This window comes from Chelonoidis abingdonii, chromosome 1 (genome assembly GCF_003597395.2).
Source record: "Chelonoidis abingdonii isolate Lonesome George chromosome 1, CheloAbing_2.0, whole genome shotgun sequence".
Lineage (NCBI taxonomy): Eukaryota > Metazoa > Chordata > Testudines > Testudinidae > Chelonoidis > Chelonoidis abingdonii.
Genome location: NC_133769.1, coordinates 201876864 through 202004237, shown reverse-complemented (window position 1 = coordinate 202004237; position 127374 = coordinate 201876864). Strand labels below are relative to the sequence as shown.

At 43.7% G+C, this 127374-nt stretch overlaps 3 protein-coding genes across 6 annotated transcripts in view; 1 reads left to right on the top strand and 2 right to left on the bottom strand.

Moving 5' to 3' along the window:
• Positions 1-8463: 8463 nt before the first annotated feature.
• Positions 8464-33333, top strand: TMEM50B (transmembrane protein 50B). 4 transcript variants are annotated; one of them, XM_032789098.2, is made up of 7 exons: positions 8470-8628; positions 23639-23805; positions 25273-25385; positions 26352-26419; positions 27773-27865; positions 29091-29148; positions 31698-31830. In XM_032789098.2, exons 2-7 carry the CDS (start codon positions 23707-23709, stop codon positions 31741-31743), a joined length of 477 nt encoding a protein of 158 aa, XP_032644989.1. In that variant the 5' UTR covers positions 8470-8628; positions 23639-23706; the 3' UTR covers positions 31744-31830. The 4 variants fall into 4 exon arrangements, with proteins under 4 accessions (XP_032644987.1, XP_032644989.1, XP_032644988.1 ...); XM_075073608.1 differs by lacking the exon at positions 8470-8628 and adding an exon at positions 18849-18953 and having other exon boundaries at positions 31698-33333; XM_032789096.2 differs by lacking the exon at positions 29091-29148 and having other exon boundaries at positions 8464-8628; positions 31698-33333.
• A 4442-nt stretch (positions 33334-37775) lies between these two features.
• Positions 37776-77924, bottom strand: IFNGR2 (interferon gamma receptor 2). The gene is given in 9 exon segments (XM_032789095.2): positions 37776-39661; positions 48991-49148; positions 51714-51864; positions 55784-55920; positions 61084-61259; positions 63143-63177; positions 63179-63206; positions 64048-64174; positions 77488-77924. Coding segments are annotated over 9 exon segments (1062 nt in total). The 5' UTR covers positions 77558-77924; the 3' UTR covers positions 37776-39481.
• Positions 77925-108778: 30854 nt separating this feature from the next.
• IFNAR1 (interferon alpha and beta receptor subunit 1) overlaps positions 108779-127374 on the bottom strand; it is a 57478-nt gene continuing 38882 nt past the window's right edge. Inside the window, exons 8-11 of the mRNA XM_032789094.2 lie at positions 124607-124761; positions 123402-123549; positions 122149-122303; positions 108779-118182 (exon numbers count right to left, since the gene is read on the bottom strand). Coding sequence (XP_032644985.1) covers positions 117955-118182; positions 122149-122303; positions 123402-123549; positions 124607-124761 — 686 coding nt within the window. The 3' untranslated portion in view covers positions 108779-117954. The remainder of the gene's footprint in view (positions 118183-122148; positions 122304-123401; positions 123550-124606; positions 124762-127374) is intronic.

Sequence of the window (127374 nt, the reverse complement as noted above, 5' to 3'; positions counted from 1 at the left end):
CCCTTCACTGCTCTCTGCAAGTCTTTTCTCTGATCAGTTTTGGTTCAAGCAGAGGCTGGGGTGGGCGTGTCCTTTCATGAGTCAGACAGGCTGGATACTGCACCCTAGTTCCCCAAGAACACAGAGCTGACTAGTATCACGGCACAGCCCGAGCAGCAGCCGACCTGACTCCCTGCAGGAGGCAGGCCAGCCAGCCCCCACCAGCCTGGGGGCAGAATGTGGGCAGGACCACACTAGGCTGTTTGGGAAGGCATAGCCTGCATCTGCCTACGATACCCACCAACCATGCTGGCACTGTTCTCCATTTCTGATGCCAAGGAATTAACATAAAAAGCCCTCTTCGAAGAAGGTAGAGAAGAAATACGATATGCCAGCCAAGGGGTATGAATACTTATACTCTCACCCTCCTCCTGGGTCCCTAGTTGTATCAGCAGCCAATGAGAGGGATGGACAGAGCCAAGCAAGTGCAACCCCAAACAGAAAGACTTAAAGAAACTGGATCTGTTTGAGAGGAAAATTTATTCAATGAGTGGACTACAGCTATGTATCTCAAACCAGCAAGTCTCAAGCCATCTAAGTTGCATTTCCCTAGTTTGTTTACGAGAGGGTCATGCGAGACAGTATCAAAAGCCTTACTAAGGATATAACATATTTACCATTTCCCCTATCCACAAGGCTTGTTACCCTGTCAAAGAAAGCTATTAGCCCTGGTCTACACTACGAGTTTAGGTCAAATTTAGCAGTGTTAGATCGATTTAACCCTGCATCCATCCACACAACGAGGCCATTTTTGTTGACTTAAAAGGTTCTTAAAATTTATTTCTGTACTCCTCCCCGACGAGGGGATTAGCGCTGAAATCAACCCTGCTAGGTTGAATTTGGGGTAGTGTAGACGCAATTTGATGGTATTGGCCTCCGGGAGCTATCCCAGAGTGCTCCATCATGACCACTCTGGACAGCACTCTCAACTCAGATGCACTGGCCAGGTTGACAGGAAAACCCCCGTGAACTTTTGAGCACAGGTGACCATGGAGTCCCAGAATCGCAAAAGAGCTCCAGCATGGACCGAACAGGAGGTACTGCATCTGATCGCTGTATGGGGAGACGAATCTGTGCTATCCGAACTCCGTTCCAAAAGATGAAATGCCGGAATATTTGACAAAATCTCCAAGGGCATGAAGGACAGAGGTTATAACAGGGACCCACAGCAGTGCCGCGTGAAGCCTACCAAAGAACCAGAGAGGCAAATGGTCGCTCTGGGTCAGAGCCCCAGACATGCCACTTCTATGATGAGCTGCATGCCATTCTAGGGGGTGCCCCTACAACTATCGCACCCCTGTGCTTACCTCCTTCCCCACCTCTCCTGGGCTACCTTGGCAGTTATCCCCCCATTTGTGTGACGAATTAAAAAAGAATGCATGAATTTGAAACAACAATGACTTTATTGCCTCTACAAGCAGAGATCAAAGGGGGGAGGGGAGGGCGGTTGGCTTACAGGGAAGTAGAGTGAACCAAGGGGGCGGGTTTTCATCAAGGAGAAACAAACATAACTTTCACACCATAGCCTGGCCAGTCATGGTTTTCAAAGGTTCTCTGATGCACAGCAGGTTTGGATCAACCTTCCACCCCACCATAAACGTCTCCCCCTTACTCTCACAGATATTGTGGAGTACACAGCAAGCAGTAATAATGATGGGAATATTGGTTTCACCGAGGTCTAAATGAGGTCAGTAAACTGCGCCAGCAAGCTTTTAAATGTCCAAAGGCACATTCTACCACCATTATGCACTTGCTTAGCCTATAGTTGAACTGCTCCTTACTACTGTCCAGGCTTCATGAGACCAGTAGCGTAGCTAGTGGGGTACAGGGGACGCAGCCACTTCCCCTCAGCACATTTTCCCAAAAGCGGTGCCTTAGTTAGGGGTTACCATGGCGTCAGTGGGCAGGGTCCACACTCTGCTCTGAAGTGTGGGCTGGCAGAGAGAGGGCAGTGGCAACAGCGAAGGTTACTGGGCATGCTCAGTTCAGGTGAGCATGCTCAGTACACCCGAAGTAGGGAATTGGGAGCAGGAGCTGTTTGTGTTGTTACACCAGCACGGGGCTCCTGTAGGCAAGGGGGGGCGGTGTGGCTGGAGGAGTGAGGTGAGGCGTAGCATGGCAGCCTGCAGTGCAGCCGGAGGAGCCATGGGGAGGTGGCGCGGCTGAAGGAGCCATGGGGGGGGCGGGGGCGCAGCATGGAAGCCTGCAGTGCTGCTGGAGGAACCATGGCGGGAGCGGCACGGCCGGAGGAGCCATGGGGGGGCCATGGGGGTGGCACGGCATGGCCAAAGGAGCCAGCCAAGGGAGGGGGCGCGGAGCGGCTGGAAGAAGGGCCAAGGGGGTGTGGCCAGAGGAGGAGCCAAGGGGGGGCGCCTTTTTTATGTTTGCTCCCCCTGCTTTTAGAACCTGGCTACGCCACTGCATGGGACCAAGGGGTAGGCTGGGGTAGGTGCGACCGTGTGGTGCTGCCGACTGGGAGAGCAGCCTGAGGCAGAAGCCTCTAGCTGCCATGATATTCCAGGCAGGACTGAATCTCCATGAGACAAAACTTAAAGAAGTGAATGACCTGGAGTCATTCCCATTTTTGTCCAGGTGCCCCCAGCCGACCTCACCGAGGCCGGCCAGGAGCACCCATGTCTGCTCAGGGGCCCCTGACCAACCTAAACTTTCTCCACCTTCTGAAATAAAAAACTGTCTCCAATACATTCCAAGCACTTGTTAAATAATCGGTGCTCTGCTTTGTTATTTTCTTAACAGATGTCTGGGTAGCTAAAGTCCCCCATCACCACCAAGTTCTGTGATGATCATGTTAGGCCTGGTCACCTGACCCAACCACTGGCCTAAATCCATCGCCTGGGACCAGAAGACAAGGCACAGGTGGGGCTGAGAATAAATCCTGTAAATGGCCAGTCAATCCTGTGACACAGGATCTGTAAAACAGGAATAATATTCACCAGTGTTATAGGGTTGTTTACAGGCCCCTGAACATACAGGAACTGTTTAAGGATCATATTTTATCTTTGTATCAGAGGGGTAGCCGTGTTAGTCTGAATCTGTAAAAAGCAACAAAGAGTCCTGTGGCACCTTATAGACTAACAGATGTATTGGAGCATGAGCTTTCATGGGTGAATAACCACGTCTGACGCAGTGGGTATTCACCCACGAAAGCTTATGCTCCAATACATCTGTTAGTTTATAAAGTGCCACAGGACTCTTTGTTATTTTATATTTTATCTTTGTTCAACATGTATAACTCTAATTGAAATACATAGAAGTTGTGTGAAAGATTACGGGAGATAGTAGAGCCTTAGCTGTGAAAGGCCAAATTTCACCTCAAATACACATTCCCAAATCATATGAAACCTAATGGGAGGTATACATATGTACATATCTGAAAACAGAATTTGTCTCTAAATATTATTCCAAGTAGACATTCTGGGAATTCTAGTTACAGGTAATTATGATAAAAGGAGACCTTTTTGTCTAACCAGAATGTAAGGGAATAACAGTCATTGTATTATGGAATAAAATGCTTCTTATAACTTTATCCACAAGAAAGTGACTGGTGTGATATCAAATTGTTGAACATTCTAGAGTGGGCTCCATTCTCCGTGTTGCAGACAGAAAACAAAGGACACTTCTCATTTTGTGAATCTACAGTTATTAAAAGCAACCTGCAAAGGAACAAAAAAGAATATTGCTCTCTTTTTTTCTTTACAGTATATAAAGATGGCCTGACATCTTTGAGGTTTTTTATTTTTATTTTCCCCCTCTTTTTTCAACAATAAATTCAGATCTTGGCTGCTCTGTTTTCCCTAGAAGATTGAATGGGCTGACTGGAAAATTAGTATGATTATGACATCACAAGTATCATGCAGACCAAACCTGCTTAAATGTGAAAGGAAATAACTTTTATTCACTGTTTTTAAAAGTTAATTTTATTTAACTCCAATATCCTACAAATGGAATAAAAGTTCTTGTTGGTAAAGAGGAAATTCCCAGTCCTCTGAGTCCTCCATAGCAGACTTGATATTCCTGATATTCTAAGATTAAAAAAAAGAGAGTTGGGGATTTTTTTTTTTTTTTTTAAAACCACCCTTACAGGCTTCTTTATACATCATAAATAAGGCTACATTTTAGTCGAGTGTTCTAGTAAAAGTCATGGACAGGTCATGGGCACCAAACAAAAATTCACAGCACATGACCTATCCATGACTTGTACTATACCCCAGATTAAATTTTGTGAGTGCCACAGGTGCTCGGTGGGGGGGGCGGCCCGAGAAGCATCACAGGTTCTTGGGGGCCGGTGGCTTGGCATATGCCACAGGTGCATGGGGGTGTAATTTGGGGGCCGCTGTGTGGAGTGGGATCACAGGTGCTTGAAGGGGGCAGTCCAGGGGGCGCCGTGAGTGCTCGGGGGGTGGTCCAGGGGGCACCATGGGTGCTTTGGAGGGAGCAGCTTGGAACCCCTGCTGGTTCTGCGTGGGAGTTGGAGGGGCTGGCAGGCTTCCCACCCAGCTTCTCGGAAGCGGTGACATGTTCCTTCCTAAGATCCTAGCTCCGCATTCTGCCAGCTCTGCAGCTCCCATTGTCTGGGAACCGTGGCTAGTGGGAACTGTGGGAGCGGTGCCTGTGGGCGGAGGCAGTGTGTGGAGCTAGGAGCTGAGGGAGGGACATGTCACCGCTTCTGGGGAGCCCCACAAGCTAAGCGCCAGCCAGAGCCCTCACCCACTCCTGTGCCCTACCCCCACCCCGAGCCCTCTCCCACACCCAAACTCCTCCTGCTGCTTCTGGGTGGGGCAGGAGGCGCGGTGGCCCGAGACTGCCCCAGCAGCGGCTAGTGCTACTGGCCCATGTGCTGCCCGAGCTGCTTGGGCAGCCCTGGAGCCAGCCACACCTACTGCTGCAGAAGTCAAGGAGGTCACGGAAAGTCACAGAATCTGTGACTTTCTGTGACCTCCATGACAGACACACAGCCTTAATCATAAAGAAATAAAAAAGGGCAGGTTACTTTGAGATCCCTGAGTGTGGGATAGTGTAGGAGTGTAACAAGGCCAGGCCTTGGGCTTCTCAGTGTTGCCAACTGTCATGATTTTATCACAAATCTCATGACATTTGGTGGTTTTCTTAAAGTCCCAGCTCCAGCTCAGACATAATGCACTTACATGAACACCTTGGCTTTTGTTTAAAAAATAAGTAAAAAAATAAAAATAGTTTCTAGCAGTGATGGTTGCTGAGAAAAACTTTAAAATGTTAAATAATAGCACCTCAAAACCCAGAAGGCAAATAAAAAAATCCCCCAGGTGTGTGTAAGTATATATATATAAAATTTAAGCCTTTTTTTTTTGCTGGAGACGGGGGGGGGGGGCGGGGGGAAGACAACGTATTAAGTGCTGGGCAGGTGCTCAGGGCTGTGGAGGGGAGAGATACCTCTTCCCCAGCCACAACCCAGCCCCAGCCCAGACCAGCTGCGGGCTGTGGGAGAGGTGCCTTTCTCATGGTCCAGCCCTGGCCCGAACCTGCTACAGCTGTGGCAGAGGCACCTCTCCCGTGTCCCCAACCCAGCCCTATCATAGACCTGCTGCAGCCATGGGAGAGGTGCCTATCCCATAGCCTCAATCCAGCCCTGGACCTGCCGTGGGAGAGGCATCTGTCCCATGGCCCCAACCCAACCTTGGCCCTGCCGCAGCAGTGAGAGGCTCCTCTCCCCACCAGCCTGGTGCTGCTGTGGGGAGAGAGAGCTGGGGGGAATCCTCTTTCCCCACCACAGCACCGGGGCAGCCTGCACCCCAAACCCCTGATCCCCGGCCCCACCTCAAAGCCCTCACCCCTGCTCCCAACCCTCTGCCCCAGCCCTGAGACCCTCATCCCTGGCTCCACCCCAGAGCCCGCACCCCCAGCCAGAGCCTTCACCTTCCCACACACCCCAACTCTCTGCCCCAGGTCACACATCACCTCCATACTGGTGCACTTAACAGAATTCATTCCACATGTGAATGGGAAAAATTAGAGGGAACACCGGTACTGACCCATAATTTTTGAATACTTGGGCTTGGCAATGCTAGCTTCTTTTCTTAGCCCTGACCCTGTTCTCCCTGGCTGGGATATAAATCAGGAATAACTGCACTTAAGTCAGTGAGTTGGAGCTGGCTTGGTTTGGGCCACAAGGAACAGCTTACTGCATTTTAAATTCACAACCTACCTTAATCAGAATTAACTTTGGGAACTGGGGTGGATGGGTCCATAGATTCATAAATTCCAAGGCCAGAAAGGACCATTGTGATCATCTAGTTTGACCTCCTGTATAATACAGACCATAGAACTTCCCCAGAATAATTCATAGTGCACATCTTTTAGAAAAACATCTAAGTTTGATTTTAAAATTGTCAGCAATGGGAAATCCACTGTGATCCTTGGTAAATTGTTCCAATGGATGACACTTAAAAATTTACACCTTATTTTCAGTCTGAATTTGCCTACCTTCAACTTCCAGCCATTGGATCATGTTATACCAGAAGTGTGGAACCTATGGCCTGTAGGTCAGATTTGGCCCACTGCTTCATTTCATACGGCCCATGGCAAGTCTCTGCGCTGTGGGGAGAGAGTCACTCCTTAAATTTCTCTTTCTTAAACTAAATAGATTGTGATCCTTGCATCTGTCAATATAAAGCATGTTTTCAAATCCTTTAATCATTTTCGTGGCTCTTATCTGAACCCTCTCTAATTTATCAAAATCCTTCTTGAACTTTGTGTACCAGAACTGGTCACAGGATTCTAGCAGTAGTTCCACCAGTGCCAAATGAGAGCCAGGAGCGTTGGCTCGCCCCACTGCGGAGGGAAGCTAGAGTCGGATCCAGTTCTCAAAAGCAACCAGCATATCCCTGTATCCCCTAAGAGCAGGGGCGATCAGGAAAGCTCTGAGGGCAGTGTGCACAGCCCCTTGGCCCCTCTGCCTAGGGGCCAGACATGGTGGCTGCTTCCAGGAGCTGTGCGGAGCCAGGGCAGGCAAGGAGCCTTCCTTAGCCCCGCTGGGCTGCCAACCAGGAGTTGCCTGAGGTAAGCACCACCCGGCCAGAGCCCACACCCCAAACCCCTGCCCTGAGTGCCCTCCTGCACCCAAACTTCCTTCTGGAGTCTGCACCATGAACCTCCTCCCGCACCCCAACCCCTTGCCCCAGCCTGGAGGCCCCTCCCCCATTCTGAACCCCCTTTTCTGGCCCCACTCCAGTGCCTAGGAGAAGCCCTAAGCTTCTATGCTAGGGGTTCTCAAACCGGGGGTCAGGACCCCTCAAGGGGGGGGTCACAAGGTTATTACATGGGGGGAGGGTCACGAGCTGTCAGCCTCCACCCCAAATCCTGCTTTGCTTCCAGCATTTATAATAGTGTTAAATATATAAAAAAGTGTTTTTAATGTATAAGAGGGGTTGCACTCAGAGGCTTGCTGTGTGAAAGGGGTCAGCAGTACAAAAGTCTGAGAACCCATGTTCTATGCCTACCCCCTCACGGGGGGTGGGGGGGGCTGTGTGTGGCCTGCAACTGATTTTTTCTGTGGGTCAATGACCCAGACAGAAAAGTTCCCCACCTCTGTGTTATACCTTTCTCTTCCAGACTGAAGAGCTTGTTATTAAATATTTGTTCCCTAGGTAGGTATTTACAGACTGTAATCAAGTCACTCCTTAACCTTCTCTTTGTTAAACTAAACAGATTGTGCTCCTTGCGTCTGTCAATATAAACCATGTTTTCAAATCCTTTAGTCGTTTTCATGGCTCTTCGCTGAACCTTCTCCAACTTATCAACATCCTTCTTGAACTGTGGGCACCAGACTGTCACAGGTCGGATTCCAGCAGTGGTCGCATCAGTGCCAAATGATAAAATAACCTCTTTGTGATTCCCTTATTTATGCCTTCTAGGCTCACATTAGCCCCTTTGGCCAAAGCATCGCATGGGAGCTAATTATCCACCGCCAACCCCATGTCTTTTTCTTTGTCGCTGCCCCGCAGGAGCAAGCTCCCACCGCATCTGTACGTAGGGTGACCAGATAGCAAATGTGAAAAAACTGGGTAACAGGCGTCTGTATAAGAAAATGCCCCACATATTGGGACAGTGCCTATAAAATCATGAGATCTGGTCACCCTAGCTGTACGGCCGCTGTCCTTTCTTCCCAAGCGGCGGGTTGCACGTATTGTAACCACATCACTGCCCCATTGCCTGGCGCTGTCCGAGAGGCCCTGGCTGCAGAGGGGCACGTGGGGCAGGGGCCACGGCACGGCTGCCACGTGCGGCGGGGGGGTGGCATGGGGACAGATTGACGCGAGGTCCCGGCGGTGATGATGCTGCAGCGCCGAGGGGAAGGGGCAGGGGCACGAGCTGCTTTGGGGGCTCCCAGCCGGGGAAGGGCCTGGACCGGTCAGGACCCGCACGCCCGGCTCGGGTTAACCACAGCGCGGTGCTTCCTTCCTCCCCGCCCAGCCCATTGTGACGCCTCGCTGCGGCTGCTGATTGGGCAGAGGGGCATGTCAGTCTCCTCGGCTACCCGTCCTCCCCGGCCGGCAGGGCTGTGGCAGCAGGAAGTGTCTCACGCAGGACGGGGTAGGTTTGGTGCCTGCGTCCCCCTAGGACCGACCCAGCGCGCGGGGAGGGGGCGAGCTCGCGGGACAGGCGGGCGAAGCGACCCCTCGCGAAGGGAGGCGGTGAGCAGCTTGGCGGCTGCCGCCTCCCGCTGGGGGAGGGGCTGTTCCTGAGAGAGCGCTCCATCCCCCCGCCCCTTCTAAACCGCCCCCCGCCCCGCCTGCTCCACGTGCGGCAGGAGACCCCACGCGCTCGACGGGAGCCCCTCCTAACGGCCGCAGGCCAACGGCCCTCCGCGCGCAGGAGTGAGGGTGAAAAGCTCTCGTCGCTCTCTGCGCTGGGGGGGCACAGCCCCTTCACCTCCTCCCCCCTGCTCCCAGGGCTGGGGGATGGATGCTCCCTAAAAGTGAGGGGAGGGAGCACCGGCACCAGAATGCGGCCCTGCCCCGCCCCTCCCCCCAAGACCATCCACCACCTCACGCCTCTTTGCCCCCTTTTTCTGCGTCACAGCCCATATCATGTACCATTGTGTGTCAGTGGGTGAAAACCTGAAAGTGAAACTGTGTGTAAAATAAGTGATCATAATGGACTAGTTCAAGGATTCCCAAACTCTTTTATAACATAAGTGTGTATTTTTAACTGTCTTTAGCCTGATGTTTTACCCTTTTGAAATAAATTTTTGGTTTTAATTTCTTCCCCCCTCCTATCCATTCTTTCTCATCTGAAAACAAGGAGAGCCAGCACTCTGCAGAGACACCAGGAAGTGCAGAGACCATGTATACTGGATTTTCATTGTGCAAACTCTAGGAAATGCAAAAATAAATGAAAAGCATAATAAGTAAACTTTTTCCCTTTCTTTCATGGGAGACAGTGTAGCCTTCTGGACTGGATTTCGGATGGAACTCCTCAGTTCCAGTTCCATTTTAGGGCTTGTCGATACTTCAGAGTTAATGCTAGTTAAGGTAGGGTGTGAATTTAAAAGGCGGTAGGCTGTTCCCAACCAACTCCATGTATGTACACTCAAATTCCGGAACAAGCATGCCTTGTTCCTGTTTAGCATTACCTCCAGTGATGCTCTTGTTCTGGAGTAAGGGCACATCTACCCTGGAAAAATTACAGCGCCACTCAGAGTGGTGAAGGGAAACTGCTGTTGTGTGTTCACACTGTCAGCTGCCTGCGCAATAGCGTGTTCACACTTGTGGCACTTGCAACGGTATTTGGAACAGTGCATTCTGGGCAGCTATCCCACAGAGCACCTCTTTCTTTTCTGCCACTAAGACTTGTGGGAAGACGGAGGGGGTCACGGGGCATCCTGGGTCCTGTCCCAATGACCCATGATAAATTGCTTCGCGTCCCAGCAATCGTGCGCTTCCGTCTGCATTTGGCTCCATCTTTCAACGGTTTGTATACTGCGCACCCTGCCTCTTCTGGCTGCAGGAATGGATCCCGAACTGTTGACCAAGATGCTGCTCGCTCTGACCAACTCATCACGAGTGACTGTGGAGTTATTCCTTAAACTATAAAGGCAAGAGGAGTGTGACATTGATCTTGCCATGTGTAGTAGCTACGACACAAGACTGCTTGTGGTATTCACGGAGGTGCTGACCACAGTGGAATGCCGCTTTTGGGCTCGAGAAACAATACTGAGTGGTGGGATCACATTGTCATGCATGTCTGGGATAACGAGCAGTGGCTGCAGAACTTTTGGATGAGGAAAGCCACATTCATGGGACTGTATGATAAGCTCGCCTCAGCCCTGTGGCAGAAGGACAGGAGAATGAGAGCTGTCCGGCCATTGGAGAAGCGCATGGAGATTGCACTGTGGAAACTGGCTACTCCAGACTGCTACCGATCGGTCACTAACCAGTTCGGAGTGTGAAAGTTGACCATTGGACTCATGTTGACTGAAGTGTGCAGGGCTGTTAATTGCATCCTGCTTTGAAAGACTGTGACTCTGGGCAACATGTGTGACATTGTGGATGGCTTTGCACAAATGGGCTTCCCTAACTGCCTAGAGGCGATAGATGGCACACACATTCCAATTCTGGCACCAAACCACCTAGCCACCAAGTACGTTAATCACAAGGGGTATTTCTCAGTGGTTCTCCAGGCACTTGTGGATCACTGTGGGCATTTCACAGACATTAACGCAGGCTGGTCCGGAAAGGGGCATGACACACGCATCTTTCGGAACACTGGCCTGTTCAGGAAGCTGCAAACAGGGACTTTCTTCCCAGACCAGAAGATCATTGTAGGGGAAGTCAAAATGCCCATTGTGATCCTGGGAGACCCCGCCCATCCCTTAATGCCGTGGCTTATGAAGCCATATACAGGACAACTTGACAGCAGCATGGAGCAGTTCAACAACAGGCTGAGCAAGTTCAGAATTACTGTTGACTGTGCTTTTGGACCTTTAAAAGCCCACTGGCACTGCCTCTATGCGAAGCTGGACCTGGCCAATGACAATATTTCTGTGCTTATAGCCGCATGCTATATGCTCCATATTTGTGAAGGGAAGGATTAAAGCTTCACTCAGGGCTGGACTGCAGAGGTTCAGTGCCTGGAGGCTGAGTTTGAACAGCCAGAGACCAGGGCTATTGGAGGGGCACAGCACGGGGCATAAGGCTCAGGGATGCTGAGAGGCAGCAATTTGAAGCTGAAAGCCACTAATATTTGTTGCTGTGGTCGGGAGTGCAGTGCTTGTAGTGCTAGGAGGTGATTGGTGCACATGATGTAATAAGTGGGTGTAACATAATTGTATGTTGCTTTGCAGTGCTCTTTTTGCTTTCAATTAATAGAATAAAGATTGCTTTCAAACCAACACAATTCTTTTATTGAAAGACAACAACTGGAGGAGAGAGTTAAACAAAAAAACCCATCAGCAGTGAGAGGGATAAGGGTAGGTTCCAGGACGAAGAGGGGTCCCAGGACGGCTAAAGATTTGTATATGTCCAGGGATCATATCCAGCCTTCTCCTTTCGAATACAATGCAGCGGGCACTGTACTTCATCAGGGCCAACTGCAGAGGGATGGGTGTTGAGTACAGTTGGAGTCCACAGTGCTGAACTGTGAGGAAGGAGGAGTGGAATGCCTCAGTTATAGACAGGAGCCAGGAGGTTGATAAGAGTGTGTTGGTGGTGTCTGGGGGGGTGCATGGGAAAGAGTTTTGCAACAGCAGCTACAGGGGAGGGTGGGCAGGGAGCTGCTTCATTTGAAGAGCTAGTGTCGCCTGGAGCGTGTCTGCTTGGTGCTCCATAACCTTTAAGAGCTGCTCTGTGGCTTCATTCTGGCATGCCGCATTCTCCTTTTGGTCCCTCTTCTCGCTGTCCTGCCACTCTGCCACTCCTTCAGTTCCTGTTTTTCAGAGGTAGAGTACATCATAACATGCAGAAAGTCCTCTTTAGTTCTTCTTGTCCGCTTTCTAATTCTGCACAGCTGTTCAGCTGCTGCTAACAAAGAGGGAGGCTGAGCTCTCAAGGTCATCTCTGTGAAGTTTAAACGCAACATTCTACAGAAGCAGTATTTTTTGCAAAACAGAGAACACTGATTCAGTGATTTAAAACTAAGCCAATACTCTCACACTTCTCACTAAGTGGCTGACCCCAGGCAAGCACACATAAGCCACAAGACCCCCAAAATGGTGGGTAGCCGCAGGGAAAGGGTATCACTCTTCCTGGACCCTGCTTACATTGGGCACTTGGCTCTTGGAGAGAGCCAGCACTGTAGTGGGGGCCTGATAATCATTCCTGTCCCCACACTTTCCACAGGATGTGATCATTATGGAAGATATCTCACTGCTGAGGGTGAGCAGGGAATCAAGGGAGGGTCTTCTCCAAGCCTGCAGCTTCCACCCTGGCCCCTATGTGGCTCGCCTGTGTGCAGCAATGGTCTCCCACCCCCATGATGGCACAGTAGCACGGGAAAGTTACTATTAATGGGGCAAGAAACAAAGCACCTCTGCCCAAGAACTTGTGGCAGCGGGTTGCCCAGTATCTCCATGAGAGTTTCCTGGTGATCTCTGAAGAAGATTCCTGTGAAGTGAGGGAGTCTATCAACAACCTGTTTGGCCGCTCAGACTAGGCATGCGGTGGGAGACAAGCCTGCTTTCTGCAACTCTTCTGACCCCAACAACTCGCTTCAGGAATTCCTCAAATCAGATCCACTTACCAGTTGCCTCCTTTCCTGTTTGCGCTTTGCCAAGCTCCAACAGCTGTGACTGGCTACCCGCCTCTGGGGTAGAAAAGGGCTCCTGTCTGCATGCATCTCTGGCCTCCGAGTCATCCTCTGCCTCTGGGTCCCCCTACCCCTCCACATCCTCGTCCCAGATTTCCTCCTCCTGGCTCGGTCCACTCTCGACTGGCACATGAGTCACTGAAGTATCCATACTGGTCTTCACAATGGAGGTGGGGTCGCCGCCAAGTAGCACGTCCAGCTCTTTGTAGAACCGGCAGCCCATGGGCGCAGCACTGGAATGGTGGTTGCCTCCCGCGCCTTGTAGTAGGCGTTCTGCAGCTTCTTCACTTTGACCCTGCACTGCAATGTGTCCCGGTCATGGCCCCTTTCTGTCATGCATCGTGAAATCTGTCCATAGGTATCATAATTCCTATGGATGGAGCACTGCTGGGTCTGGACAGCCTCCCCCCCTACGCAAATACTGATGAGGTCCAGCAGCTCAGCATTGCTCCAAGTGGGGGATCACCTGGTGTGTGGAGCAGGCATGGCCCCCTGGAAAGATGCGCCGAGACCACTGCATGCATTACTGAGCAAACAGGAAGAGGACTTTACAATTTCCAGAGGAATGTATGGGGTGGGGATGACGGTTGGTCACCTAGGGCAGGGCAGTAGAGTTCAAACTGATGACCAGAGAGATGAGATCAGGCATTGTGGGACACCTCCAAGAGGCCAAACACAGTTCTGTAATCGCCACGGTGTCTATACTGGCACCGCAGCGCTGTAGCCCTGGTGCAGAAAGCTCTACGCCTCTGGCTGGGGTGTGTTTTTTAAAGTGCTACAACTGCGCAGTTTCTGCACACTTAGTGGCTTGGCAGTGTGTACGCCTTGGAAGTTACTGCACAGAAAGCTGCGTTACTGCGCAGAAACTTGCCAGTGTAGACAGGGCCTTAGTTTCTTCATCTGTCAAATGGCTGTAATAATGCTTTACTCCTGGAGGCATTCTGCCCCAAAAAATTAAAAATTCTGCACACAATATTTTAAAATTCAAAATTTTGCAGATTTGTCAAAATAACACTACATAATCATGCCAATTTCAATTATTTTGGTAATTTATTTCAAAATACCTGTCAGCAAGTATATCTGTAACAGTACAGATGCACACAAAATTTCCCCCAGGAGCAGAGAGTTAAAGAAACCCCTATGACAACCCAGCTCCTGTTTCTCTGCCCCTTCCCCTCAGAGCCCAGCCAGGAGGCCAGACACCCACAACTCCTCCCCCCAGAGCCCAGCTGCGGGGCCCCTCCAGCTGCCACACCCAAACCGCCTTCCCCCATCAGAGCCCATCTGTAGGGCCCCCACGCTTGCCCAGCACCCTCCTCCCTCCAGACCCCAGGGATCCAGAGGGGGAAACAGCCTGATGCTTGGTCCCAGACTTGCACGGAATTTCCTGTGCACTGCCCTCTCCTTTCAGCACATGCTCGGAACTGCAGCTGCCAGGAATCCTGTAGCTCCCTTCTTCTCCCCCTGACAGTGTCTTTTATGTGTGAGCTGGGCTCTGCCTGGCTCATCAGCCCTTAGTGGTGGCTAGCAGCCCATTTCTGTGGGGGGAAGGAAATTCTGCAAGCACAATGTTGATTTCTGCAAAATTCTGCATTGCGCAGTGCCGCAGAATTCCCCTAGGAGTAATGCTTGCTTCCCTCCTTGAGATGTTGAGGATGGGTTAAAAGTCTTGAAAACAAAGTACTATATAAAAGCTAATTATTAATAATCTAGGATATTAGGCACACAGGTATATAGTATTCTGTACATGTGTGGTGATACATAAGTAACTAAGGAAATGTTTAAAAATTATTTTTAACTTTAAGTGAAACTCCATATTTGAAGTCCTATAAATATCATTATCATAGGAAAGTTTGAGGCTTCCTCTTTGCAGAGTTCTAGGTACTTTCCATGCTCAAATTATGTTAGAAAAATGGGCTGCAGATTACAGCAGATGCGCTCCTTCTGCATCATTGAAGGTTTGAACTCTGGAGCACGGTACCCAGGGTTAAATTCACACTGAAGTCAGAGCCGGTCTCCAAAGTAGACCCCTATATAAATATCTTTCTTTACTTATTCTGTAGAATCATAGAATATCAGGGTTGGAAGGGACCTCAGGGGATCATCTAGTCCAACCCCCTGCTCAAAGCAGGACCAATCCCCAACTAAATCATCCCAGCCAGGGCTTTTTCAAGCCTGACCTTAAAAACCTCTAAGGAAGGAGATTCAACCACCTCTCCCTAGGTAACCTATTCCAGTGCTTCACCACCCTCCTAGTGAAAAAGTTTTTCCTAATATCCAACCTAAATCTCCCCCACTGCAACTTGAGATCATTACTGCTTGTTTCTGTCATCTGGTACCACTGAGAACAGTCTAGATCCATCCTCTTTGGAACCCCCTTTCAGGTAGTTGAAAGCAGCTATCAAATCCTCCTCATTCTTCTCTTCTACAGATAAATATCCCAGTTCCCTCAGCCCTCTCCTCATAAGTCATTGCTCCAGCCCCCTAATCATTTTTGTTGCCTCCACTGGACTCTTTCCAATTTTTTTTCCACATCCTTCTGTAGCATGGGGCCCAAACTGGACACAGCACTCCAGATGAGGCCTCACCAATGCCGATAGAGGGGGAATGATCGCATCCCTCGATCTGCTGGCAATGCCCCTACTATATAACCCAAAATGCTGTTAGCCTTACTGGCAGCAAGGCGCACTATTGACTCATATCCAGCTTCTCGCCCACTGTAACCCAGTCCTTTTCTGCAGAACTGCTGCCTAGCCATTTGGTCCCTAGTCTGTAGGAGTGCATGGGGATTCTTCCATCCTAAGTGCAGGACTCTGCACTTGTCCTTGTTGAATCTCATCAGATTTCTTTTGGCCAATCTTCTAATTTGTCTAGGTCCCTCTATATCCTATCCCTACCCCCAGCAATATCTACCATTCCTCCCAGTTTAGTGTCATCTACAACTTGCGAGGGTGCAATCCACACCATCCTCCAGATCATTAATGAAGATATGAACAAAAACTGGCCTCAGAACCGACCCCTTGGGCACTCTGCTTGATACTGGCTGCCAATTAGACATGGAGCCATTGATCGCTACCTGTTGAGCCTGATGATCTAGCCAGCTTCTATCCTCTTGTAGTCCATTCATCCAGCCCATGCTTCATTAACTTGCTGGCAGCAAACTGTGGGAGAGACCATATCAAAAGCTTTGCTAAAGTCAAGGAATAACATGTCCACTGCTTTCCCCTCATCCACAGAGCCAGTTCATTTGCAAACTATTCTTCATTGCTTATTTATTCTTCATATTTATATTCATGTTCTGAAGAAGCAGGAAAATTGTGTTGTCCATTATGAGCTCTCATTGTAGAAAAATGCTACCTGCTGGCTTTTTTATCAGGTCTACTCATGTTAATTGTTGCACTGTCCCTCTGGTCTGGAAAGTGAAGTTCAAACAAAACTCATGTTTCAGAGCCAATTCTGAGTATCAGGAATGCACTCTGTAATAAAGTAAATAATATGCATTGGCAGCGGATTATTTTGCATTTCAGCTAGCAGATCTTCTAAAAAAACCTATTAGATTTGCAAGGGCAAGGTGGCAACAGCTTCCCTGATTTCACTATTTTGCCCATAATGTTAGTATTAAAAATAGAATCTGATGTGTGTGGATAGTTACTGAAATGCTGAGAGAAGTTCTGTGTGAGCTTTCAGATTTCCCGTGTGAGCTTTCAGAATTCCCAAGTGAGCCAAACATCCCTAATTTGGTGCTCCACTTTTTGAATGTTAAAAAATTTAAATATTATTTTTTGCAAGTGTAGACTGTATATACATATTTCTATCACCACCAAATTACTTGAGTTCTGAGAAGTTTTACTAGGGTTAATGACACATTGTTTTGAAATTATAAATCTGCAGAGTTACTCATTTTCCTAATACCTCAGGATGAGAAAAATGCAGACTACATTTCCATCTAAGTCCTAGGAAAGAGAGAAGTTTTGTATTTCACGTTGCCCTTTTGACTAAATAATTTTTTTTTTTTAAGGAAAAAAATGGTTTAACCATATGAATCTTCTTAAGAATTGGATGTTGTAGTCATCTGAAAATCTAGCAGGCGTTTTTTCAATGAGAGGGTGACCGCTTAGAAAACCAGAACAGAGAGGAAACATTGATCCTTCTTAGTGGGAGGCAGATCAGATTAATACATTGGGTAAAGTTATTGTTATTTTAAGTTATACTGTGTCTGTAATGCTGACATATCTGTCTTTAAAGCAGTAATTTTGTTTGGATTCTGAGTTGTATGCTATTTCCACTATAACATGTCCACTATAGCATGATATCAATAATATTACTTCTCTCTAAAATGTTTGAGTAATATTGGGATCAGGGAAAAAATATCAGGTAGCATTCTTATTTTCTCTTGTTTTTAGAACTCTTTAAAAAAATTAATTTATAACCCTTGTGAAAGTAGTTCTATTTGAAGAAAATGACTGGCTGTGGCTAATAGCTAGATGCTTTGCTTCTAGCCTTCTTGATGAAAAGATTGCTTAATTTTCATGAACTTCTAGCATTCTAAAGTAAATGTGACCTGTGTAGAACTTGACTTCTTATTTTCTATTTGGCAGTTATTGAAAGTGTAAATATGATCAGAATGATTACTTTATCTATACGTAATTGTGAAACCCCATAGAGTATTTTAGTTTATTACCTAAATATTCCCCCATATCCTTTCTCTGTGAAAGTAAATATGAAACTAACTCTAGTCAGTTTCACTGATGATATTTACAGTGCTGGGCAATGTGAAACTGACAATCATGTCAATTTCTCTCCTGCTGTTTGGGCAGGATGTGAGGTACAGTGGAAGCAGGCACTGGAATATTGATCACAGGATAACTATGAGCTGCCAATGTGATATGGCTGTGAAAAAAGCTAATGCGGTCTTGGGATGCATCAGGGTGAGGTATTTTCACAGCAGATAAGGAGGTATTAGTACTGTTATACAAGGCACTGGTGAGACCTCATCTGGAATCAAGAGGTGTCTCCGCTGAAACGTTGCTGAAATTTGGCAGCATTTCAGCAGGTGCTTTCCTGGGGGCCAGGACACAGGCGCATTAAGATGCCCCTGCGGGCGCCATGGCGCCCATGGGCATTGCGTTGGGGACCACTGGCCTAACCAAAAGAAGGCTGAAGGGAGATATGATTGCTATCTATAAATACATCAGAGGGATAAATACCAGAGAGGGAGAGGAGTTATTTAAATTAATCGCCAATGTGGACACAAGAACAAATGGATATAAACTGGCCATTAATACATTTGGGCTTGAAATTAGATGAAAGTCTCTAACCATCGGAGGCGTAAAGTTCTGGAAGCACCTTCCAACGGGAGCAGTGCAGACAAAAAGCCTAACTGGCTTCAAGATTGAGCTTGATACGTTTATGGAGAGGATGGTATAATGGGATAGCCTTGGCAATTAATTCATCTTTGACTACTAGCGGTAAATATGCCCAATGGCTTGTGATGGAATGTTAGATGGGGTGGGATCTGAGTTACTACAGAGAATTCTTTCCTGGCTGATGAGTCTTGCCCACATGCCCACGGTTTAACTGATCGCCATATTTGGGATCGGGAAGGAATTTTCCTCCAGGGAAGATTGGCAGAAACCCTGTGGGTTTTTCGCGTTCCTCTGCAGTGTGGGGCACGGGTCACTTGCTGGAAGTTTCTCTGCACCTTGAAGTCTTTAAACTATGATTTGAGGACTTCAGTGGTTCAGACACAGGTTTGATACAGGAATGGGTGGGTGAGATTCTGTGACCTGCATTGTGCAGGAGGTCAGACTAGATGATCATAATGGTCCCTTCTGACCTTAAAGTCTATGAGTCTATGATTTATGAGGCGGGGTTAAGAAAACTGGGTGAGGAATAGGGTTGTGGGGACCCAGCTCTTGTAGTAACCAGTTGATTGGGAAAAGACTAAAGTAGCAGACACCCCATTCAGCCAGGAGGCTGTGGACTTGGGGTCCGGATGAAGATGAATCTCCTTCTCCCTTCCAGGTGTCAGATGGGTGTAGGAGGGGCTTCACATTTATCAAGCACTAAACCCATTAACAAGAGGGGGAGCAAGTTCTGGTACCAAAATCTTGGTAAGAATCTCAGTACTCTACTTTTCAGTAGTTTGGGGGTAATTGCTGTGCTTCTTTAGTACCAACCTATGGCAAGTAGATTTACTTCTCTGACAAGCAGGTGTCTGATGAATTGTCATGCCCCGACTAATAATAACTGCTCTTACTGCTCAGGAAAAAAGAAAAATATTCATATGCAAACCAATTCCATGAAACCTATATAAGGTAATCTCAGTATCAGAATGAATTTAAAAATCTTCAATTTGGGAAAACCTGACATTTTTATAAGGAATTAACATTACTGGAGAGATGTTGGATCATGCACTATAAACCTTTGCTGAAATTTAATTTAAGTAACAATTATATTATTTCCTAGCTTTCAAATTTAAGCAGGTTAGAGATGATTGCAGGAGATCTGTATTATATGTGCAAAATGCCACTGGCAAAGACATTCTTGCATCATAAATATGAATAATTCATACCACCCACCTAAAATCTATATACGTATTAACATACAAAATGTAAAACCTACAAACCTCAAAGAAAATAAAGCAAATCTGGCAGGGAGAGAAGAGTATAGGTTTCACTTCAACTATTGGAGTGTGGGGAAAACTCGGGGGAATTATTGACAGCCACATAACTCTGCCTTTAATCTTTATGTACTATGTTATGAACAGTTGTGTGGATCCTACAATTGGTATATTTTCATTCTCTTACTTTTTTGTTAAATGATAGCTATTCTGTTAAGCTCTTGCATGCAATTTCTGGGCAAATATAGTACAAAGGTTTATATCACTAGACTAAATATATTGCAGTCTCTAGTTATTGCCTCACTATGCTCTTGTTTGTTTCTCAAGCACAACCACTCAGTGATGCTTTCAGTTGTCTGTGGCTTTGTCCTACCCATTCATGCCATAATTCTTAGTCCTCCCTTAAAGATGATCTGGTTGAAAAGTGAATGTATGTGAGTTACTAATGCTGCAGTCCTTTTCATACATGCCTGATGGATCAGCCTAAAGTTCTTCCTTCCTTTCTGTATTTGTGAGGTAGCACAATATATTCTTAATTTTAGCACATACCCTGCTGCTAGTTGAAATGTGTTGCAAATTGCATGAATTTACACTGCAGGTTTTGCAGAGTATTTATACAGAAAGTGTTCTGTTTCCCAGTATTTCAGAGATTAATGAGCTTCACCATAAAGATCCAGTGATAGTTAGGCAATGGTACTTTACACACCACACTCACATCAAGAAGAGTGGCTAGTGTCTCACTAATCAGAGTAACTGAGAGAGAATTCAGATGTGTACATATTCAAAACCTGCCATTTTAGTAATGTCATCTAGTCATGATTTTTAAAAGGTGATAATTTACACCCATCAGCTATGATAGGGGTTCCCAAACTTGGTTCATGGCTTGTTCAGGGTAAGCCCAGGTGGGCCACGAGACACTTTGTTTACCTGAGCTTCCACAGGTGTGGCCGTTCATAGCTCCCAGTGGACGCAATTCGCCATTCCCAACCAATGGGAGCTGCGAGCGGCCCATACCTGCGGATGCTCAAGTAAACAAAGTGTCTCGTGGCCCATCAGGGCTTACCCTGAACAAGCCATGAACCAAGTTTGGGAACCCCTGAGCCAATACAATTAAAATAATGTCAAATATGTTATGTGGTGGAAAAAGTCACATTGCATAGGTTGAATTCTAAAATTCTCTACAAGTCTACTAAGTGGGTGGCGTAGCGTTTCCTAATTCGGTTTATTATTATACATCACAATTAAAAGATGTGATCAGTTGGGTTAACAATAGACCATCCAAACACTGGATAAAATTCAATCAAGACTGGAGCTCAAATATAGCTATTCACAGTAATTGTTGGGTTATAAAGAAATTTAGGTCACCATAATAAAATGTCACTCACTCATCCAGCCCACATTAGCAGCTTTGGACAAATTTTCTAAATTCCTGTCACCAAGACCTCTCCCTTAACTACTTTAATTAATAATTAGGAAATTATTCCTATATCAACATGACTATCTATTGTGGATAAGTTCTGAGATTATTTAATTCAGACAGCTGTTTCTGGGTCCTGATTATATACCGAGGGGTATGTAATAATGTAAATAATATAAAGATCAGGTATTTACCAGTCATTTTTACTGTGAAACCTGGATATGAGGTGGCTGTATCTAGACCTTTATCCACATTTGTGGAGTTGACATAAGAGAAAGGTGGAAAAGGTTTAAATATCCAAGATACATACAATTTTGATTTTAAAAAGGTGTTAAGAAAACAACCCAGATGAAAAGATGGGAGAGGGATTAGTGCAAAGATCTCTATTTGGGAAAAGGGATATACCTCTTCAAATTGTACAGCTCATAATTTTTTTTTATAAATTACTATAAAGATGGCATTTAGCTCCAGTGAAGATCCATCATATTTTTGCTACTAGGGTGGCACTCTGATGGAGTGATTATGGGGAAAGGATAACATACTTGCACATGTAGTTCTTGTCAGGGAATTAGATGGTTTGGGCAGGAAATTATTAGAGATTCATCTTATAACAAAATGCCAGTTTGTTAGAGATCTTTTTTGTTAGCAGCTAGACTCTGTATTGCACATTATTGGAAATGTGACCCATTCTCTTGGAAACAGTAGTACAGAAAAATGTGGACAGTCTTTCTAATGAAAAAGCTTTCACACCAAGTATGTACACAAGAAAAGTGCCAAAAATGGGATAGGTGTCTAGAAATTTGCTCACCCTTTCTAGTGTACTCAAGAGGGAGGCTTCCCATCAGCAGGCCAGAATCTTTAGCCAGGATCTTTGAATATTAACTAGAGCCTGAATAAGTAATTTATGGTGTAGTATGTTAACGTTTTATTGTAACTTTGCCGTAATAAAATGTTTTTTAAAATGTTGCATGTTTCTGCATGTGCCATTCTGTTGTCGTTAATGGCTGCAATACCATACAGAAAGGAACCTGTAGTTCATGGAGAAAGTGGTAATGAGATGATCAGAGTTGGACCAGACCTTCTGATAGGGAGGTCAGTGAAGGAGAGGGAAGGAAACAGGAGCCACAGAGAGTTGAAAGGAAATGAAGAAATTACAGGAGGAACAATCAGCAACTTAAAGGTGGGGTGGAGAAGGAAGCACAAGTAGGAGCCAGTAGAGTTGTGATACAGGGAGGGAAGCACAGAGGGAACTAGTGGAAGAGTTGGAAAGAATGTGAATCTTTTGGAATCCTCTATCTAAGAGCTGGATCTTGGGCTAGTATCCATTACTGCTGTTTAATTCTTTTTTTTTTTTTTTTTGAATTATGCAATACATTCATTTGGAAGTTATGGTTGACTACCCAATTGTTCAAGGGTTGCTTTAGTGATTTAAGATGTCACCATAACCATTGATGAAATCATAGTGCTAGATTCAGAATTGCTTGTTTCTTCTATAAAAATCTAAACTACAAGAAGTGCCCTTTATTCATGTGTAGGCTGATACTGAGTATTGGATTTCATTTTCCTTTGACCTTCAATGAGGGATTTTTCTTGATAACAATGGAATTTAAAAATCTCCCCAGCAATCTTTCCTGTACTTTGGTTAAGATAGTTAATTGTTAATCATAACGTATAGTTAAACAGTATTTGTAGATTATTGTGTATAGATTAGGGAAATGATTAACTACAATATTAAAACAGAATTAGATATTAGGCATGCTTGCTGTGAATTGCTAATATGCTATGTAAATCTTGTAAATATTTGAACTCAACACCACAAACAAACAAATAAATAAATAAAGCTAAAACCAGGTATACAAGCCTATACCATATCAAATGTAAGGAATGTGCAAATGGAGGATATGTTATAAAGATTAAAATGTAATAGACTATGAACAGTAAAATCGTAGTTAAGAAACTTTTATAGTTAGTGATCAGCCAATAAAACGTTTAATTATTTCACTTCTATTTACAGTTATTTATAGCTTTCTCTTTAATTACCCCTGCTTTAGCCTTCTGACTTTTAAGATTCTGCAGTGATGCACCTACCTCCTTGGTCTAGAAGGACTAAATAAGACACCTTTCAAATTTTATTAACACTATTCCTTAGCTGAATCAACAAGTTTATTACCTTCTCTCTGTGGTGTGAGTGCGGTACTCCCCAACATCTTTAGTCCCTGAATACAACTGGTATCAGGAATCTAACTTAATAGATGCTGTGATGTAAAGGCCAATTATGCGTTTACCAGAACTTCTTAAATCCCCTTTCATCTGTGATAGTTCTCTTTTTGTCTACAAGGGTATTTGTAGTGGCTGAAAGATGGTTGTGCCTCTGAAGTGACACTCTCAGGTTAAAAGTCATATTTAGTTTTTACCACTTACGTTGTCTTGCTTGCTTTTTTATTTTTGCATTTCTGTCAGTTTAGATGATGAAAATAGAGAATTCAATTTCTAATCATTTTTAACTTCTTGAGCTGACATAACCCTTCATTGTTTGGGTTCTAGGTTTTAGATTTTTTTTTAATTGTGGCTATATTGCTGTTAGACTTAGTTTGTAAAAGCTTGTTCTTACAAAACCAAAATGTTAGCCCAAATTTGATCTGAGAAAAAATGCTTTTTTTAAATGGATGCTGTCTTTAACAAACTTGTCAAATATATATTTTTAAGGAAAAAAATCATGAAGTTTCTAAATTGTCTGGCTGTTCTGTTAAATTATTTAGGATTCAACAGTTAATGAAAAATTCATGCAAGAGTACAGATAAAGAAGAAAAATCTAACGATTAGAGAAATGGCAGGATTCCTAGACAACTTCCGATGGCCAGAGTGTGAGTGTATTGACTGGAGTGAAAGAAGAAATGCAGTTGCTTCAGTAGTTGCAGGTGTACTGGTAAGTATTCAAACTACATAAATGAATCCAGAGTTGTCATCTTATTTAATGTGGCGTTAATACTTCATTCATCTTTGAAAATAAAATGTTCCTAAATCAGATTTTGTTAAATTGCAGTGCTAACTGCATTCTTAAACCAATATATTCCTTCATATTTTTCAAGTTTGTTTAGGAAGACCTTTACAGTTCACCTGGATGTGTACTCTCTGTTTGAATTTGATGTTCTGATACTACTTTTTCTTTTTCTGGTATTGATTTTCTTTTAAAAAGTGTTAAATTGTTGGAAGGTATGTAGTTCACTTTCAGAGACCTTCATGGCCCTATCCCCATCCTACCTATCAAATCTAATGTAGTATTGAAAGGTAGACCCCTGCCTCTGATCTGCCTATGATGCCAGCTGCCATCGCCTACTTGTTGACTTTTGAAACAAGCACCTTCATGCTTTCTCCCATGTTGCCCCTTACGCTTGGGAGAAGCTCCGTATAAACATCCACAAAACTAACTCATTATCCTCCTCCAAATCTGTCCATAAAACTCTCCTTTGCTGTGAGGCCTACAGAATACTTGACAACGGCTAGACCGTTTGTGTGCTGAGACCACAGCCTATCATACTGACCAGTATTGTTTCCTTGTATTCCCCCTTTGGTGAGTCGGTCTGTCTCCATCTGTCGTCTCTTGTCTTATACTTAGCATCATAAGCTTGTTGGGGCAAGGCCTTGTTTTTTTGTTCTGTGTTAGTACATAATCTAGTACAGGGGTAGGCAACCTATGGCACGTGTGCCGCCTTTGGCACATGAGCTGATTTTCAGTGGCACTCATGCTGCCCGGATCCTGGCCACCGGTCCGGGGAGCTCTGCTTTTTAATTTAATTGAAGCTTCTTAAACATTTTAAAAATGTTATTTACTTTACATACAAAATAGTTTAGTTATATATTATAGACTTATAGAAAGAGACCTTCTAAAAATATTAAAATGTATTACTGGGTCTGGCACGCGAAACCTTAAATTAGAGTGAATAAATGAAGACTCGGCACACCGCTGCTGAAAGGTTGCCGACCCCTGATCTAGTATAAGTCCATGACTAGGACTCCTGTGTGATGTGTGTGTGTGTCTGGCATAACAAAGTATGTTACAGTACTTACATTTTACTTGGCTAAATCATGCATATATTGGGAACATATGTTCAAGTTTTTAAGGCAATGAAGGTAATCTAGCTATACCCTTTTCTTTAATTTTAATAGAAGATTTATGGCTAAATCCCAAACACTGCTTTGAAAATGTCAGCAGTAAGTTTTTTTTCAGCTTCACTGGATTACGGAATATACATGTCAGCAAACTTTTTTAAGAGCTTATTTGTGAAAAGAAGAAATTAAGTTAGCAATATGCATGAAGTGTTAAACAAAGAATACATGCTGAGAGTTTATCTTCACACCCCTCCAGCTTCATAATACTGTGTGATTTCTCTAGTTTTTCACAGGCTGGTGGATAATGATAGATGCTGCAGTAGTTTATCCTAAACCAGAACAAATGAACCATGCATTCCACACCTGTGGAGTGTTTTCCACATTAGCTTTTTTCATGTAAGTATGCTAATGATAATTGTATATTTAAAAGGGTACTTCCTTCCTGTAAATGCATAGATGCATAATTTTACAGAGTGGAAAATTTAACCAGCATTCTGTATAGTCTAAATTTGAACCATCAGCATCATTACTTTTCGCTAATCCACCAGTACCTCCTTCGCGTAATACACAAAAGAAGGCGAAGTTCTTGGTCTCTGCTTCCTTTTCTCTTGGGTAGTTTCATGGTTATTTGTTTCTTCTCTCTGCTGCCTTTAAGTTTTATCTTTAAAAATATACATATCTTGGCTTAATATAAGGCATCATCTTTTCCTTTTGTAACAAGTGCTCATATTCCTGGAGAAAAACTCTGATATATTATGCAATAATGCTAACACGAAGCATATTAGGCCAGATTGGTCCATGGTGTAGCTACCTACTCCTACAGCTCTTTCTTTGGGTCTGAAACTTATTTTGATGACCATTTTTTTTTTCAGGGTTGCATCAGAGGTGAATTTAGATCAGTAGTAGTAGTGGATAATTGAGTGATTCATGCTACTGTCTTCATCACAATCATCCCACAAATCTATTTGGAGTGTCTTTAACTTTAAAAAAATGCATTTAACTTAAGCCAGGAATATATTACAGATATTTCAATTATTTTTTAAAAAGGCCACTTAAACAAGGCTCAGATGCTTGTTGCCTTGGAGCAGACCTTGCACCTGAGAGGATACCATGGACTTCACTGAAGCTCTGTGTGGGTGTAGAAATCTGCCCTTCTGGATCCAGTTGCAAGATCTGGTCTAAACAAAGAGTTTACAAACTGTGTGACTGGAAGGGAACAACCAGCCTAGTAACTTTTTCTGAATATTTTTCACATCTCTTAAAAACCTTAATTTTGTTTTTAACCATCATAATTTTCAAATGGCTTTTCTATAAAGCTTTAGACTTATAAACTTATATATTTGAGTTTGTTTTTTGTCCCAGGATAAATGCTGTATCAAATGCACAGGTGAGAGGAGATAGCTACAGTGATGGATGTCTAGGAAGAACAGGTAAATGGTTTATTTAATCAGCATTAAAAGAGCTACATGAAAACAACTACAGTTTGTAATGAATTTCATAACCTCACAGAATGTACAAAAAATGTTCTTTGCTCATTAACCTCTGAAAATATTATTTATTTATTTTTTTTGCCATTTTTGAGCCTTAGAACATGATTTCTGGATTTCCTACTAAAGATGAAATTCAGGAAGTACATATAACTAGCTTGAGTAACTAGCATTTATCTGTGGATCCTGCATGAGCACTGAGGGAATGAAATCCCAATCCACAACCTGAGATGGGTTGATGAGGCGGCAGTACAATCACTCTGAATCTTACACCAGTCTGTGGGTTGGAAAAGGGGCTGCTGCCTCTCCATGCTGTCTGTGTGGGGAGTTTCTGTGGATCCAATGGCCCTCTCTCCTGTTCCACCCCAAACACTTCCATTAGTGCTAGGCTACTTCAAGCCAGCATAAAGCCCATCTAATTGGCCTTGGAGAGTGTAGAAACTCCCTGGCATGGTCATTGTGTATCATCATTTGCTCAGAGCTTCTACATGGAGGTAGGGCTGCTATGGGACTCCTGTGTACAGGTTTTAATTTCACTTCGTAAACATCTATGCATTTTTTTTTTTACACAAGGCATGATTTTTTAAAACCAATCCAGACCCCCCAAACCTTCTATCACCTGTCGATGTACCCACTGACTATTAATATTGGCCTGGAGTGACCCATATATCTGTGCATGGAGGAGATCCTTTGCATATAGCTATTCCTTCTCCCACTTCCACAAGGTACTGTTCACCCTCCTTCAGAACTTCCAGAGGCTGTTTTGTGTCTGGAGTTCCCATGGGGTGGAGACTGAGTGGGCACGGGCCTGTGGCCAGAGGGCTTCACATGATCCCCCTGGAAAAGATAGCACAGCTTAGGGGTTCTGCTATCTTTTCTGTTGGGATCTCTCCCACTCCAGGAGTTCCATGGGCTGCAGTGGCTGAGTGGAGTTTTTGCAACATAGCTCCACTTGGAGATGCACTGCTAGGAGATGAAGAATGCTGTTGGGGCCAGAGCCATTGTGGAGGCACAGGGCCTGTCCACAGATGGCCCTGGACATCTGTGAATACCTGAGGGATCCCCAGATTTGGTGGCAGACCCTACGACTTGTTACATCAGGAGAAGCAAATCCTGCCTTACTTCTCTCTGGTGGGATACTGTGGTAGAAATTCAGCAAGAATATCCTGGTGGAGATTTTTTCCTCCAGAGCCTCCTCCTATGGTCAGGATGGGATGATTTGGGCCACTCTGTTTTATGATACATTATCTCCTACTGATCAGATTATTTTTAATGCTTTTAATATATTTCTTACAGGTGCTCGCATCTGGCTCTTTATTGGTTTCATGTTGATGTTCGGTTCACTTATTGCTTCAATGTGGATCCTTTTTGGAGCATATGTTACACAAAGTAAGTCTCCTTCCTTATTACATTTTAACGGAGGGGAGGGGACATTTCCAAAGTGGCAGCAAAAAAAAAGTCTACACATACAGTGCAAAGTGACCTGCTCCAGTTTGTACTGTTGACCTCAGTGGCAAATTCTACCTCCATTACACATGTACCGCTTGTGTTGATGTTGTTATTGAGAGTTTTGCAAGTTCAGAGAATAGAGATCTGGTGAGTAAAGTAAGGAGCCATAGTGCTGCTCAGATTAACAGAAACTGTAAATGAAATTCTCACTCTTTACTGTACTGATTTTAGTGACTTATTTTGAAGAAGAAACTATATATATACATGTGCTGCTATGTAGTCTATAGTCTTGATACTTGAACTTTAGTCTGTCTACTAACATAAAACTTTCTATCCCTGTGGAACTTCAGATGTCTTTTAAGCATACAAAACCAGTATTTACTTTTCAAGTACACCTCTACCCTGATATAATGTGACCCGATATAACATGAAATCGGATATAATGCGGTAAAGCAGCGCTCTGGGGGGGAAGGGCTGCGCACTCTGGTGGATCAAAGCAAGTTCGATATAATGTGGTTTCACCTATAACACAGTAAGATTTTTTGGCTCCCGAGGACAGCATTATATCGAGGTAGAGGTGTATTCTAGTGAAGCCTCCATTTCTAAGGGTTTTGTGAAACTCTATTAACCAAATCCTTTTTTAACTAACACACTTATGATCACTACTCAAGTTCACTAACTAACTTTTATATTTTGCACATGAATAAAACTTTCTCTATCCGATTGGGGGGGAAACCCAGAACAGAACAAGTCATGGAATCCATTGTGGTTCTGGAGACTTTTATAAGAATTTGAACGTTTCCATTTATTTGTTGTGAGCTTGTTTTGTTCTCTTCTTACATGGTCATCCATGTAACATATTGAATTGCAGTGGCTGTGTTCTAATTTACAATCACTTGTGTAAGTACCAGAAGTGACAGTTGCTCTCTACCTTTGGCACTTATGTGGCTTCATTACCATAGCCTCTGAGTGCTTCACTGTCTTTAATGTTTTATCGTCACAACAGCCCTGTGAGATAGGGCAGTGCTGTCTTTCACTGTCCATTCCTCTTCAAAGCAATGTATGCTTGGTTTGTGTCAAGATGGTGACTCCATGAATAGTCTCAAATACACTTTTCCAATATGAAGCTACTAAACTTAATATATCTTGCACTTTTATTTTGTAGACATGAATGTGTATCCAGGATTAGCTGTGTTTTTTCAAAATGCATTGATATTTTTTAGGTAAGTTGTTTTTCTCTTGTGCCCAAGTATTTCAAACCATTGCTGGCATCTATCTTATTCTACCCACAGTCATGTTATGAAGCAAGTAACCTACATGTTTTCATGCCAAACTGAAGTCCATTTCTGTTTTACTCATTAAGCATGTTTCTCTCTGCTCACAGGACTACAAAGGGTGTTTGTTTTCATACAATTAAATGCTGTTAGTAAACAAATGTTAAAGGGAGAAGCTAAAGTTTTTTTAAGAAGCCTAAAGTTGGGCTCCCACATCCATATTTAAGCACTAGAGTAAGTGGCCTGATTTTTAAGAAGTTTGAGCCACTCCTGTTGACCTTAGTGTAGGCTACTCCTCTGTCAGCATCCACAACCAATGTTCACCCTGGCCCATCCTTCACCCTGTGGCCCATCCTTGCCCCTTCCATACTTGAAAAATGAAATGTGGAGGTCTTTATTAGTTTTTTTTTAAACCTGGTCTCTTCACATTCTAGCTGGTGAAATCCTTCTGACACCTTTGTTAATGAAAACATCTCTAAAATGGGATTTACGGGCCAAATCCTCCTATTCTCAAACATGCAGATTATGAAACACAGTATAAGGGCTCATCTCTCTCTTCTTCAACAGAGTCTTGTAAACCTAGAGCTGGCCCAGCTGTAGCTGATTACTGAATCTGGGCCATTCGAGTCCTGAATCCTCTTTCCAACCATGGTCAGTGCCAGAAGCTTCAGATGAAGGTGTGAGAACCCCACAATAGGCAGATGTGGGGGTAATCTGCCCCCCCTCATTAGATCCTGATCATCCTTATCTTGAATAGATAATTAGGCTTAAGCCCTGAAGCATGGGGTTTAATACCTCTTCCAAAAGTGCATCATTAATTATGATAACTCTGGATATTCTTGCGTCTGATGAAGTGGGTATTCACCCACGAAAACTCATGCTCCAATACCTCTGTTAGTCTATAAGGTGCCACAGGACTCTTTGCTGCTGGATATTCTTATCATCGTTTTGTCCTAGTTCCTTTTTGAATCTTCCTAATTTCCTGGCCTCAATGACTGCCTGTGGCAATGAGTTCCAAAGTCTAATTATATACTGTGTGAAAAAGTATTTTATCAGTTTTGAATTTCTCACCTTTTTAATTGCAGTAAAAGCCCCCTTGTACTTATGTTATGAGACACTGAAAACAGACGTTCCTGATCTATCCTCTCTAGACCATAGTCATCTTTTCTCTAAGGTCAACAGTCCTAGTCTTTTCATTCTCTCATCATAGGAGGCTTTTTCCCAGGTCCTTGTTCATTTTCATTGCCTCTCCTGAACCTCTCTAATTCTGCAGTAACCTTTTTGATCTAGGATGACCAGTACTGCACCATTGATATTATGTAAAAATATAATAGTGATTGCTGTATTATTCTCCATCCCATTACTTATACAGCCTAACATCGTGTTTGCTTTTTGGACTGCATCTGCTCGTTGAGCTGTCTACAGTGACACTCAGGTCCCTTTTCTGAGTTACTAGTTAATTTAGAGCCCTATCATAAGTATGAGTAGTTTAATTTTTTCCATTCAGTGTGCATTACTTTGCATTTGTCAACACTGAATTTCATTTGTCATCGTATTGCCAATTCATCTGGCTTGTTTTGGTCTTTCTGAAGTTCCTCTCAGTCTTCTCTGATCCTGTCTAACCTAAATAACTTTGTGTCGTCTTCCTCATTGCTCACCCCTTCCCAGGTCATTGTCAAATGTTGAATAACATGGGACCTAGTACAGAACCTTCAGGCATCTGCTAGCAACTTTTTGTCATGTGGGAAACTCACCATTTATTCCTATTCTGTTTTCTCTGCCCTAGCCAGGTTTGAGCCATGACAATGCTTGTTGTTCTCTTGCTCCAGGAATGTTTAGCTTTTTTTAGTAGCCTCTTGTGCAGAGACCTTGTAAAAGCGTATTTGGATACCTAAATAAATGATCAGCCAGTTCTCCTTTATGGCTTGTCTACTGATGTGTTTCAGAGAATGCTAAGAGATTGGAGAGGCACTATTTTCCTTTGCAGAAAGTGCTGGTTATCCCCTGTCATATCATGATCTTTCACATATTTTGTTCTATTTTTAATTTTCAAGCAGTTTGCCACTTACACCTGTGAGGTCTCCTGCTCTAGAGTTGTGTGGATCACACCTAGAACTTTTTTTAAAAATTGGTACATTTACTACCCTCCAATCTTCAGAACTGTGGCTGTTAAGAGATTGCATAGTGTTGTTAGCTCAGCCACTTTCATAGTTAAACTCCACCAGAACTCTTGGATATATAGCCTCTGAGCCTGGTGAGTTATTGCTTCAGGGGATTAAATATATGTAAAAGTAGATTTTCAAATTAAAGATGTTACAGTAGACTGAACTAAGATTAGCAAAGGGAGTCTAAATGTACTGTAGCTAAAGAATTATAATTTGGGATGAAAGAAACAAAGTATAAAATATTAAGTGCAAAACTTGTGTTTAAAGTATCCTCTGTTGCTACGTCAAGTGACCTTTTTCCACATTACATGTAAACTTCTGGTTTTTTTACAGTACTCTCATCTACAAATTTGGAAGAACAGAAGAGTTATGGGGATAATATAATTAAAGTTAGCATTAATTCCATGCCCTTTATAGTGTATCCAGTATCTAGACATCTTTGTTTTGTTTGTTTTTACATTTTGCCAAATATTCAGATGTTGCATTAATTCTTTGTTAATGTTCCTTTGCTTTCTCTAAATTGAATGAACTATGAGATTTTCAAAAATGGTTTGACAGTTTTCTGTAATTAGTTCCCTTTTTTCATAGGACAGATTTGTGAATATGTACAATATAGGGCTGTGTATGTATATATCTTAAAGCAAATGTTAAATTTTTTATTTCTGAAGTCTTTATTTCTGCTCTCATACATGAACTTGCAACACCATGTAGGATCTGATCCTGCAAACCCTCACACGTGAGACAAACTTCAGTTGAAGTTTGCAGGATCAAGCCCACACTGTATCAGATCAACTATTACTTTTATGCACCGGTGAGCTGTAGCTGATTTTACAAGCTATGCAGCAATGCCTAGCTGGATACCTCAAAGCAGAAGTGAGTCCTTCAAAGTGTCTCAGCTAAACTTCTGGATAGCTAAGAGGAAAAAATCTTGATTAGATCCTGGGCTGAGAGTGAGATTTTAAGAAGAATTTTATATAAGGGTTTGAAAAAGTCAAATACAGAATAGCTTTTGAACTATTTTTAAAAGGTGAAGACTTTTTAACAAGGTCCCATAATAAAGGGACAATGTGAGTGACCAGTTTTATTTTCAATCCTGTCATTATTATAGCACAAACACAATTTAATGACATGATTCTTGTAAAATTAAACACTCGTCTGGTGTTCAGTAACTTACTACCATTAGCTATATTTACCATTACATTCAAGAAAAACCTAAATTCATCTGAATCTGATATATTTGAGCATGACAAATATATGAAAGACATTAACTTTTTAAAGTTACATTAATGCAGCTTTTCTTCAGGGATCATTTTGCTGATGAAATATATGTGGCAGGATGACTTGTCCTCATTTTAATGATTTTTTTCATGTATATTTCTTAGCTCTAATGAGTACACACTTAGGAAAGAATTAAGTTGAAATGTTCCATTATTACTGGAGTCCAGTGTGTTCTAACTGGAGAAGATAAAAAGGGAGAATTTGATGTTTTTATATCTATATTGGATGACCTTGTACGTGTTCTACAGTTTTGGTTACATGTTTGACATCCTTCTCTTATCATCAGTTTTACCTACCTCTAAAGCATTTAGCATAAAGTGAAGTGAGATTACTTTGTCTCACTCCCAGCTTTTATCATATACCATAAGCTTGCTGCACAAATAGTATTAACATAACTTTGACAGCATGAAAAATATTCCCCACGTATGGCAACTAATTTTCCTGCTAATTTGATTTCTTCCCATCCCACTCCTTTCTGGGGGTCTTTCTAGTGAGCATAATATGAAGCAAATGCCATAGCTGAGTTGTGCCATTGCCTTGATTGTTACTTCCAACCTGATTTGTCTACCAAACTGTGCAAGTTCATTCTGAATTGGTTACATTTGATGATGTTAAACTGTGTGAATTGTACATAGCTTATATTTGCTTAATTATAACTTCACTGAAATACAATAAAGGCTTCTGAGACTAATCTCGTTTGTACAGATCTTACATAAAAATTGCCAAACACCACTATACATTATTTAAAAAATTTAGTATCCTGTTTCATGACTGAAAAGTAAGTATGGCAGGGTGACTTTGCATAAGTCAGCCAATATTAAAACAAGTTATTTTCCAGACCTCTTAGCTTCAAGCTTTCAGACTAAGTGGTGGTAGCATGTCAGAACTGAAGCTTTGCATGAGCCTGTGGCTATAGCTGGTGATTTTCTTGCAAAGTGAAAACATCTAGCCTATTAATGCTTTTGTATGGTCTCCTTTTAAATTCTCAATTATATTTCATCTGCAAAACAGTGTGGTTAGCTCCACTTGTGTGTTTGAAGTAGCATTCTATGTGCATCCTAGTTTGGGGGGCACAGAAGGGAATGTTGCCCTGATCCTGTTGAAGCTCAGGTTCCCACCTGGTACAGTGCTGTCTTAAATACAGCTTTGGCTGCTGCTACCTCAAGGGAGCAACTGGAGCTTAGGAAGGAGGAGCACCAGCAATGGAGGGGCCTAAATAGAATCCAGCTGTTATGTAGCTGTTTCTAACTCTACTAATGTTCTCTTGCTTTTGAGTTTAGCCCTCTCCCACCAGTGGGTGATCTCCTTTACTTCTTTCCACACTCCCATATCACAAGAGCAGCCCTGCAGTGGAAGTATCAAGATGAATGCATCCCTCCTTTTCAGACCATCTTCACTAGGGCTTTTAGCCTCATAATTCTAGGCATTATAAAACTGATTTAAAATTTCACTAGATGAGCTGCTTTTTTTGTTCGTTCGTTTTGTTTTTAAAAAGATTGATGAAGAGAGGTAAATAGTGGTATTTCCCAGGAGTCTGCACTGGCTGGGATGAATATTGTTCAACATATTCATAAAGGATCTGTAAAAGGGTAGATACTGAAGTGGCAAAATTACTCACGATTGTTAGTCCAAAATGTACTGGGACGAGTTAGAAAGGACTCTCACTAAACTGGGTGACTGGGCAACAACAGGGCAGATGAAATTCAATATTGATAAATGCAAAGTAATGCATAGTGGAAGTCATAATCCCAACTGCAGTACACATACACAGTGTTGGCATGTAATTAGCTGTTTCCACTCAAGAGAGAGAACTTGGAGTCTCTGTGGATAAGTTACAGAGAATCAGGCGGCTCTAGGTATTTTGCCACCCCAAGCATGGCAGGCAGGCTGCCTTTGGTGGCTTGCCTGTGAGAGGTTCCCGGTCCTGTGGATTCGGCGGCACGCCCTCGCTGCAACCGGCACAGTGCCCCCCCATGGCTTGCCGCCTCAGGCTCGCGCTTGGCATGCTGGTGCCTAGAGCCGTCCCTGCAGAGAATCCTCCATTTACACTAGTTTAAACCTTCAAGTGACTCATGCTGCAGGTGAAAACCCCCAGTCTCTCTGCCAATTTGAACCAAGGAAAAATTCCTTCCAGACCCCAAATATGCTGATAAGTCAAACCCTAAGCATGTGGGCAAGACTGACCAGCCAGACCCCTGGGAAAGAATTCTCTGGAGTAACTCGGAGCCCTCTCTCTCTAGTGTTCCATCACTGGCTGTTGGAGATCAGCTACATGCCATTGTAGGCCATCTCCTGAGACCGTCCCCTCCATAAACATACCAAGTTCAGTCTTAAAGCCTTATAATTTTTTTTGCTCTCACTGTTCCCCTTGGAAGACTGTTTCTAACACCAGTGCAGGATACACCAGTCAAAGCTGGTAGCCCTAGGGTTGACCTACCCCGTTTCTGTAGCACATTGTATATGCTTAGAAACTGACAGTTAAGGCAGTACAACCCCTGCCTGTGGACACAATTCTATCACTATAAGGTGCCTTTCTACCAGTAACAAATGATGCTATAGACATATTGACAAAATATAAATTTGTTAGTCTCTAAGGAGCCACAAGTACTCCTGTTTTTGCGGATACAGACTAACACAGCTGCTATTCTGAAACTAAACATATAGAAAGTACTACAAAAAAACATGTGCCCATTCCCAGGGCTGACTTAATGGAAGTAGTCTACAGCTTGATTGAACTGTTCTGACTATAGATTCTACTATACTATAAAAATGATGTAGCCAAGCCCCTCGCAGTGGGAATAGATACCCATCTACCCTTCACTTGAGACAAGACCAGTAGCTTAATAACATCTACGCCCACACACATGCCCACTGATCAGACAGGGTTCAGAGTGTGGATTTACAGCAGCTTCAGAAAACAATTAGAGAAGTAACTTATTTCAGAGGTGATCGGAGAGTTCCTGTGTGTGAAACATTTCAAGATTCTCAGATGAAGTGTGGCACTGTGGAAATGCAGTGTTGTCAAGCTTCAGTACATTTCCTCATTTAACCTATCACCCTTTGACACGTCCTTTCTCTAGCTTACCAGCCTAAGCTGCTCTTCTACTCCCTTTCCCCGCTCCTGGTTGCAGGGGAAGGTAGGCAGGCTGAAGAGTAAATGCTGAGAATTACAGAAACGTTTGGCAGTAAGGAGGTGGTGCAAAACAGGTTTCACTTGGAGACAACTTCTAGCACCCAAAACCTGGCTGAGCAGTCCCCATGCTTTTCAATAGCTAGTTGTCAGGTATTATTCCCCAAGAAACTAGCCATTAGTCTAATATTTAACATGATTTTAGAATCTCTCACTTTCAGGTGGCTGTACTACATTGTAATATAAGAGGGAAACAAGTATAGCTTGGCTGTTCCTTAACACTCCAAGTTCACTGTGGCATGGGGATGGTACTGGACAGCTGGCTGGATCCATTCCTTGTCTTTATACTTAGATTGTAAGTTCTGTGGGGGTGGATTCATCTGTGTTTGTATAGCACCTACCTTCGTGGGGGTCCTGGTCCATGACTGGTGCTTCCAGGGCACTCTGGTAATACAAATAGTGGTTCAGCAAGACTGCTGATAGAGATGAAAAGGTGAGGAAATCAGAGCAATGACCCAAAGAGCATATCACTAAAACAACATTAACAAAACCATGTAACTTACATTATGCTTATCAGTCAGTTTCATCTTCACGTTGTCATGTTCTCCCTTCATTACAACTGTCCTCTGCACCGGCTTCCCATAGAATTTCAAAGCAAGTTCAAGATCTCGGTCCTTATTCTCAAAGTGCTTCACAGCCCATGCCCCATATACAAAACCACTGAAAGCTCTGGGCCAAAGATCTTGGACAACTATGCTCTCATAGCACAACAGAACTCTCTGCATTAAGAATAAACCTTGTCTGTGTGGATGACAGAACTTTCTCAGAGGCTGGTCCAACACCCTGGAATAAATTCCCTGCAAAGGATCATCACAAACAGTTCCACTCACATGCAAAGTGCATTTCTTTGCCTTAATCTTCTCTCAAGCACATAAGCTATTTTAAAAACAAAAACATCCTATCAAAACAAGATACTACTGCACATGCTTCTTCCTCTGGGAAAAGGACAAGAGCCCAAGCAGCCTGTGACAGATGTGTAGTCACATTGCTTAATGCACGATTGGTAGGTGATGAGAGAATACAGTGGTGAGCACCGTTTAAAAACATGTATAGAATTGAATGTATTTAGGTGAAATGTTTGGATTGTGTAGGGTTTTCTAGTACTGCAATGAACTATGAATTACCAGTACCACCACAGCTGGATGGTTTTATAAATAATAAAATAGCTGAGCTCCTCTCCACCCAGAATAGAAATAGAAACTTAACACAATCAGCTATTAATAATGATCATGACTAAAGCTGTGATTCTTTCACAAGGTCGCAGACAGCACGGATTCCATGACTTTCTGTGACTAGTGGTGCAGCTGACTTCAAGGCCACCTGAGCAGCTGGCTGCAGCTACACTGGGTGCTGCTCAGGAAGCTCTGGGCAACTGGCTACAGGGACCATGTGAGCAGCAGCTGATCCCAGGGACCGCCCAAGCAGCAGTTCTGGGGGCAGCCCCAGGTAATGCCTGGGCAGCAGTCCCAGAGGCTGCCCAGGGCCAGCAGCACTGGCCGCTGTTTGGGCGGCCCCAAGCAGCTGGTTCTGGGGACCACCGAAACAGCAGCCAGTGTGGCTGGCTCTGAGGAATGCCCCAGTGACCGCCCAAGCAGCAGCAGTCCCGGCGCACCCGGAGAGTGTTTGGAGAGTGGCGGCTGGGGGGCAGTCACTGGAGCAGCCCTTCCCCTCACCTTTCCTCCTCTCCCCCCAGCCAGGTCCCTCCCCTGAGAATCAAGGCCCCAGAAGTAGAGATTTAGCCAGGGGTATTTTTCTGAGAAAAGTCATGTACAGGTCACGGCTGTGAATTTTTATTTATTACCCATGACCTGACCATGACTTTCACCCAAAATACCCCTGACTAAATCTTAGCGTTAATCATGAGGATAACTTTAACACAGACCACATTACTAGAACTGGAAAAAACACTATCTTGTTTAAAGCAATAAGTTAAACATGTGAGGTGAATGTATGGAAAATATTTTATTAAGTCATTGAACTTGAAAGTGATGAGTCACATTTGATCATATACAGTTTAAAGTGAATGGAATTTTAGTTTGGAGCCACAAAAGCACTTCTCCCCATCCCAGACAGGAGCACAATGCCACTGTGCTTATTTTGAACTCTGTCAAGAACCATAACTGAAGCTTATTTTCATATGAGTAAAGGGTCAATCTGGAAAATAAAGGAGGAAGAGTGGCACTGAAAGAGCATTCTATAATGCTAATTTACCATATCTCTGCACATGAAGCTCTACTCTTCATACCTGTCGTATGAAAAGTCCTTTCTTCCTAATTTAGGCACTGATTAGATTGTAAATGAACAGCAAATGACCACATGGAAAGAAAAAAAATCATGGAAACAAAGAACACATTAAGCTACTTTTTCCATATTTAAATTATTTCTATTAATTAGCAATACAAATAATATTTCAATACACATTATAGGTTTTTAACAGCAAGATTTTCACGTATACAATAAAGTGGTGTAAAGAATTTCCGGATGCTTCATTCCTCAAACAGCCACACTCCACACGCTGGGTCTTGTCTTCACTAGCAGTCACAACTTGCTTGAGCAGGTAAGGGAACCATGGCTTTGTTCTTAGTGTCTACTAGTTGTGGGTAAATCCTGTCTTTGACCCATCTTGCCCATGTGTTCTCTGACTACACAGGAAGGTTTGGTTCGTGTGCATCAAAACCTGACAAGTTCAGTTGAATGACTTTAGGAAGGGCTCTTCAGGTAGCCAAACCTATTATATTTTAGTGTCTGATACAAGCTTTAGGATTTCATTTCATCGTAAAGGATGTGATGCCGACAGAGAGCGCGTCTCCACACTGCAGTCCTAGAAGAAATTAATGCCACTATTGTGCAAGCATCTGAAGGCTCAGGGGAGAAATGATCCAACCTGTCTGTCCCTGTAAGCATTTCTTCCATGACCGTTCCCTAACTGGGAGCGAATTATGTGCTGGTTTCTCTTCAGCTCATATAAATCTTTCATTTTTTACTGGAACTTTTTTTTTTTTTTTTTTACAAAAAATGGGGGGGCACACTTAAAATGGACACCTGAAAACAGGCTATTTCCATCAGACAGAGAGCACCATGCCCACAGAGCAATTTTTCACATATGTAAAAGTTGAAGTGTCATTTTCTAAGTGCTAACTTACTGTGTGTTAAGGGACAGACTTTATATACAAGTACTGATGGGCCAAGACCAACACACATTCATGGTGAGACAATCCGCTAATGCACTGAAAAATCTTTTCTAGTATCATATCCTACCATAAAGTGCTACAGTCCACTAAGATTTGTTAGAACCCAGACAAACGTAACAACGTTCATAGTAATCGTGCAGTTATTTCTGCAAAGATGTTAATGCAAATGCAGCCATTTTACTCCAATCATGTTGTTGTCCTTTTCCTGCCCTGTTAGTGTTCATTTTCAGTTCATATTCAAATCTGTTTTTAAAAAGTCTCTCCTGGAGAAGGTACTTCATATAGTGAAGTGCAGTAGAAACCATTAAAAAAAACCTCACTCAAGGTTACACAATGTTCTCAGGAAGTCAAGACTCCCACAACGTGGTTTGTTGATAGTGACACTATCACCTTTCTAGAGCACCAAGGCAATGATGCTGGTACAGTGATGTTGGTACAGTGCTTCTACCACAATGTAATTAAGTTTTTTCACTCTCAATGGATCTGCTGTTTGAATGAACATTTGTGTTCAGAGTGTCACTCACTAGGGATTGACTTTCTTCTGCACTGGAAAAAACTGACAAGGAGTCCCAGGGATCTTCCTCAGCACAATTATTCTGCAATTCTTCTAAAACAGGCATTTCAGCACCCTTTAAATACTAAAAAAAACATAAAAGAGTAATGAGTTATAATTCCCTCTGCAGAACAAATGCTATAACAGACCAGTCTCATGCTATATGGTTTAGGAATATGTGTAATTACATGAGGAGCTGATATGCCACCCATAAATTAAGGTTACCCAACACTTCTCCATTATAAAACTCTATTTTCCGTTGTTTATAATTTTGTTGTACTTTAATTGTGTCAGCTTCAGCCTGATTATTTGGGGGGGCGGGGGGTAAAAAAAAATGCAGCCATTTCCAAGAAGGAAATTACAGAAAAATGTGTTTTACATGTGTTAAAAATGTTCTTGCAACTGTTCTGCTGAGATGCTGTAGCCCAGAGGTGGGAAAACTACAGCCCATGGGACTGTCCTGCCCACCTTTGAGCTCCCGGCCAGGGAGGCTAGCCCCCAGCCCCTCCCCTGCAGCCACACCGCCATACGGGCAGTGCTCTGGGTGGCAGGGTTGCGCACTCCTGCCAAGCAGCACGGCAGTGTGTCTGGCTCTGGCCGGGCGGCGTGGCTGTCAGACATGCTGCTCTGAGCAGCATGATAAGGGAGCCGGGGGGAGGTTGGATGGGGCAGACGTTCTGGAGGGCAATCAGAGGACAGGGAACGTGTGTGGGTGGGTGAGGGGGGTGGCTAACCATGGGAGTCTCGGGGTCAGGGATGTGGATAGGGGTCAGGGGACTGGTAGCAGGAGGATTGGATAGGGGGTGGGGTCCCGGGGGTGAGGCAGTCAAGGGACTGGGGGTCAGGTCCCAAGGGCAGGGGGGTCCTGAGAGGGGGTGGTTAGAGAACAAGAAGTGAGGGGGGTTGGATGGGTCGGAGGTTCTGAGGGGGCAGGAAGTGGGAGGGGTCAGATAGGGGGCAGGGACCAGGCTGTTTGGGTAGGCACAACCTTCACTACCCAGCCCTCCATACCGTTTTGCAACCCCAATGTGGCCCTCGGGCCAAAAAGTTTGCCCACTCCTGCTCTAGCCCTTCTGTGCTTTGGATCAGGGATCTGAAATTTGGCCTGGAAGGAGGGGTTGCCTTGGTGCCAGGGATGTGCCTTTTGCAATCCCCATGAAAATTCACCCAAATTTGGCCAAGATATAAGCCTCTGAAAAACTGTGCATGCTCAGTAGAGGCTTGTTAGAGTCTGGCAGCTAAATTCTCTGACAATTTCATCTGCCCAGAGCATGTTCCATCCCAAGGGCTGCAGGGGCTCTGCAGGACTTTCCCAGCAACGGCTTCTTCTAGCTGTTGCTGTGGCACTGAGCACCAGAATGGCAGGGATGTTGTGTCTCAGTGTTGCTCCTGCTGGCACCCAGGCAGCATGGAGAAAGACAAAGCAAACACTGGAATGCAGATGGATGAAGAATCAAGGGGAAGGGAGCTAGAGACAGGGGGTGGCAGGTGGGGCTGAAGCTATAGAGAAAGAAGGGCCTAATCAGACTACAGAATCCCGACTCAAACCAGGACCCAAATATCTACATTCCCCTGCTGTCAGAAGATCTCTGTGAAACACATTGGCAAAATGTGTGGCTTATCCCCCTCTAATGACTGGCCCACAAAGAGGAGAACAGTTACCTCAAGTGATAAAGTTCTGTGCTATGGATCTAAAAGTCTGAACCCTGCCGATGACCCAGCTGGGGGTAAATTGCTTCCACATGATGGGATTATTTTTCCTCATTGTTCAAGGATTAGGAAAACTACATTAAAATACTACATTAAAAGAACATTAGGGCGCATTTGAAGTCAAGCACTCAGAAGTTAGGAAATCCCAGGATGAAGGTTGCCTGTAACCTTAATTCAGCCTTTCTGTACATATGCGTTCTGATACAATATTTAATTACATGATCACATGCTATGTTTTCCACTCCTGTCCCTTCCCCATTCAGTGCACAGGATGGCCCTGCTCTGGGAATGAATCAGGGTTGTGTAATACATGAGACAGTTGTTTATAGGACCCATGCCTTGTTTGTAGTAGAAGTTGGAGGGTGCATGGTGAATGAAGCAGGGGATTTCATGAAGAGAAAGGATGGTCTCCTGTCCTGGTTAGGGAAGTTGAACTACATCCTGAAGAACTAGATTCTTTTCCTGCCTCTGCCACAGAGTTCCTATGTGAAACTGGACAAGTCATGTAATCCAAAAATTTCACCGGTGGCCACTGTGATCTTGTCTACACTTACAGTACCAGTGTAATGCTTAGTGAAAATGCTCCCTACGCCAACAGGAGAGCTTCTCCCAGCAGTGTAGGTAACCACCTCCCCAAAAAGTGATAGCTATGTTGATGGGAGAAGCCCTCCTCTGTTCATATTACTGTCTATTCTGGGGTCAGGTCGGTATAACTATGTGGCTTGGCAGAGGTGATGGATATATATATATATATGGGGGAAGGAGGGGGCACGTGGGGTCGCATGCCCCTTCCAGATTTCTGCCAGGGTTTATATCTTTTTAAAAAAAAAAAAAACAGGAGTAGGTTCGAAATATCACCTCTGTTGCTCGGGGATGCGGATTTTCCATACCCTTGTATGACGCAATTTACTCCTGAGGGTATTCTGTGCCAAAAAATTAAAAATTCTGTATTTTTAAATTCTTCAAAATGTTATTTGTCAAATAAATGTGGAGGCTCCAGCATGGCATTGGGGAGCACAGGCCACTGGCTGCACAGAGATGGGAGATCACTATGCATTCCCCTCCACCCCCGGACACAGACTCAGCAGTGAGGCTGCAGCCATCCCTGACACAATGCAAGGACCAAGCCTGTCTCAAACACCCCAGGGCCCTGGCCCTCCATGCCAGGTGTGGGCAGACAGGCTCAGCAAGGCAGGATCCAAGTGTGGAGGGGATCCAGGTGTGGGTTGAGAGGGTTCTGTGTGGGACAATCTGGGTGCAGGTGGCTCAGGGAGGGATCCAGGAGTGGGGGGATCTGGATGCACAGGGGCTCTTCAGGGGGTTGTGGGTGAAATGGTAATGGGACTCTGCAGGGGGTCCAGGTGAAGGTGGTTGGAGCTCACTGGGGGAGGCTCAGTGGTGCAGTCCAGATGCTGGCGGAGCAGGGCTCAGTGGGGTGGGGATCTGGATGCAGCAGGCTGGGGCTCAGTGGGGTGGGGATCCAGGTGGTTCGTCATGGCGGTCCAGGTGCAGGGGGAGCAGGGCTAGGCTGCAGGGGTTCTATGTGTGCAGGGGGGTGAGGCTCAGGGTCTTGAACTCCCTGTACAGTGATCCCTCCCCCTGCAGCTGAGGAGCAATGGGCGCAAGAAGTGGGGAAGAGTTTGCAGAGCTTCCTGGAGCCTGGGGAGAAACCTGGAGGTCTGACCTGACTCTGGGTGCCGGCTGTGCAAGGGAAGAGGAAGTCCCATCCTCCCCAACTCTGCTGGGACTAGCGGCTGAGCCCAGCGCAGGGTAGGAGCCACCAGCTGGGTCTTCCCCATCCCCCCGCTCTGCCCCACAGTGATTTACCTCTCTGGCAGCTGCCCTAGGCACCCAAAATGTAACTACTGGGGACGGTCACTTGAAAGCCACGAGAGCATCCTTTGCTTCCCCATCAGAAAGTCATTTTTCTGCAGGGAAGCAAAGAAATCTGTGGGAGACATGAATTCTGCGCATGCACAGTGGTGCAGAATTCCCCCAGGTGTAACAGTTATACCAACAAAAGCTGGTAACGGAGACCAAGCCTCTGTGTTCCACTTCTGGATGCCTGAAATGAGCCACTTGGCACCAGATGTGCAGAAGTGCTAAGCATTCACACCAGCAATTGAAGTCAATGGGATCTGTGCTCTCAATACATAACATGCTATAAAAATACCAAGTTCTCTGAAAAATCAGGCCCTCAGATGTCTTCAGTTAGGCACCCAAAATTAGTGGACATTTAGTAATTTTGGCTTACTCTCGCTGTACCTCAGCTCCCCACCCGTAAAAAGGGGATATTACCAGGGACGGGGTCTAGCTTTTTTGTGGGCCCCAAGCATGGCAGTCAGGCAGCCTTAGGTGGCTTGCCTGTGGGAGGTCCCCGATCCCGTGGCTTTGGCGGCTTGCCTGCGGGAGGTCCGCTGGCCCTGCGGCTTTGGCGTACCTGCTGCCGAACTGCTGACAAATCCGTGGGACTGGCAGACCTCCCATAGGCAAGCTGTGGAAAGGTGCCTGTCTGCTGCCCTCGCAGGAACCGGCAGGGTACCCCCCACAGCTTGCTGCCCCAGGCACGCACTTGGAGCGCTGGTGCCTGGAGCCGCCGCTGGATATTACCCGCTCATCTCAGATGTGTTTGGAAGATAAATTCATTGACATTTGTGAAGCACTAAAGATGCTATGGGGAAAGCAGGGTTTGAAGGGTGTGCAGTAAATGAAGTGTGTAGGACCACACACAGAATGAGGGGGATAAAAAGGAATACTGAATAATCCACTCATTGAATGAGACAGATTCTGTGGAAAAAGTCATGTTTGATCATGTAATTAAAGACTGTATCATCAGAATGCATAAATACATGGGAGTTGAATTCAAGTTGCACCAGCAACCTTATTTTGGGTAGTTCCCAAATTCTAAGTGCTTGACTTTGCAATATTAATAATGTTTCTTGCAATGCAGATTTTTTTCACGCAAACAAATCCTCACAAACTGAAGAGCAAACCCTGCAGTCCTCAGCCACTGACTTTCCACTGAAGTCACTAAGAATTTTGCCTTAATTAGGATTGCAGAATTTGGCCTTCAAGTATTTTCATGTTATAATCATTCGTACTTTTGATGACAGTAATAACTCTGAGAAGTTAATCTGATATATGATTAATCATATTTAAATGACCACAAATGTCCCAATGTACTTTTCTGTTAAATTTACTGGATTCTGTTGCTTACTGGAAGACAGCAGAAAAAAAAACCTGCAGCATTTTTCATTTCATACTGAACTGGGGAATTTCCATTCTATTTCTTATCATCTGTTGATATCAGCTAAGAAAACTTGGCAAGGCAAAATGAAAGTAAATTCAGTAGGGATTTTCCAGCCTCTAACTACTTCGTAAATTTAGCCACGTATGCATCAGGAGCATTCTGTAGTTTCTTACCACTTTATCGACCCAGAGTAGGAATTTCTCCATGTTAAAATATCACTTTAATATAGAAGCATCCGAACTTACTTTCACTCTACCAACATAGTTAATGTACATTTCACGACTGTATTGTGTTTACAGCATATATATCGAGCAATTTTTAGTGCCATAATTTGGAGAGAGTGATCTTAAAAGTTGGCGCTATTTAGAGGTCACATTACAAAAATCAAAGCTACTATCAATAGTCCTTTCAAAAATCCGTCCATCACACAGAACTTGAGGCTGCTAAGAAACATCAGAATCACACATACACAGGAATCAGACTCTTCTTGTGAGCATAGATGCACACCTGTGACTCATTTTATAGAAACAGTGCTGGTGCAATGTTGAAATAAATGCAAAGAGCTTTTTTAAAAAAACAAACAGAAAACAAAAACAAAAAACAACCCCCCCCCTCCACTAAATCAAAGATCAAATAGGTATTTAAACTAACAGTACAGCAAACTAACATGTTTTTTCCTAACTTGATTAGCTCAGACTTGACTGTTTAGTCACTTTCAGCAAAACACAGTGTTCTAATTGGTTTAAAAAGGTTTCCTTTATGACAACCAGTTTCATCAATACACAGCATTAAATGTTTTTAAAGTGTTTCCCATCTTAGAGACACTTGTTTGAAAGCTGTGTTTCATGACATGACCTATTCCAACTATCTTTTAAAAGCAAAACACACCACAAATTAACCATTTGACAGCCTGTCACCTACAAACAGAGCTCTGACATCAACAAAAATTTAAGTGCGACAGCTCTAAGTTGTAAAAGCAGCAAAGAGTCCTGTGACATCTTAAAAGACTAACAGATGTATTGGAGCATGAGCATGCATCCGACGAAAGCTCATGCTCCAATACGTCTGTTAGTCTACAAGGTGCCACAGGACTCTTTGCTGCTTTTACAGATCCAGACTAACACGGGTACCCCTCTGATACAGCTCTAAGTTGGAAACTTTTAGTTGCTGAATTAGTCAAAGTATCCAATGATAGATTCTTCATCAGTATAATGCAAATCAATAGAGTATATTATATGTTGATTAATCACAGCATTTTATTAGCTAGAGTTATCTAATTTCACAGGTAGGTGTTCCAGGTGGCTGACATCTCAAATGTTAAGACTGGGTGGGTCAAGTACAGGAACTGGGGTGTAATATACCTACTATATTTTATCCACAGTATAAAGCACTATAGAATTGCCATCAGGCTGCGTGGCTGCCACCAGAAATTCACTTCTGGATGTGGAGCAAACAGAAGTTTCATGCACTTTACATCAGTGGTGTAGGTAGGACAGGAAAACTGGCTGGGTCCTAGCTTTTGGGCAGGTGGGCATGCAAAGACTGGGTGGGGGGGCAGCAGGGATGGAGGGCCCACCTCCCCCCCATCACCCCTTACCACTCAGCAGGCACCTGGGGCACACAGGCTGCAGGGCATGCCCATGGGGCAGAGGGGGAGCCCCACCAGTGCTCGAGCTCCATCCACCCCTCCCAATCTTAGGTCAGTATCTGTCAGACTGGCTGCGTCCCCTATCTGCTGGCGATGCACACTGCTGCCCGGGTCTCGGCCCCAGCACTAGCGACCCCCCACCCCCACGGCACCCCCTCCTTCCCCCGCAGGGCTAGCACTGGGACCGTAGACCAAGGCAGCAGTGCATGGCGCCGGCAGGAGAGGATGCGGTCGGACACTGAGCTGGGATCGGGAGTCCCAGCCTGTGGATTCAGTGGGCTCCATGGATGGGCCTGGAAGCTAAGTGGGCTGGCTGTGGCCCACTCAGGCCCATCCATGGCTACACCTCTGCTTTCTAAGGGAAAAAGACCTGTGTCTTTGAATACACTTCAGTGGGAACAGAGGACACTCAGCACCTCAGACAGCTGAGCACAAGATTTTTATTGTTGAAGAGTTATTCCAGGGCTAGTTAGAAAGCCTAGAAGCCAAAAACTTTCATAATGTTACAAGCTACAACATGGCATAGCATTTTAGTTGGCTTCTATATTAACACAGTTTTAATTATAGATACAGATGACAGGGCAGGGATAAGGAACAAGTTATTTTATCATGACACTTCTCTCTGGCATTAATTGGATTCAAATTATTTTTTACAGGTAGATTTTAAAGACAGAGCAAATAAGTACATTTTAATGAATTTAAGAAAATCAGTTTGTGATTTTTTTGCTACACCTAAGGAGTGGGACAGTATCAGATCTGCTTCCTGTAACTCAGATGTTGAAAGCCTGGAATTTGCTCTAAAGGAGGAACTGTGTGACTTTCTGAAACACTAAAAAAAAAAACCACCTATGAAACAGAAGCCACTGCCATATATTAACTATGGTAAATTGTTCTAATGACAATCTTTTCACATATCCATAGCTGTAAGACAGGGGTGGGCAAACTTTTTGGCCAGAGGGCCACATCTGGGTATGGAAATTGTATGGTGGGCCATGAATGCTCACAAAATTGGGGGTTGGGGATGCAGCACGGGGTTAGGACTCCAGCTGGGGGTGCGGGCTCTGGGCTGGGACCGAGGGGTTTGAAGGGTGGGAGTCAGGGGTGCAGGCTCCAGGTGGCATTTACCTCAAGTAGCTCCCAGAAGCAGCAGCATGTCTCCCATCCAGCTCCTATGCGGCGGCACGGCCAGGCAGCTCTGTGCACTGCCCCATCTGTAGGTGCCACCCCTGCAGCTCCCATTGGCCGCTGTTCCTGGCCAATGGGACCTGCAGGGGCAGCGCGCAGAGCCCCCTGGCTGCCCCTATGCGTAGGAGCCAGAGGAGAGAGATGCTGCTGCTTCCAGGAGCTGCACGTAGCAGGGCAAGCTCCCGACCTCGCTCCTGGGCTGAAGCACCGGAGCAGGGCAAGCCCCAGACCCTGCTCCCTGGCAGGAACTTGAGGGCCAGATTAAAACATCTGGAGGGCTGGATGTGGCCCGAGCTGTAGTTTGCCCACCCCTGCTGTAAGAAGAAGAAAAGCACTGGGCCAGCAAACCCCTCTTGGAAAACAAATAATACAAGCAGAATCGTTTCTTAATATGTATCATTATCAGTGTTATTTGACTGAAAACAGGTTCACTGCTCCTGAAGCATTTGCCTGATTTCTGCTGCTTACTATCCAGCTGAAATTCTAATGACCACCACACCAACTGAGGGTTATCAATTCAGATGGAGAGTAAGCATTAAAAAACAGATTAACTCTTACCGTCCTTTCCATAATATACTGTGTATTTTTAAAAAGTGAACATATTTAGGTACTTATGTGTCCCCCCGTCCATCATCATCATCATATCTAATTGCATAAAATTATTAAACTTATCCTCACAAAACCCTGTTGAGGTGGGAAATCATCATCTTCATTTTACAGAAAGGAACTGAGGCAGGCACAGATTAAGTGACTTGCTCAAGGTCATGCAGAAAATCTATAGCAGACTTGGAAACTGAACCCAGATCCTGAAGTCCTGATCCAGTTCCTTAATCAGGAAAGTACCCTAGCTCAAAGGATTGTTTTTGATAGTAGAAATGTTTAACCCATGATGTGGAAAATGTCTCAAGCCATAACATTTAATTCATGATCAATGGAAAAACATTTCCTGTTTAAAACATAAAAAGAGGAAGATGAACAGAGTTGAAATGTTCTTCAGTACAGAGACGCATGAGCTGCCAGAAAAAAGTCATATGCATCTTTCGTCATTCATCTGTGAATTGAAAGAAACCATAACAAACAAAAGAACCCCACAACACCCAAGACCAAACCTTCCATCCCCCCAGGCCCTGAGATTCTGATATTCGGTCTCTACTCTTAAAATGGCATGTGCTCACTTGTAATTCAGTACCTGATCCTTAAAAAGTCTACTTAACCCCCAAATAAACTACTAATACTGTACAACCTGCCATTCAGTCTCAGTTCTGTAATGAAGAATTGGTCTGCATCAACCCTGATTAATCAATATTATTTATTTTAAAACAAAAAATTGAGTCTTTTTCATATTCCAACAGTTTTACATAAAGAAACACCACAATATCTGTACTTAAGTACAGAGTGAGCAAGGGATTCCAGCTAAGTAAAATGGCATAAACTGGAGTAACATTACAGCCACACTATGAAAAATAACAAGCTATACTGCATTTATGGACTTCAGATGTAAACTCAGAAAGGCAAGAGTTTAATATTTTGTAGCTTCTATGTGACTTCAACTATCCTAACCAGTTCACTCCAGTCATACCACCACCTCTTTTGCTAAACAGAAAGATAAAAAAATACATACCTCTCCAATATGTGGTGGAATTTTAAAAGGAGGTTGAAACCAATATTTAACAACTTGATGAAATTTCTGAATAAAAAGGAAGCAGACAATTGCTAAGATCACCACAGTAACTGTGGCAGCAACAAATATTACTACTACAAATCCAGCTCTCATTGCACCTAAAAAGAGAAGAAAAAAAAAAAGTGTCACTACGTAATGTACATATCAAAAGCTTTTTCTTTTTATTCCATTGGTGTCAAGTTTATAAACAAGTTTTGATAACTTTTTAATGTGAAAACTAATCAATTGTCTTGGATAATAATTTAAATTGCATCATAGTAAGCAAGAGGCTTTTATAGACTTCTTTTGTTTAACACAATGACATAAAAGCTTCACCTATTGTGCACTGCAGTATAACTGCATAACTTATATGTCATGCGTAGCTTCTGCCAGAGGAGGTAAAAGTGTATTTAAGGCACATGTAACAATTTTCCTAGAATCAAGGCTTAGACATGACAGTAACGGACACTATCAAAAAACAAGATAAAATAATACTCTCCAGCTTTAACATGGGAGTAAAAAAAAGCTATGGGAAACATGAACTTTATCAAAAATTGTTGGGAAGAGGAGGAGAAACATGTCAATAGCAAGTACATCATGCTACGTCTCATACTTCTCAAAATTTTGTTTGAAATGAACACTGCTATCTTAAGCCAAACAATGCAGAAATTCACGGGCTGAGATCCAAATCCCACTAAGCAGAAGAAATATTAATATTAGGATATTTGCCCTGGATAATTTGCATTGTTCTATTAAACAACAATTCAGTGTGAGATACCAGAATGGCAGACCCAGAGGCTTAACTCTTATTTAAATTCATCCACCTTGCCCTCCTAATGCACACTCACACTGAAGCATGTGCTTAACGTAGGAGTAGTTCCAATGGTGTGCACATTGTTAGGTTTCACGGAAATTTTTTTTTTTGCCAGACAAAAAAGACTACCTATACACACATACATTACACATGCATATACACAGTATAAGTTTTAAACAATTTAATACTGTACACAGCAATGATGATTGTGAAGCTTGGTTGAGGTGGTGAATTCAGTGGGTGCGATATTTCCCAAGGAATGCCTTACTGCTAAATGATGAACTAGCATTCGGCTGATCCCTGTTGTTAATGTAACCATACACTCTACAAGGCAGCACAAATAGAAGGAGGGGAGACAGAGAGACACACACACACCATGTGTATGTGAGAGAGAGAGTCTGTGTGAGACAGAGAGATGCGCATTACACCTTAAAGTACGCTGACCCCACTCCAAGTAAACCGCCTTTTTAAGTAGATCAGCAAGTTGAGACAGCAGTTGCTGCCAGCAAACTCCCTCTGTCCTGAGCCCTGTCATGTCCCCCCCGCCCTATGGAGATGGGGTACAGGAGCGGGGCAAGGAGGAGACCCGGACATTAGCACCCCTCTCCCCCCCACTCCAGCAAGCAAGAGGCTCCTGGGAGCAGCTGCATGGCAGAGGGCAGGAGGAGCACATGGCAGTGGGGGAAGGGACAGCTGAACTGTCGGCAATTGATATAGGCCGCTGAGCGGCTGCCACACAGGGAACTTAGGGGAGTGGGGAGGTGATGGGGGGCTGCCAGTCCACCCTGGTTCCAAGCCCCCACCGCTAGCTTCAATGGGCTGCTCTTCCTGCAAGCTGGGGACAAAGCAGGCGGCTGCCAAACAACGTTATAAGGGAGCATCGTGCAACTTTAAACGAGCATGTTCCCTAATTGATCAGCAACGTAACAACAAAACAACCTTAACCAGGATGATATTAAGTGAGTAGTTACTGTATTTTAAGAGCTTTGCTAGGTTAGAGCCAGAGTGCTCAGCATCTTGCAGGATCACGCCCTAAAACAGCACCTTGTTTGACACATTTGTGTAAGGAGAGAAAAAGGAGTACATGAGCATGGAGCCTATACTGCCTTCTCATGCCTAGAGGTGATACCTCCAGGTTAGAGTATGAGATGTAACACGAGAACCTAAGTCTACACAGGACTTACAACTGAGTTTAAAACCAGGCTTAAGCTCAGATATAGACAGACCAGATTCTAACATTGTGGCCAACAGTAAGGATGGGACCAAACTTTACCGGTTTCTGACTTGTCCTTGCCCTCCCCAACTTTGTCTCACCCCTCCCCTCCAATCTCTTTCTCTCCTGCCCGTTCTCCACACAATGGCAGAGCAGGCGATCACATGAATGGGACAGGGCAGAGAGGGACATGGTGAGTTTGGGAGAGTACCATCATTTTCCCTCAAACAAATTTGACCCAAGGTGAGAAAAGGAATTACCAGCAAGTAATTTTCCCTTAGAATACCAATATATATATATATTTTATCTCTCTCTCTCTCTCTCTCTCTATATGTATTTGTACCTTAATAGTCCCATCAACAACCACCCAAAACACACAAAAAAAACACCACACAATCTAGGAGGGGTGGGGAAAGGGAGGCAGATGCTCTGTTTTACTTCCTCTTATTTATTGAGCTGCTGAAACAAAACTCATTATGTGAAAATGAATGCGAATATGCTCTTGAACTACTAAAAGACAGTGCCCTTTTAGAATGGAAGACAGGTACTGGTTGTGTGATACAGTAAAAGAAAACAGCCAGCCATTTAAGACTCAAGTTTTATACCAGTTTCATTACACAAGAGATAAAACAGGTGTTCATGAAATAAGATTTATACCACTAGCTGCAGTTTTGTGACATTTTGTTTTGCTTAATGGTCCAATGTTGTCATCGAATACTTGGACTTTTGCTCGTATTTGAAAACAATACACCGTCAGTTGCTTTAGATTCAGAAGTCCAATTCGGGTATTCTTGGTCCATTCTGTTTCCTGTTTTTTTTTTAAAAAAAAAATAAAGTTAAGTTCTATGTTAGTGCAACTAATATTATTACAAAGATTTCTATTAAGAGTTTTCTTCAATACAATCAACTTGAAATCACAAGTTTCCATTCAAAAGCTTCACAATATTATTTTTCATAACTAACATTACGCAAAAGTAGTACACCTCTACCCCAATATAACGCTGTCCTCGGGAGCCAAAAAATCTTAATGCGTTATAGGTGAAACCACATTATATCGAACTTGCTTTGATCTGCTGGAGCATGCAGCCCCACGCCCCCCGAAGCATGGCTTTACGGCGTTATATACGAATTCATGTTATATCGGGTCACATTATATCGGGGTAGAGGTTTATAACAGAATGAGCTTCTTATTTCAGTGCATTTTAAACGCAAATTTTATTAGAGGCATTCTGCTTCAATGAAACAAAATCTGGCTACTTACGCTTCCCATCTACCACGGACATGATTATTTTGTGAATGCATGTAGGTTAATGTAAAATTTCACTGTACATGAAACACCCTTAGAACCTCAAAGTCTGCAGTATTTTCGTGCCAATTCCTGCAGTAAAAGGTGATTTGGCAGAAGAACTAGGAGTTGGAAAAAACAACAAAACAAAAATATCGTCAAAAATAAATCTGCTGCTTTAAAATACCAGCTTCTAGGCTAGGATGCCCAGAACTATTATCTAGGGATTAAAGACAGATGAAAGTATGGTGTTCGTGTTTTGCATCAATCCTCCACTCTTGACACTAGAGCCACTGGCCCCAGACAGCAAGAACTGAATTAGATGAAGTTCTGTCCACTGAAGATCAAGACTTTCACCAATTTATCTCTTGGCCTACTCACAAGAATGGAGCTAGCAGAGAGAACTGTAGGGCAACGCTAAAGGTATTCTTATGTTCACAGTCCTAACAAAGCTAGCAGTTTGCCTTTTTCAGTGCTGGGTAGCTCAGTTAAGAACTTGATTCATTCTTAATGTCAAAGCTAAAAGCTATGACATGAAGGTCTCAGTTCTGTCTCATCTGTATGTCAGCAAGAGGAAGAGGAGTACACATCTACCTCAGTATAACATGACCTGATATAACATGAATTTGGATATAACATGATAAAGGGGCTGGGAAGGGGCCGGGGCTGTATACTCAGGCGGATCAAAGCAAGTTTGATATAATGCGGTTTCACCTATAACGTGGTAAGATTTTTTGGCTCCTGACGACAGCGTTATATCGAGGTAGAGGTGTATGTTAAAAGTGTGTCAGAAAACTCAATTTTTCTGGGAAAGGAGGAAGGTGCATTAACCTTGGCACTGTCTTTTTTTTTAAAAAAAGTTCAGCTAAGCTTAACTGAAATGAAACAGGTAAGTAGCTGGAAAACCAGAGGCAGGGCCGTCCCTAGGGTAGGTGCAGGGCCCAGGGCAAATCAACCTGTCTGGGGCCACCCTTAACATTTTTTATACAGATGTAATCTGGTTACAGTGAACTTCAAGGGCAGTTGCTGGCCGCAGGTTAAATATTGATAGCACCCAGCTGTATAATTATAGTGTTGTTATAAGAAAGAACTACAATAATGAAATTCATATAATTTAAAAAAAACAAAAAAAACAAAAACACAAAAAAAACAGTGCCATACTACTTACATTCTGAAATCCACCTTCCCTGACTTCCTCACAGCAAACTTAATTCCCAGGTGCATATGGTCTTGCTACCGTCAGTGGATTTTTTATTTTTTTTTTTAAATGCAATTACACATTTGCAACACAGAGTTCATGTCTCAGGAACTGGGAGACTCTTGGAAGGCCTATTGTGCCCTGGTGCTGGGGGACCTCAGGATGCCCCAGCATGGAGTAGGGGCTCTAAGATCTGTTTTCTCTGGGGGCTGGGAGGGGGAGGGGAAGCAGAAGCAGAAAAGCAGATGGATGGAGGACCCCAGTCCTGGTTGGTGGTGGAGAGAGCAGAGTTGTGGGACCCCAGGGCTTGGTACTGCAGGGAGGGGAACCCCAAGGCTGGAGAGATGAAAGGCAAGGAGGACCCTGAGGCAAAGGGGTGATAAAGGCTGGCCCTGGCCTGGAGATGGCACTGGAGGACCCCACACAGTGCTGGGAGAGGGGAGAAAGGGCAGTGGAAGGGGGAAGTGTGGGGCACTGGGGGGACACCTATGCTGGGTGATGGAGACTACTGGCTGGCACTCACCTGTGCTAGGGAACCCCCTGTGCTGGTGGAAGGTCCCACTGGAAAAGGGAAGGGTCAGGGTCAGCCTGCCCAGGCACTAGTGGTTGGGAGGTGCTAGGACCCTACAGCAGCAGACAATACCAAGCCCAGACGGAGCAAGTTGAGACCGGGTCGCTGGCTGCTACCGTAGAGACTGAGCCCAAGGGGCTGCAGGAAAGGAAAAGAAACAAATGCCTCGGCTGGTGAGTGCAGGAGATGGGGCCAACCCCTGCTGCCAGCACCAGGTCCCCTGGGCCACCCTGGTCTCCCCACATTCCCCTGAAGCACAGGACCCGGGGCAGTTGCCCTGGTCTGCCCTGTGGATGGGATGACACTGGCCAGAGGCAGATAATTTCATAAATGAAAAAAAATGGGTCAGTCTATGTCTTTAAAACAAAAATTCCTCATTTGTGGGCAGTTTATTCACCCCAAAGCCAGCCTATCTAAACTGGGAATTTGCCCAGCTTATAGCCACTGGTAGTCCAAACAAAAGTAGAACTATACTAGTGACTTGGAGTACACCATATGTTTGCAAAACCTCTATAGATAGAGCCCTACCAAATTCATGGCCATGAAAAATGCATCATGGACCATGAAATACGGTCTCTCCTGGTGAAATCTGGTCTTTTGTGTGCTTTTACCTTATACTATACAGATTTAACAGAAGAGACCAGTGTTTCTCAAATTGGTGGTCCTAACCAAAAAATGAGTTGCGGGGGAGGGAATGGGGGTGTGTCACAAGGCTATTTTAGCAGGGGTCACAGTATTGCTACCCTTACCTCTGCACTGCTGCTTTCAGAGCCGAGTGGCTGGAGGGCAGCGGCTGCTGATTGAGGGCCTAGCTCTGCTGGCAGGAGCACAGAAGTAAGGGTGACAATACCATACCATGCCATCCTAACTTCTGCGCTACTGCTGGTGGCAGCTCTGCCTTCAGAGCTGGGCTCTTGGCCAGCAGCTGCTGCTCTCAAGCTGCCCAGCTCTGAAGGAATTGCCACCACCAGCAGAGCGCAGAAGTAAGGGTAGCAGTACCACAACCCATTCCCCCCCCCCCAAATAACCTTGCGATCCCCCCACAACTCCTTTTTCGATAAGGACTCTTACAATTACACCACCACCATGGCATTTCAGATTTAAATAGCTGAAATCATGAAATTTACAATTTTTAAAATCCTATGACCATGAAATTGACCAAAATGGACTGTGAATTTGGCAGGGTCCTATCTATAGGCCATGATTTGAACTGGCACAGCTCACCTTACTTGATACTGCATAAATCAGATCTTGTAGCAGTTTTTCCACCTGTCTACATTAAGGCTTTGATTTGAACCAGCACAGCTACTCCAGTAACTGGACACAAGTGGCTGAAATTCCCAGTGCAAACAAGACCTGAGATAGAGAGAAAAATCTCAGAGGTCCTAGGTAAAATTTTCAAAAGTGCCTAAGTGACTTAAGAGTCTGATTTTCAGAAGTGACAAAGGTGTTTAGGAGCCCAAATCACTTTTGAAAATGGGACTGCTAAGTGCTTTGGAAAACTTTACATCCATTCAATTAACAAATACATTTAAGCCTAGATTAGATTAATTTTCCTTCAGTTAACTAACAAGCTTCCTTTCCATTGGAAAAAAGGTCAATATTACAACTTTGCCCTCCATTTCTGTCTACCATTTTACCAAAGAAAGGAGAGAGAGCAGAAGAATTCTTACATGTTGTTTATTTGTTGATTGCTCCCAGTAGCGCACAAGATATTGTAAAGTATCTTCTTTTACAGTGTGCAAGAAGTTAAGGAAAAGTGAATCAGGTGTTGAATCCACATTTACTATAACAGGAGGCCCTATAGTAGCTGAAAATGAACAAAAAATAGATGAATATTTGGAATTTTAAAAAATGAGCACATTTCCTACTAGTTTTGATCTGATACATAATAAGAAACTAGTGAATACAACAGCCTGTTATCTGGAAGTGTTCAAATACCATTTCCTCTATTTCAAATAGCTCCATAGCACTAAATATTGGCTTTGTCATGAATATAAGGGAAAGGGTTAAGCAGTTCAAATAACCGAGTTAGCATCTGATTAGAAGGACCAATGAGAAAAGAAGATCCTTTCAAATTTGGGGGCGGGGGGGTACGCGACGGGAGAAGAATTTGTTTGTTGTTCCCTCTCTGGATGAAGGGAGAAGTCAACCAGGTACAACATCTCCTGAAAATATACCTGGAATAATCCATCTAAAACCATAGAGATTGTAAGTAGGGCAAAGAAATGTGTTAGGTTATCTTTTGTTTTGGCTTGTGAATTTTCCTATGCTACAGAGGTAGTTTTATTCCTGTTTTTGTAACTGTGAAGCTGAGCCCAGAGGGGAATCGTCTGCATTTTAAATCTTTTTATTACCCTGTAAAGTACCTTCCATCCTGATTTTGCAGGTGTGATTCTTATTTTTTTCTTTATAAATAAAGCTCTTTTAAGAACCTGATTGTCTTCAGGACACTGAAATCAAAGGGTCTGATCAGTGCCCACATTGCTAGGCAATTGGTTAGTATATTATTCTCAAGTTTCCCCAGGAAAGGAGGTTAAAGGGCTTAGGGGGGATATTTTGGGGGATAGGGATTCCAAGTGACCGTCCCCTGAATATTTGTGTAAAATCACTTGGTGGTGGTAGCATACCGTCCAAGGACAAGGAAAGGAATTTGTGCCTTGGGGAAGTTTTAACCTAAATTACTAGAATATAAGCTTAGGGAGTCCCCACATCTGTACCCCAGAGTTCATAGTGTGTGTGTGGGGTGGGGCGACCCTAGCAGACTTTTTACGTGAATTTAAATGAGACAAAGAATCATTTCGTCTACTTTATCTCGAAAAATTATCAAGCTGTAGTAGGATCTATCTGCAGTTCACTCTGAGTTTTGCATAGCCTTGTTGACATTAATCTGATTTAAATTTTTCCTGCAAAATGCCAGATCAGTTATACATTCTGGGCTTCCCATATTGCCTCCCAGCAAAGGAGTCAGAGGATGTGGGTTCTATTACTGGCTATGCTACTGACTCATTGTGTGATTTCGGGAAAATCATTTCACTCTATCCCTCAGTTTTATCCACAGTGAAGTTTACCAGCATTTACAATGCACTGACAACTACAGATAAACACACACCATATATGTGCTTCTTAATTATTATCATATCTTATTGGTAGTGTCTCTCATACACCCCTTCAACAGGCAATCAACTCCAGAGTAGTGTGTCTCACGCCCAAAGCCTATGTACAATGCCGCAAAAGGAAACTGATGAGGATGTTATAACCCCACTCAGTTTCAATTCACAGCCAGCTGCATCTGTGAAGTGCTCCTGTATTTCAACACGGCACTACTGTTATAGGCTGCAGTTGCTAAGAAGAGACAAAGAAAGCAAAAATATTCTAGAAGAAGGATGAGAAGACTGATGCAAGCAAGGAGGAGAAGTTAGATGCGTGCAACATGCTGGAAGGAGAACAAAGGCCTTGTCTATTGCTAGAGATTTATCCTGGTTCTAGCCACAGGTGTGGCTGCATTGGTACCACCTCTGGTATAGGCAGGCAAAACTGCAATTTGCACTACCGCTGGTTACCTTTATTTCAAACAAGGCTAGGCCCCACCAGTGTGAATAGCAGTTATGCCTGCCTACATTAAGAGTTTGCACTGCTCCAGCTACATCAGTGACTAGTCTTCAATGGCTGGGACTGGAGCAAACTCTCAGTGCAGCCGAGGCTTAAAGAAGAGGAAAAGAAGTGCGTCTTATTGTGACATTGCACTCCATATGATTTTATGAAAATATTCTAATGAGTGTGAATATAATGCAACTGGAATATGCTTCATGCAAAAGGTCTCTTGTAAGGTATTATTACAAAGCTTATAATTGAGTGTGGTTATCCAATTTGTATAAGTGTATCACTCTTGTATCAAACTAATATATAAAATATAACTCTGCAGTCTATGTACTTATGCAAAGTGTGGGCCATTAATGGTGGTTTAGAATCTTGATGGCTCTCATCAACTAGAACAATTGACTGTAGATGTCTCTGTTTACTTGCAAGCCTTCCTGTGAGTCAGGTCAGGAAGAATGAAGGCTTGGGGTCTCACAGGACATGTGACCATTTCACCTGGCACTGGAATCCATCTTAAACCAGGTGTTTTTCCATTTAGAAGTAGGGGTGGGGACCCAAAGAGAAAAGATTCCTGCCTTGTGCCAGAGATATATAAGGGGTTGAAACAGAACAAATGGGGCTGCAGTCATGCGAAATCCACTAGCTACGACCTGAGCTGGAACAAGGACTGTACCCAGGAAAGGATTGGGCCCAGACTAGAAAGGAGTCTAGTCTGTGAAAGCAGCTTATTGGAACATCTCTGAGGGTGAGATTTATCTGTGTTCAGTTTCTTAATGTATTAGGCTTAGACTTGGGTATTTTTGTTTTATTTTGCTTGGTAGCGTACTTTGTTCTGTCTGTTATTACTTGGAACCATTTAAATCCGACTTTTTATATTTAATAAAATCACTGTTTACTTATTAATTAACCCAGAGCAAGTGATTAACACCTGGGGGAGCAAACAGCTGTGCATATCTATCACTGTTATAGAGGGCGAACAATTTATGAGTTTACCCTGTATAAGCTTTAGACAGAGCAAAATGGATTTATTTGGCGTTTGGATCCCATTGGACACTGGATGTCTTGGTGCTAGGGACAGGAGTACTTCTTAAGCTATTTTCAGTTAAGTCTGCAGCTTGTGGGGTACCTGGTTCAGACCTGAGTCTGTGTTTGTAGCAGGCTAGCGTGTCTGGCTCAACAAGACAGGGTACTGAAGTCCCAAGCTGCCAGGCTCAGAGGTAGTCTCAGCCTATCAGGTGGCAGTCCCAAGGGGGTCCCTGTGACCGAACCGATCACACTTATGTTCATGTGTTATATTTTAATTTTCCTATTGAACATTTTGTTGGTCACCAAAGTTTGGAAGTGAACTGCTAAAATGTACCTTCCAGTACGACCAAGCAATTCGTTTATCCCTAATTATTGTTATAGCATGGCATAAAGAAAAAAGGTGAATTGCCCTGGACTCTAAATTGTATTACAGTACCTAACACAATGGGGTTCTGAGCGCTACACACGTCTATTTTACAAACATATAAAAAAAGTGTTAAAAAGACCAGAACAAAAGTCGGACAGTCCAGCATAACACAAGAGAAAACTGATCCTTTCCTGTAACCTCTGCTTATTATTTTCACTTATAATGGCAGGACACCTTTACATTTATTATGCTGCAGTGTCATCCATGCTATGATAACAGAAACAAAAATAATCAACTTTACCCTGCTTCATTCAAACGGTTCTGCTCTGCTCAAAATTATTTTGGGGAAAGTTGGTCCTCTTCTTAATACACTGGATCATGAACTTCTTAGTTTCTTCTTGCATCATGCCCTATTACAGTTGCAACTGCTGTCTCTCCTTTAATGTGTCCTCTCTTCTGTGCATTTTGCTTGTAAGTTTCCCTTGGCAGGTAACTCTCCCCCTGTACATTCTCTCTCTCACCGCTCAGGACATGAAACATGATCTGGGGTGTGATCCACGTGGCTGATTTGAATGCCATAGGGAAAAATACACACAAGCTAGAAGGCTAGAATCTGAGTTTACTGGAACTGATTTTACGATTGGCTACATGAGGTGCCACAGGAGAAGGCAGAGAAGGCTGCTGGCTTTCAAGGGGTCAATTGAAACTATCCAGAGCACTGGATACACAACAGCTGGGAAAGGGTAGGTGTGGAATCGTGCAGTCCCTCCCCTCTGCCTTGCGCTCCCTTTGAGCTAGCCGGATGCCCCCACCCACAGGATCCATTCCCCAGGTTGGGAAATAAGGAGGAATAATGAATGAATCTCTTTTGCTCTAAATATTATTTCAAACTTAACTTTTGAACAAAGGAAACCCACAATAAGGGGAGGCATAGCTCAGTAGTTTGAGCACTGGCCTGCTAAACCCAGGGTTGTGAGTTCAATCCTTGAGGGGGCCATTTAGGGATCTGGGGCAAAAATCTGTCTGAGGATTGGTCCTGCTTTAAGCAGGGGGTTGGACTAGATGACCTGAGGTCCCTTCAACCCTGATATTCTATGAATTGAATCTCCTCCTAGCCCAGAAACCAACCATAACAAGGAAACTCGTGGATACTTCTAAAAATTAACATTAAATGTGTTCACAAAGCCACCAAATTAACCTGTATTTTGCCAGTATGGTATACTCCTCGTTATCTGAATAGCACATGGGACACTGATTTTATGTGGAGCCATGGCCAGGGGCTCATCTTCCTCCTCAGAGCCCTGGCTGGGGATGTCTGCTCTATTATCTAAACCTCTGCCTTGTCCCCTAGCATGAGCTACAGGCTGCAGAGGTCAGGTATCTCATGCTGGGGGACAAGAAAGGGATTCAGATAACGTGGAAGTTCAGCTAATAGGGTTTTCGATAAATGGGAGTATATTGTATTAGTACTCCCTGTATATCCCCGACCCCTTTATACTACAGAACTAGGGCATAATGTAGGTACTTTTGAAATGGTGTGTGTTCGGTGCTAAAATGTGTTTAGGAGTTATCACAAAATTAGGTGCACAGAAAAGCCTGAAATCTACAGGAAAATAAGAAAGTTAAGTTATTGCTCTCCTGGGCTCTGTTCAATCTAGGAAAATTAGTTGTAATCAACAGATTCCCCCATCAACTGGTGCTGAAAAGAGCTCAGTTGCTAAGTGTAGATGAGAAACTTGTTTTAATATCATTACAGAAAAGTTGACAGATACCAGTTTCTACTAGGTCTCTGTATCTATACCACTGGCATAGCAATATAAACTGAAATAGATTTTAAAAATAGATTCCTAACACAGCAGGTTCCATCACCTCTCTTTTGAGTCCTCTCATATATTATACAAAGTGAAGAAAAACGAAGACAACAATTACCAGAAATATTTTCTGTAAGGGGGTGAGAGGCTGAGATCATAAAAGACTTACTGTTTTTGTCTGCTACAAATTTATTTGTTTCCACCCAGTCAGATTTCACTTGTCCTAGCTCAGCTCTAACACGTAAAGTAATTGTCCAAAACCTTTTGATATCTGGATCTGTGAAATTGCATTCAGTCTTCGTAATGTTTGTGCAGTTAATTTCTTCCCACCAGTCACAGGCCAGTCTGCAATATAAAATGATGAAAGAACAAATCAGTGGAATTGCCTCACTGCTGCATCTAGCACAACTGATTGATATTTCAGAGAGAGTTCTCTTTCTTTACACCTAGCCAGTTTCTAAAGAATCAACATTTGATATAAAAGTACAACTTTCAAGCAGTTTTACTCTATAACCATGCAATGCCTTCTCTCAAAGCATCTGAAACGCTCCTCAAAATGTAGCCAATTAAAAATTTAATGATATAGGCAGGGGACATTCTGTAAGCCCAGAGGCTGAATGCCTTCAACTATTACAGACTGCTAAGCCTGACTTCAGTACTGGGCAAACTGTTATGGGATCACTAACTGTTAAAAGATAGGAAACAAAGGGTAGGGATAAAGCGTTAGTTTTCAGACTGGAGAGAGGTAAATGGTGGAGTCCCTCAGGCATCTGTACTGGAACTGGTCCTAAATCAACATATTCACACATGATCTGGAAAAAGGGGTAAACAGCGAGGTGGCAAAATTTGCTGACGATACAAAACTACTCAGGATAGTTAAGTCCCAAGCAGACTGTGAACAGCTACAAAAGGATCCCTCAAAACTGGCTGACAAGCCAACAAAATGGCAGATGAAATTCAATGCTGATAAATGCAAAGTAAGGCACATTGGCAAACATAATCCCAACTATACATATAAAATGATCGAGTCCAAATCAGCTGTTACCACTCAAGAAAGAGCTTGGAGTCATTGTGAATAGTTCTCTGAAAACATCCACTCAATGTGCAGCAGCAGTCAAAAAAACAAAAAAAACAAAGAATGTTGGGAAACATTAAGAAAAGAACAGATAAGAAGACAGAAAATATCATATTGCCTCTATATAAATCCATGGTACGCCCAGATCTTGAATACTCCATGCAGATGTGGTTGCCCCATCTCAAAAAAGATATATTGGAATTGGAAAAGGAACAGAAAAGGGCAACAAAAATTATTAGGGGTATGAAATGGCTTCCATATGAGGAGAGATTAATAACACTGATTTTTCAGCTTGGAAAAGAGATGACTAAGGGGGAATATGATAGAGGTCTATAAAAATCATGACTGGTGTGGAGAAAGTAAATAAGGAAGTGTTATTTACTCCTTCTCAGTAGATTCATAGACTTAAGGTCAGAAGGACCATTACGATCATCTAGTCTGACCTCTCACAATGCAGGCCCAGAATCTCATCCACCCACTCCTGTAACAAACCCCTAACCTATGTCTGAGCTATTGAAGTCCTAAATTGTAGTTTAAAACCTCAAGTTCAGAGAAGCCTCCAGCAAGTGACTCGTGCCCCATGCTGCAGAGAAGGCGAAAAACCTCCAGGCCTCTGCCATCTTCCTTGGAGGAAAATTCCTTCCCGACCCCAAATATGGCAATCAGTTAAACCCTGAGCTGTGGGCAAGACTCAAGGTCACCAAGTAAAATTAATAGGCAGAAGATTTAAAACAAACAAAAGAAGTATTTTCATACAACGCAGTCAACCTGTGAACTTTGTTGGCGAGTTTGTGAAGGCCAAAACTAGACCAGGGTTAAAAAAAAGAAAAAATAAAATAAATAAGTAAATAAATAATTGGAGATATACCAATCTCTGAAACTGGAGAGACTGAAAGGTCATTGAGTCCAGCCCCCTGCCTTCACTAGCAGGACCAATTTTTGCCCCAGATCCCTAGTGGCCCCCTCAAGGATTGAACTCACAAACCGTGTTTAGAGGCCAATGTTCAAACCACTGAGCTATCTCTCCCTCCCACAGATAAATTCATGGAGGATAGGTCCATCAATGGCTATTAGCAAGATGACCAGGGATGTATCCTAGCCGTGTTTGCCAGAAACTGGGAATTGGCGACAGGGGATGATCAGTTATATGTACCTGTTCTGTTCATGCCCTATGGGGCACCTGGCATTGGCTTACTGTCGGAAGACAGGATACTGGGCTAGATGGGAATGAACAGAACAGTAATTACTGCGTGATCCAACCCATCACCCATTCCTGCCCATCCTGGCTAATACCATTGATAGACCTATCCTCCATGAATTATCTAGTTCCTTTTTTAACCCTGTTCTAGTTTTGGCCTTCACAACATCCTCCGACAAAGTTCCACAGGTTGACTGCATGTATGAAGAAATACTTCCTTTTGTGTTTTAAACCTGCTGCCTATTTAATTTACTTGGTGACCCTAGTCTTGTCTAAGTGAAGGTGCTTAAAATACATGTCCTATATTACTTTCTCCACACCAGTCATGATTTTATAGACCTCTATCATATCCCCCTTAATTGCCTCTTTTCCAAGCTGAAAAGTCAGTCGTCTTAATCTCTCCTCATATGGCAGTTGTTCCATACCCCTAACAATTTTGTTGCCCCTTTCTGTACCTTTTCCAATTCCAATATATATTTTTTGAAATGGGGCGACCACAGCTGCACACAGTATTCAAGATGTGAGCATATCATGGATTTATATAGAGGCAATATGATATTTTCTGCCTTATTATCTATTCTGATATTTAAAATAAGAATGTCCTGAGTATAAATAACAATGGAATTAAATAAGAATATTAACAAAGCTGGTTTGGAACAAGAGTGAAAAAAAATTGGGAAAAAGGAAGGATTTCAGTCTTTTCCTTGTTTAGTGGAAATAATTCAGTCCAAGAACTTTGCTTTCCCTATTACTTTCACAAGTACCTGAAAACCTTTTTATTAAAAACCTCATTTTGTACATAAGCTTATACTTTTCTATTAGAATGAAACCAATTTAGTGTACTGCAACGATTTACTTACGTATTATACTGGACCGTATATAACACTGAGCCATTGTCCACTTTAACAGGAGCCCATGTCAATAAATTCTGATAATTATATGAGTAAATTGTCACATTCTGTGGTGTGGGTAACTGGAGCGGAGATTCTAAAATTGAGAGAGAAAAAAACATCAAAACAGTAAATAAAAAACTTTCAACACAGAGTAACTACAGATTTGAAATCACCTTTCCTCATCTCCAAAATTCAGGGCCATGTATTTATATAGCTTTGCCACAAACTTGCCCCTTTCTCCCAACTGCTGTAGAACAAGAGACCTCCCTACCCTCTGTTTCCAAGTGTACTATGCACCAATGCCCTTACATCTCTATTACCCACGATTATTGTTTTCTGCACTATTGCCTAATACTAGATACAAGCTACAGTTTGCAAAAAATCCAAAATCCTGAAGGACGGCTATGGGAGAGGAAACTATAGGGGGAAAAAAATTCACCTATAGTAAAAATAAAGTGATTTAACTGACAGCACCACTCTGATACACAGGTTACCCAACACTTCCAGTTATAGAACCCTGAACCAGTTGTTTATAACTTTGCTAAACTTTAATTGTTTGGGCTGACATTTTCCATGCTGGGTGTCTGGGTCAGGCCGAATCTGTTGAAAAGTTTCAGGCAAAATGGTTCAGCCATTTTCAAAAACAAGATTAGGAAAAAATCATGCAGCCATTTTACTGAGAAGCTCAAGTTTTTCCATGCTCTGGAGCAGGGAAACTTGAAATTTGACAGGGGATGTCCTTTTGCTATTCTCGTGGGAAAATGCCCAAATTTAGCTAAATTACAACCCTTTGAACCATCTCAGTGTCCACATGGTCAGCAGAGACCTATTAGAGTTCTGGAGCTAAAAATCACAGAATCACAGGACTGGAAGGGACCTCAAGAAGTCATCTAGTCCAGTCCCCTGCACTCATGGCAGGACTAAATATCATCTAGACCATTCCTGACAGGTGTTTGTCCAACCTGCTTTTAAAAATCTCCAATTATGGAGATTGTGGAATCTCCCAACGCAATTTATTCCACGAGCTTAATTTGTTTTTTTTCAGTTTGCTTTTTAAAAAAAACAAAAAAAACTGGGATATTACATGAAAGAAAAAATCACCACCACCCTAACATTAAAAGAACATTAACATTGTGAACTCAAGCATTCAAAAGTTAGGAAACGGCAGACATAAGGTTGCTTGTGCAACCTTTAGTCAACCCCTTGTGTATTTACAATACAGTATTTAATTATATGATCACATTTTCCAAAGGACCCTGCCTCAGTCAGCGCCCATGCACCAGGCAGATCACCCTCATTCAGTGCACAAGATAGATGGATGAACAAGGGTTGTGTAGTGAAGGTGGCTATTATCTGTAGGACCCCTGCCTCACTTGCTGAAGAAGTTGAAAGTGTGATAAATGAGGAGGAGATTGGGAGGAAGAGAAAGGGCAGTTTCATGGTTAAAGCAGTTGAATGCTGCTCAGGAGAACAGGATTCTGTCCCTGCCTCTGAGTTCCTGAGCGATGCTGAGCAAGTCACTTCATCTAAACTTTTCACAGGTGGTCACTAATTGTGTGCTCCTCATTTTCTGGATGCCTAACTTGAGACTAGGGTCTGATATGAAAAGTGCTGAGCACTCACAGCTGCAAACCGAAGTCAATGGGTGAAGTGCTTTGGATGCTAAGTACTCTGGAAACAAATCAGGTGCTAGGCATCTCAAATTGGGCACCTAAAATTAATGCATAATTTTCATCTTAAACTCTCTCTCAGTTCCCATCTGTAAACTGGAGATAATACCTCCTCTCACCTCACAGCAGTATTGCGCAAATAACTTAATTTATCTTTGTAAAGCACTTAATGAATGCCACAGAAGAACCATAAGGAAATCAATAAATTCCCCAAATAATTCCTAGAACGTATCTTTTAGAAAAACATCCAGTTTTGACTGAAAAATAGTCAGGGATGGAGAATCCACCACAACCCTTGGTAAATTATTCAATGGTTAATTACCCACACTGCCAAAAATGTCTGCCTTATTTCCAGTCTGAATTTATCTAGCTTTTACTTCCAGACCCTCTGTTATACCTTTCTCATCTGGATTGAAGAGCCCATTATTAAATATTTGTTTCCCACATTGGTGCTTCTAGATTGTAATCAATTCATCCCTTCACCTCATCTTCATTAGACTTAATAGACTGAGCTCTTAAGTCTGTCATTATATAAATCATGTTTTCTAATTGTTTAATCATGCTTGTGGCTAATATGCCTAATATGTATTTGACAATTTCAGAGCTGTATTCATTTCTATTTTATTTCAAAAATCATTTTCAATAAATATTTAATATTGATCCAGGAGAGATAACTTGTTTTATTTTGGGTAATCATATCCTGCCATAACCTTTCTAATGACAATATACTAAAGAGCATTATTTTTGTGAGGATGTGTATTTTAAACCAAGGTAACTATTGAAAATCCCATATGATTGCATAACACCCTGTACATTAAGCCAGTTCCCATAAGGTAGTTTATGTTGTGCCTACATATACTTCTTCTAAAGTTCCAGTTAGATGTGTTATTATTCACTTCCTGTTTTCAACTTGTATTTTACTACATGCGGGCAACACTATATAAGCTGCGTACCACTCTAGAAGTGGCTCCGGAGGTAGCTCATCAAAATTGGAAAATGAGTTTGGGGTCTTCTGGGATAAAGAAATTCTATGCAAATTATTCATCTCACATTCATATAATCACTTAGACTGCGTCTACACTTAAAACATCACAGCAGCACTCTTGCAGCACTGCAGCTGATTCAATGTAGCACTTCAGTGTAGATACTCACTACAGCTACAGGATGGGTTCTCCTGTTGCTATAGTCAATGCACCTCCTTGAGATGTGGCAGCTATGTTGATGGGAGAATTCTTCCATTGACCTTGGCCAGGTCTAGACCAGGAAATTAAGTTGGCATAACTATGTCACTCAGTGGTGTGAAATACCCACACCCCTGAGCAATGCAGTTAAGCCAACTGAACTCCTAGTGTAGACATGCTAGGTTGATGGGAAAATTCTCTCATTGATGTAGCTACTGCCTCTCAGGGAGGTGCAGTACCTATGCTGGGAGAAGCTCTCCATCAGCACAGATAGTCTTCACTGAAGAAATAAAGCAGTGCTGCTGCAGCATTTTAAGTGAAGACCTTCTTCTAGCGCTCTCTACACTGGGAGGCTACGTTGGTTTAATTATATTTCTCCGTGGTGTGGATTTTTCAGACCCCCATGTGAAGTAGCTAAGCCAATGTAAATTTTCAGTGTAGACTAGCCCTTAGATAGAAAACAATATATGGGCAAGTTAAGCTAGGGAAAGTTAAGACAGGACTGGCAGCCTTGTGTTATGAAAGTGTTGTGATTTTTTTTCAAAAATATCCATTTTTCATTCAAGTTCATATGATTTTTCTTATTATTAAAACAGATATAAACCTAGATATATTACAGAGCCCATGCTAAGCCCAGCCTCTGCACAGAAATAAAAAGCACTGTATAAGGCCTAGTTTCATCAGAATGGATTTTTTTCCTCTGGGTAGTTTACTGCTGTTTTGGCTCTGAGGACCAGAAATGCAGCTTAAGAACTTCAAATCAAGTCAAAAGGAACTAAGGGATAGTTATTGAGGGAGAAAAAATAGTTATAAAAACCTATTAGGCTTGCTAACAATTAGCATTTTTCCACGGCACTTTGAAGACACTAGGAAGTACAATACAACCAGTACAAAATGTGTTGTAAAACAATTCCCATCCAGTTTTAATTAAGTTCCAATAACTTTGTGTAACATGCCAAATGGTCCCATTAGTCAAGAACTTTAAGCATACGAGTGTAAGAAGCCCTTCTTTAAAATAAATAATAATTCCTTAGTGCCCAGTCTCACTGCAATACCACCTGGTTTTTCCTGGTGATATTAACCACAGAACTTGCCTATAGGGCCTCTGATATGTAAAAATTTTTACTACATTTCCTGGTTTTGTGATGTTGTCATTTTAAATTTGCAAAACTGGACAATACAGGGGGAAAACATCTTTGATCTGACTGCAGTTCACTTGATGTTACCAATATAGCATACTCTGGGCAGACATGCCAAACCCATGAAAAAAATGCAGAAATTGAGCTTGTTTGTGGCTTAATTGGCTTGTGAACTGCTTATTGGTTAGTTTTTGGCTTGTAGCTTGTTGCTTCTTTTTTTAAATCGGCGTCTGGCAAGCAGGGGGGTAAGGGGGAGGCAAAGGTGGTGGGGAAGATGTGGAGTGCACAGCAGGCCCATCACAGTCCCAAACAGCATGCCGGGGAGGGGGACGGGGGACATATCTAGTCACAGAGTGTTGGGGTTTTTAAGGATTGGCTTGTTTTGGTCTTGCTCTGAAATGGGATTAGCTTGATTTTTGGCTTATTTACCACGTGAAAGTTAGCAATTGTGACTCTGGGGAATCATGCACAATATGAACTCGCCATCCATGGCAGGGCTGGCTGTCATAAGATCAGTGAAAAGTAAGTTTTAAATGGTGTTCACAGCATAGTTACATTTGCTATTGAGTGTCTATTTCTAAGGTTGCTGAGAATCCTTTGCGTAAATATAAAGAGGAAACTTTTCTTGAATCATGGTATCATGCAAACTCCTGAATAATAGTGAGAGCTTGGCTACGCTGGAGAGTTGCAGCGCTGGTGATGGGGTTACAGCGCTGCAACTCACTCTGTGTCCACACTTGCAAAGCACAGCCAGTGCTGCAACTCCCTGGCTGCAGTGCTGGCTGTATACCTGGTCTGCTTGGGGTGTAGCGATTCCAGCGCTGGTGATGCAGCACTGCTCATCAAGTGTGGCCACCAAAAGCGCTGTTATTGGCCTCCAGGGTATTAAGGAGGTATCCCAGCATACCTTTTCGGCCACTCTGCCTCATTGTTTCACACTCCACTGCCCTGGACTCAGGTGACCCACGCTTTAAATGCCCCGGGAATTTTAAAAAATCCCCTTCCTGTTTGCTCAGCCAGGTGTGGGAGTGCAATCAATCAATCACTGACCATGCCTCCACGCCCCAAATGAGCCCCAGCATGGAGCAAATTGGCGAGCTGCAGGACCTCATCAGTGTTTGGGGTGAGGAAGCTGTGCAGTCACAGCTGCGCTCCAGCCGTAGAAATTATGATACCTATGGGCAGATATCAAAATCCATGCTGCAAAGGGGCCATGAACGGACGTGCTGCAGTGCAGGGTTAAAGTAAAGGAGCTGCAGAGTGCCTACTGCAAAGCCCCGTGAGGGAAACCGCCCCGCCGCTGCCCCATGACCTGCCGTTTTTACAACGAGCTGGACGTTGATACTTGGGTGTGACCCCACTGCCAATTCGAGGACCACGACGGACAGTTCGGAGCAGGGAGAGGAGGGGGAGGCTGTAGAGGAAACCCGAGAGTGAGGCTACTGAGGTGGTGGGAGACACCCCGGAGTCCCAGGAGGAGGCATGCAGCCAGGAGCTCTTCTCAAGCCAGGAGGAAGCTAGCCAGTCGCAGCAGCTGGAACTTGTTGGTGAAGAAGAAGCAGAGGAGCAGTTCCCAGTAAGCAGTTTTTATTTTAAGGATGGAAATGTTTTGGGAGAGGAGGGGGGGTTATGGCTGCCATGCATGCATGCCTAGATGTGGAACAGCCCATTGATTTGGTCTATCACGTCGCAGTAATCGGCCTCTGTAATCTCTTCAAAAAGTTTCTGCCAGAGCGTGGGCAATGTGCTTGTGCAAGTTATAGGGAGAGCCACCGTAGTCCTTGTCCCAGTCAGGCTAAACGCATCTGCGGGGTGCCCACTGTGCTGTGAGGGGTGGGGGGACCATTGCTGCACATTGGCAAGCTGCACAGGGACCAGGGTGGAATCCACATTGCTGTAGAAGACCCTCCCGCTCTCTCTTCCCAGTGACCCGAGCAGGGATATATCTGGAAGGATAAAAATCCTGTGGAAAATGTAGGGATACTGTTTAGTGCACTTTCCCCAATGCACAGAAACCCCAGTGAGCCCTGACTCAAGCAGCTCCCCTTCCCAGGTGAGTGCGGCAGAAACATGGGATTCATTAATCACTCATTCCCCATTACTCACCATGTCTTCGCTGCTGTGGCCTCTCTGTGCTATGTTTGCTATGTGTAAATGATGCTATAAATAGTCTACAAAGTCCTTCACTGTCTTTATAAACAATGCAGCCTCTGTAATAAATGTTTCCATTTCTGTTTTTTTTAAGTGTCCTTGAATCCTCCGGCCCTATCACATGGACTGATGAAAGGCCTACAGAACTTGAGGAGGAAACAAGGAAAAACAAAGAAGATTTAGTGAAAAGCAGTTATGAATCAGTATGCCAGAGAGAATAAGAGGCTGCAGGACTGGGGAGAGAAAATGCATCAGTGGAGGGAACACAAAAGCAGGAGAAAGGAATTGGCTACCAAGAAAAGCACAAAGCAGCTGATAAGCCTCCTGGCACGCCAAATGGACTGTATGCAGTCACTGGTAGCCATGCAGGCAGATCACTAGCGTGTTAACCCGCCCCCCATCCCAAAGCTCTCTTCCTTGTGCCCCACTGTTTGCTCAAAACCCCTTCTCCAGCATCCTGGTTCTTACCACCACCAGCTGCCCCAACACCTGTACGTTCACCTACCAGCCCTGAGAACTACAACCCTTACCCTATGCACTCAACCCCCATCACCATGCAGCATATTAATCCTGAAGTGCAGCAGGCATTGCACAGCACTCCAGGCAGGACATATTCAAACCTCTGACTGTACAGTTCAGCACCCTACCCCCTGCCCTTTTATGTACTGTATTTTTAATAAATGATATCTTGGCTTTTAAAAATTTTATTATTGCAGAAAGAGAAACATACTGTACCCCAAGGGAAAAACAGGCACTGCAAATCATTGCAACCACTGCACTTCACTCCTGTGCAAGGCATCAAACATTACTGTTGGCTTTCAGCCTCAAATTGCTCCCTTAAGGCATTCCTAATCCTTGAAGCCCTGTGCTGGGCCTCTCTAGTAGCCCTGCTCTCTGGCTGGGCAAATTCAGCCTCCAGGTGTTGAACCTCAGAGGTCCATTCCTCACTGAACGTTTCACCCTTCCCTTCACAAAATATTATGGAGGGTACAGCACGCGGATATAACAGCGGGGATGCTGCTTTCCCCCAAGTCTAGCTTCCCATAAAGACACCTCCAGTGCCTTTTTAAACAGTCAAAAGCACACTCCACAGTCATTCTGCACCGGTTCAGCCTGTAGTTGAACCGGTCCTTGCTCCTGTCAAGCTTCCCTGTATATGGTTTCATGAGCCATGACATTAACGGGTAAGCGGGGTCTCCAAGGATCACAATGGGCATTTCGACGTCCCCCTACTGGGATCTTCCGGTCTGGGAAAAAAGTCCCGGCCTGCACCTTCCTGAACAGGCCACTGTTCCGAAAGATGTATGCATCATGCACCTTTCCAAGCCAGCCTGTGTAAATGTCAGTGAAATGCCCACAGTGATCCACAAGCGCTTGGAGAACCACAGAGAAATACCCCTTCCGATTAATGTACTCGGATGTCAGGTAGGGTGGTGCCAGAATAGGAATATGCGTCCCATCTATCGCCCCCCCACAGTTAGGGAAACCCATTTGTGCAAAGCCATGCAGAATGTCCTGCACGTTCCCCAGAGTCACGGTTCTTCTTAGCAGGATGCGATTAATGGCCCTGCAAACTTTGCATCAACACTATTCCAAGGGTCGACTTTCCCACTCCAACTGGTTCGCGACCGATCAGTAGCTGTCTGGAGTTGCCATCTTCCAGATTGCAATAGCCACCCGCTTCTCCACTGGGAGGGCAACTCTCAATCTCGTGTCCTTGCGCCGCAGGGTTGGGGCGAGCTCAGCACACAGTCCCATGAAAGTGGCTTTTCTCATCCGAAAGTTCTGCAGCCCTGCTGTCATCCCAGACTTGCAGGACGATGTGATCCCACCACTCAGTGCTTGTTTCCCGAGCCCAAAGGCGGCGTTCCACAGTGCTGAGCACGTCCGTTATTGCCACAAGCAATTTAGTGTCATGCACGTCAGGCGAATCGATATCGTCAGACTCCTCATTGTCACTTTGGAGCTGAAGGAATAGCTCAGCTGCCAAATGTGATGTGCTGGCGACATTCATCAGCAAAGTCCTCAGCAGCTCGGGCTCCATTTCTAACAGAAACCGTGCTACAGACTCACAATGGCACCAAACTGCTGGATGTGAAGCGATGCACCACGGGGTGTTGGGACAGGAAGTGGAATGACCCCTTCCCACAACCCACAGCGCCAAAATGGGACGAGGTGCTCTGAGGGATAGCTGCCCACAATACACCACTCCCAACAGCACTGCAAATGCTGCAAATGTGGCCACACTGCAGCGCTGTCCCTACACAGCTGTACGAACACAGCTGTACGAACACAGCTGTAACTCCCAGTGCTGCACATTTCCAAGTGTAGCCATACCCTGAGCCCTAGCTGTTCAAGTAGCCTGATGTACATGGCAGAGTATCTTGTATAGCCAGTTAATTCACTTAACCAACCATATGAGGTAACTAGTTCTAACTAGATAGGTGCCAATTCAGAAATGCTGATGGTGTGAAATGCACATTCTAATTTTTTTCTGCACTGTTACTGAAGTAACAAAAGAGGAAGGAAACTAGTTCACCTCTTCCTGGCATTAGGTTCACATGCTGCTGGTATGAAGCAACACCATTATTCACAAGCATGACTGTCCCAGTCAGAGAAAGGACCCCCCAGAACCCCTGGCTGATCAGACCAGGCAGCAATGCAGGAACCTTTCTGATCTTAGTTTTAAAAATGTCTGTTTTTAAAGGCAAACTCAGGCAGTTTCCTGCCAGGATTTTTGATTGGCTTCCTCTGTCACAGGGGAAGAGAGGGGGCAGGAAGAGAAAAAAAATTTATATTTAAATTGGATTTTTTATTTTTATATTCGAATTTTTTAAAAAAAAATAAACCTATTTAAAATGAAATCTGAATTTAATGTACAACAAATTAAGGCCCAAATCTCTCAACATTTAAATAAAAACTAAGTATGCTGAATCCATGAGTCTCTATTAAAAAACCACTGTGAATTAGAGTTACAGAGGCTGCTTTTCCATATAAAGAATCGGGGGAAAACATCTAATTTTTGAGGTCAAGCTTTATAAATATGGCATGATATGTATGTACTGTATTAAGGCCTCGATCCTGTGGGGGAGCCAGGGGTTGTGCTACTAGGTGCAACAGACTGGCAAAGTTCTCATAGGGACCTGGACTCTGACTCCAGGAAACACCATCATGTATCTCATCAGGACCATCCACTGACCACACCCGGGTGGTTTAATACTCCTGTTTTATAGCTTCTCCCTACCTCAGCTCTGACTGACTCTGTCATCAAATTATGATTATTTATGACTCCACCCATCATGAAAACTTACTCTCTTGCTCATGGAAAAACACTGAAGTTTATGCATGCAAAACATTTAGGAGTATTTTAATAAAATTGTATATATTGCTTTGTGTTTAATTAAATTCCAATTACCATCCTAATACAGATTGCTCATGATTTGTCTCAAAAAGTTAATTATCTAGTAAATAAGCAATATATAATTCACCATTTTCTAACATACTAAAAATGTACAATTAAGAATCTGAAAATATTAAGTTATATAATTGCTTAAATAAATGTACATAGGAAGGTATTCTCTAACTCAGTGGTTTTCAAACATTTTTCTTGAGACCCAGTTGAAGAAAATTGTTGATATCTGCAACCCAACAGAGCTAGGGATGAGGGGTTTGGGATGGGGGAGCAGCTCAGGGCTGGGGCATCGGAGGGGATCAGGGCTCTGGGCTGGGGGTGCAGGCTCTGGGGTGGGACCAGGAATGAGGAGTCCAGGTGCAGGAAGGGGCTCCAGGTTTGGGGAAGCTCAAAGGGGCAGGGCACAGGGTTACCTCAGGCAGCTCCCAGTGAGCGGCAGTGATAAAGCAAGCTTCCAAGAACAGGTCAGCAGCAGGTCCAGCTCCGAGACAGAGGTACGTGAGTGGCTCTGCATGGCTCTCGCCCACAAGCACCCTCCCCTCCCATCGTGTGGAGCCGGTGCTCGGGGCAGGGGCAGCACATGGAACCCTTTGACTCCCTTGCCTAGGAGCCGGACCTGCTACTGGCCGCTTCTGGGATACAGCATGCTGTCAGAACAGGTAGGGACTAGCCTGCCTTACCCAGGCAGCACCACCAACGGGACTTTTAATGGCCCAGTCGGTGGTGCTGACCAGAGCAGCCATGACCCAGTGCCTTACATTCCATGATCCAGTACTGGGTAAACACCCGCAGTTTGAAAACCACTGCTCTAACTAGATAGCAAAAAAAATGTAAAAACTATTTAATTGTAAATCAACATGTTGTAATGGTTATATCAACCAATGAGAATGCATCTTTCTTTAGAAAATAAGTGAAGTACAAATGGAAAAGCTGATTTAAATCAAGTGAAAAGTCTTGATTTAAATCATTTGATTTTTAAAACACAGATTTAAATTGTTTTAAATTTAAATAGTTTTCATTTAAATCTGCGGTACTTCATTATCACAACCTTTTCATTTCCATGGAATTGACCATTTTGTGTTTAGTATTTTCTTTTTAAAATCAAATACAAGGTTATTAAAATATAAGTCCAAGCATCCAGTACTTAATTCTTCTTGAAAAGGGAATGTCTGAAGAGAGTTCAACTTAATTTAGATTGCAAGATGCTGCAGACAGGAAACCTTGACTTGTTATATGTTTGTAATATGCCAGACCCACATTTAGTGTCATTTTAAAATAACTTTTCTCTCAGAAAAAGGAGTATTTACAAAGGATGGAAAAAGTTATTTGTTTCTGGACTTCAGAAACTTCCGACATAGTCAAGATACAATTAAAGATTTATTGTTTCCCTCAAAAGTAATTCCCCATGTTCACCACTGAGAACACTAAAGATACAACAAGATAAATATGAATAAGTGAATGTAAGAGTAAAAAAAGATTTTTGGGTAATAGTTAAGGTTGAGTTTAGGTTTGAAGAAAGTACTCCAACATTATCACTTGGCACCAAATCCATCAAAATACAACAGTTTAATTCTAGATCTTTATATCAGACAGATCATGAACTTGATCATGAAGCAAAATAATCACCTTTGAGAAGCAATATATCAGAGTACAGTTAGATTTAGGCAGCGGCACAAAATAGAAATTCAGAAGTCAGAAATCTATGCAACATAGGCAGAGTTCAATTTTTTTTTTTTGAAAATTTCAATAATAGAGAGGTAAAGCTTTTTTTAAATGTTTATCAAGTTAACTTTTCATAATTGCAGAAAATTAAGAGAGATGGGGTCAGACAATAGTTATTTATTGACAGATACTGAGATTCAAAAAGTTGAAGCTGTTAAACTAAAACTGTAAAAACACAAACTGTCAACATCACACCAAAAATATACTAAGTAAATATCCTCAAATCAAACCTTAATAATTTCTCAAACGGCATTCCCCCTACATTGCCTATCCGTAAATTTCAATTATTATTGAGGGAAATTTTTTTTTGTCAGTTTGTGTTTATATGCTGAAATCAGTGTTTGATGTTTACTGATAAATTCTTCCAACCCTAAACATAGTCAAATTTCATTTTTCACTTATGTTCTCTCAGACCTAGACTTTATCCACATTTAAACACTGTAACAAAGTTTCAATAGCAATTCTTCATGTATCTAACTGCTCGCTCTCTCTCTCTCTCTCTCTCTCACACACACACACACACACCCCTGTTTTAAACTACAATTTTGCAACTGCATACCAAGCTAAGGGCACATGCCGAACGGCAAATTATTGCGAAATGGAACTGGTTCTATGGAACACTATAAAGGAAAATACCCAGCTCAGATGACTGAATTTAATCATCTAACAGGTCTCAATTTCTGTGGCACTTAATTATCATTATCCAGATTTAGTATCTGATAACTCACACATAAAACAAAAAATAACCAAAAATCCAAAGAACATGATCACTATACAAAACTGCCTCTAATTTCAAAGAATATTTTACTGGTTTTGTTTACTACAGTCTGAGATTGTGAAGAATGCAACTGCAAGTCAACTGGGTTAAAACATCCCAAATTAATAAATGCAAAATAAGTCTGCCATCCATTATTGAAACAGATGAGGGGGGCCCCCCCCACAGAACGAGAGAGCACTAAAACAGAGAAATACAGCAAGGACAAACACAGCTAAGTATAAAACAGAACAATGAATTTCATAGGCAAGACAAACACCATTTTAAATGGCCCCTTTGTGTATCTGTTTTGCATTTATTTGAGTCATCATATGTTGTTACATATTATTCAAGTATTGCTACACTAACGCACAAAATGTCAGATCAATGAGTTCTTTCCAGTATTTAAATTTCTTTGATTTCTTCTATCAATTTGAATATCAAAACATATATTTTGAGACATAAAACTATCCAACATTTAGCCTGTTAGTATTTTTTATAAAAGCAAAATTACACCTGGGAAGCATGGCAGAATACACCCCTCAGCTTTCTAGCCCCTCCCGTGAGGATACTGGAACAGCTTGCTGCAAGGCAAGACTTGCAGGGGGGGTTTCCGCCCCGATGTTGGGATAACCAGGCGGCTGCACTGTGACATAACATCACAAGTAAGACTGACTTAGTTCAATTAGTAAAATGTTTACAGACAAGTTGAAATCCAAAGAGATACATAGCTTAGCCATTTAAAACAATAAAACTTAGAAAGGGGAAACGCCTATCTACCACAGAAGGCCTGGCTCTACCATGGTTTTAGAGCAGCAAAAATCCATTCCCCAGGTACAAGCACGGTGCATCATTGTGTATAGAGACGTAGCATTTTTATAAATTAGCAACTGTCAAGACGTCATGGGGAGGAGAGAGTTGCCCGTAGTGTATACGGAATACAGTAACATTTTAAAGCCAGCCATTAAGTTTGAAAATAAAAATAAAGGCGAGTGATGTCCCCAGAACATACAACCCCCTGCCCTCCCGCCAAACGATTGTCCCTAGTCGTGAACTGAAAATCGGAGGAGACTTTTGCTCACCGTAACACATCGCTGGCTTCATCTATCGCTTTTCATTGTCCAAGCGCAGGGAAACGCGTCCCCGGCGGCTTTCCTACTAACCACTGTCTGAAACCTCCCCGAGGGGCTCTCTCACCCCAGCGCTGGAGCCCCCCAGCCAAGGACTCGCCCCAGGCAGATCGCTACTAAGGCCTGGTTTCCTGGCGACCAGGGTCTCTGCAGCAAAACAAGCCCCCGCCCCTTGCCTTGGCCGGCCACGCTGGCTACAAAGGCCAGCGCCCCCTGCGCACAGCCCTGGGGCGCCCCACGGCACCTACCTGCAGCTGGGGGCTCGGGCAGGCTCAGCAGCACCAGGCAGAGGAGCAGCGCGGCGCCGGGCCGCGGCATGGCCGAGGTCGGGGCGCTGGTGTTGAGCAGGGAGCGGGTGGGCTCTGCTCACAGTGCGCCTGCTCCGAGCCCGGGCGGGTCACTGCTCTCCAGCTGCGGCTCCGGGATCTGCGTGCAGCGCCTGGGACCCACCTCTTCCCGGAGCGCCGACCCACGGGCTGGGCGGGGCGGTGGCCAGCAGTGTCCCTCGGCAGGGAGGAGGCGCGCAGAGCCCGCGGCCGGATAGGGGAGCGGGAGCCGGGGAGGCTCGGCCCAGCGCCCCATTGGCAAAGCCAGGGACCCCGCGCGGGCAGCTCGGACACCCCCAGCGGTGTGGGGGGAGCGGGGCGCTCAGGGGCTCCCGCCCCCAACTGTGACGCGGCTGCGGCGCCCGGGCCGGGCTGTTGCAGCGAAGGCTGCTGCGCGCCCGCTCCTGGTCTTCGCCTAATAACCCTGCGGTCGGGCACAAGCCGCGCCCCGGGGCCCAGCGCGGGTCCCTCCCGCCCCGGCCTGTGGCGGCTGAGAGAAGCGGGGGCCTTGCGGTACTTCCTGGTGCACCAGCTACCGCAGCCCTCACCCTCAGCCCAGCCGCAGGAGGGGACGGGACTGGGACACACCCAGCTTGCCGGGCGCGGCCACTCACTAGTACTGACCCGCCTCAGGCATGTACGGAACAAACCCGGTTCCGAGAGCGTCGAGCCCTTTAGGGAAACGACCCAGCCCGCGAGGGAGCGGCCCAAGGCCTCCTGCGGCTTCTTTGTCCGGTTATTTGCTTGCTAATTACGGTTGCAGTAGTCCCGGTGGGCACGTGTAACCCTAAAAGTAACCCTCTTCCTGGTTTACAGAGACACCCGGCCAAACTCCTGCTCGTAAGGCCCAGGCGCCCAGCAAGAGCGCTAGACTACATTGCCCCGCCTTTTATTAAACAAACAAAAATGTGTGAGTTTACAGGAAAGTTCAGCTTTAGATTAAAACCAAGCATGGAGCACTATAGTCTGAGTAGGTGAAAGCCGGTGGTGATAGAACAGGAGTCTGAATAGTAAGTTCAATAACAAAATAGTGTTTATAGGGTATTATTTTATATTATAGCACACAATATAACCATGTAAGATGAGAAAATACATAATGGATGAAGAATAAAATTGTAGGCCCCAATCCTACAATAAGCAGGTCCAGTTCTGTGGATGACATCCCTGTGGTGTGCAAAATCCCATTGCAGGTCCACCTCAGGTAGGGATAGATTTTTTTCCTTTAAACTGGCAGAAAACCAAACTTTTGGACAATCTAGAATGTGCTAAATGAACCTGACTTAATAGAAACAGTAGTAATGAGGAGACCAAAAGTGCCAACTATATGCAACTTATTTAGTAGTCCTATAGTTATTCAATGGTTAGAGAAATAAAGACACACATGCTTTGGTTATCATGACCACAGGTGGTATAAGCTTACAGAGGAGTGTGGAGTATTGTGTATAGATTTGTGGTTTAAGTGAGAAAATCTTGCATCAAGTGGTTAAAAAGTCCCTTTGCTTTCACTTGTTGCATCTGGCACACTGCAAACACGTGGTTATATTTTAACCACACGCCTTCACTAATGTTATTGATTACACACCAACAGTAAACAAGAGTGCTAGAACTATTTTTATAATGGGGGTGTTGAAAGCCACCATCACCCCACTAGTTCCAGCACCCATGATAGTAGATTTATACAAACCCTGGGTAATTCTGAAAATCAGAGTTCCTCCCAACTCAAATACTATATTGCTAATTGTAATAAAAATAACAATTATCAAAAAATAAGTTCACAGAGCAGGAATCTGAATTTTGCAGCCTTAATGTACTTCTAGCATCTTCATCAACTTTAATAAAACCCATTTAGACTGCACAGGTCAGGTTTATAGGTACATTCATTGAGTAGAGGCACAATGCTCTTCAGAATAAACATCAACAATAATAGTGAATAATAGGCATTGCTTGATTAAGAAAAAACACTCAAGGTTTTGCTGAGACACAAGTCTATCTGTCTATAGGTAATTAACTTATATGGCCCTCACCATTCACCTTGAATGGTCCCTTGAAATATGTGCTAACTACTTATGCTAAACACTCTGTTCCCCCTTGTATTTATCTGTGACACGCTGAAGGCTTGGCTTCATGTGCAGTGCTCCAGCTGTGCTGCTGTAGCACTTTAGTGAAGATGCTGCTACACTTATGGGAGAGCTTTGCCTGGCAGCATAGTTAATCCACCTCCCCAGGAGACAGGAGCTATGTCGATTGGAGAAGCTCTCTCATTGACATAGTGCTGTCCACACGGGGGTTAGGTCAGTATAATTACGTTACTTGGAGTGTGGATTTTTCACATTCTTGAGCAATGCATTATACTGATATAGGTCTATAGTGTAGACCTGGCCTGAGTACACTTCCCAGATATGAGGAGCTCTGTGCGAGCTGAAAAGCTTGTCTCTGTCACCAACAGAAGTTGCACCAGGAAAAGATATTACCTCACCCATCCCCCCTCTCTCTCTAATATCCTGGGAGCAATGTGGCTGCAACAAGACTGCATTAATTAATATTAAATGATAGTCATGTGCCTAAATACACAGACAGTATCATAAAATGTTTTGCCTGCTTCCTCTGTCTGCTCTGAACACCCAATGAACAGTAACATAAGATCAAATGCAGTACCACCACCACGAGCAGGCACAACCCTGACTTCAGTAAGAGTTGCAACTGCTTAGGAATTTGATAGGATCTAGTACCTCATGGGTGAACGATCAGCATGTATTTATAAGGAAACTATATTTGTAGGTATGACACTCATGTTCTTACTACAAAAAGGACCCAATCTCTTTGAATCTATTTAGTCCAAGAGCATAGAAGCAAACACCACACAAATGTACAAGTAATGACAAAAGCACAGCAGCCAAATTAACAGAGAGTATCCTGACCACTGGGCAAGAATAACTCAGAGGTGCTTTAGTTTTATTGAAACAGCATTGCTCCCTCTACACTAATAGAAAGCTGAGCCAGTTTTGAAAGCAACTTTTAAAGCTGACGGTGGACTAACACTGCCCTTCCAGGAGCCATTTTAGAGGATTAAAAAAAAGACCAATTCAAGAACACAAGAAATCCCAGTACAAGTTACCAAATGAAATATAGCCCTGGCCAATAGTGTCAGAGTTCCAACAATAGGAAACAGAATGATGAGAATAGGACAGTTTTATGGCTAAGGCACTGGACTGGAACTCAGGAGAACTGGGTTCAATTTGTGTGTGACCTGGACTGAACTTCTCTACCTTTCAGTTCTGTAAAAAAGAGGATGAGAATCCTTCCTGTCCCCACTCTTTGTCCTGTCTATTTAGATAATAAGATCGTTAGGGCAGTGATTGTCTCTTACAGTGTGTTTGTGTAGTGCCTACCACAATGAGGCCTCCATCTCAGTTGTGACCTTTAGGCATTACTAGCCTACAAACGATAATGGTTAGAGAGCTCCAGTTTTGTGATGTTATGTTCTTGTGAGATTAAATACAGCAAGACAGTACAAAGCAACTGCTGAAGAGTCATCAGCAACCTCACCAGAAGTGGATGGTGAAAATAAACACGGGATAGAAAGACGATAGGAATGAGAACCACTCTGTGATGTAGTGCAGCTGCCTTGAAAGATGCAAGATTTCCCCTGTGCTATGTCTCCCCAAAGCATTTTGTCTGACCTCTTCTTGAACGCTTCTAAGAAGAGTGACTCATCTATCTTCTTTGGTAATTCATATTTACATAAACTTCTTTTTTCAGTTTCTTAATGCAAAATTACATTTGTTCTGTTCAGCTTACAGTTCTTAAAATACTCCATTGAACTTCTGAGTCAAGGAGTTGATCTTCAACAAGCCTGTAAGCGAGTTTTGCGTCACTTATAGATGATCACTTCCTTAATCAACTGATTACCATCTTTCAAGGAAGATACAAGTATAAAGACAAATATGGTTATGTGCACAGTTGTAGAAGCAGGGACTGACCAGTCCTTGATGAATTGTACAGAGTAAGTATCGGGGGTAGCAATGGCTCATTTGCCTGCACGTCTACTAATGTGATAAATGCCATCATGTGCCAGCAATGCCCCTCTGCCATGTACATTGGCCAAACCCGGCACTCCTTACGCAAAAGAATAAATGGACACAAATCAGACATCACGGATGGTAATGTACAAAAGCCAGGAGGTGAACACTTCAACCTCCCTGGACATTCTATAACAGGTTTAAAAGTAACTATTCTTGAACAAAAAAACTTCAGAAACAAACTTCAAAGAGAAACAGCAGAACTAAAATTCATTTGCAAATTTAACCCCATTAATTTGGGTTTGAACAGGGACTGGGAGTGGCTGGATCATTACAAAAGCAGCTTTGCCTGTCCTGGAATTGACACCTCCCATCTATTATTGGGAGCGGACTACATCCACCCTGATCAAATTGGCCCTTTCAACACTGGTTCTCCTCTTGTGAGGTAACTCTCTTCTCTTCATGTGTCATTATATAATGCTTGCATCTGTAACTTTCACTTCATGCATCTGAAGAAGTGAGGTTTTTTTTACCCACGAAAGCTTATGTCCAAATAAATCTGTTAGTCTTTAAGGTGCCACCAGACTCCTTGTTGTTTTTGTACAGAGTAAGAATCACTCAGCCAAGGTTCAGTGACAGGTTAACTCAATAACTTAGTTGGTCTCTTCTACCTTGACAAACAAATTTCCTCTCTAAGGACCCAGTCCTGCAAGCTGCTGTGTGAATGCCTGGGTCTGCCCTATGTGGGGTGACTTGCAGGACTGGAGCCCAAATCAGCAGCAAAGAATAAAACCAGGGCAAAGCCAAAACTGAATCATCTCTCCACAGCCAGATTCCAAGCTAGAACGTCACAAAAAATGGCAGGCCCAATGGAAAACACAGGATTAATTCAGTTAAGAAGCTCCCACTGCTTGGTTTCTTTGCTGACAAAGCTGGATGGAGAGCAGCTAGCAAGTAGTGCAATTGCCAGGGCCATGTCTACCTCATGACAGTGCTAGGAATCATGGTTCCTTTTGGAGCCGTGTGTGATAGATCTAGCTGAGCTCCCTCAGGCTGCCATGTAGCCATCCATCCTGCTTAAACCTGTGGAGACTGAAGAGAGTCCAAGCATTTTGTCTGACCTCTTCTTGAACCCTTCTAAGAAGAGTGACTCATCTACCTCCCTTGGTAATTCATATCTAAATAAGCTTCTATTTTCAGTTTCTTAATGCAAATTTACATTTGTTCTGTTCAGCTTAGGGTTCTTAAAAAACTTTGTTGAACTTCTGAGTCAAGAAGTTGATCTTCAGCAAGCTGCTGAGCCAGTTTTGCATTTTGTATTGACCAAGGAGGAGGAAATAAATTACAGTATGATTATCGTGACTCTTGGAACAAATGGTCTGGCTAAAGAAGATGTTGGCAGAAGGCAGTTTTTAGAACAAGAATACAAAAGTAACATCAAAGCCAATAGATGAGCATGTCTGGATGGCATATTTACTCAGAGGTCATTAATTTTAGCCATGCATTAAAGAAGTTTGCTGTGCAGAAAAGATAAGCTATGCTAGATTAATTACTTAAGTTAAAATGGCTTATTTCCTCCAAGAAGGGGGCAGGGGAAAAGACCTCTCCTGCTGACAGAAAGAAAGAGTGAACTGGAGATAAGTTTATATAAGTGGGCATGAGGATGATACCTAAAGAAGAACTGGACAAAGAGATAGTAAAATAATTCAGCCCAAAGTACAATTTAGATCAGAGAAAAGAGATAGCAGAAGGCTCAACTAGTAAAAGGAAAAGTTCACAATGTGATCATTGCCATGGATCCATAAAGAAGAGAACAACTAAACAGACCATTACATCTTTTGAAAAGCTGGAGATCGGAAGTATAAATGTCTTTTTCATCATTTCCCCCTTTAATTGCAGGTGAGAACAAAGCTTATCAATTATAATTATCACTTCCTTAATCAACTGATTTCTATCTTGCAAGGATGATACAAGTATAAAAGCAAATATGGTTGTTTGCACAACTGTGGAAGCAGGGATTGTACAGAGTAAGAATCACTCAGCCAAGGTTCAGTGACAGGTTAACTCAATAACTTAGTTGGTCTCTTCTACCTAGACACAAACAAATTTCCTCTCTAAGGACCCAGTCCTGCAAGCTGCTGTGTGAATGCCTGGGTCTGCCCTATGTGGGGTGACTTGCAGGACTGGAGCCCAAATCAGCAGCAAAGAATAAAACCAGGGCAAAGCCAAAACTGAATCATCTCTCCACAGCCAGATTCCAAGCTAGAACGTCACAAAAAATGGCAGGCCCAATGGAAAACACAGGATTAATTCAGTTAAGAAGCCTCCACTGCTTGGTTTCTTTGCTGACAAAGCTGGATGGAGAGCAGCTAGCAAGTAGTGCAATTGCCAGGGCCATGTCTACCTCATGACAGTGCTAGGAATCATGGTTCCTTTTGGAGCCGTGTGTGATAGATCTAGCTGAGCTCCCTCAGGCTGCCATGAAGGGATCCATCCTGCTTAAACCTGTGGAGACTGAAGAGAGTTCAAGCACTGCTACTGGCTTGGTATCTCTAGGCAAACGCTCATGGTGCTGATCATTTAGCTGATGATTACACTTTTTGCATTCACCAGGTCATGCTGTCTGAAGTGTCTCACACCTGAGAGTGCCTATCTGATAGCAGATTGCCAAAAACAGGATAGATGCCCCAAACTATTGGCACGTTCTATAATTAGATTTCACCAACCCAGGCAGCTGCATTTTCTCCATTTTGTCTTCAATCCCACTTCCTACCTCTGGAGCAACTTCTTTATAAACTGAAAGAACAAGGAGTACCTGGGGCACCTTAGAGACTAGCAAATTTATTTGAGCATAAGCTTTTGTGCGCTAAAACCCACTGCATCGGATGCATGCAGTGGGAAAATGCAGTAGGAAGATATATATACACAGAGAATATGAAAAAATGGGTGTTGCCATACTCACTCTAATGAGAGTGATCAATTAAGGTGGGCTATTATCAGCAGGAGAAAAAAGAAAAACTTTTGAAGTGATAGTCAGGGTGGTCCATTTCCAACAGTTGAGAAGGAGGTGTGAGTAACAGTACGGGAAAAATTAGCACGGGGAAATAGTTTCGTGTAATGACTCATTCACTTCCAGTCTTTATTCAAGCCTAATTTAATGGTGTCCAGTTTGCAAATTAATTCCAATTCTGCAGTTTCTCGTTGGAGTATTGCGACTGTGAGGTCTGTAATTGAGTGACCAGGGAGGTTGAAGTGTTCTCCGACTGAAACATTGAACGAAGGACTGAATGACTCAATCCGATGTGTTCCAGAGGGACTTTCAAGCCAGCAAACTCAGTAAGAATCTGAAACATGGACTCTGAAGTCTTTGTATAGGGCAGGGGTCGGCAGCCTTTCAGAAGTGGTGTGCCGAGTCTTCATTTATTCACTTTAATTTAAGTTTTCGCATGCCGGTAATACATGTCAAGGTTTTTTAGAAGGTCTCTCTCTACAAGTCTATATCGGAGTCAGCAACCTATGGCACGTGCGCCAAAGACGGCATGCAAGCCGATTTTTAATGGCACCCTGCTGCCTGCTGGGACTCCGGCAGGCAGCAGGGTGCCATTAAAAATCCTGCCCAGCCTGGCCCACTCTCCTCCTCCCTCTGCTCCCCCTGCAGGGGCAGGGAGCAGAAGCATAAGCGTGCACACGGGGTGGGCAAATGGCCCCACTCTCCCGGAGCGGCAAGCTGTGAGGTCCGCGCTCCCAGGCCGGAGTGCCAGGCCGGGCACAGCAAGCCGCCGGCCCCTCCCCCGCATTCCCCCCTCCTCTGGACCCATGCCACCATGCACGCAGCGCTCTGGGGGCCGGGGCTGCATGCTCCGCGGGGCAGTGTTTGGCTCTGTGGGAAGGCAGACATGCTCCCCACACCCCCCGAGCCATGCTGCCACATGCACAGCGCTGTGAGGGGTGGGTCTGGGTGCTCTCATGGGGCAAGGTGTCTGGCTCTGTGCAGAGCAGAACATGCTGCTTGGAGCCTCATGGTAAGGGTCCGGGGCCAGGGGGTTGAATAAGGGGTGGGGGCAGTCAGGGGACAGGGAGCAGGGTGGGTTGGATGGAGGTGAGATCCCAGGCAGGGTGGTTAGGGGTGGGGTGGGGTCTCTGGAGGGGGCAGTCAGGGAGCAGGGGCGGTTTGGAGGGGGCATTGGGGAGTCCAGGATCTGTCAGGGGGTGGGGGGGTGGATAGGGGTTCGGGCCAGTCAGGGGATGGGAGCAAGGAGGGTCGCGGGGGCAAGGGGCAGTAGGTGGGAGGGTCTCTGGAGGGGTGGTTAGGGGACAAGAACGGGGGGGTTGGATGAGTCGAGAGTTGGGGGGGGGACTGTGGGAGGCAGGGGTGTGAGAGGGTTGGCAGTTAGGGAGCCGGAGAAGGGATGGGTTGGGTTCTGGCAGAGTGTTGGATGGGAGCGTGGAGTTCCCTGGGGTTGGTCTGGGGCAGGGGTGTGGTAAGGTCGGGGCAGGCACGGGGCAAGGTAGGGAGTAGGGCCTAGGGCGTTAGGGGATAGGAGGAGGGAGGCTTAGATAGGGGTGGGGGTTCCTTGGGGCAGTTAGGGCAGGGCCCCAGGAGGGGTAGTCAGGGACAAAAAGGGTGCGGGGGTTGGACGTTCTGAGGGGGGCAGGTTAAGAAGCTTCATTTAAAATGAAATTAAAATGTTGATTTACGCGCTGGCCGGCTCAGGCCCGGCTGCTGGTCTGGGTGGTTCTGCACTGGGGCCGGCAGTGGGCTGAGTGGGGCCGGCGGCCAGGACCCAGCTAGGAAGGGTCTGGCGCCAGAACCCAGCCGCTAGTGGGCTTGAGCGGCTCAGTCACTGCTGCTCAGGGGTTCCATCCGCCGGCTCTGCCCAGCAGGGATCCAGGCTGCCAGACCCACTCAGCCCACTGCCAGTCTGCGTCCCAGCCCTGCCCCATACCGTGGGTACCTACCTATCTCACTGGTTCTGGCCCAATTCTCTTCCTCCCTCTGCACTGAGCTGAGGGTATGGGAGTGCGACTGAGCCAGGGCTGGAGGTAAGGTACACTGGCCAGGCTAGAAGGAGGGAGGGCTCAGGGTTGGGCAGAGAGGTTTGGGTGTGGGGCACTGTACCTGGCAGCTCCCATTTGGTGCAGGGTGCAGGTGGAAATGACCCGGGTCCAGGAGCTACCCATTTGGTGCCAGAGGGGTGGGGGTGGGGATGTGTGGGGTGCATGAGGGGTAGGCAGGCGGGGGCTGGGTATGTATGGGATTGAAGAGTTCAGGACTGGGGTTGAGGGGGTGAAGGAGTCCAAGCAGAGGTCTGAGTGTGTATGGGGAGTACAGGGGCTCAGGCAGGGACCTGGGAGGAGTGTGGGGCTCAGGGCAGAGGGCTGGGTGTGTGTGAGGAGGGGTCAGGGCTCAGGGCTTGGTGTGTGAGTGAGGAGGTCAAAGGTATGTGAGTGGGGAATAAAAAATTCCTTTGCAGGAGTATGAAAGGCCGAGGGGTGGGGCGGGGGGGAACAAACCACGCAAAGAATGGGTTAACTCAACACTGCAGCTAGCAAGCTCAGTCCAAAAAGAAAACACTAGTCCCCACCCAAACACACTGCTCACAGCCAAAACTTAGCTAACAGCCAAAAAAACTGGGGGGCTTAAATGTGCCCAAGTGGCCTTTAAAAAAGAACAAAAACAAACCCTAAGTAAAGCAAAGCTGCAAAAATAGCAGCAAAAACAAAGCAAATAAGGCAGCAACGGTAAAAACCAACAACAAAAACAAAAACAAATTCTCCAGAGCCACTGTGTTTTGCGCAGCCGAGAAGACCACAGCAAGCCAACTGGGACTGGTACAAAAAGCACCAGGCACAAAGGGCCCTAAACAACAACACCTCCCAAAAAACCCAAAACTTAAAAACCCTCCCAAAAGCTAAAGCAATTCAAAAATTACAGTGGAATCCCCGGACGACCTGGACCCAGGGCAAAAACTCCTGTTCACCCCTCCCCCATTTCTTCTTACGTTACACCCAGGCCTAGCCAGCCTTGGGTAGTGCGTGAGTGAGTATGAAAGTGGGTTAGGGCTTGGGGCTCTAATGCTTTCTTCCTTCCCTTAAGTAATGTAGAAGCGTTCCCAGCACTCTCTGCTGTATTTTATTATTTTATGAATAAAGCTTTAAAATTTACACACTTGGTGTGCCTCGTCATCTCCTCCCCAAAAAAATCCTGTGGCCCAGCCTAATGAACAATGGCCCAGGCAAATCGGTAACAAAAATGTCACATTTTCAGTGAGGGCTGCCCTCAGCATCCCAGGTCACAACCTTATCTTACATTCCAGGCTGTTGTCCATCGTAAGTGGTTCCCTGGCTGTTCTCCCTTATCTTAGCTGTCACAGGGAGATCTAGGGGAAAGAAATCTGACAGTACTAGAGACATGTTTCTTTTTACCTATTTTTGTTTCTCTCCCTATTTGGACATATTTTACCTATGTTTAATGGTTAAGACGTTTCCACTACACCCTCATTTGTGCACGAACATCCTCAATGGTAGTACAATCTAAGGAATGAAGCCCTAATCTTGCAAACTGGTCCATGTTGGGAGACCTCTGCCATTAGGTGGAGCCTTATTTACTTTCATTCAAGTTGGCTCATCTGGGGCAACTTTCAGGACTGGGACCTATAGACTAGAATTTTTCAAAGGAGCCTAAGGGAATTAGGTGTCCAATTCTCATTGGCTTTCAAAGGAAACAAAAGCACAAGGCTTTATTTAAAAAAACAAATCTAAATCCTGCTGAGATGTATTTTTAAAGGGTCCATAGTGACAAGGTCATGAATTAAAGGAAAAATATTTTTGAATACCCACAGGCATATGAAACAGCTTCAAGATACCATAGTTTGTTTGTCTCCCTTTCAGATTTGGTATCTTTCAAACTACATATCACATGAAATTCTCAAATTATGAGGTTAGACCCTTGAACAGAATTTCACACTCCAAGATATAACTAAACCGTGTTTATAAGTGTCGAGGCTGATTCCCCACTTTGAGTGCAGAAGGTGGGGGACTGCAAGGATTTTTAAAAATTAATACTGGCCCCTCCAGGCTTGTATTAAACTTACGAGTTTACAGCTTTTCTCTGACCTTGTATGGGTAGATGCTGCCACCACCCAAGTGCAAAAACGAACAAAACAAAACAAACCCTTGGCCCCCAGGAAGGTGCACTTGGGAATTCCTCCCTATGGGGTACCCTCAAGCTCTTTCACCCTACTCCGGGGAAGAGCTGAGAAAGAAAACAAGGGAAATCAGCTGTTGCCACCAGCAACATGCACAAACCTCTTAAGACACAAAAATTCAATCTTGTTCTTAAAAAAGGTAAATGTTATTAAAAACAAAAAGAAAGAAAATACACTGGAACTTAAGCTATGGCCAGATTTTAAAAGAGCAAATATCATAATTAAGCATCAAGAATAGTTTTCTTGAGGTCCAGCTTAAAGGTTACCAGCACAAGAAAAGCATTTAGGGGTTAGCACAGAGGAGTCCACAAGCCAATAAGAAATAAAAGAAATCACCCTAATCTCATCTTCCTAGACCAGGGGTGGGCAAACTAGACCCCATGGGCTGGATCTAGCCCATCAGGGCTTTGGATCCAGCCTGCGGGATTGCCACTCCCATGGTGCCATGGGCCCCCTGCCATTCCTGGAAGTAGCTGGCACCAGATCCCTGCAGCCCCTGGGGGCGGGGGCAGAGGGCTCTGTGTACTACCCTTGCCTGCAGGCACTGCCCCCTGCAGCTCCCATTGACTGGGAATGGGGAACTGTGGCCAATAGGCATTTGAGGGGAGGTAACCGTGGGTGAAGGCAGTGTGTGGAGCCCTCTGTCCCTCCCCCAGAGGCTGCAGGGAGTTGGTACCAGCCACTTCCAGGAGCGACATGGGGCCAGGGCAGGCAGGGAGCCTGCCTAAGCCCCGCTGCCACCCTGGAGCCGCTCCAGGTAAGCAGTGTCAGAACCGACACCTCAAACCCCTCCTGTACCCTAACCCCCTGCCCTGAGCTCCCTGCATTCTCCTGCACCCCATCCCTCTGAGCCCCCTGCCCCCCTCCTGCAACCCAGCCGCCTGCCCTAAGCTCTCTGCTGGACCTCTGCCCTGAGCTCCCTCCTGCACTCCACAACCCCTCCTGCACCCCAACCCCCTGCCAAGCCCCCTCGTACATCCCACACCCCTCCTACACTCCAACCCCTTGCCCTGAGCCCCTTCCTGCACACCATACCCCGTCCCACACTCCACACTCCCTCCTGCACCCCAACCCCCTGCCCCAGCCCTACATTCATGGCCCTGCATGCAATTTCCCCACTCAGATGTGGCCCTTGGGCCACAAAGTTTGCCCACCCCTGTCCTACACATTCCCTGATTTACTTACATATCTAGGGTTTCATATAAGTAGTTCTAGGTATGATCTGATGATTTTCCATACCTGTCTTAAACCTTCTTATAGCATTGCTGCTATGTCTCTCCTCTCTCAGGAGAGCAACAGACAGGCAGACAAAGGGGAAGTTTTTCCCCCCAATTTAAAAAGTTCTAGCCTCCCATTGGCTCTTTCGGTTAGGTGCCCACTCCCTTCCTTTTACCTGTGGACTTGTTAACCCTTTACAGGTAAAGCAAGTAGAGAACAGCTACTAACAGAGTTTTTATAACTAACTGGCTGGCTGGCTGGCTGGGTGTCCATAAAAGGGAACTATCCCCCACCCTTCATTTATCACAATTATCTTTATCATCACTTTCAGGAAGGGAGATACCAACATACATTTCTGATGACTCTCCTTACTACCCCCCAAATCCAACTTTGCAAAACGTACCAGATACCTATCCACTAATTGATGTGAGTCTGGGAGCATGCAGAATTGACTGATTGTGGAGCTGCTGGAGGGTACAGATTTAAGTGACATGGGGCTATGGGTGATGCAGATTAATCTACTGATATGTATGTTGGAGGAGCAGAAAGCTTAAACACCATCAAGCAATATTTTATGCAAATGCATGTAATTATATTCAGGTAAAAATGTTTTCCCCAAACGATGTTTACAGCTACACTCACCTGGACCATCAAACATGGTCAACTGGCCAGACCAGTAGGGTACAACTGCTCTAGACATCTCAGGAGTTGGGCCCAACTACTTTAGCTGCACAGCATAGCTCAGTACGTGTGTTTGAATGGCTGAATAGGTCTCTTAACATACTGTAAAGTTATAATCTACTCGTCTTGTTTTTAAAAAGGGTAACTAACTCAGCTGGAATGCTGAAATCAATTGTCAGACTCAGTTTAGCTCATCTCTATTCTCCTGTTTCAAGTTTCAAGATAGATGTGCTGGAGTTTCACATTGGTTATAAAACCATGACGAGAAAAAGTTTGAGGCCTGACTCCAGATAGGCTGTACAAGGGATAGTCAACTTTTTGTGCTTGAAAAGTGCTGACAAAAGAGAAAAACATCCAAAAGGAAGGAAGGAAGGAATATAGATCATATAAACACATGGTGGCCCGCCCAGCCGTGCTGCCAGTATGCCCTTTGGGGGGCAGGCCTGCACCGCACACCATATCGATCCCCCTGCCCAGAGCCCCCCTGACTCCCTATGCCCATTGCTCCCCGGCCCAGAGACCCCCGCTACAGACCCCTATGCCCAGCACCCCCCACCCAGACACCTCCACAGACCCTACCCAACTGCACAGTGCCCGCCCAGCACCCCCTGCAGAGCCCCACCACCACAACGGCCCATTGCTCTAACATACAGACCACCCTTCACAAACCCCTTACTGCCCAGAGCCCTGCCACAGACCCCCTCCCCACTCAGACCCACTCTCCTGTGCCCTGCACCCCAGTCGCACTTATCAGCCCCGCCGGTAGATGACTGTGTCCACAGGGCTGAGCTGGCAGTGTGGCCGGGGTCGATTGGGGATCTCTCTTGCCTCTTGGGAGAGGCACAATCAGCCAGGCTGGAGCAGGAGTGGGGCCTTCCCAGATCAGGGTCCCTCAGGACCCATTTGCCCAGCAGGGCACTCTATGTTGGACTACTGAGCTTTTCCCCTGCCACAAGGGGCTGCTTTGCCTTCCCTGTTGGCAGGAAAGCTCCAGCAGGCCTCTAGCATGATGCCATTTCCCTCTCAGCAGGCCCTGCCCCCTGCTGGACTGGAGCAGGAAACTTTAAAATTTTTTGAGCACACTGCTGGGTCACAACGGGGTGCTAATTGGGGCACATGTGGCCCATGGGCCAAGAACCACTGCTTTAAACAGAAGAGTGTCAGATCAACTATCAATTTTTTTTTTTTTTAAGTACGTAGTTTATTTCTCCTATTCTTTTCAAGATTGAAGAAGCTACTTTGTAGACAAGCTAAACAGAAAGTTTGCTAGGTGTAGTTGTTTTGAAGAGTTATTGTCTGGTAAAAAAAATTCAAATTTGCATGCTAAAATTAGCCATCTAAAACCATATGTAACCACTAAGTAAATGTGGCTTAATTTTTCAGATGTGCTGAGGACTCACTGCTGTGGGCACTCATTTGAAAACTCAGACTGCTTTCATTTAGTGCCTGCATGGGGATTTAGGTTGCTAATTTTATGGAATTAAGCTCTAAAATGCTGGGGCTAAATTTCTGATCAGTGAAACAACTCTCTTCTTAATTTGAAAGTTAATTTTTAAGTACATGAAAAACCACTCCAGCCACTTCTGTGCAAGGGTGTGATATGGGAATTAAGGCTAGCAAACATTTTATATGTTATCAAGAAGTGCTTTATAAAGGTGTGAGCCCCATCACTATTTTACAAAGAGGCAACATGACTTAGGCCTTGGCTACACGTGGAAATGTGCAGCACTGGGAGTTACAGCTGTGGTCATACAGCTGTGTAGGAACAGCGCTGCAGTGTGGCCACACTCACAGCTACCAGCACTGCAGTGTGGCCACATTTGCAGCAGTTGCAGCGCTGTTGGGAGTGGTGCATTGTGGGCAGCTATCCCACAGCACTGTGGGTTGTGGGAAGGGGACGGAAGGGTGCAGGTCATTCCGCTTCCTGTCCCAACGCCTCGTGGTGCATCGCTCCAGCAGTTTCGTGCCATTGTGAGTCTGCAGCACAGTTTCTGTTAGAAATGGAGCCTGAGCTGCTGAGGACTTTGCTGATGATGTCGTCAGCACACGCTTGCTAGTTGGCCGTTGAAAGGCTATTTCATTCAGCCTCCAAAGTGGAAAGTGAAGGAGTCCCCGACGACGATGAAAATACCGATATAGATTCCACACGAACCGTGGGTGACAGCTAAATTGGCTTTGCTGGCACAGTAACGGAATCGTGCTCAGCAACTTGGGGGAAACGCCACCTTTTGGCGCTCGGAACAAGCAACGTGAGTTGGTCGGGGATCACATCGTCCCTGCAGTCTGGGGATGGACCGAGCTGGGCTTGCAAGAACTTTTCGATGAGGAAAAGCCGAACTTTTCATGGGACTGTGTGCTCAAGCTCGCCCCAACCCTTGTGGCGCCCAGAGAACACGAGATTGAGAGCTTTGCCCCTGGTCAGTGGAGAAGCGGGTGGCTATTGCAGTCTGGAAGATGGCAATCTAGACACTACCGTCGCAGTCCGCTGAACCTAGTTTGGAGTGTGGAAGTTCCGACCGTTGCAATAGTGTTGAATGCAAGTTTGCAGGGCCATATAGCATCCTGCTAAGAGAAACGCGAAAAGGAAACCTCTGGGGAAAGTGCAGGAACATTCTTGGATTGCCTTTGGGGGCCGATAGAAAGGTGCATATTCCCCTATTCTGGTCCCCATCATAATCAGAAGGGGTTTATTTCCTATGGTTCTTCAGGCGCTTGTTTGGATCAACCGTGGGCGTTTTCACCACTGACATTTTTACAACAGACTGGGCCTGGAAAAGTTGCATGATCACGCAATCTTTTTTCCGGAAACAGTGGCTTGTTCAGGAAGCTTGCAGGCTGGCTTTTTTTCCCAAGACCAGAAAGATTCCAGTAAGGGGACTTTCAAAAATACCCACTGTGATCCTTGGAGACACCGTTACCCCTTAAAATGCCTTGGCTTATGAAAACCATATACAGGGAAAGCCTTTGAAACAGGAATGCAAGGGACCGGGTCACTACAGGCCTGAAGCGTGCAGAAGACTGCCGGAGTTGTGCTTTGGGCCCGTTTTAAAGGGACGCTGGAGGTATCTTTATGGGAAACTGACATAAAAAAGGGGGGAAAACAGCAATCCCTGTTGGTTTTATATTCCGACACTGCTCGTACGATCCGTAATCTTTGTGAAGGGAAGGGTGGAAATCCAGGTTGATTGAGTGGACTCCCGAGGTTTCCAACGCCTGGAGGCTGAAATTTGGCCCAGCTAGAGGAGCAAGGGCTACTAGAGAGGCCCAGCAACAAGGGGCTTTCAAGGATCGGATGCCTTGGAGGAGCAATGGTGAGGCTGAAAGCCAACATTCAAATGTTTTTTTGGTGGCCTTGGCCACATGGGGGGTTAAGTGCATGTGGTTTTTACAATGATTTTTCCCCCCTTGGGGTACAGTAATGTTCCCCTCTTCTGCAAAATAAAAAAAACGTTTTTTAAAAGTCAAGAAATCCATTTATTTAAAAAAATTACAGTAACATAAAGGGAAGGGGGGAGTAGGGTGCTGAACTGTAAAGCAGTCAGAATGTTTTGCATATTTGTCCCCTGCACCCCTGGAGTGCTGTGCAATGCTTGCTGCCAACTTCAAGATAAACTAAAATGCGGCAATGGTGATTGGGGGGTTGAGTGCAGAAGGGGGTAAAGGGTCCCGTAGTTCTCAGTGGCTGGTAGGTGAACGTACAGGTTGTGGGGGGCAAGCTGGTGGTGGGTTAGAAGCCCAGAATAATGGGGAAGGGGGTATGAAGGCAAAACACTGGGGCAAGAAAGGGAGAGAGCCTTTTTTTGGGATGGGGTGGGTTTAGCACGGGATAGAATCTGCCTGCAATGGCTACCAGTGACTGCAATCACGTCTGTTTTTGAGCGCACTAGGGGAGGTTTATAAGCTGGTTTAGTTGCTTATTCTCATTGCCAATTCTTTTTTCCTGTTAGCACTTCTTTTTTCCTGCTTTTCTTGTTTTGCTCCACTGGTGCAAATTTTCTCTCTCAGTTCCTGCACCTCCTTAACTGTCTTGGCAAACTGACTCTAAACTGCTTTCCCAAATCCTCTTTGGGTTTCTCCTTTGCGCCTCTCAAGTTTTGTAGTCTCTTTTTCTGTACCACTTAGAGGCTGTAGGAATTTCAAGACACTAAAAAAGGAAACAACAAACATTTATCCTAGGAGGCTGCATTGTTTTTTTTAATCATCATGGTGCAGCAATTTGTACGACTTTGTAGCCATCATTTATCGCATAAACCTAACATAGCAAGAGACGGCAACAGCAGGAGAGACATGGTTGAGTACTGCGGGGCTGCGGTCACATAATGATCAATGTTTTCTGCTGCGATTCCCTGGGGAAGGTGGAGCCTGCTGAATAAGGGCTCATGGGGCTTCTTGGTGCATTGGGGGGGGAAAAGAGGGCAAGAAGGCCAGCTTGGCAGCTGTGGGACAGTGCACTAACCACTATCCCTACCATTTTCCACAGGTTTTATCCTTCCAGATTATGCCCTTGCTCGACATCAACCTGGAGAGCGAGGAGTGCTTTCTCCACGCAAATGGTGGATTCTGCACTGTCCCAATGCAGCTTGCCGTGGTGCTAGCAATGGTCCCCCACCCCTGCATGGCACTGAGTGCGCGGACGTGTTAGCCTGACTGGACAAGGACCATGTAGCATCTCCCTATGAAACTTGCGCAAGCACAGTTGCCCCACCCTTGGCTGAAACTTTTGGCAGAATTACAGGCTACTAGCCGCGACTTGATAGACAATCAATGGCTATTCCAATCTGCTGCATCGGCAACTCAGCAAGCCAAACCTCCGCCCTCTCAACAAACATTTTAAAGCTGCTTACCAGGATCACGCTCCTCTGCTGCTTCATTCCAACCCCCCAAGTTCAGCTTGCTGCGACTGGCTAGCTTCCTCCTGGCTTGAGAAGAGCTCCTGTGCATGCCTCCTGGGACTTCTGGGAGCTTCCACCACCCCAGTACCTCACTCTCATGTTCCTCCACACCCTCCCACCCACCTCATCATCCCGCTCTAACTGTCCATCGTGTTCTCAGATTTGCAGTGGGGTCACCCCCAAGTATCCTATCAGCTCGTTGTTAAAAACGGCATTCGTGGGGCAGACCTGAGTGGGGGCTCCCTCACGGGCTTGCAATAGGCACTCCGCACGTCCTTTACCTTTAACCCTGCACCAGGTGTCCCGCATGCCCTTTGCAGCATGAACTTTGATATCTCCCATAGATATCGTAATCCACGGCTGGCAGCGCAGCTGTAACTGCACAGCTTCTCATCCCAACCACTGATGAGGTCCTGCAGCTCGTCATTGCTCCATCATGGGCTTGTTTGCGGCCGTGGACGTCTGTTCAGTGATTGATTGCACTCCACGCTTGGCTGACAAACAGGAAGATATTTTATAAAATTCCCCGGGGCATTACAGGAGCGGGTCAACCTGAGCCCAGGCAGTGAGTGTGAAACGATTGAGCCATGATGCCGAAAAGGTATGCTCGGATACCTCCCAATACCCTGAGGCCAATAACAGCGCTTTTGTGGGCCACACCCTGAAACCAGCGCTTGCATCCCAGCGCTGAATCGCTAACCCCAAGCAGACCGTTACAGCCACACTGCAGCCATGGAGAGTTCACGGCTGGCTGGGCTTTCCAGTGTGTTAACACAAGATGAGTTGCAGTGATGTAAACCCCTTCGTCATAAGGTATAATTCCCAAATCTGGAAACCGTACGTCCAAAATTGCTGGTTCCATGCGCAGATCATTCTCTAAGCTTAATTACCACTTTATGATTGATAGCACCTGCCACCACCACAAAATTAATAGTGTTTTGGGGCACTCTATCTCCCCAACCTTCCGGGACCCAAAACCAAACCCTTGCGGTTCTTAGTAAACAGAGAAAATAAACCATTCCCTTCTGTCCCCTCCCAGACTTTTCCCTCTGGCTACCCTGGAGATTACTGATCCAACTCTCTCAACTACTCATACAGAGAAGCACCTGTCCCGTCCCTTCCCTCCCACAAAGAGGCAAAACAGATTCAAAGCAACAAGATAGGATTTCTTAACTCTCTCCCCCTCCCGTCTTCCACTCCCGATCCTGGTTGAGATATCCTAATCTCCTGGCATAAAACAAGAACACGAAGGGAAAAGAGTCAATTGGGTTCTCTAAAAAGAAATCTTAAAAGAAAAGGAAAGAGTAAAGGAAATCTCGTGTAACTTCACGATGTAAATTTTACAGGGTCCTATACTTACCACCAGAAAAAAACTGTCCCTCCAGTCCCCCCCAGTACCAATACAAATCAAAATATTCCTAGCAACTACACATATAAAAGTAGTTAACCAGCCAGATCCACAATTGCAAATAGAGTAAAACAATCAAAAAGCCTAAACCGCCTGTTTTACTTACTATTTGAACAGAAACTTAGAGAGCCTGTAGTAATGTCTGGTCTCTCTCAGACCCCCCCGAGAGAAGAACACACAACAGACAAAGAACACACACAAAAGCTTCCCTCCACCCAAATTCAAAAATATCTTGTCTCCTGATTGGTCCTCTGGTCAGGTGTTTGGTTCCTTGTTTGTTAACCCTTTACAGGTAAAAGAGACATTAACCCTTAATCTGTTTATGACACCTTCACCAGCGCTGCAACTCTCCAGTGTAGCGAAGCCCTTATTGTAAGTTATACAGCAGGTCAATGACAGTGGAGAGGTCTCCTAACTCTCAGTCCAGTGGTCTATCCACTGGAGCACCTTGACATCCAGCTATAGGCTGCACAATTACTAGAACAGCATATCCAGTGCATTTACTACAGTATGAGGTACTTTTTAGTTAGCCACTACTTAGACTGTGAATATTAGGGGTTATTGGCTGGGTTGTTAAGCAACTTTATGACATGGAGAGCACTGTGTACTTACTGTATATTGGTGATTAAAAGTTATTCTGAGTCTATGGTAAGCCTCCCACAACAGCATCCATGGGAGGAAAAAAAAAGCACACAAAGCTGGAAAAAAACCTGATGATTGCAAATGAAAGATCTATATACCCTAATAGAGTATACTTTTCTTCTCCCCCTTCCAGATTTTTGAAGGCACACTTACAAAGATTTCACAGATGTAATCTTGAGAGCCTGTTTTGAGCCAGAGCTCTTTATAACAAAGTCTTATTGTGTCCATAGAACACCAGTTACTTACCTGTATATTTTGCTGAACTACTGACTGAAAAAAATAAGAGCCATAATCAGAACAGGAAAAATATTGATGGCATCTACCATTTTTCCTTGAGTGTCTGTTACAGGAAACTTGCACACAACATGGCTGGAAGCAGTCTTCCAGCCAGCTCTAGCCTCATAAATATGAGAATGTTAAGCCTAGAGAGAAATCAGCCCTTTAGGATCTGAAAAATGACTTCAAAAGACAATTCCATTGTTTGTTTTTACAGCTTGCCTGCCAACAGTTTTTCCATCAAGAGCCTCTACTGCTGTCTCTCGTCTATTATACAATATATGATAAATGACACTTACTGATGTATATAACAAACAACCAGTAAATATGTTTTAAAGTAAAATCTGTCCAGAGAATGATTTAAGGAAGCTTTGCTTGATAAGAAAGTCACAAAAATGTCCATATGAGAAAAGACTGACATTTCTCAATGGTCACCTGAAGAGGTCTGTAAAACTTGAAAGCTTGTCTTACACCAACAGAAGTTGGTCCATAAAAGAAATAACTAGAAAAACAAAGTTGGTGAAGTAAACACAGTTGGAAGGCAGAATCATGTAAAATACTGACAATTTCCTCAATGGAGATGCAAACACTAATAAAAGTATAAAATAGGCACCTTAATTGATGTGAGTATAAAAACAAAACCATCATTAAGGTATTTTGAATATTACATGGGGAATAACATATATGCAGTCAGCTGCCTAATGCTCATTCACTGAGGTTCTGAATGATTGACAAGTCAGTGTGAAATGGTGGTCAGATCAGATGTTGGTTTAATTCTTATCATTGGTTACCCTATCAGTTTGACTGGTATTTTTTGTTGGTTTCAACATGTAAAATGGTGCTAGAGACTTGAGGTATTTCCTGGAGATTAAGTGACCTGGGAGTAGCTGATAACCTACATCAGTACTTTCTGACTCAGCTGCTATTATGCACAAAATATTCAAGAACAGATTATGTTTTCTGTTTGGTTTTTTGATAATTACTTATATGTGGGGTAAGCACACTTCATGCATATTGTGCTGGGCACTTCTAGAGAATGAAAGCCCAAATTTGTTAGCACAAAAACTCTGTTTCAATTAGCTGCTCATTAATTTGCACGCACCCAAGAAACATTAATAAAGATGAAATATTGATTTAAACAAAGACGAATGTTTTCAAATTCACTATTTTATATAATGGTGCAAAGTAGTACAATACTTTTTATACACACTCAAGTAAACAAATACATAAACAGGATCTGTTTTATATGGCAAGGGGGAAAAAGACCAGGTTAAGCAGATACAAATATTTTGCTTTGAACTTTCAACTTTTCCCCTTGTAGGGATTGGAAATCAGCTCTCCACATTTATAGTAGTTGTGTCTCTCTGCTCAGACCCTCATTCGACATTTTTAATGGATCTGAAATGGAGTGTCTCTTTACTGTCCTGTTTGAACCGCACAAGTTGATTGTCATAGCTTTGAAATATGGCTTGTTAGTATGCTGCTGCACAGCCAGCAGGGGGAGCTCAACACATCAGGCTCTCTGTGGTCCCATTAAAATGGCTATTTGGTTAAAAGTATCATTTTATCCTGTTTGCTTTCCCCAGCCTGAGAAGGAAAAAATCACTTTATTATAGTTTCCTGGGAACAACTCTAGTTTTAAATGTTAAAAATTTCCTCTTATCTTCAGCTGCATCCCCAACACTTTCTGATTTCATGCCAGGCTGCCAGTTGCCTTGCTGTGGCTGATGTCTAGCACTCAACTTGTAGCATTTCACTGATCAGTGACAATACTGGCTGCACAGGACTTTGTGGGGACCAGAAAGCTTTTTTCAGGTGTGAGTGAGGGATATCACTGGGGCACGAGGTCTACTATCCAACTACAGTTGGATACTAGAAGATGACAGCACCAATGGTTATATGGTTGAAGAGAGGGACAAGTGAGAAGCAGGAGCTGAGAGAAGCTCACTAGGATCTCCCCTCTTCCTTTTAAGAGGTGCTCTGCACATCCTGGAGGCAGAAAAAGTGATCAGCAAAGATCATCAACAAGGACACCTGTCACTGTTTGCTGTACTTGCATTAGGAATGCTGAAGACTCTGCAAAAAAACATTATATATAATTTCAAATAAAAGGATTAAGGTTTTACTCATATCAAGCCTCAATGACAAACTGGATAGTAGAGCAGAAATTCCTCTGTGACAGTTATTGATTCCCCATTAGATTAAGATAAGTCAAATTCTGGGGCCCACATAACTTATCTGGCAGCTTTAATTATTACAATTCTTCCACGTTACTAACCAATGCTTAAAAGAGCTGTTCTGGCACTCTCGAATAGTTATCCTCATGAAATCATTACTTGCCCACACCTGGCTCAACAGGCTCCACCGTAGGTAGGGTAGTAGAAATATTAAAATGTCTCATAAAAAGTCAAGGATATCAGCACTCTCATTACTGTTTCCTGCAGAGGAACAGAAAAAACCCTCTCTGTTCATCAGTTACACATTTTGATGGGGTTTGTTATGAAATCAAGGCCCATTGGCAATAAGCTGGCTTGGTACAGATTCTGCCAATACATGCTCTGAAGAACCTAAATTCAAAAGCGACAGTCTTGACTGTCTAAAACTTCATATTTTTTTTTTAAAAAGCAATTTCTAGTGAAAAACAAGAGTTTTGAGATTCTGCCCCACAGGTTTTAGTTGGAAAAGCATCCTATCAAATATAACCAATCAATTTATATGTGGAAAACAAGCAACTAAGGACCCAATGCTGCCTCCAGATCACAAGGGAAATCACTTTGCAGTCACTGGGAATTCTGCTCGCTAACTGAGCTGCAGAATCAGGCCTGTAGGCAACACTGAAATGAGACAGAAACTAAAGAGACTAATTGCACTTCTATTGGTTTACTATAGATCCAGATACAGTACCCAGCAACACTGCATCTGAAGTTAATGGAGAATTTCGGGCTGTAGAAACAGGTCAGTTTATTTCACACATCATAGTTTGCTTCTTGCTGGAAAATTAGCAGATAGCTTTCTTGATACTTCTAGAAAATTACTCACATGAGAACAAGTTACAGAGCATGGGGATGATTATAAAAGCAACAGACTAAGAAATAGCGCATAACATTGACTTGAAATAAAGTCAGTGATATTGAAAGAAGACTCCATTAGTCAAATACAGAGACACTTCTGACAAATAGTGATTGTCAAAACCTGCTACTGTACTTTACTCCTTGCTAGTGGTTGTGTTGTGTTGGGTTGTGTGAGAGGGAGAGGCGGCAGCAGGGGCAGAAGGAAGCACAAATTAACAGTGTAATTTTAAGATGAGTCTTCTATGTATAGAGTCTGTATTTATTCCGACAATTGTCAGTATGCAAGCACTTAAATATCGTTCCCACAAATGCCCAAGTTGGTTGTAGATCCCTCAAGACACCTTGCCACAAACCTATCAGCTGGGAGATATCGGAGTGGAACAGCCTTAGGCACACCTGGAACATCTCCTAGCTCAGTGGTCCCCAATCTTTTTTGTGTGGCTGGCGCCAGATAACGAGCCACCGAGAACCGTGGCAGTGGATGTGCATCTGTCAAAATGCTGCCAACAAGCAGCAACGTCAATAGGCGTTGCCGCCAAAATGCCGCCGACAAGCAGCATCATCCAGAGGCGTCGCCACAGAAATGCTGCAGATTTTCGGCAGTGATGCCTCTGGATGATACTACTTGTTGGCGGCATTTTGGCAGCTGGTCGTACGCCAGCCAGTACGCGGGCACCATGGCACCCGTGAGCACTGCATTGGGGACCCCTGCCCTAGCTAATGCAGTTAGCAGCAAAACATCAAAATTGGGTTTCCTCCTGTTTAGGGACATCCATTACTGGGATCGAGGACTCTCTTTCACAACCCCATCAACAAGTAACATATGGCCTGCTTTGGAAGTTTGCTGCTGTTACACTCTATGTAAAAGCCCCTGATAGAGAGATTGGAATAGGTGATAGAGAGCAGAGGGCAAAAGACAGAGCACTTTAGCTTCTTAATATACTCCTTTGGCTCTACAGCAAATGCTTCTGTAAGACTAAATTACTTGAGCCAAAACAATTAACATACAAGACTACATGAGAAGAGAGAGAAATGTTCATAAAAATCACTAGTTCTCAATAGTCAGTAATACATGTACTCAAAAAAGTGTATTGCTTGCACAGAAATGAATACAAACAACAATAATAATAATAAACAAATAGCTATGCTCTCTGGTTCCTTTAATGTCACTATCGTTCATTCGTGCACACCCCACTTCTTTCTCCCCAGAAATGTTAAGTCCTTTCTGGGACAGGGCACAGTACAGACGCGCCCCCTCCCACCCCGACTTATGCAATAGTTCCAGTCCAGAAAGCCTTGCATAACTCAAATTTTGCATGTCAGAAATGTATATCCATATGTTATACACACATTTCTGCAACTTGAAAATTCTATTTCTGGCTTATGGAACTTTTTCCATAAGTGTGAATTTCCATAAGTCGGGTCTTGCGTAACCCGGGAAGCGTCTGTAAAGGAAAGTGAGGGATAATTCCACACCTTTATGTTTTTTATTTTTAAGTGAACTTTTTGTTAGTGACAAACATTAATACACGAGATACCCATAAATGAGGCACTTCAGTTACCAGAAGAGAGTTCAAGTTGTAATGACATTGTCCAGTAGATCAGAACTCTTTAAGAATTAAAAAGATAGCTAGCAACCTGTTCTGTAACTGTTGTTCAAGATGTGTTGCCCATGTCCATTCAGGTATGAGCATGCTTGGTGGACCAGAGCCAGAGATTTTTCCCTTAGTTGAATCTGTTTGGGCCGCTTATGCCCTCTTCTGCCTTGTGCTACTGCAACAGGGGTATAAAGGGTGCAGCCACCCCTGAACTCAGCTTCTTCTTACTGGACAGAGTTCAATAGAGAGGGGAAGGAGGGTGGGTTGTGGAGTAGACACCTGCAACACATACTGAACAATAGTTACAGACCACGTAGCTGTTTTTTCTTCAAATGATTTCACGTATCCATTCTAATTCAGATGACACATAAGCAGTTCAGTACGGAGGTGGGTTTTGGAGTGTACTTGAGGAATGTCTAAAGGACTACTCATCTGAACTTGGCATCATTCTGGACTACTAAGATGTGGCATGAGTAGTAAAGGTGCATACCCCTTTACTACTCGTGCCACGTCTTAGTATTCCAGAATGATGCTAAGATGACCAAGCTTCAGCCCTACAAATGTCTATTATAGGCACCTTAGTTAGCACACTCAGCTTCTATTATCACCCTACTTGGCAAGGTTATGTTGGCAATGTCATAGCACATATATAGGCAGGACGAAATCCATGATGAGACTCTCTAAACTGAGACTGGAGCACCCTTCATCCTGTCTGCAATTACTATTAACTGTTGGGATGCTAATCTAAACAATCTGCCAAGTAAAAAGCTAACACTTCTGAAAGGTATGGAATCTTTCTTCATCCTTATGAGAATGAGAGTTATGAAAGAAAGTTGGTAAGTACATTGCTGGACTGAGCTAGAATTTCAACACTATTTTGGTCCCAAATTTCAGATGAAGACGTAAGTAAACTTTGTCTTTATAAAAGACTTTGTAAGGAGGGACAATGACCAACACTTGTAATTCCCTCACTCTTCTCATTGAGGTAATAGCTACCATAAATGCTACTTTCATGGACAGATGAAGTAAAGAGCAGGTAGCCATCCGTTGAAAGAGTGGACCCATAAACTCAACACCAGATTCAAGTCTCAGAGAGGGTTAGGATCCACCTCTTGGGGATATAACTTGTCCAGACCCTTTAAAAACCTAATTGACATCAGATTGGAAAAAACGGAACATCTCATGGTAATTTGTCCACAAACTTGACAACATTGTCCCAGGGGGAAAAATTATATCTGAACAGAAAGGCTTGTTGGTTTGAGATATGAAACTGCAGGTCAGCCATAGAACAAACCTTTCTACTGACAAGGCTATGTCTATTTGCATCTTTCACCCGTGTGGTAGAAGGCCGTGCTGATGTTCCCCTTCATTTACTGCTGAGACAACCAACGAACCAGAGAAGGGAAGGTGTAGACTTGTTCATATCCCTGTGAAGGAATGTGGTACGTCCCGTTGGTCCTCTCAGCTGTTTGTGGTAGAGATGATGGCATTTGCCACAATATTTTTCTGGGCTCCAGTATGGCATCATTTATAGGCAGAGCCACATGGGGAGGTCCTGCTGATCCCAGTCTATGGGAGCTCTTTTCACTACCTTAACCTGAATGTCCAGAGAGGAAGCAACCTTCTTTAGCAGGTCTTGGTAGGCTCTGAGGTTGTTCTGAAGAGGGCAGGATTCCCCAGACACTATTGCCTCATCAGGTGATGAGGAGCACAAAGGATGCTGAAATGGAGCCTCTTGTACCTCATCTGCGGAAGGCTCTGATAGGCAAGGTTGATTCTCTTTGGTACCAGTCTCAGTCACTGTGTTAACATCCTAAGTCTCTTCATGATAATATCCTCACATATGCTTAGGGACCTAGAAGGAGGAAGAACCAGGGAGGACTTGGTGGGAGGAAATCCCCATGTGTTCCAGTACTGCCAGTGGTAGGACATAGGATCCCACCTCTACCGGAGGAAGGGTCTGGGTCCCTAGACCATGAGGGGACCTTTGCCCAGTACTGAAGGCAGAATCCTCTTGATGCAAGAGAGGCACCTTCTAGATTGGGAGCAAGTGGCATAGCAGCCTATTTCCAATTCTAACCAAGGGTCCAAGTTACCAGAGCAGGGAGTTGTGGTACCCTGTAGAACCAAGGACCGGTCATGTGTCTTTGGAGACATCAATACTGATGACAGCATGCTGGACTTTTCTGTGGGTGGCACTGGGTGAAAAGATGCTGCACAGTATGAAGTCAGCTGCAGTATCGAATGCTACTCACAAGTAAGCCCGAAGTCTGGGGAACAATTGTTACAAGACAACTTGTCTCATACAGTTGGGGAATCTGGTACCAAGAGGCATAGGAGATTCTCTGATGATGATGCTGAGAGATTACCTGGTATTGCTGATTTTGCACTAAAGGAGTTGACCTCAATGGCACAGGCACTGTTGCTGGAGCAGAGGACCTTGTGTGAGACAAAGCATCTATTCTTCAAGCATCTGCCTTCCAGCCTGTTTGCTGATAAACTGTACCAGGGACCTTGATCTCCTGGAGGAGGTTGGCACCTTTGAAGCATGTTGTCTGCGCTTCTTACTTCTTGCTGTCTATTGCTCCCCTTACCCGATACTGAATCTCCACAATGTCCAGAGTGTCACTTCTGAATGAGGTCCTTGGTGCCCGCCCCAAGCAGGTAGGCTCTGATGATGGACATAACACTGTTTCCATGAGAAGGTGACCTCTCTATCTTTCTTAGTCCGGGGCTTGAAGTTTCTACAGATCTGATACCTGTCCCAGATGTGACCCTAACTGAGGCACTTCAGAAACTTAGAATGATGGTCATTCACCACCATTGACTTTTTGCAGCCACTGCAAGGCTTAAAGCTCAAAGACCAAGGCAGTACTGTGAGCCAGTACCCAGAATGAACAGGAACCAACCAAGTAAAAGTAAAATAACAAAAGAAACTTATTCTAAAGCTCTACTAACTCTCTGATGAGTACACTAACTATATACACAAGAGAAAAATTCCCTGAAAGGGAGAACACTTGCAAATCAAGCCAACAAGCTCTGCTGATCACGGGAGGTAAGAATGAAGGAGGGCTGGGAGTGGCTGTGCCCTTTATGTCATAGTACAGCAGTGGATGCAGGTGCTGCATGAATGGGCACTGCCAAGGTAAAAATCTCTAGCTTCAGTGCATTGGGCATGCACACACGTGAAACTGAATGGACATATGCAATCACTTGAAAAAGACAGATTTATCATTAAAAGAAGACTCCAGCATTGTGGAAAGATTTATTACTAATGCAATTCTTGATAGTCGATATACTTGTAGAACTACATATTTCTTTAGCTTTCAAACTCAGACATGAGATTCTGAAGTGGAGAACAAGCAAAAAATTAGAACCCATGGTAAAAATCATAGCTCCTGTGACCGGAGGGTCTTGCTAAATCAGAGCCAGATGCTAATTCCCTTTCAACCAATGACCCCCATGACAGTAATCCTCCCCCTACAAACCCATTTCACCGCACAGAATTCTTAATTTCTAAGAGGAGACTCTAGATTAGCATAATTACTTTGAAATTAAGAATTTCAGGCACAGTAATCCAATCCAATCTCCTGCAGACTACCATTTATTGAGAGATCTCCTTATATTACTAAATATTTAGAAATGAAAAAAGTAGTCAAGAAAAACATTTCTCAGGGAGACTAGAAAACTCATTCCCTAGAATGTTGGCATAGTGTAACCCAGGAGTTCTCAAATTTCATTGCACTGTGCCCCCTTTCTGACAACAAAAATTACATTCCATTACATAGAACCGAAGCCTGAGCCTACTTGAGCTCTGCTGTCCCGAGTAGTGGTGGAGTCAAAGCCAAAGCTCAAGGATTCAGCCCCACGTCGGGGGTTTCAGACTGGCCACCCAGGGTTGAATCCCTCAGGCTTCAGCTTTAGCCTCGAGCCCCAGCAAATCTAATACCAACCCTGGTGAAGCCATTAAAATGGGGTCGCAACCCCCTTTGGGATCCTGGCCCACAGTTTGAGAACCACGGGTGTAACCTATTTGAAATGTCTTTGCTAAATGAAAACATTACTATTTCTCAACAGAAATTGGCAAAGAAAAGTGGTAACAAACCTATTTCCAAAAAAAGACATTTTCTCATGCAACTGGAATTTTAAAAAAAACTTACGCAATACAAAAAAAGAAAGCGATCCACTACAGAGTAATAAAATTGGAAAACAATGGAGCAGCCCTTAGTATTGTATGTTTGGAGACACACTGGACATGGATAAAATTACATGCCCACGTTTTTCAAACCTAGGTGACTAAGGTAAGGCTCCTAAATCAAAGTGGTCTGAATCTCAGATGTACTGAATGACTCCAGTAGGAGCTCTGAACAATGGTAAGAGGCAGAACGCAACTACCTTCTCACATCCTGGGGGGTGGCTCCTTCCAAATAAGGGTAGAAACATTAGCAGTACAATGCAGCAAAGAAGATAGTACTGTTATTCACGGTGTTCCTGTTTTGTGGATAGCAGACTCTAATGCTTCTGATACAGCATCTTGTACAAGCATTAAGTTCACTAAATACACCATGCTATACATGAACATTGTGTTTGTAACATGGCAAACTAGTTTTCAGAGATGCAACTTGAGAAATTATTTTGAGAATAAATTGTGGGACATTTTTCTCTACATCTCTATGGCTTTTTAACACAAGAGATAAAAACCCTGTAGCTCCCAGTCTATTGATATGAAATTCAGAGTCTGGAAGTCTGTTTGAATTCCTAATCTTTTGGACATCTGATTTCTAAAACTCAGGAATATCCCCACACATCCTCATTTCCAAGATAGCAATATGGAATCTGGTAATATTAAATTCCTAAAGAGAGTATCCACGTACATGGGTTTTCCAACCTTTATGGAATGCATCTTTATATTCATTTGGGCAGGCAGCACATTAAAGTATATGCCTCAACTAAGATTATCTACTTGAACCCATCAAATCACGCCTCTGTTGGGAATTCTATCACGTGGAAGCAAACCATCTGAGATGGTTGTGACCATTGACATCCTTCACCTGTACTGTAGAATAGAGTCGTCCTGGTTCAATCCAAAAATTCAAAGTGTAAGACTCCCATTGTCTTTGAGCAGGTCATAAGGCATTTCATAAGCCTTATGTGCTGATCAGAGTCCAAAATAGGCACACAAAATTAAAAGATGTTTTCTGTGACTAGCATATGCCTCATTCTTATCTGGCTATGCCAGTATGTCCATATGAGTATTAGGCCTGGTCTACACTATGATTTTAGGTCGAATTTAGCAGCATTACCTCAATTTCACCCTGGACCCATCCATACAATGAAGCCCTTTTTTCGACTTATAGGGCTCTTTAAAAGCGATTTATTTACTCCACCTCCGACGAGGGCATTAGCGCTGAAATTGGTCTTGCCAGGTCAAATTTGAGATAATGTGGACGCAATTTGACAGTATTGGCCTCCGGGAGCTATCCCAGAGTGCTCCATTGTGACCGCTCTGGACAGTGCTCTCAAATCAGATGCACTGGCCAGGTAGACAGGAAGAAGCTCACAAACTTATGAATTTCATTTCTTGTTTGGCCAGCATGGCGAGCTGATCAGCACAGGTGACCATGGAGTCCCAGAATCGCAAAAGAGCTCCAGCATGGACCGAATGAGAAGTACAGGATTTGATTGCTGTATGGGGAGATGAATCATGCTAGCTGAACTCCGTTCCAGTAAACAAAATGCCAAAACATTTGAAAAAGTCTCCAAGGGCATGAAGGACAGAGGCTATAACAGGGACTCGCGGCAGTGCCGCATGAAAATTAAGGAGCTCAGGCAAGCCTACCAAAAAAAACAGAGAGGCAAATGGCTGCTCCGGGTCACAGCCCGAAACATGCCACTTCTATGATGAGCTGCATGCCATTCTAGGGGGTGCAGCCACCAGTACCCCAACTCTGTGCTTTGACTCCATCAATGGAGTAGGATGCAACACGGAAGCGGGTTTTGAGGACGAGGATGATGATGATGAGGCTGAAGATAACTCACAGCAAGGAAGCGGAGAAACCGGTTCCCCCAACAGCCAGGATCTGTTTCTCACCCGGGACCTGGAGCCAGTAACCCTCCAAACCCACCCAAGGCTGCCTCCTGGACCTGCCAGGCGGAGAAGGGACCTCTGGTGAGTGTACCTTTGTAAATATTAGACATGGTTTAAAAGCAAGCGTGTTTAATGATTAATTTGCCCTGGCATTTGCGGCCAGTACAGCTACTGGAAAAGTCTGTTAACATGTCTAGGGATGGAGTGGAAATCCTCCAGGGATATCTCCATAAAGCTCTCCTGGATGTACTCCCAAAGCCTTTGCAAAAGGTTTCTGGGGAGGGCAGCCTTATTCCGTAGTAGGCCATTTTACTACGCCAGGCCAGCAGCATGTAGTCAGGAATCATTGCAGAACAAAGCATTGGAGCATATGGTCCCGGTGTTTGCTGGCATTCAAACAACATCCGTTCTTTATCTCTCTGTGTTATCCTCAGGAGAGTGATATCATTCATGGTCACCTGGTTGAAATAGGGTGGTATTACTAGTGGACATTCAGAGGTGCCCGTTCCTGCTGGGCAGTTTGCCTGTGGCTGAACAGAAATGTTCCCTGCTGTTAGCCACGCAGTGCGGGGAAGGGTGAAGCCATCAAAATGCGACCTTGTAACAAAAGCATATGTGCTATGTAATGTTAACAGCAAGGTTTACCATGAAAGAGTGTACCCACTGTTCTATAAAATGTCTTTTTAACTACCTCTCTCCCTTTTTTCTTTTCTTTAAACTCCAACTGCATATGTTTCTCCTTCCCAGAAGCTAGGAAAGATTAGAAGGCAAAAAAAAAAAAAAATGCACTGGGGATGAAATGTTCTCTGAGGTCACGCTGCCATCCCATACTGACAGAGCACAGCAGAATGCGTGGACGCAGACAATGTCAAGAGTGCAGGAAAGCACAATATGAATGCGAGGAGAGGTGGTGGGCTGAAGATGATAGGTGGTGTTAGCTTGCTGACAGAAGGCAGGAATCAATGCTCAGGCTGCTGGAGGATCACACTCATATGCTCCAGTGTATGGCTGAGCTGCAGGAAAGGCAGCAGGAGCACAGATCTCTGCTACAGCCCCTGTGTAACCAACCACCCTCTTTCCCCAAGTTCCATAGCTCCTCACCCAGACGCCCAAGAATGAGGTGGGGGGGCCTCTGGCCACCCAGCCACTCCACCCCAGGATTGCACAAGGAACAGATGGCTGGCATTAAATAAGTTTTTAAGTTTTAAAGTGCAGTGTGGCCTTGTCCTTCCCTCGTCCCCCACCCCTTCCGGGCTACCTTGGCAGTTATCCCTCTATTTGTGTGATGAATTAATAAAGAATGCATGAATGTGAAGCAACAATGACTTTATTGCCTCTGCAAGTGGTGACTGAAGGTGGGAGGGAAGGGTGGTTAGCTTACAAGGAAGTAGAGTGAACCAAGGCCGGGGGTAGGGGCAGTCATCAAGGAGAAAAACAGAACTTTCACACCATAGCCTGGCCAGTCATGAAACTGGTTTTCAAAGCTTCTCTGGTGTGCACTGCACCCTCGTGTACTCTTCTAACCACCCCTGGTGTCTGGCTGGGTGTAATCAGTGGCCAGGCAATTTGCCTCAGCCTCCCTCCCAGCCATAAATGTCTCCCCCTTAGTCTCACAAAGATTGTGGAGCACACAGCAAGCAGTAATAACAATGGGAATATTGGTTTTGCTGAGGTCTATCTGAGTCAGTAAACTGCGCCAGCGAGCTTTTAAACATCCAAATGCACATTCTACCACCATTCTGCACTTGCTCAGCCTATAGTGGAACAGCTCCTGATTACTGTCCAGGCTGCCTGTTTATGGCTTCATGAGCCATGGCATTAAGGGGTAGGCTGGGTCCCCAAGGATAACTAAAGGTATTTCAACATCCCCAACAGTTATTTTCTGGTCTGGGAAGAAAGTCCCTTCCTGCAGCTTTTGAAACAGACCAGAGTTCCTGAAGATGCAAGCGTCATGTACCTTTCCCGGCCATCCCACACTGATGTTGGTGAAACATCCCTTGTGATCCACCAGTGCTTGCAGCACCATTGAAAAGTACCCCTTTCGATTTATGTACTCGCTGGCTTGGTGCTCCAGTGCCAAGATAGGGATATGGGTTCCGTCTATTGCCCCACAGAGTTAGGGAAATCCCACTGCAGCAAAGCATCCATTATGGCCTGCACATTTCCCAGAGTCACTACCCTTAATATCAACAGCTCTTTGATTGCGTTGGCTACTTGGATAACAGTAGCCCCCACAGTAGATTTGCCCACTCCAAATTGATGCTCAATTGACTGGTAGCTGTCTGGCGTTGCAAGCTTCCAGAGGGCTATCATCACTTGCTTTTCAACTGTAAGGGCTGCGCTCATCTTGGTATTCTGGTGCTTCCGGGCAGAAGAAAGCAAGACACAAAGTTCCATGAAAGTGCCCTTATGCATGACAAAGTTTTGCAGCCACTGAGAATTGTCCCAGACCTGCAACACTATGCAGTCCCACCAGTCTGTACTTGTTTCCCGGGCCCGTACTTTGTGAGAAGTCTATGTCCATGTCTATGTCCTCATCACTCTTGTCACCATGCTGCCATTGTCTCCTCACCTGGTTTTGCTTTGGCAGGTTCTGCATATCTTACAGGATAATGCGCGTGGTGTTTATAGTGCTCCTAACTGCTGTGATCTGAGTGGGCTCCATGTTCCCAGTGCTATGATGTCTACGCTGAAAAAAGGCACGAGACGATTGTCTGCTGCTGCTGCTCTGAAAGAGGGAGGGGCAACTGACGACATGGCTTACAGGGAATTAAAATCAACAAAGGGGTAGCTCTGCATCAAGGAGAAACACAAAACAACTGTCACACAGAATGCCCCCCTCAAGGATTGAACTCAAAACCCTGGGTTTAGCAGGCCGTTGATTTCATGGAGGGAGGGCAGGTAGAGCAAATGCATACAAAACAAATCGGGTCCATTTCTTGTTTTGATCCACTCCACCTATCTTTTACATCTTAAGCTGGCAGCAGACCGTGCAGTATGACTGCTAGCCATCGTCATCTCCTGGGTGCTCGGCAGAAGATGCTGTATTATGATTGATAGCCATTGTCATCTCCTGGCTGTTTGCCAGAAGACGGTGCAGTACGACTGCTAGCCATTGTCATCTCCTGGGTGCTCAGCAGAAGATGGGAATGGCCTGGCTGAGTCACTCCCACATCTGTCCAGGTGCTCCGACCGACCTCACTGAGGTTGGCTAAAAGAGCACCCAGGAGTATTATGACGACGGATACCAGTCGTAACGCACCTTCTGCTGCCAAAAGGCAATGAGCTGCTGCTGTGCAGCAACGCAGTCCCACATCTGCCAGCATCCAGGAGACGTATGGTGATGAGCTGAGTGAACTCCATGCTTGCCGTGGTATGGTGTCTGCACAAGTAACCCAGGAAAAAAGGTGCAAAATGATTGTCTGACACTGCGTTCATAGAGGGAAGGGAGGCCTGATGACATGTACCCAGAACCACCTGCGACAGTTTTTGCCCCATCAAGCATTGAAATCTCAACCTAGAATTCCAATGGGCGGTGGAGACTGCAGGAACTGTGGGATAGCTACCCACAGTGCAATACTCCGGAAGTTGACACTAGCCTCGGTACTGTGGATGCAGTCCGCCGACTTAATGCACTTAGAGCATTTTGTGTGGGGAAACACACTATCGACTGTATAAAAATGATTTCTAAAAAAATGACTTCTATAAATTCAACCTAATTTCATAGTGTGGACATACCGTTATATGCCTATTGCACATAACTATTTCAAAGGAAATGCTGCTCCTAGAAATTGAAGACTTGTTGTGACAACTCCCTAGGTGATCACAATAGCCAAGTTAAAAAAAAAAAAAAGCCTTATTGCAACCTATTTTACTGCACCACACAAGCCATGGAAAGCACAGGTAGTTCACAGTGTACCAGGAAGTGTCAGCCTTTTGGTTCCAAAACCCATAAGTGTACCCTGAGCATAGAAAGCAGGAACAGTAAAGTGGTGTCAGTGCTACTGCAAGAAAAATGCACTGAACTGCGTTTAGACATTCTGATATTTACTGCGCTGAGAAGGCATCAGAACATCTGCACACACCAGCATGTTAAGAAAAGCAATGAAACCAGCACAGGCATCAAGGGGCTTGTATTGGGCCATCCATTTAAGAAAGTTCTAAGTCAGGCTAAGGCAACAACACACCTTGCTACACCTCAGCTAGAGAAGATGATGACCTGAGAAAAATGTTGGCAAACCTTTGAGACAGCATGAAATTTCTTCACCGTTCAAATCTAATGTGCCACTCTGTATGAAGTCCCTGGCATTCAAAGGAGATCTTCCAGTTCTCTGAAGTTGCATTCTTCTCTCCCTCTCCAATGCATAGTTTAGAACTGCATGCTAACTATCCAATTTCAGCTGGAAGATGACAAAGCATTAATGCACCAGACTGCAACAAAGTTTTGCAGGTTGTGACAAACTAGAAGATGTCATTTATGAATAAGGAGTATGGCTATGAGTGTTTGTTCATGATGGATTACTTGCTATGCTACTTTAAAAAGGTGTGTTAGAGGAACCAAGTAGAAAAGGTAAAACAATAGCCAAGAAAAGGAACATCCCACACATCAAACAAAAGCCAGGATATCAGGGAAAAGGCAACTTCTTGGATCCAGCCCTGGTGACATAACTGTTTGGCCAAAGCTGAGACGAGCAGGACCAAAAGGAACACTAAAATATTAGAAAGCTTCAAAGATCCTAGAAAAGGGAGGGGGTTGTATTAGCTGGGGGACATTGTCAGGAGGTGGGGCTCAGTGAAAAGAGGACAGACAACTGACTGAGACACACAAGGTACAGCTACACAGCAAAACAAACCCCGAAGCAGCAAGTCTCAGAGCCCAGGTCAACTGACTCAGCCTTGCTGGGCTCATGCTGTGGGGCTAGAAACAGACATTTGGGCTTGGGCTAGAGTCCATGTTCTGAGATCCAGTGAGGGCGGGGGAGGAGAAGGTCTCAGAGCCCGGGCTCCAGCTCGATCCCAAACATCTACATGGCTAACTTTAGACTCATAGCCTGAGCCCTGGGAACAACAGTCAGTTGACCCAGGTTCTGAGATTGGGGGTTGTGGGTTTTTTGCTTTTGCTATGTAACATGCCCACAGAGTGAGAGAGGTTTGCTGCAAATGTGCAATTTGCCTTCTAGGCCAGAGCAAAGAGACAGCTGCCTAACTAAGCAAGGACAGTTATATGCTGAGATTTTGCTTTACCATTTTAACTCAATGTACCTAAAGACTGTATTCCTGTTGTCTAATAAATCTCCTGTTTTGAAAAGGCTGTCCTGTGTCAATGCAAACATCTGCTGTTTGCATAGCTCCCAAATGGCTAAGTCTCTAACCAGTGTCCAAATGCCTTCGGACTTGAAGGTCAGGTAAGAAAGAGGTGCTGAAGTCAGGGAACCAGTCTTGGAGTAGTGGGACTTCCTGTGGAAAAAGTGGAGGCAATACACTTCCAGAAAGTCTGCATAGAAATCAAAAACTGATTGTTACAGCTGCGATTGGTCCCTTAAAAGGGAACTGGCCCACCCATCTGTGATCAGTTAAGTGCCTCCTAATGCAGGGGCATGCATCATAAAAAAATCAGATAGTTATTTAGAAGAGGAAACAGACACTGCCAGCATGGTGGGGAAAATAATTAATCTTGGGATCAGGAAAAAAGTCTACCTCTGGGGACAGCCTGGGGAGGCACCACTTTGGAAGAGATGGCTGGATCTGCCATTTATTAATTTTGCTGGGGACTGTACTTAATACTGTCTGAGGAAATAGAGCCCAGGAAGAGCAGATTTAAAGAGGATCTGTGGATTATTGGTTTGGCCTGGGACTCTTCTTAGAAAGGGGACGCTGCAGAGGACAAAAGTCCCAAGCGCCAAATTATTCTGGCTGGGCAGTTGGGGATTAGGGAATCTGTTGGGGAACTGGAAATTTACACTTGTGCCAATAAACAAGCCCAGCAACGATGTAATAACAGCAAGAGACTTGTGAAGCTCCTGCTGAGATTTGAGAAGGGAGAAATTGAAGCCAACCACAAGGGCGTGCTATAGAGCATCTGCCTCTGTGATATTTAAAATGATGAACAGGTCAGCAATACAATGAATGTACTACCAAATATCCAGTAAGATGACACTACAGTACAAGTTTGATGTACACAGGTGCAACTCCCACTGAAGTCAGAGGAAGTTGCCTAAGCTAGCCTTACACCTGTAATTTTCAGAGATTTTTCAGCCATCAACAGTTTGACTATTTACAGTGAAATCCCTCATATTAAACATAATAATCTTTGGAAAACAGCCATAAACACATGGAGCCAACCAAATCTATGTCACTAGTAACTGATCATTTCCAAAAGTAATACTTCACCATTAACCACTTAAATATCAACTGAAGTGTTCTCCTTAGAAGAGAAAAACAAAACAAAGGAAGACTATCTACAAAAAAAAATGGAAGAATGTGTTCCAAACTTAAATACTGCTGAAGAAACAGGCTATGATTAAGAAATGCGATTTTCAAAATAACTTTTTTGGGGAAAAGTAGTCCCAGGAGGTACATCTGCAGCACAAAGCACTAATGGCTGCATAAACAAGAAGAACAGATGCAAAACTATATCCAATTACAATTTGTATGTACGATACAGTTTTATAGCTCCTTTAATTAAGGATCGCCCAGCACCGTCACAAACTGGAGGTACAGCTATTAAGTGATATGCCCAAGGCCACACTAATTGATGAAACTGTATGCTGAACCCAGGCAATTCTGACTCCAAGTTCAAGTTCCCTGTTCCAAAAAGGAGACAACTCTGCCTTCTCCAAGGTCACAGTTATCTGCAAAAGTTAAAGGTGTTCCTCCTCCGCCCCCCAAATTTTTTTTGATCTAAAGCCGAAGAGTTTGGCTCTATTACCACAATTAGGTGAATTAGGGACGTTTTATGTCTACTTCTAAACATCTGGCACTGACCACCACCAGACACTTGAGGCCGGGCCAATGAATGGGGCTAAAACTGGGCTATTCCAATGCATCTCTTGGAAGCTACAAACTAATTTCTGTGACCTAGCCACCACCAGTGACAGTGCCACATGAGGTGGGCATGGCTTACACATGTATCCTCCTAGAATACTATAGTGAAAAACCAAACAATTCAAAGCTCAAGAGATATCTGGTTATTTTCAATTTACCTACGTTAGGAAACAAATTTGCCAAACTTTCACAAGGGCATTAAAAAAGACAACTGATATTTTTTGGCGGGGGGGGGGAGGGGAAGGAGGGAATGGTAGAGGAGAGGGAGACAAGAAAAAACATTTCTACTCTGCTCAAAGTGCCAAAAGGTAAAACAATGAACATTCCCCAATTCTAGAACTAGTTAGAGGAAAATTCATGTCATGTCCAAATACTGTATTTTCCTTTCTAACTACAGGTTATTATCCTAAGCAATTCCAGCCACACTTTCACAGGACTAAGCAGAATTATGCTGGGGAAAAAAGAAACTATCCTATAAAAGCAGCAAGGAGTCCTGTGGCACCTTATAGACTAACAGGCATTTTGGAGCATGAGCTTTCGTGGGTGAATACATGCATGCATGCATCCGACGAAGTGGGTATTCATCCATGAAAGCCCATGCTCCAAAACGTCTGTTAGTCTATAAGGTGCCACAGGACTCTCTGCTGCTTTTACAGATCCAGATTAACACAGCTACCCCTCTGATACTTTCCTATGAAACACACTATCCTGTCCAGTAAGTACTGAGGACTGATCTGGGAACACACACATCTTAGAGATTAAAAATATTCAAATTATGAAAGAAACCAACAATTACCTATAGCAAGTTATAAATTTACATGAAAGCTGGAAGTGTGTGTCCTGGTTCTTACTCCAAGTCAACTTTCCCCATAAAACAGGAAACTATTTTTAAAATCCCACATGACAAGAATAAGAGTTGAAAAATTATCCACAAGACTGGAGTAAATTTTCTTCAAGTGTCAGTGCAGCATGTATCATGTTTTGTATAAAAAAGAGCCCACTGATAAAGTAAGATCTGAGCTGGAAAAGTTTGTAAATGGTGACTATTCTTGCCATTCTGTCAGTCAAGAGGAATTATAAATCAAACTAGTAATTGCAGCACAATCATAATGAGAAAACTAATTTACGCCAGCAACATACAAAAATCATTGAAGCATACACACGGAAGAATTATTTAAAGCAAAGATGATTCAACCACACCAGTATCTAGAGATGTATACATGGCACCACAACATTAAAATCACTTGGATTCAGGTTTATAAACTTTAGTGATCATTTGGCTTTATGGTGGGGGATTTAAAGGATCCAATTCTCCAAAGCTATTTCCATTTGATGGTTGTGTGTTTGCCCTTCATTTATGATCAGCAAGAATTCAAGAACAAGTTGAAAAAAACCCGTTTGTTATTTTCAAAATGTAGGAAAGAATTTCACATTTAAGTACATCTCAATTGTGGGTAAAAATGTTACAGCTTATGGGTATCTGGTTTCTAAATAGACAAAAGGATAAGCTCCCTAACTTGCTTTGGCATTAAAGTGCATAATAGAATTTGTTCTATTCTTACAAGGCTGAGAATTTGCTTTTATGCACATCTGATTTGGAAGATCACTGTTTTATTTTGGATGTAGTGCTTGTTAGGCTAGAATGATCAAGACAAAGCTGCCCAAAACTATTCTTACAACAAGCATTCACTATTTTCCTCTAACTCCTTCAGCTAATATTTACCTGAGAAAAATCCCTTTTCTGCCTCTACCTCTGCATGTTAGCTAAGGTAGCTGAATTGTCTGGGAAGAGGGCATATTGATAGTAATAAGTTTAAAGTTAACAGAATTGACACCAGCACATACAATGCACTACTGGCACCAGGATTTCCAAGAGCAGGCTTAAGGAAGTCTACATATGTTGGCATCTACTACCAGCAACATAGATGGGCAAAGATTGTCTTTTCCGTGGAGACATCACAGGATTTTTGCTGATGTTACAGGATCCACATGGTAAACAGAAAGACTAGTAGCAAATACCAACAAAAATGGTATACCAGAAGAATATCCTTTTCCTGGAGGAGCAGTAGTAATATTTGTTCCTCACATTTCAGTCATTTTGCACTACTGAAAAGCAAAATTGGAAACTTTAGGACCAACAGTCTGACGTCAGCCTGTCTTGGTCAGACAATGACTCTTTCATATGTAACGGGACCAGCAAAATGCTAGTTAGGCTGCCAGTCTCAAGTTTGAGGTTATTTTTAGTTATGTTGTTTCCTGTTCTAGTGTTTCTTCTAACACTTTAGTTCCAGAAGTATCATCATCATTAGAATAATTTCCTGAATCTCGAGTGCTCTGTTTTGAGTGTTTGTAGTCTTTAAAATCAGTTTGATCTGTTTCCTCTATAACAATACTCTCAATTATACAACAATTTTCTGTTGGCTCCTCTGAAGTTGACAGATATGGACTGCTGAAAGGTTGTCCACCAAGACACTGCAGATGGGGAGAATGGAAGGAGAGAGGAAAAACAAAATTATTAGTTATAAGCTTAAATATGGCGTTGGTTAATGCAGCTGCTTTGCAGTCTTGTTCCCATTAGATTCTGTAGTACAATGATGTCTCTACTTATAGTGATAGTATGGCACCTTTTATTTTATTTTATTTTTTTTAGGAGTTAGTAACTTAGCTATAAAGGTTGCTTTGGTATGTAAATACAGACAAGTATTACAAAATGTCTTCAGATATGTTTCTAAACTAATGTAAATGGTGGTTTCTTGGTAATTTGAGGTCTTTAACTCATGATTTGAGAACTTCAGTAACTCAGCCAGAGGTTATGGGTCTATTACAGGAGTAGGTGGGTGAGGTTCTGTGGCCTGCAATGTGCAGGTCAGACTAGATGATCATGGTGGTTCCTTCTGGCCTTACAGTCTATCAATCTATATGGCCATAATTAATTTTTCTCATTTTTTTTTACTTTGCTAATAAGTATTAACAGTGTGCTCAGCAAAATACAAAAGACTATACAGACTCTAGCCCTTTGGAGCAGGGAGCTACTACACCAACACAAGTACACACTTTGAGACTCAGAGAAAGAACTTAGTGCATTTGGGGACAGGGAAGTGGTGGTAATAAGTAGGTACGTTTTTTGTTTTAAACTGATGTGGATTAACATTTGCATGCTTTGCAAGGGGATAAAAGGTTCTGAGGAAAAATTTGAAATAGACAGTGGGTGCTGGGGCACTTAGATAAGGGGAGAAGTTCCATCTAGTCTTATGCCCCTCAGTATTTTACAAATAGTGAACTGTTAACTCAACCCTAGACTAAAATATTTAAAATCGCTTCCTATGAAGGGACACTTATAAATAAAAAAGCATTACGTGAACTGTGTTGCCAGTCTACAATTGACACAAACAGCTGAAATTTTACAATTTACTGATAATTTGATAGTAGATATATTGTTTAATTCACAACTTGACTGATACTAATGTTTGTAAGGCATTATGTATTGTATGTGCTAAGGGCTTCATTGAGGCAGAAGTGCGCTGGGAACAAGGTTCACTGTTCAAGTGACATGCCGCCTTGTCAACAGCATAACATTCTCAGAGGCAACTAGGAAAGTACTGTGAAAGCTGATTCTTGCAACACTTCAGCATTTGAATGCTGTGAGCCATAACATGTGCATCTTGTGAAGATGCATGTGGAGGAAAAGGGCGCTCTCAAGCAAACCCAAGTTTTAAGTGAACAACAATACAACTTCAAAAAGTATTTTTCCATACAAACAGTACTTGAATATGTACAGACTGAAGACAGTTTACAGGAAGTACCCCATGACGGTGGGAACTATTTTGAGGTAAAAGTGGAGCTTATGATTTGGAAGGAAGAAAAAGGCTTCCTTTTGTTGCATGTTTACTAGCATACAGTTCTCAACGTAGTTACCCCTGAGCCTGACCTACTCCTGGTTTCAGTCACTGCAGCTTAAATGACCACAGGGTTATGGTTTGGGTGGGAGAAAGTGCCAGTGGCAATCCACCCTTACAAGATATTTGTGCTCCATCATTTCTGATGTTACTAGAGGATAGTGAGGGGATGTAACCACATTCCTTTCATCATACTGTTCCAGAACTGGACAGATGGGTGAAGTCAAAGAACTCCATCTCATCAATCCTGAAGGGGAAAATGAAAATTAAGTAATTGTAACTGGAGTTCGAGATGGATTCTGCATATTCACACTCTTGGGATGCACTGACTGGTGCAACTTGGAAGTGGACCTTCTCGTGGCAGTGCCAGAGTGCTTGTGCGCCATTCCTAAGCCTCCCATCAGCATCTGAGCATGTTCTGAGAGTGAGGCTATAAAAAGGGACAGAGTCCCACCTGTCCCCCATAGAGCATGGAATTAATTCGGACTCTACAGACGGGGGAAGGCAGGCAGGGAGTGTGAGTTACAGAATCCATATCAAAAGAACTTTGGTTACAAGTAACCAACTTTTTTTTTTTTGATTTTCCACTGAACATTCCCTCTCATGAGATTGTTAAATACTGCTTGCCAAACTAGTGTCCTAATTAAATAAAGATTGCAACACTGCTCTATCAAACTGAGCATCAGCTCTAGATACCAAATTTAAAACTACAATGTTTAATGAAAGTGAGACATGAACCCCAAATGGCAGCTTACATATTTCAAAAAGAGCAATATGCCTAACATGCCACAGAGGTACCAACCACTTTAGTTGAGAGAGTTCTGAGACCAGCAGTAGGAGAGAGAAGAGATCTTAACTCTACTCTATATGCTGTCTATACCATCTAGACAAGGGCTGTGCAGAAACAGCTCAGCCTCTAAAGTTTCCAGCACAGGAAATGAACAATTTGGGAAAGGCCTAAACCCCCTAGTTCTAGCCAGATAACAATAAAACTATGTCTGAATGCTAATCTGCACTCACCCTTATGAGCATGAGATCCAGGAAAGATAACCAGTATATTGATTAAACATGAAAATCTGAAATTACTTTGGGATAAACTTGGGGTGAGGTCTAGGTACAACCTTGTCCTTATGAAAAACGGTAGAAAGACTCTACCATCAAAACATACAGTCTATCTAGAAGAATTATGGAACTGCAATTCCTATTATAAAGTTATTTTTATGGAGAGAGGTTTGAAGGGTGGAGATAATTGTGTTAATACAAAGTTTAGATCCCATGGAGGAACTGGATTTCCTACTGGCAGCTACAAGTTCAATAAACCCTCCAAAACCTTTTAACAGTAATATGAAAAAAGTATTTATTATTAATAGGTAAATGAAAAATTGCTACTGCTGCCAAGTGGATTAAGTGAGGAAACAGATTAACCCACAGATTTTAAGTGTAATAAATATTCTAAAATATATTGAATAGGAATGGATACAGGATCAATATCCTAGTCAGTCAGCCATAAAATTTTTTCTCCATTTAAAGTCATAACATTTTTCTAGTCTACTTTTCTAGAATTGATTAATATATGTTGCACACCTATAGAACAAGGTTTCTTAAAATCTGTTTTAAGTCCTATCATCCATGACACTAGATATAGTGATTTTGGATCTGGATGAAAGACCCTCCCTCTACTGGGACAGCAAGCCCATCATTACTGGTACATGTTTGTATTTCCCTCTGCAGGAGTAGGAGGTTCATGTACTATTGCTGTCTTGTCCACACTAGAGCGACTGGTATCATTTTGGCCACGTCTTGCATACTTTTTCTCCCTTCCTGCTAATGCTGAAGGTAGTGAAAAAGTTAACATTAAACCAATCCCTCATCTGAGTAAACAGGTAAAAATGGAACTAAGATGAATAAAGGAGCTAAAGACTGAAAACGGAGCTGTCTACAACAGCTACAGAAATTAAGCTCCTCATCCATCAACCACAGTGCAATTAGGAGTGTTTGGGGGCAGAGGAGAATGGAACATGAGTTGGAGACTCAGAGGAACTCATGGGAAAGGAGCACTCCTCATGAACTTTCTTCATTCTCATCTACTCCACTTTTTCTTTATCCATCAGCTAACAGAGGATGTAATGTCCTATAAAAAGTAGGTTTTTTAAAGCAAAACCTGAAGCTTGGAAGAAAAACATTTGCACAAAGGTATTCCTTTATTTAAAACTAAAATATGATACAGGCTTTTCCCCTTCTTTGGGTCAGCTTGACAAGGTAGAAATCCTAAAATGTTATTTTGTAACGGCTTTCAATAGCTTTTCCCCTTTTTTCCATACAAATTGAAATATCTGCTTATCACAGGTTTCAAGCAATCAGTAATAATCACAAGATATCAGACTAATTCACATACTTTATCATTAAACTTTCGGTATCTAATCTGGCAAGTCTCCCTGACACTATTCTTTCGAATAATGAATCAGATATATTATGTGATGACATTCTAGTGTTCTTTGATCCTTGAAAAGTTACATTCTTGGAAAGATAGTCAAAACCTTACCTCTATGTTTGAAGGAGGTTTGCATGATGGAAAGAATGCATATCTGATCCGTCTAGATATATAATATACACCAAAAATCAAAAATGATGCAAAAAAGAAGAAGGCAACCATGGCCATTGCAAAGGTTTTCAAAATAGTCAAAGGTGAAGTTTTATCTAAAAAATAAGGAAATAATCATTAATCTACTTAGATATTCATGAAGTGCCCTATCACCAAGATCTTTACATTTAAAGATCATATACAATGTAAAGGCTACACCATAAAACTTCACATTTACACAGTGTTTTATTTCTTGAAAGTATTATATGAACATGAATAAATCTTCACACCATCCCAATAGCTTAGAGCAGTCTACTGAAACAAAGCAAAAGGTTTTCAGCACCAAATATAGATACATAGAAACTGCCATTTTGAATCAAAGCCAAGGTCCATCTAGTCTAGTTCTCTGTCTGACAGTGGCCAGTACAGATGCTCCAGAGCAAAATATAAGAACCACACAGTAGGCAGATGTGGGACAATCTGCCGCTCACATAGATATCTTCCTGATTAATAGTTGAGATTGCCCTAAACTTTGAAGCATGAAGTTTAATACTCCTTCTAAAATTTGTCATCAACAACAATTCTGGATATTCTTGATATCAAATCCCTTTTGGAAACTTGTTAAAATTCTTGGCTTCAGTGACTTCCTGTGGCAACAAATTCCACAATAATTTAGTTTAAGCATTAATGGGACAAACATATTTTAAGAAATTCACCTACTGAAGAAATACAAACGCTTAAAAAAAAATTAAGTTTAAGCTCAGATGGAAAGGGGTAGCACAGTGTCTCACAGCTCTAGGTATCCCCAGCAGCTTGTCACAGGACCATATTCTGCTGCCTTTAATCAGGATATTGTTTTCTCTATTTAAGGCTTCATCTCATCAGGTGCCTCAATCAGCAAAACACTGCAGTGTGTGCTTAACTTTAAGCAGGTATGTAGGCCATTGAAATAATCAGGGCCAGAATTCTCAGCACCTTGCAGGATCAAGTGGATTTTCCACTGGCATCAAGTAGATTTGTGGAGTAAGATACTAAGTGTTTTAACATAAGTAAGGGTGGCAGAATCCAGCTCTTAATTCCAAAGAATTGTAAGCATCAGAGAATAAGCTTTCTTTTGAGGAACTTGGGATTTACTAAAGTGTTTCACTCATTCTATATAAAAATTTCTGAACTGAAATTCAATATATCCCAAACATACATTTAAACTTTCATACCATTAAGCGTTTTAATACATTCCACATCACTAAAATGACCATCTTTTTTATATGCTGGTGAAAATGCTTGCACTTTCAAACAGTACAAAACCAAGGGTGTCAAGTCAGAGATTGTGAATAATAACTGTTGTTCTTCTTGGATTTTCTCCTGAAAGAAAAATAAGAAATGCAAGTAAAAAACAGTACAAGATTGATTCAACTGTATTAACAATTGTAAGCAATGCAATACTGAAAAATAATTTTTGTATAATTTTAATTATATTTCACTCTCAAATCAAAAGTTTGAATTTCAAAACCACATTAAGTATTAATCCACAAACTAACCATTTTCACTATTTTGCAAAGGTACTTGCAAAAGTACACTTCAAAGTTTGTGCTGTATAGACATCAAACTTTCTGGTATATTTAAAGTGTTCTGCTCTCTCTTCACATGTGCATTCTTATTGTAGTCTTGTAAAACAAAGTTAAGGAGTTTATTATACAAGTTTAAAAATGGAAAAATCACATCAAAATGTCAACTAAAAATGTGTAAATTTATAAATGCAGAGAAATTCAGTCTAACTTTAGCTCTGAATTAACTAGAAATGCTATACAAACTTCAATGCTGAGAATTTAAAAAAAGAGAATATTTTTAGATCAATAGGGAAATAGTTCAACTAGTATTATGCCAGCTTTTTTGTTCTGTCTTGGACTAACTGATATAAGAATTACTGTTTTTTGAACTGAGTGGCCCTAAAACTACTAATACAGAACTTCAGAAAGAAGTTACTTACTGAAGCAATTTTTTTCTCTAAAAGCCCGATCCTGCACCAGTGAAGTCAATGGGAGTGTTATCAATTACTTCAATGTGCACAGGGTCAGATCCTAAATAAACTGCTTCCAGAGAGCCATGCAGTCAACTACTCAAAAATGATCCATCAGCAGCCATTCGTGCAAGATTCCTAAAATGACTGTACAGACACAATGTAGGATCATGAAGGATAACTATCATCAACCAACCAATATTACCATCTCTTTGCCTACTTTATGATGTATACATCCCAGCAAGATTTTACATTTTATGTAAGCTCTGCAACAAGAAAATCATATACAAGGCTCTTTTTTAAATTAAACTTTTTAAAGGGGAAGGTCTTAGTGTAACATTAAAATCATGCTACTTATTATTACACCATTTTAATTAAAGACGTTTGAAAAAGTTTTTTCACCTTAGTATCTGAAGAATTTTTCCAGTACAGAACCCGGTAAGATAAGTCATAAAATTCACTCATGGACTTATTTTCAGACTCTCCTGGAGGAGTGAGTTGGATACGAAGTGAATCCTTACTGGAGCTTACTGTTACACTTGGAGGGCCAATTTCATCTTAAAAGATTTCACATACACACACAACAAGTTAAAAATCTGTTAGCTAAAACAAGTAAGTAAAAATGTTACGGCTGTGATTAAACCCATAACAGCAAAGGTTTTCAGATTTATGGCTAGAAATCTGGCTTTTACTAATACCTTTACAAAAACAAATAGGGGGAGATGGGAAAGCAGGCACAATGACATAAATGTTTAACCCTAATGTTTCAGCATTAATATTGTATTTGTTGTTGTTGAGCTTTCAGTCACACTGTGAATGATATTTTGAAGTTGTGATATATATCAGTCAAAATAGAGCTACTGAAATTTTAAAACATGCATTGCAATATCTACTTGATAGTTTAATTTAATAGGGAGAGCTAATGAAAACATGAATATTTTTATTTATACTAGCAGGATAAAAACAAGTACGAGTCACCGGATGGCACTGTTAGACTTGTTATTTTTTCCTTAATGTGCAAACACTATCCATTCTTTGAAGAATTGTTGTATTATTGTTAATTTTTGAGGTAAAGAATGTATTCTGTTGGGGGAGCTGTTGCAAACAGCAGGAGAGTTTGAGCTCTGTCTTATTTCCTCTGTCTAAAGTCAATTCTTGGGGTAGAACTTCTTCCTGAGAACCAGACACTGATCTATAGACTGCAATTTCTGAAAGGGGATTACATGCATGCTATTTGTGATCAATTGTGTTCAAAAGATTGGTGTATATAGCAAAAAACAAACAAGTTGAACTAATATACCCAGACTCCATACCACCAATTTCTTCTCCAATGGGAAGCCAGCATGCAAGGCCCTCAAATCTACCACCCAGCAATAATTACAAGGACTATGGGCTTGACTACACTTGAGAGTTACAGCACTAGTGGTGGCTTTACAGCACTGTAACTTACTCCCCGTCCACACTGGCAAGGCACATATAGCACTGTATCTCCCTGGCTACAGCGCTGCATGTACTCCACCTCGACGAGGGTGCCAGTGTAAACAGTGATTAATCTTACTACGCTGTAACTGACCTCCGGAACCTTCCCATAATGCTTTTTAAGTAAAGATAACACTCTTTCTTTTGTTGTGAACTTGGGGATCCCGGAGCTGCTTATCTAAAAAATAAACACAGCTACTGTTTGCTCGAGCAGAGGTGGATGAATGTTCACAGCTAGTGTTTGCTTAAGGAGAGAAGCAGCCCGGAGGGGGAAGAGGGGGGTCCGTTTTGGAGCAGCTGCTTATCTGGTCTGAAGGCTATTTGCATTTAGTGAATGAGAGAGGGGTGGGGGATGGGGTTGAAACTTTTAAAATGATTGAAGGTTGGTGCTGTGTATCTTCAAGTCCTTAGAACTCGCAAGGCAGGGAGCTGACACAGTGTCAGCTCCAAAAATCCACTCTCTGTTTCCCCTACACTCCCAGTCACACTCTACCCCACTCCCCTCTTTTGAAAAGCACGTTGCTGCCACTTGAATGCTGGGATAGCTGCCCATAATGCACCACTCCCAACACTGCTGCAAATGTGGCCACACTGCAGCGCTTTCCCTACACAGCTGTACGAAGACAGCTTTAACTCCCAGCGCTGCACACCTGCAAGTGTAGCCAAAACCTATGACAGTCTTTGTGCTTCTTAAACTGATCAACTGGATTAGGAAGCAGTTCCTCTTTTACCCCCAGAGGTATAAGCCAGGCGAGAAGCATTATGGATTTTCAGCCTTCAGTAAAAGGGTAAGAAAAGCCAAATCTTACAAGGTAGTGATCTCTAACCTTTTTATGTCCAAGATCACTTTTTGAACCTAAGGGCAACCCAGGATCTACCTCACTCCTTCCCCAAAACCCTGCCCTGCTCGCTCCATTCCCCTCTCCATTGCTCACTCTCCCCTACCCTCACTTTCAGTGGGCTGGGGTGCAGGAGAGGGCTCACAGCTGGGGGTTCAGGGTGCACGAAGGGGCATGGGGTGCTGGCTCCAGGAGGGGGCTCAAGGCTGGGGGTTGGAGTGTGGCCTCCTGCCAGGCAGCACTTACCTCTGGTAGCTCCCAGTTGGTGACAGCTGCCTACCCCAGTCTCACACCACTCTGGAAGGGGCCAATGCACCCCTGTGGCCCCTGTGCAGGAGGTGGCTCTGCGTGCTGCCCCTCTCTGTAAGCACCCCCATAGCTTTTCCAGCCAATGGGAGCTGCAGGGGAGGTGCTTGCAGGCAGGAGCAGCACGCAGAAGGAAACCTCTACCTCCCCACCCCTGGGTCAGCAGGTCTGCACTGGCCACTTCTGGGAGCAGGCTGGGGCCAGAGTAGGCAGAGGGAGTTCCTTAGCAGCAACCACACTGCACTGCCAGTGATCATGGCCAACCGATTGGTAATCACTGTTATTAGGTAATGTTTTCTCAGCCTTTTCAGGCTGAAACTCCTTAATTCGAAGTATAAAACACTTTTATAGTAAATGTAAAGGTGCTGAAAAAAATTAACAAATGATAAAACTGATAAGCCTATATAATTTGTTTGCGCATTGAAAGGTTGACAAAATAGAGGACACTGAAAAGTAAGATGTGCAAGGAGTGCCAGAGTAAGATCTTCTTTAGTTTAGATCAGAAGTTTTCAAACTGTGGGTTCGGGACCCCAAAGTGGATTGCGA

Excerpts from the sequence above, each read along its gene's own strand:
- TMEM50B (XM_032789096.2), top strand. The coding sequence starts at position 23,707 with ATGGCAGGATTCCTAGACAACTTCCGATGGCCAGAGTGTGAGTGTATT. Across the intron at positions 23,806-25,272 it reads CAGTAGTTGCAGGTGTACTG|TTTTTCACAGGCTGGTGGAT; the intron begins GTAAGTATTCAA and ends TGATTTCTCTAG. Across the intron at positions 27,866-31,697 it reads TGGAGCATATGTTACACAAA|TACTCTCATCTACAAATTTG; the intron begins GTAAGTCTCCTT and ends GTTTTTTTACAG.